General features: G+C 55.1%; 1 protein-coding gene across 1 annotated transcript; it reads right to left on the reverse strand.

Annotated features, from left to right (window-relative positions):
• Positions 1–16,308: 16,308 nt before the first annotated feature.
• On the reverse strand, positions 16,309–75,261 carry UMODL1 (uromodulin like 1). The gene is given in 24 exon segments (XM_032460919.1): positions 16,309–19,688; positions 21,131–21,215; positions 22,893–23,052; positions 23,329–23,565; positions 24,077–24,222; positions 32,000–32,301; positions 33,155–33,292; positions 35,420–35,519; positions 35,521–35,634; positions 38,410–38,522; positions 40,181–40,438; positions 41,568–42,164; positions 43,239–43,376; positions 47,748–47,967; positions 49,399–49,511; positions 50,892–51,146; positions 60,627–60,767; positions 62,375–62,444; positions 62,446–62,558; positions 64,820–64,945; positions 65,732–65,893; positions 71,368–71,605; positions 71,982–71,986; positions 75,077–75,261. Coding segments are annotated over 24 exon segments (4,089 nt in total). The 5' UTR covers positions 75,153–75,261; the 3' UTR covers positions 16,309–19,506.
• Between the last annotated feature and the right edge of the window lie 53,511 nt (positions 75,262–128,772).

The raw sequence follows: 128,772 nt of genomic DNA on the forward strand, positions 1-128,772 counted from the left end.
CCCTGTTCCCTCTTCTACCTCCTCCTGTGTCCTGGGAGAGTCTCCGAGGCCTCCCCCGTTGAGCACAAGCCCCGCTCCGTACGTGGATGTGCTGCCATTCCACCGATGGGTGCGTGTTGAGCCCCTGCCATGTCAGAACCGTTCTGGGTTCAGAGGCCAAGACAGAGAGGTGAGTCTGGCTCCGGGGTTGGGGCGGTGGGTGATGTGAGCTGAGACGGGAGAAGCGGGGCCAGTCAGCACACAGCACCGGCCCTCCCCCCAGCCCAGGCCCGGACAGCCTCCCGGGGGAAGTGGCTCCTGTGCAGGGCCTGAAGGAGCAGCAGGGCCAGCGGGCAGTGGGCCAGCAGTGGAGTGGGAGGGGTCAGGCCACACTGAGCAAATAGCATGTGTCCAGCAGGGAGGATTCTGGAAAACGTGAGAGGCTCAGAGCGCAAGACCACGGGGCCCAGGGTTCTGGGAGGTGAGGCGGGGGCAGGAGGCACAGGCAGGGATGTGCTGGTAAGAGGTTAGTAACCAGCCCTCTGCAGAAGCAGCACGTGCATTTGTATGTGTGTGCACGTCAGTTTATTCCTCACTCTGCTGACGTAAGGGAGGTTTCGTGCACAGCTTACAAGTAACGATGGAAGACACGGTGCTTTTTATTGTAAGGTCCCTCTCCCCAGCTGAATGCTTTTGTTGATTTTTGCCAAACTCTTGTATTTGTAGCCAGTCTATAGCTGTGGTTCAATCACAATCGGACAATTTTTTGTGCTATTCACAACATCAAAGTTACAAACACAACACCACGGTTACAAACACAACACACTCTGAAGTCAGTCTGCATGATTAATAGTTTCTCCACCACATTCTAAAGACTAAACAATCAGCAGCAAAAAACATACCGAGCCCTGATTTATAGCGTTTGCTGAATTCCACGATGTCAACATCCCCACGGCTAATTTGAAGCTGCCACCGTGATGTCGCTGAATACAGTTGGGAAGAGAAGCGTAGAGGGCGTGTGAGCTAGGGTTTCTGCCTCTCAGATGCAGTAGAGGCAAAGGACCGAGAGAACAGAGGTGACTGTGACACGCAGTAAAGTAATTAGGAAGTGACGGGCTTGGAGCATTTGTTACCTCTGTGTTAATATAATTTATTTAACTGTCCATTTCTATAGGGTATTAATAGCAGCTGTTTAACACTCAGCTCTCACAAGCCAGTCTAAGCCAGCCCAGCACCACCCCCACCCCAGGTAGAGACTGGACCTTGGAGGGACGGCCAGTCCCGGCTACAGAGGGAAAGGTGGCCATGAAGGACACAGCGCTGAGGCATCTCTCCGGGTCCTCGTCCTGGAGCCCGGGACTGCATTGCTTCACGTGGTGAAGGGGCTGAGGGTAGCAGATGGAACTGAAGTTGCTAATCAGCTGGCCTTAAAGCAGGGAGATTACTCTGGACTGTCCGGGCGGGCCCGGAGCAATCACTAGGGTCCTTGAACGTGGCAGCGGGAGGTGGCAGAGACGCTCAGAGATGTGAAGACCCTGCCATCTGTCCTTGAATGTGGAGGGAGGGCCCGAGCCCGGAGCCCAGGGTGCCCCGTTTCCGGAAAAGGCAAGAGACAAAGTCTCCCTTGGAGCCTCAGGAGGGACCAGTCCTGCCAACACCTTGGTGTGAGTCTGGAGAGACGCGTGTCAGACTTCGAAGCCCCAGACACGGAGGATGATCAGTTCGTCGTTTTTAACGCTGTTTGTGGCGGTGTGTTACAGCCACAGGAAACTCGTGTGCAGCCCTCTGTTTCTAGCTCCTGTTCTGTGACCCCTGTGAACGGCCAGGTTGGGTCACAGGTGAGGGTTGGGGCTGACCCACTGGGGGCCTTGGGCAGGACCTAGCCTCTGAAAGAGGACTCAGGACAGCAGTACTGATCGTGTTGGGTCGTGATGAGGATTAAACAGGATCCTGGACACAAAGGGCTCAGTGTGCGGGACGCTCTGCCTGCCGTGAGTGACAGTTGTCTTTTCTGCTGCAGAAACCAGAGGCAGAAAGGGTCGAGTCCTCACTAAGCCAGCCTCTCTGGGAAGACTGTGTTCTCCTTTTCCAGAAACAGCAGCGGTTGAAAGCTGGCCCGCGTGTCCTGGACAAGGGCTGCTGGGCACCGTGTCCCAACAGACGCGGCTGCAGAATCTGCCTGGGTCCTGACGGCTGTGTGGCCTCCGGCCTGCAAGGCCCGGGATGTGTTTGTTTGCCTTTGTCCTTTAATGACTTGGGAGAAAGCCATCTTTGGGCGACATGTCCTTCAAACAGATCAGCAAAGCAGAGAATGCCCCTTTTCTTAGCCACAGCTGGACGCTGGCGGGGGGAGGGGATTATCAGCCCCACCCCCACCCCCAGCCTCCCGAGTCCACATCTCAGGTGTCCAGCTGACAGCAAGGTGCCTGCCCGCCTCCACCTCTTGCGTGTTCTCACCTGAGAGCAGGTGGGAGAGGCAGGGCGGGTGTGGATGCTGGCAGAGCCTGGGACGTGGACAAAAGCACCTGCTGAGAGAATGAGGGATAAAGATTAGAAACTGAGACGGCTGTTTCGTGTTTCCGAGGTGCCCCCACATACTGCCTCAACAGACCGTCTAGTCCCGACCAAGTCGGAGTCCTCCCAGCTTCAATGGGCAGGCCTCAGAGTCCGGGAAAATCCACAGGACGGGCTTGCTGCCTCAGGGCGGACCAGGGACAAAGCAGGGACTGGGGGTAAGCTTCTGGGGTGTCAGGCTCCCCTTTCTGCCTGTCCCTCCCAGCCTTCCTCCCCCACACCCTGGCGGGGGTCTCCTGCTGCCCCTCCCTCTCCAGGCCTGGGGGGAGGGAGGATGGTGGGGGAGACCTGAGACCCCGAGTGCAAGGAGCAGGGTGCTGGCTGTCTCTCCCACCCCGTCAGGAGTGGCTTTCCCCAGAGGATGTTCGCCTGGAGAGGCCACCGGAACGGCTCCGTGCGGAGGTTGGACCCTGCCCTGCCAAGGGCTGGGCAGCACCACCAGAGTTTCTGGACTGTCTGACATTTGGACAGGGTCTCAGGTGTGTTCAGGGACCCAGGCGCAGGGTCCGTGTCATCCAGAACCACAGAGATGCCCTTGACCTCCCATTTCTTCAGCCCTGACGTGGGAACAGGAGCTCCCTGCCGGGAAGGGGGAAACCTGTCCCTTCCCTCTGCCACGGGGCGTGGACCCTGATCACAGGCCTGCTGGAGAGGGCCCTTGCGGTCCAGTCCTCACTGTGCCCTGAGTGCACGTGGGGGTCCAGGGAGAGAAGAAGTCCGAAGACTCAAAGGTCCTCAGGGCAGACCCGGGCAGGGCAGGTGGCCAGGCAGAGGGGCCCCCGGCAGGGCGAGTGCCAGGACACAGGTTCCTCCTGGCTTTCAGGGACAGGCTCACCCCTGGGCTGCACAGCCGCCATCCTCCCTGCCCCCAGCCTCCATCCCTGGCACTGATCCCCTCCTGACTGGGTCCTGGTTCCTCCTGTGAAGTGAGTAATAAGTCCTCAGGGCCAGGCCGGGGGCTCGGTCCTCTCTCTCCCCGAACATCTGTCTCTGCTCCGAACGTCGCAGGTGCCCAGCGAGCATTGACTCCATCAGCGACTCCACAACGGACTCGTGGCGCCCTGTGAAGTCCAGTCTGAGGACCAGGGCCTCGGGGACGGGTCCAGTCCCTGTCCTTGGTAGCCCTTCCCCTACTGACCTGTGCCACTCGGAGCAATGCGGGTCCATCTTGCCATCAGAAATCTGCAGATTCCAGCAGCGCTTAGCGTACTTGGCAGGGCAGGCACCAGGCACCTGTAAGACACAAGGATACAGGTGAGGCTACTTCCCATTTGTCAAATCAGAAACCCCGCGGGTGTGGACCCAAGCATTACAGTCCCACCTCCACCCCTCCCCAGGTGGTTCTAGTGCTTGTGAGCGTTTGGGAAGACCCTTCCTTGGATCAAGGTGAGCTCAGGATGCCCCTGCATCACCGCACGTACCAGCCCTCTTGCAGACGAAGCCTGGCCAAGCCCTTCCCAAGAAGCCCAGCTCGGGTGCCACCGGCGTGTCCCCACCCCCAGACCCACCCCAGGAAAGGCTCCTGCCACTGACCTGCCTTCCCGCCTGCAGCATAGCCAGGCTCCCTGCCCTGCACTGTGGCTCAGGTTCATGCTCTCTCCAGGGCCTGTATCAGGGCTTCAGAGCAAGAGGGGCTGCCGGTGCCTCCCTCAGACCCCACTGCCCAAGGGTCCCTCATGGTGGGCACTGGCCAGGCTGGCCTTCTCTCAGCGTGGCCCCCGTGGCTGCAGCCTCCTGACGCCCAGCCTCTTGCCTCTCCCTCCATTTGCTCATCTGAGGCCTCAGAACTTCCTGGACTGCATTGGATGAGGAGGGCAAAAGCCACAGGACGGAGACCATGGGGTCTTGTTGTCTGGATTTTCCAAATATTCTGAGAGAGTTTTCACAGAATGTTTCTTCTAACGCTGCCAACCCCAGCTAAGCTCCCTCCAACGCTGCGCGCATGCCCGGACCTGAACCCTCGGACCAGCTGCTGGCCGTGCCCTGGCCCGTCTCTCCTCCCAGGAACGGGGTCTCTGTCTATCGGGATTGGGGGGGAGGTTCCCTCCTGGGCCCTCTGTTGTGTTCCCTGTCCCCTGGCTTCTCTGCCCCCCGTTGCTTAAGGCATTCCTACATCCACCTCCCATTACAGGGTGCAGAGAACTCAACACTGCACCCTGATATAAATGCAGCACCCGAACTCGGAGCCGCCCTGCGGGGCTATCCCCTCTCACCCCAGCCGGCATGGAAACGTGCCGAGAACCAGTCATAATGTTCGCTGGTGGTGGCCATCGCTGCTCCAAAACTCGGGGAGCCGCGTGTTGTCGATGATTTGGGGGTAATTTTCCATTGAAAACTCTGCACGCTCATTGTATTTTCTTTCCTTCTTAGTTCCTTGGGGTTTTGTTGTTGTTTTTCTTTCTCTATTTTTTTTTCTATCATCACAAAATCCACAGAGAGACAACTGGAGTTAGCTAGTCAGCTGTGCAATACTTGGGCTTCCTGGCAACAACTTTGTGAAAAAGAAGCGCAAACCGATCATCGTTCGGGCCCCGGGGAAGGGAGCTGGCCGTGCCGTGGGCAGGCCGCGTGGGCAGGGCTCCAGCCCCGGGTGGGCAAAGCTGGGGCCTGGGGGGCCGGGCGTGGTCTCGGGGGGGCCGGCCTGGCCAGGGGTCCTGAGGTGACAGACGCCCCGCAGGTGACAAGAAACACCGTGAAGGCGTTCAGTTTGATGGGTTTCACCTGGAGCCAACCCCAGGACAAACATGTTAAGCCCCAGGCCCCCGAGGGTGTCCCTGCCCTGAGCTGCTGAGCTGAGACGCCAAGCCCCGTGGGCACCAGCGCGTTCGCTTTGTTGCGCTGACGGCGATTCTGCTGCGCTCAGAAGAATGTCTGCAAACACTTCGAGAGACGTGCAAGTGTAAACGGCGTCTGCACACTCTCGTTACCGCCTCCGGCCGGCGCCGCTTGCTGCACACGGCCGGGGTCAGGAGCCTCTGAGCTGAAGCCCCCACCCCCTTAGCTCAGCTCTGCCCAGGGTCCTGGGGTGACTTCCCTGCTCCATAAGGAAATCAGGGCTGGAGGCAGGGAGACGCCAGCCTCCCGGCAGCCATGGTATCTGGTTAGCAAGATTCAGCGCCCAGAGGCGCCCACAGGTGTCCTCAGACACCTGCTCCCTCTGCACCCCCAGCCTCTGGGCAGTGGAGGGTTAACTCAGCGGGGCTGGGGTGATAGCCCTTCCCCTTCCGTTCTTGTTGGGTCCTGGGGGTGTCTACCCGTTAAGAGTGTCTGGGCACCCGGAGCCTGGACCTGCCTGGTGTCTGTGTTAATGCTGTGACCTATGGGCTGCGTACATCAGTTTGACCCGGGAGGACTGGGGTCTGAGTAGGGCAGCCACGCAGGTGATCCGTGTCCACGAGAGCCCCCTCACGTGTTGTCGCACGCCGGTGCTGGGCAATCAGCAGCGTCTGCTCGTTGCGCCTGGGCCAGGACGGCGGCAGCGCAGCCTGCTCTCTCCTGGACCCTCCCAGGCGTCCTCTCCTTTGTTGATTTTCATCTGTGTCCTTTCGCTACAATAAACTGTAACCTCTGTGTCCTGTGGGTCTTTTTAAAGGATCATCAAAACTAAAGGTGGTCTTGGGGACCCCTGACACATCCTTCTCCCTAAAAATCCCCAACTGGTATCTCCATGGGAGAAGGATTAAGATGATTCCTGCCCTTTTCGGGAGAAAGGGACCTTCTGACGTTCTCATGGCAGAGGGACGGGCAGGCATCTGTGAAGGGGAGGAAGATGACAGCCTGAGTCCCAGTCCACGACCTCCTTTCCCTGCCACTGAGACTGGAGGTCGCAGCAGGTCGGGCCCGGCTCCAGGCCCCAGGGGAGTCCCATGAGAGGGCACTGGCCCGCTTGTCGCAGGGTCTAGGACAGTCCAGAGCCGTCGGATGCTGGTCCTGAGGCCAGCCAGGGTCTTGCTCCCACGCCCGGGTTCCCACCCGGAAGCCGGCCCTGGTGGTCGGCCCCACAGGCATGTGTGCAGACTTGGAAGCCTACCCCTCCCCCCCAGCCACGGGCCTCCCAGCTCCTGCCTCTCTCTGGGCGCAGTGTCTCCACCTGAATGATGAGGGGCATCGTCCCCGCCTCAGAGGGTAGACAAAACGGCGCAGTCTATGTGAAGTGCGGGGTCCGGTGCCCAGCGTGTAAGGGTTGGCGTGGGAAGCGGTGTCTACGCCCACGTCCGGGATCCCAGTCAGCAAGCCTGGCAGCCGTCACCACCCCTCACTGGAGGACTTAACCTCGTCTGCGCCACCTGGGGGAGGGCGACAGTACCACTCTGCCCAGCAGCGCCACTGGGGACGTGAGGGAGCTCACACAGCACCTGAGACGGGGTATGCCACCCGTGAAGGCCAGCTGCTGTGCCCAAGTGCTGGGGGCACTAGTCATGCGACCTTGACAGGCCCCCTTATAGTGCCGTGGCGTCTGCCTCCTCACCTAGGAAACCGGGAACATGCCGCTCCCACCCGGTCCTCGTGAGGACCGCGGGGCAAAACACACGTAACAGTTTGAAGAGCCCGCAGGCCCGCACGCTTCCCGTGTTCACGTGGGGCTGGGGGCTGAGTTTTCATGTACAACAGGCCAGGGTTCTTTCCAGAAGCAGAGGTTGGCCCAGGGTAACAGCGGGACAGACGCAAAGACAGGGGAGGACCAGGCAGCCTTGTTCACCCGATGCTCACGCAGGGACCACGGAGCCGGGCGGAGACCCGGGACCACAGAGAGACCGGCTGTGGGAGCTGTGGCCCCTCCAGACGGGAGAGCTTGAAGTGGATTGAGAATTGGGTCAGGGAGGAAGCAGAGAGTTGAATCTGATCATTGATGGAGCCCCTGGAGGGGAGCACAGACTGACCAGACTGGAGGATGGAAGATGATCCGGGTGAACCCAGGGCTCAGCCTGGGAGACCGGCTCCTCCGCAGGTGTCAGGGCAGCTCTTAGCAAAGGTCTCGTCAGTGGCCTGATAGAACCATCCAAACGTCACAATCCCCGGCCTCAAATCTAGACCCAAATCCCCCCCAACTTGAGAGGATCTCCCTGTTCTTGCTGGGGGCGCTGAAACTGTTTCTGAAGTGCAGGAGCCTCTTTGAGCGCCAGGAATGCTCAGAATCACATGCAGATGATAGGATAAATCAGATTCACTCTATACATCCTTCCCTGTTATGTTCAGGGAAGAGTCTGTGTGCTTCCAAGTTTACAATGTTGAAGACAGTGAGGCATGTTTAAGGCTCCCACAACATAGCTTTTCCCGGTTTATCCCGAAGAATTGATGATACTGGTTTAAAACCTGCTGCTCCTTCTGGACTCGTGCATCAAAGCTGAGAGGTAAGAGAAACGGACTGAGTGTGTGAACAGGATTGCAGCGTTTGTTAGACCCCGAGTCCCGCCAAGTTTCTAGACTCAGTTACCAACTGAGTTTTGAGTCACTGCTGGATAAACGGGAAAGGTCGGGGAGTAAAGCGTTGAGGTCTGTGAGCTGAGACAGGTGTCCTGTGTGGGACCTGCCCACGCAGGCAGGAATCTGGGGATGGTGGGTGGGTAGCTGGGGGGCCACTGAGTTTTCTAAAAAAACTGGAATTTTTTTAAAGCACATGGGCCTCACGGTTGAAGCTTCCTAGAAAGAAAATCAAAATACATTCAATTTGTAAGTACAGTTTAAAATGCCCAAGGGGATTTAATGGACAGGATTGGTTACAAGAGTTTCTGTCATTTGAGTTACTCAGTCTCCAGGTTCCACATGAAAGCGATCGTTAGAACTCCCCAGATAAACACAAAATAAATTAAAAAGAGTTACAAGTGGGATTTAGTTAGGGAAAATAATTGTCTTTAAGTAATGTAACCTCAATAAATGATAAGGTCACATTTTCAGCAGTTGTGAAGGTGCTTTCCGTGCACAGCAGCCTCCAGGACATCCGAGCCCCCGACGGGGCGTCCGTCAGCGCCAGGCAGGTGCAGGGCTCAGACCCTCTGAGGACGGAGGTCCGGAAGCCCCAGGACCAGAGCGGGACAGTGAACATGCCTGGGGCAGCCACCTGGATCCTGAGGCCGCCTCCTCCCCAGGCTGCACCCCATCCCCTCCTCACCGCAGGAGCCAACAGCAGGCCAGCCAGTAAGGGAGGCGACCCTGCAGGCCGGGAGCACCGTTCCTGCACCCAGCACCCGCCCACTTCCGGGCGGAGGGTGGGGAGTGGGTGAGAGGTCTGTGCAGACCTGAAGAGCGGGTCACCCGGGCTCCTGGGCCGCCCGCGCGGTCCCCGCCCTGCCGCTCCGAGGAAGAATCAAGGATCAGCTTGGTGGCAACACTGCCGTTGATGAACGCACTGCTGAGAGGTCTCCCGGAGGACACGGGTCCTGTCTGCACCCCGGGAGCACGTGGCCAGACCTTGTGGAGGTAAAGAATTACAGGAGCCTCCCTGGGAAAGAAATGGGGGTGCCCGGTGGGCCAGACCTCTGTCGTGAGCAGGCCAGGCCCCTGAGAGGGTAGAAACCGGATTTGGGCACAGCGAGGGCTAGGGGACAGGGACACGAAGGGGGGACATAAGGTCGCTGTGGCCCCAAAGCAGTGAAAGCGGGAACAAAGCCCGCGAGCGGCCCGAACCTGGGCCAAGAGCTGACCTGCTCCCAGTCAGGCCCGCATGCTCCGTGGGGCTGGGCTGGCCAGCCCCCTCCCCAGAGGGGGCCACTGGCTGGTCCAGGGCTGTGGGGCTCTCCCCAGCACGGGGCACAGCGGGAGCCAGGGGCCACGCCAGCCTCCACGGGGATGAGGCTCCCTGGACGCTGGGCGCACTGGGGGCCCCTCCATCTGTGGCCAGGGCTCCATCGCAGGCTTCCTCCCTCGCAGCCTGCCTCCTCCCCAGGGCTCCCCACTGTGACCAGGTGACTGGGGATCCTGGAGAAACGGGGTCCCAGCAGGGATGGGCTCAGACAACCCGCTCAGAGAGGGACCTGGGGCTGCTGTTGGGGTTTCTGCCCCACTGTCCCAGCCCCTGCAGGGTCATGCCATGTGGCAACCACCCCCCGCCCCCTCCCCAGGCCCCCCTGGCAGGGAGAGTCCTGGAGTAGGGCAGGCAGGGACCGAGCTTCACCCTGCCCACCTGGGGCCAGGGCTTGTGTCCACCCCGGGGTTGTGTTTTTAATGTTCTGCTCTGCTGTCCTGAGTCATTGAAAATTCTTTCTCCAGAAACAGAGGAAGGTCAAGGTTACAGCTTGGCCGGGCCTGGGATGGAGGCCCTGCTACCAGGTGGTCAGGGAGCTAGGTCCCATCATAAGACCCTAGAGCGGCCTTGCTTAGCAGCCTTTCTCACGTTTGTTTGCACACAAACCCTCTTCTCCCCACGGGACTCGAGTCCTGCAGCCCCTGCTGTGGAACATGGTGTGGTGGCCGTGACCAGGGACAGCCCAGGGCTGACGTCCAGGCCCTGCACTTACTGCTTCGCTGGGGGAGGTCCCTGAGGTCTCAGGGCTTCTGCTGTCCCTCTGTGGTCTGATGCTTGTCTCCCAAGACCACAGCACAAGTGGGCGATGTGTGCCTGGCACCAGCTCTCAGGCTTTGAGGTGAGTGTTCTGCAAACATCATTGCCGCCGGACGGGCTGGGAGGATGAGCAGGGGCCTGACCCTAAAGGGTAGGTGGCTTCCTTGGCATCTCTCTCGGCGGCCGGGGCAGACTTAGAAGAGAGCTCACATAACCCGCCTCAGGCTCCCCCAGGGCCCCAGGGTGCACTCCCCTCACCACTGTCAGAGGTCCTGCCGCCCTCCCTGGGGAGGATGTCTAAGTGGGAACTGGGCCCTTCCTGTAGGAACTATCCAATCAGAAGCCATCGCTCATCCACGAAGAACATTCTGGAAGCATGGCTTGACGAGGTTGGGTTATTCCTCCTGGAACGTGTGTGTGGCTTTCTTGTGGCCGTGGACTGGCTGAAACTGACCAGCATGATGTCAGCCCCATCCACCCATGGAAGAGGCTCCGAGCCTCAGCAGTCAGCACGGGACGTCCTCCTGGCCAGAGCTGGGGACACGATCCCAGACATTTCAATCGAGATAACCCAAGCCCCTTTGTTCAATAGCTGGGGAGACACTGCCTTTCTTCTGCTGGACACAAATGAGGGAGCACTGCTGCTCACAGCTATCTGGGGGACTCGAGGGGATTCTGGCAGAAGCTAAAACCCTGGAAGGAGAGCAAAAGGAGGGACAAAGCCTGGGTCCTTGAGAGCTGCAGGAGAGAGCCTTGCCTGAAGGCCACCCTGCCCTGCACTTTTCATCTGCAAGGGGTCATAAATTGTCTCTATCATTAAAGCCCTTTGGAGTTGAGTTTCTATTACTTGTGGCTCCAAAATCCCTGATGCTAGTATCTCCCCACTTCACAGGTGAGAAAATTGAGGCTCAGAGACATCACATGATGTGTCCCACATGGCAGAGCCAGTGCCTTTAACCTCGACCCCACCCTGACTCCCACCATCACACGGCAAAAGCTCTGAGTATACTGTGGGCGAACGAACCCGCCCCCTCCCAGGAGCAGTCCCTACCGTGGAGTTCCTCTCACCAGAGTCTGGGATCTTGAAAAGTGAGAACCCACAGTCCCTGATGATGGAATGACCCTGCCCTGCCCACGCCAGACCGGAACCACGTCCTCTAGGTGACACAGACGCTTCCCACTCTGGCCCCCAGATCCCCAGCTTTGCTCGAGCCCTGAGAGCCTGCGGCCAGCAGTCCCCGCTGTGCCCCACACCCCAGCCCTCGTCCAGAGAAGCTCGCTCGCTCAGCGCAGGCTCCGTGGCACAGAGACGCCATTTCCTGCTGTGGCCGCCCTAGTCCCCCCAGGAATGGAGAGGGAGGGGAAGGAAGGCGTCCCCATCCCCTGGGAAGTCTGGGCAGGGAAGCAGATTCCACACGGGTTCGGACCCCACCAGCTGGCGCCTCTGATACCCCTGCTTTGGAGGCACGAGTTCTGAGCACCCTGCAGGGCCAGTGACGAAGTAAATATTCACATTTTAAGATAAGACAAAAAAAAATTTAAACCTAAACATTCTTCTCTGCTGTTTGGGCTGTTCCCTCCCCTCCAGTGTGCACTGTGCATCTGCATTGGGTGTGAACCAGACCTCCCCAAAGCAGAAACACCTGCTCAACCATACGATTGCTTTTTCTTCTTCTGACACCAGCCATGTAGCACCTTAGAAGGCAGCATTCCTTTCTCCACCCTGTAAGGGGTCGCGATGACCCACCACTCGCCTGGTATGTGCAGAATCTTTGGTGAACTTTATGCATGAGGCCAATGTACCATTTCCCTTAAAGACAGTGATTACAGCAGATGGGTCAGACGGCCTGGGGGGGGGGGTACTGGGCTGCACTTAATGGAAGCTCTTAGCTTAAGTACTTACTTATGATCTTATTAATGTTACTAGCCATATTCTGTGTCTCTTACAAGAGTATTGTTCCTTGCATTACCAAATGTGTGCCTGAGATTCAGATAAAATTAGTGACGATGAGGCAACTGGAAATGACTGAGCATTGTCACCGTTCTTCCGCTGTGAGCTACCACTAGGTCTTGTATATATTTACACAACGTTGTAAAATGACTGTAATGCAATAAAAAAAAGTTTAAAAAAAGGAAAAGATTGATCAAAAATGTAGTTTTATATGAAAGAATGCTATTTGCAGCAACATGGCTGGACCTGGAGGTGATCATACTCAGTGAAGGAAGTCAGACAGAGAAAGACAAACACCATATGACATCACTTACATGTGGAATCTAGAATATGACCCCAATGAACTTATTTATGGCACAGAAACAGATTCACAGACATAGAAAACAAACTTATGGTTATCAAAGGGGAAGGTTGGTCGGGAGGACAAACTAGGAATCTGGGATCAGCAGATGCAAACTATTATATATAGAATAAACAACCAGGTCCTACTGTCCAGCACAGGGAACTGTATCCAATAGCTTGTAATAAATCATAGTGGAAAAGAATATGGAAAAGAATGTACACACATATACATGTATAACTGAATCACTTCTCTGTACATCAGAAACTAACACAACATCGTCAATCAACTTTAGGTCAAAAAATATGTGTATGGTTCCATAAGATCAATGGTTGTAACAGTGTGACTCTAGATACGGGCAGAGGCAACAAGAGGGAACTGCTTCCTGGACCACCACAGACCAGTAAGACAGGCGATCCAGAGGCTGCTGGCTACTGGGCAGAGGCTCTAGTCTGGTAACAGCACACGGAGTGTTCTATCAGTGAGATCCTCGCCTGAGCTGGGAGTGGGCATTCCTAGCGCCGTGGGACAAATTGGTCACGAGATGCCTCCCAAACTTCAGTTGAAATTAAGACCGAAAGGTGTGAAATAAGGAATGTTGCCCATCTTCCCAATCTGCAAGAATCAAGCCTTTAGCCGTAGCAGTCCCCGGCCCACCAGGAACTCGGAGGGAAGATCCAGGACAGACACTCTCCCCTCGGGGAAAACTGACAAAACCGGCCCTCAGACAGCTAGGTATTTTCGGGAGAAGTTTTTTATGAAGCTGAATTCTTGCATCTCCCCCTTACTTGGAAAAGCACTGAAACCGTAGACTTGTTCCTGGTGAGCAGCAGCACGTGCTGGACTGCACGGGCCCCTTGGCCAAATCACACATACGCCGGCCTCCCCGTTACCTCTTCAGGGCAGTTCTCAGACCTTCTGCAAGACTGGGTTGGCTGGAATAAAATGTTTTTCTTTCTTTCTTAGATTGACCATTGATTAATATTTTCTTTGAGACAGCATGGTTGTCTGAGCCCTGTCCCAGCAGACACGTGCCCAGGACCCCGAAGCCCTGTGGAGTGTTCCAGCCTCGCTTAGTCTGCAGGCAAGAGGCTCAAAGCGGGTGGAAGAGAGCAAACCAGACAAGAAGGACTCTGGCGGCTGCGGGAGCAGCGGGACTTCCGCCCTGGTCTGCAGCGCCATCTCGTGGTGGTGCCGGGGCAGAGCGGCCTGGGCCGGGGGCTGCGAGGCTGGCACCTGTGAGTCTCCACTCATTCCCCCCTTCGGTTTCCATCACACCCTCCACCACAGAGCAGATCACTGGACTTGACAACCCGCAGGCCTGGTTTCAATTCCAGCTCCTCCACTGACTAGCTGTTTGACTTTGGGAAAGTCGCATAGCGTCTCCACGCCCTCCATTTCAGAGTGAGAAAAGTCACATACAGGAGGCCTGGGATGAGGACTGAGCTAGGTGACACTTGCAGGGCACGCACAGTCCCGCCCCTCGCAGGCGCGAGAAGCCCACTCTGTCCGTGAACAGACCTTCTGGGGCGTCTCCAAGGCCCCAGCGTCTGGCCTCACAGGTCTGGCCTTGCACAAACCTGGTGGTAACCTCTGCATCAGAGAGCAGTGAACAACCTCTACAGATGTCCAGGGCCACCCTGGGTCCCTCCCTTCCTCCTTCTGTTCCAACATGCTTTGAAATTAATTCCTGAGCCGTGGCAGCAGGAGGAGTCTGGGACTGGAAGGTTTAAGCTACAAGCAGTAGGCAGACTTAGGCTGCTCCTGCACAGAAGTCTTGACAGAGCAGCGCTTCAGGAACTCCCGTAGGAGTAACGTGAGCACATGTGCACACATGTGCATTATTTCGTCTCCCCCTCCCTTGGCCTCCCTGATTTTCCTGTGAGCAGTATTCACAGGGGCTTTCCTTTAGATAGATTTTGAGTTCCTAAAGGCAAGAACTCTACCTCCTTCCTTTTGTCTTCCTAATGTCAGCATAAGAACTGGAACAAACTAACATTCCTTAGATGGATGGATGAATGGATGAGTGGATAAATGGAGAGATACATGGGTGGATGGATGGAAGGACAGATGTGTGGATGAATGGGTGGATGGATGGATGGATGGATGACTGAGTGGATGGGAGGATGGGCAGATGGAATGACAGATGGTTTAGTGGATGGGTTGATGGGTACAGAGGATAATGGGTGGATGGTTAGATGAGTGGATGGAGGGACCAGGTCAGGGCACCTCACAGCACACATGCACTTGTCCCTCTCAGCACTTACCACGACTCCCACCATCTATTGATTTCAGCATCTGTCTCTCTCCCACAAGACCACATGCTCTAGGAGGGCAGAACTAAGTCTGTCTCTCACAATTAACCACTGCACTGAGCCCAGGGCCTGGTGCATGGTGTGCACTCAGGAAATATTGTCAAAAAAAATAGACTGGGGCAGCAGAGGGGAAAAGAGGAGACCAGGTTTGTATTATTACAGGAAACACGAATGAATGGACACGGTATTTACTGAGGTTACATGAAAACTGTAGATGGAGTTTTAAATGCACATCAGCTACTTTATCTGAAATCCAAAAAGCCACACGGTCATGCGACTCAAACCAGTCGACTGAATGCTTACTGTCTCCTTTTCTAGAAAACTAAGTGAGAGGCGCCGAGCTGGTGGCAGACGTGGATGCAGCTCAAGAGGAGCCACAGACGCTCCCTGGCCCCCAGGACGCACAGCGCAGCAGCCCCTCAGGGATGCCGGGCGAGCACATGACGTGGGTGGAACCAGACAGAGCAGACAGCACGGGTGGGTGTCAACGGCACAAGCAGTTTATTCTACTCGTCCAGAGCTGCTCGTCCACAGCATTGCCTGTTGTGACTCTACAGCAACTCTTACTCGTAAATCAAAATACACCTCCCAGGTGCTCCGTACTAGTGGCTGTTGAGTACGTTCAACAAAATTAATCTCATGAATTAAAAACCATGACCATGTTATGACTCTAAGTTCATCAAGGAAAAACACTATATTTCAGGTGCTGGCTAGCAAATACAATTCAGTCTGCTTTGGACAAAGTAAAACGCGTTACCTGTCAGCATGGCGTAATGAAGAAAACTCTACATGAGGCTACTTAGATTCTGCACCCATTTCCTCATTAACTCACTTATTAACTCATGAGTTCACGTAAATAACTCACCCATCCTTCTCTGGTTACTCACTGTGTCACGGGTACACAGTGCCTCAGCCCTGGTAAAATTATTTGTTTTAATATCTGTGAAAATGCTTGGAACAATATAAACTAGTGATTATATATAGTGTTAATTCTACTTACTATAAAGATGTTCATATTACTAGGGTGCTTTGAGTCACTGCTGTGTAAATAAAAGCTACATCCTGGTGATGCAAGAGATACGTTCAAGAGCATGGGCGTCTGCTCAGAAGAATGTCAACAATGTGTGTGTGGCTGATCGGCCTTTAAAAGAACTTCAGGTGCACTGCCAAATATTTTTGAAGGTGTGAAATATTATGCATCTGACAGAGCGTCAAACGGATGAATGGATGGATGGTTGGAAGGATGGGCAGGTGGTCAGTGATAGATGTAAACAGTGAGCCAAGCCAGGAGGGCACCTGGACCACTTAGGACAGTGAGAGTCTGGGAGCCCTGGGGGGTGATTTAGGTGATGGCAGAGCTGCATCTAAGCCTGGCTGGAAGATCCCTGTGCCTGCGGCTCCAGGCACCCCGCTCCCTGCCCGCACCTCCACCCTCCTCTCCCCCGCCCAGCGGTACTTCTTGTCTGGGACCCACACAGACGATGAGCTTCCTGCGGGCAGGCAGAGGCTGGGTTTTCACCGTCTCTGGGGCTCATCCAACCTCAGACTTGGGGTGGAGCCAGCTCGCATCAGTGCTTGCGTGAAGACTGGAGCTTGGTTCACAGCCACCTGTGTGGGGAGGGGGTCGCCTGGGTCAGTGTGCCTGCAGGAGAGGAGAGGTTCACGCGGGAAGCCCCGGAAGCATGGGCAGTGGAGGAGTACCACCACCCCCAGAGTGTGACCTCTGAGCTTGCTGGATGGTGAGAGACCGGGCCCAAGTCACACAGCAGCGACTCCCAGGAGGCACAGAGCAACGGGGACCGCGGGGCTGGGCTCTGGGCCTTGGTGGGTGCGGCGCCCACAGGTCAGCAGGGTGGCCACGCCTCGGGGCCTGGTGTCCTTGCACCCACCCGGACAGAGGCTCGTCCCACGCGGGGCCGACCTTGGGGATGTTTGTTTCACGTTTTCCAAAAAGCAAACTTCTGCAGGAACTTGAGAACTAGCTCTAAATGCTCTTCATGTCGGAAAACAGAAACCGCAGGAGAAAAAGAAAAGACAAGGGGCCAGTTTTCCCTCTGATGTTTTAATTCCCAGGAGGGGGCCTTCCGGCCTGGTCACGGCGCCCACACACCAGGTCTCCTCAGAAGGTTCGCGGGACGAGTGTTGGCCTCCCTGCTGGGACTCACATTTTAAATATTAAGTAAAACCCACTGGAAGTTCCCTGTGATTCTATGCAGGTAAGTGACTGGCCTCACGTGCTGGCCCTGGCCCAACCCTTCCCATCCCGGCTGTGAGGGCACCGAGGTCCTGGAACCAGGCACACGGGCGCCCTCGTGTCCTTGGGGCCAAGGGGCGGAGACAAGGTGAAGGCACCGTGTCTCCAGCATCTGCAGGACCAGCTCCTCGGGCAGCTGGCTTTTTCTCCGGTGACGACGAAATCACCCAGAAAGGGCGCTGCCGCGTGGAGAAGTGTGCTGTGACCCTGCCCTGCTGTGTGACTGGGATGGTTCACTGGAGCTCTCTGGGCCCAACTTCCTCATTTCAAGGATGAGGCCAGGGTTGACCACACTTTGTTGAGTTGTATCAAAGGTCTGTTATCTCGAGAGAATGAAGACGTGAACATGGGAGGGTGGTCTGGCTGGGGAAGCTGCCGGCCCAGGGAGGAGACGGGGACCTGGGCCAGCCGCTGCAGGGCCGTGTCCACGTGGCAGTGCCCTGACGGGGACAGGACTGAACAGGGTCAGTGAGTGGAAGGGTTTTCATGACCAAACCTTGTGGGCCCCCAACTGGACTAGAAGGCACCCCCCTGAGGCAGCTGGTAACTTTACTACTAAAGTTGAATTGAAGTTACCACTGCTCACCCCCTATTTGGAGCTCCAAGTGTGGCAGGGGACCCCAGCGGTAAGCAGCACCTGCCTCCCGGGAAGGCTCTTTCCTTCCGACCCCAACAGCCACTCCCTCCGCTGCTGGATGCCTGGTGCCCCACAGAGAGATCTGTGCACCCCTTAGCTAATTATCAAAATACAAATTCTCCCGTAAACGGAAAGGCCAAGGGGCAGCGCTCCCAATACCTGCCGGTCGCGCTCGCGCCAGCACGAGGGAGGCACTGTAGCTCGGCAGCTAAGAGAACGGACCCCAGATCCAAATCCCAAATCTGCCACTTCCCAGTCACATGCCCAGGGGTACATCTTCACCTCCTTGCCCAGATCCCCGTCTGAGAAATAGGGACAATAAAAACACGACGCCATGGGATTGTCGGGGCCCTGAACAAGGAAACGTTGGTGCGGTGCTTAGAACCCGTCACGTGAGGCTAATGTTAGTAGGATCACGGTTCCTCCCCTGAGAACGGCTTTGAGCAGGAGGTGAGGGAGACTCCAATGAGACAAAGGGGTCAGGAAGGACATGGGGAGAGATCAGCTCAAGTCTGGGGGACAAGCCACTGGAATCTGGGGGCATTCCAGCTCTTCCAAGAGAGCGGGGCTCCAGCTCTACAGGGCAGAGCAGAGCACGCAGCCTCCGGGGCCCCGGGCTCTGCACAGAGAGGGCTGCAGGCACCGTGCGGGGGGGTGGGGCGGGGGAGGCAGCCGTGGGAATGCGCCCCAGGGCCTGCCCCCTCCCCATGTGGCCCTGCATGAGTCATTTCTGCGGGGTGCTGGCCCTTTTCCATCTGGAACTGCTGTGAAGCGGGCTCCCCCCGAGGATGGGCTTGTGCAGGGGGGCGAGAACAAAAGAAAACACACACCTAAACCCAGTCACCCACGGAGGAAACAGTCAACAATGCGATCCTTGTTCAGGTGTGCCTCCTGAGATGATGCAGAGAAAGAACCCACAGATGAGGGCACAGATGGGGGCGCAGGTGAGGACCAGAGCCAGTCTCAGGCTGCCGCCCACCCCCCAGCCGGCATCACCTCTGACAGCGTTAAGGAAGCATCACTAAAAGCTACCAACCGTGGTCTGTGATCTTTTCTTCTACTTTTTAAAAAAATCTCAAAACCTTCTCAGAAACAAGTCTGGCACCCCCCACAGTGTGGTTAGGTCTGTTCCGACAACACTGCAGCCCAAACGGACGTCATCCGATCTCAGGGAGCTACATTCAGACCCAGAGGAATGAGGCCCACGTGCCCCTCGACAGCTCAGAGGGTGTCCACACTCTCAAAGGCTCAAAGCACTGCTTGGAGCTCGTGACGTCTGTCCCCGTCACGTCACACGGGACATGCGGCTGGCCCCCGGCTCGCAGAGCTCGGAGGAGAATTTTACCTACTAGGTCACCGGTTTACTGTAAAGGGGTGTAACTCAGGGACCGGCAGATGGAAGAGACGCAGAGGGCAGGTGTGGGGTGGGGCCCCGGGCTTCCGTGACCTCTCCAGAGTCACTCTCCCCAAATCTCCACGGGTCCACCAATGTGGACGCTCCCTGAACCCCATTTTGGGGTTTTTTTTATGGAGTTCTCATTACAGAAACACAATTGATGAAATCATTGGCAATTGAACTCAGTCTCCAGCCTGTCCCCTCCCTGGCGGCTGGGGAGGGACTGAATGCTCCAGGCCTCCAATCACATGGGTTGGTTCTCCCGGCCACCAGCCCCTATCCTAAGGTTTGGCCAAAGGTCACCTCATTAACATAACAGAACCACCCTTAATGCCATCATCATTTAGGAAATTCCAAGGGTTTTAGAAGCCCCTGCCAGGAACAGTGGACGAAGACCAAATACGAATTTCTTACTATAAACTACAATATCACGGGCATGAAACACCAACCCCCGCAACCCACCCTTTGCCCAAAACACCAGGACACGCTGCGCCGTGACCGTCGGGGGGTGAGGGCGGGACTCAGCGTCAGACGCATCGCACCCACCTCGGGCGGGGGCGCCTTATTCACGGAACACCTGGTAGCTGAAGTTGTCGGCCTGGGTTCTGAAGCTGTACTTTCCCGTCACTCTCTGGTATCGCGTGATGAGAAGGGCAGCTGCCCCCGCCACCGCGGCGAGGACGGCCACTGCGATGAGGACCAGGTAACCGGAGCCCAGGCCCGGCTCTGCACCCGGAGGTGGTCCTGCAGGGACAAGATAGGCACAGGTGGGAGGTCTGGTCCCCAGGGGGGCCCAGCATCGCCCCTGGAGCGTGGTGGGGCTCAGGACGGAGCCCGCCGTGGGGCAAGTGCTCACATGTCGGCCACTCTGTAAAGGTATCACAATGTGGCTGTGTACCTGCGGGTTCCCAAAAGTGCAGGGGCAGGCGTCCGAAGCCCAAGGGAGCACAGGAGCCAGGACGGCTCAGCCCACTCGTGTTCTTGATGATCCAAGAGGATCTCACTGCGCGGGAGCAACAGGGTTTCAGGCGGAGGCAAGGATCTCAGTGGACCCCGCACAGAGACACCGCACGCGGGGCCTGCCCTCCCCAGACACAGGGCCTGCCCTCCCCAGACCCGGGGCCGAGAAAAACACAGGAGCGCCTGGACCCACATTTCAACTATTTTCGCTGAAAATAGTGACTCACATAAATACTTGGACATGCAGGTTCACAGCAGTATCCCCACAACCACAAGGGGGGGCAGCCCGAACATCCATCAAAGGATGAGGGAGTAAACCCAGTGCGGTGCACGGCACTTGGCCATAAAAGAAAGGGGTGAGATGCCGACACACGCCACTACGTGGATCAGCCGTGAGAACGTTCACCGTGGGGCAGTCACCGAGGACCACACGTCCATCATGTGACTCTGTTTCTAGGGACAACCAAGACAGAAAGCCAATCTCGAAGATTTCAGGGACAGGGGAGGGTCTGGGGAGTCTCTCCCAGTGGGCAAGGAGCTGCCTTTGGGGAGATGAAAAAGTTCTGAAACCAGAGAGCGGTGGTGTTTGCACAACACTGTGAATGTGCTAAGTGCCACTCAACTGTTGATTTTAAAACAGGGAACTTTCTATTAGGTGACTTTTATCTCAATTTTATCACAGGAGCTTATTAAAAAGTCTGGGTAGGAAAGAGCCTTCCTGGGCAACAAGGGGTAACTGAGATTCCATTTCCCATTCCCAGGGCTGTTGCCGGGAGTGGCTGCAGCTCTGGGTCTCCCGGTCATGGCTTAGGTGTGTGCAGTCACCCGAGTGCCCAATAATGGCCTAGAAGAGGCCCCCTCCTGACCGCCTGCTCGGTGACCCTGCTAGAACCCGGGCAACCCCCCATCCAGATAGAGGGACACACTGGGACAGGGACACTGGTGACGGTTGCTGGAGCAGCTGCAACCTCCAAGGAGCCTGAGGCCCCCAGACTCTGGGGCATCAGCTCCCTGACAACTTTTCCCTGGATGGGCCTTAAATCTAGCCTCCAGTGGGCCCTACCCTGTGGAAAGTCGGGCCCTCCACAAATGTTGCTGTCACTTGTACTAGTATGAGTCTTTAGGAAAATCTTAGGATTTCCATGCTCCCAAGTGGTTGCTTGTTGGTGTCCATGCTGGTGAAGTGCATGTTTTCATTAATTGTCTAAACCAACTCACCAACTCACCTTCGGAGCGAATGAGGGGCCCCCAGGACATCTGGTGCGTCACAGATGTCTCCCCACTTCTCGGTGACCGAAAGTCATCGCAATTCTGTTGTTTTAAAAGGAAAGAAAGTTCAAATTAGTTGAACAATGTTTATGAGAAATGAACCTGCTCTCAGGAGCGATACTCTGATTCGTACTTTTTTCCTGCTGGAAAGATCAAGTCACGATGGATGAGTTCAGTCAAGGGAGAAGGAGGCAGGGGGAAGCCGGACCACCTGGACCGCGGGGCTGTGCCGGGCGCGTTGGCCCAGTGGGATGGGGGCAGGGCTGGGCGGCGGGAGGGTTGGAGGAAGAGAGACGCAGCCCCCAGAGCTGTCTTAGGTACTAGCTCTGGCCCCGTGGGCGCGGGGGAGCCTCCTTTGTGTTCTCCACGCCTGCTGCCAACAGCTGCCCCTCTGAAGGCCTTTGCCTTACAAAAAGGTTCAGTGACATGACAGGATCTGCTTACTATATCCCTGCTATGGGGTGCACTGTGTCCCCTGAAAGATGCTGCAGTCTTAGCCCCAGCCAGTGGAAGTGACCTTAACTGGAAACAGGGACTTTGCCAATGATCAAGTTAAGATGGGGTCATTACAGTGGCGGTCCTTGTACAAAGAGAAAATTTGAACACAGACTCAGACACGCGCAGACAGACGACGTGTGAAGACTGCCGTCCACCAGCCAGGAAGAGGGCCCAGGAGAGGACTGTCCCTCACAGCCTCAGAAGGGACAACCCAGCCGACGCCTTGACCTCAGACTTCCGGCCTCCAGAGCTGCGCGAGGATAAACCTCTGTGATCAAAGCCGCCCAGCCTGGAGTACTTCGCTACGGCCGCCCCAGGACACCAAGCCAACACCACCCTAAAGGGACACGGAGAGAAATCTGTGAAGCTCATACTGTAGAGAGTCTGAGACCGGCAGCTCCCGGCCGAGGCTGCTGCGGCCTGAGCACTCTCAGGGTCCCAAAGGGGCCGCGGGACCAGGTGCAGGCTTGCAGCCCCCTCGGCTGGCAGGTATCAGGGGTCCGTGTTCCTTCCCTCCTGTTGTTTCGGACGATCTACTGTTTGCGAAAAGGAGATGACAAATCAGGGGTCACTGGGTATCTTCTCCTGTATCCAGTTGGTCACCCAGGAAAGCTGTCCCCCAAAGGAGAGAGAAACACACAGCAGCTGAACCCGAGGCCAGCAGAGCCCCCTCCGCCGTCCTCGGCCCCAGCTGGGACAGTCACCCCACACACTTGTCTGTGGAAGAATATCTCTTCAACCAAGAATGCAAAGCACATTTCAAATTCAAAGGTCTGCAGAAATGAGAATGTGAAATCATTCAGAATCCCAGCATACACGCTGAATGGGAAAGAGAGGGGAAAAAAAAACCCTGATTAAATATCGCAGTGGCTAGGATTCAGTAGTGTTCCATCGACGTTGCTAAAAGTAGCACTAAATTAAAGTCACATTTTCACTCCTAAATATGTGTTAAATCACCTCGAGGAGAAGCATTGTAGCACCATGACAAGGAAGGTCTGGTGTGCAGGCCAGTGGAGCGGTACAGTCTCAGAGGGACTCGGCGACATCAGAACCCCACCCAGGGCTGCCCACCAGTGAACCCTCACTTCACGCCTTTTAAGGGCCAAGTCTGCAGGGCCAGCACCTCCTCCCCAAAGGCGGGGGCCCCGGAGCCGCCCAAGCCCTGGGCTCCCCTTAACAAGGAGCGTGTGCATCCAGAGGTCAGAACAGCAAAGCACCTACTATTTGGCACGTGGTTCCAGGGGATTCCAGGCAGATGCGGAGTTTGCAGTGCAGGTAGACCATGGAGTTGTTGGTGAAAGAAAAGATTTTCAGCTTAACCTGAGCCTTGTAGGAGTTTCCGTTCTCGATCACAATGGTGTGTGTGTTGGGGATGGGGCAGCTGGGAAGAGAGGAATGTGACTCATTAGTTCTAAACCAGCAGTCCTGTCCTCGTTCCCAGGTGAGTTTCCTTCCAATGCACCTGAGGCACATGGAGCACCCCCACGAGGCTCCGAGAAGGCAAGGATGGCTAGCTCTCCAGTCCCCAAGTTCCCAAGTGGAGGGTCTCCTGCAGGCGCTACCTAAAACCCAGGTCTGCATCCGTGTTGCCTGGAAATTCAGAGTCCAAAGCAGGCTACATCGGGGGACAGGTGCCCTGTGCCCCCAGAGCTCCTACCTGTTGTTAATGAAGCCAAACATGACGGGGTCCCTGGCGTTGCTGGACGGCGTCGCCCAGCACTCAGTCAGGACCACCTTGAGGTTGCTTTTCTGTTTATAGAGCCCTACTTCGATCTTGATGTCATCGCTGGCAGACACGCTGTAATTTTGAGGAATAGGAGAGTCTCCAATAAATAACTGCATCTCAGTGACAAAGCTTCCAGAGCCGTGGAGGTCCTCGATGATGGTGTAAACCCTGCAGGAGGGAGCATTTGCAGGGGGTCAGCTTCTGTGACCCACCCTGTTCCCATTCCTCCCCCAAATGCATCTCCAAAGGAGTATGGAACTAGGGAAGACCCCCCAAATGAGAACAAGCCTAGAATGGTTATTTCTTCTGAGCTGGCTAGAGCTTGGGTCAGCCCATCACTGGCATTTTGTGGCAGGCAGAGGAGGGGTGAGCTTCTCAGGGAAATGGGGGGCTCAGGTGTGCCTGATGGGGGTGCCATCATGGGCAGCTCACTAGGAGGGGCAACCTAGGTGACTGGCTCGGGGGACAGGTCTGGTTTCTCCGGTTGGTCCTAAGCTAGAAATGGGGACAAAAATCAGGGAAGCTGGCATTATCAGGTCCTGGCCACCATCCTTTTATACCTTCGGTCTCTGAGAAGGATCCTCAAGGGACTGAAACCCTAAAGACCTCCCTACTCCCGCCAGGTGATGGCACTGGGAGGAGCGTGAGCCTCAGAGCTGCAGGGGACCTCTGCACTCACCCCCACTCAGGGGTGTAGCCCGATGACATGAGGAGGTCATTCTGGAAGGCACAGTGGATGGGGCTCAGGATCTTCGGGTGGTGGATGACGCCCTCTGGGGACACGTCGTTCCTCAGCACGGTCCTCACCACCGTATTCGTCATGTTCTGAACACACACAGGCAGTGCGTGAGGTCTTCGGCCCCAGCACAGCTCCGGGTGCAGGGGGATGTTTAATGCTCACTCCCCCGAATACAGCCCCTGCCCGCTTTCCCCAGTACGAGTCGCCAGAGAGAGCACAGGGTCAGGACACTTGGTTTGGCCTGTTTCGTGTGCCCATTGTCTTCAATGGAAGAGAACCAGTGACAAACTAGGTCAGACGAGATCCCAAAAATAAATCAAATTCCTCCCCAGATGATCCCTAAGTACATTTCTGAAAACCAGAGTGCAAAGCCCTCACCAAAGAAATCAAGAGTTGGGAATGTACATTGGTGCAGCCGTTACGGAGAACAGTGTGGAGGATCCTTAAAAAATTAAAAATAGATTAACCATATGATCCAGCAATCCCACTCCTGGGCATATACCCAGAGAAAACTCTAATCGAAAGGACACCTGCACCCCAATGTTCACAGCAGCATTATTTACAACAGCCAAGACACTGGGAACAACCTAAATGTCCATCAGCAGATGACTGGATAAAGAAGATGTGGTACATATACATAATAGAATATTACTCAGCCATAAAAAGAATGAAACAATGCCAATTGCAGCAACATGGATGGACCTAGAGATTATCATACTAAGTGAAGTCAGACAAATATCATACGATATCACGTACATGTGGAATCTAAAAAGATGATACAAATGAACTTATTTACAAAACAGAGGTGGATTCACAGACATAGCAAACAAACTATGGTTACCAAAGGGGAAAAGAGGAGAGGGATAAATTAGAAATTAGTATTAACAGATACACAGTACTATATATAAAACAGATAAACAATAAGTTTATACTGTATAGCACAGGAAGGTATATCCAATATCTTATATTGAAAAGTGGAAAAGAATCTGAAAAAGAATATACATATATCTGAATCATTTTGCTGTACACCTGAAACTAACACAACATTGTACTCAGCTATACTGCAACAAAAAAAAAAAAAGGAAAGAAAAAAGAAATCAAGAGTTAAAATAAATTGTTTGAAAAGTCTGTGACTTAGCAACCCACATTCTTCCTAATTCTGGGGAGAATAACATAGCACAAGAGTTCAGAGGGCAACCTGAAGAAAATGAATGTGATCTGGAAGAGGACTCTGGGGACGTGAAATGATACCACAGCTCATGTCTGCGGACTCTAGTCCCCCGGGAACAATGTGATGTCCATTAGCGTTAATGAGATTAAGTCCATAAATAAAACTATGGAGCAAATCGGTTTTGAGCTAGAGAAATGATCCCAAGGTCACCTGGTATTAAGGAGAGATTGCTCAGAATGCGAACGTTTAGCAGAAAGAAGATTTTTCAGATAGTTGTGTACCAGTACAAGTAGATGGGCTTCCCAACATCAAAGAGAGTTCTGAAATTTCTCCAGAGCCCAAAACAGAGACGAAGACCCTGAGGTCTTCGGTGACCGCCCGTTTGCTCCGGTGGAGAGCACTGCAGGAGAAGACACACATTTCTGTGAAAACTGCCGTCTTATACTGATGCTGAAGTCTTTTGTTTAACAAAATGCCTGAAGCTGTGACTATCCATCTGAAGCGCTTTACTTGCTAATGGCTTGGAGTCTGACTGTCATGGTGGCGGACTCCCCGAGATCAGCACCCCTCCCTGACGCCTCCGAAAGCACCCCTGCGAGCACAGAGCACAGGGCCGAGCGAGGGCCACCGGGGGTTCCCTGTGGTTACAACGGTGTCTCACAGCCGGTAGGGGACATTGCCTGCCCCCGTTACAGTCGCTGGCCTCTACAGTTCAGAACTAGACAAGGGAAATACGTGTGAAATAGGTTCATCAGAGCCATCACATAAAGAGGAAACGGGGGTGTGGCTGAACTTACACCAGTGAAGAAGTGTGGATTAGAGGCAGTGGAAACTCAAAGCCAAGTAAAGCAGGTGCTATTGGAATTCTTGGAGGACAAAAGAGCAGAGCATAAGCCATATGGCAAAGGGTTCAGTCCTGACAAGGTCACCAGCACAGGGTTGGCTGAAAATAGAAATGTTGAGACTAACAATACCAATGAGGCCTGCGAATCTGACAGACGAGGAACCCGGTGGCCAGACAAGCCTCGGTGGGTCTGAGAACAAAGTATCCGCAGGGAAAGCCTCGACAGGTAGGGAAGGCGTTGTCTGCTCTCTGACGATTGGATGTGAAAGTCCCTGAAGAGGACATTTTGAGGTCCCTTTCCCTTCTGCAGCTCCTGCACCTGCTCCATACTGGCTGTTTTATAAGAAATCATAGAATGGGTGTATTTCCCTTGTGTGCATCTTAAACAGACCTGGACAAACTGATGAAGTTGCTTACATTAAAGAATCTGTAGCTCTTGAACATCATACTTAACAGTGAGAAGCTGAAAGCATTTCCTCTGAGATCAGGAACAAGATAAGGAAGCTCACTCTCACCGCTTTTATTCAACATAGTTTTGGAAATCCTAGCCACAGCTATCAGGCAAGAAAAAGGAATCCAGATTGGAAAGGGAGAAGTAAAACCGTCGCTGTTCGCACAGGACGTGGTCCCACACACAGACGCCACCAAGACACTCACCCATGAATTCAGTGAAGTTGCAGGAACAAAACTAATATACAGAAATCTGCTGCATTTCTGTACACTAAGAACAAACTGTCAGAAAGAGAAATTAAGAAAGCAATCTCATTCACAATCACATTAAAAAAAAACACCTAGGAATCAATTTAAGAAAGTAAAAGACTTGTATTTGGAAAACCGCATAAAACACAAACAGGTGGACAGGCACAGTGTCTTCATGGATTTGAAGAACTAGTATTGCTTAAATGGCCGTACTACCCAAAGCAGTCTACAGATTCGATGCAATCCTTGTCAAAATACCAATGGCATTTTTCATGGAACTAGAACAAATAATTCTGAAATTTATATGGAAGCACAAAAGACCCTGAATAGCTCAGACAATCTTGAGAAAGGACGAAGCTGTGGTGTCACAGCCCCGTACTTCAAACTGCACTACGAAGCTACAGCATTCAAAACAGCATGGCACTGGCACAAAAACAGACAGACCAATGGAACAGGACAGAGAGCCCAGGAATTAACCTACACGCTTACAGTCAATTCATCTACAAGAAAGGAGGCAAGAATATACAACGGGGAAAAGTCAGCCTCTTCAATAAATGGTGCTGGGAAAACACCAAACTAAATGAAGCTAAAAAGCTGCTGCACAGTGAAGGAAACTCTCAACAAAACCAAAAGGCCATCTACTTAGTGGGAGACGATATTAGCAAGTGATACGTCCAATAAAGGGCCAATATCCAAAGTGTACAAAGAACTCATACAACTTAACATCAAAACAACAAACCACCTGAGCACAGGGTCCAGGTAGACAGTTTCCCAAAAACATACAGATGGCCACCAGGCACATGGAGTGATGTTCGACATCAGAACCACAGTGAGGTATCAGCTCACACCAGTCAGAACAGCCATCATCAAACGTCTGCAGATAAATGCTGGAGAGCGTGTGGGAAACAAGGAACCCTCCCACACTGCCGGTGGGAATGCAACTGGTGCAGCCACTATGGAAAACAGTATGGGTTCCTCAAAAAATTAAAAATAGAGCTACCATATGATCCAGCAATTTTATTCCTGGGTATCTATCTGAAGAAAACAAAAACATTAATTAGAAAAGATATATGCACCCCTGTGTTCATAGCATCATTATTTATAATAGCTAAGATGTGGAAGCAACCTAATGCCCATCAACAGATGAATAAATAAAGAAGATGCGTGATGTGTGTGTGTGTGTGTGTGTGTGTGTGTGTGTGTGTGTGTGTATTTAAAGGACTACTACTCAGCCATAAAAAAGAATGAAATTTTTCCATTTGAGACAACATAGACGGACCTGGAGGGTGTTATGCTCAGTGGAATGTCAGACAGAGAAAGACAAAGACTGTATTATTTCCCTTATATGTGGAATCTAAGAAACAGAACAAATGAGCAAACACAACAAAACAGAGTTACAGACATGGAGAACAAATAGGTGGTTGCCAGAGGGGAAGGAGGGAGGAGGAGAGAACTAGGTGAGGGAGATTAAGAGGGACAAACTTCCAGCTGCAAAATAAATGAGTCGCGGGGATGAAATGTACAGCCTGGGGAATACAGTCAATTACTGTGGGACATCTTTGCGTGGTGACACCTCATAACTAGACTTACCCTGGTGAGTGTTTTGAAATGCAGAGAAATATGGAACGACTGTGCTGTCTAACAGGAATTAACACAGTGTTGCGGGTCAATTATACTTCAAAAAGAAATTCATAGAAAAAGAGATCAGATTTGTGGTTACCAGAGGCAGGGTTGGGCAGAGGGGGAATTGGATGAAGGTGGGTCAAAAGACATAAACTTCCAGTTACAAGATAAATAAGTACCAGCGATGTAATGTGCAACATGAGAAAAGTAATTAACACTGCTACCCCTATATATGAAAAGCTGTTAAAAGAGTAAATCTTCAGGGCTCTCATCACAAGGAAAGCCCATCTCTTTCTATTTCTTTAATTTTGCGTCCCTGTGAGTCAACGGATGCTCATTACACTTGCGATAATCATTTCATGATGCAAGCCAGTCAGATTACTTTAACTTTCCATAGTGCTTTATGTCAGTTACAGCTCAAAAAAACTGGAAGAAAACATTTTTGAGAAGAATCTTTAGCTCTTGAACATTACTGGTCTCTCTAGGCTTTTATGCGAATAGAGAACTTAGAATGACTGAAAGGCATAATAGTATTTAGAGTTCATTTTCCTTGGTAGAGACTAGTGATGCATTAGCTTCTGGGAACAAACACATACAGGTTCTTAACTGAATTATCCAACATGGAAGCACTTAAACACCTGAATGGAGACCTGCCTCCTGCGTTTGCTTCTTAAAGTGCTTGCGCTCCTATCTCCATGTTTTTGGAGCAATTGCCTGCGTGATGTTTACCGTCCCTGCAGTTCTTCAGCTAAGAAATAGAATCCCATTCAGCACATCCGCGAAGCCACATCTGGGATGGGCTGTGCCAGAGGCACCGAGTCCAGGACGTGTGTCATCACAGCGTGCGCGCCCTGTGCCCTGAATCCCTTTGAGAACTGCCTCAGACCACCTGGGCAGTCCCCTTCTGTCTTCACAAGAATTTTACACATATTTTTGGACGTGATTCTGTCCTCCAGTGAATTTTGGGGGGCATGGACTAATTCGTATTTCTTATAGCCATACTTGGCACCATCTGTATACAGTACATCAAACTAAGAGGTGAGATCTTAAATTTAAATTTAAAAATTTTTAAATAAAAAAGTTAAAAATTAAAAACAATTTGAATAAAATTTAACAACAACAACAACAACGCCAGGAAGCAGAGCCAGCTAATGCACGTAATCTGCTGTGTCTGCATATAAGTCAGTCTGGGGGCATCTTAACTTTTTGACAAATTTCAAAACACAGGAGCCCCTGTGGTTTCCAGGGCCCAGATGACTCATGAGAGATGAATTTCCCTTTGCTCTGAACAGCCCTGAATCCTACTGAATTTAATTGCTAAACCAGGTGTTTGTCTAGCTCAGAAAAACAGCGAGCAGGAGAGCCCACGTCGGCGCCTCGCCCGCGGCCCACCCGCCCGGCTGCAGGTGGTGCTGACTCACCGGGGTACAGCCTGGCGCCCCCCGCGCCTGAGCGCCGCGGGCAGGAGCGGCCTTGCCTCCAGCACCTTTCACTTACAGTCTACCAGCCCCGCGTCCGTGCGGGCCTGAGAACCGCGGGGGCAGCTCTGCCCTCGCCGCGCCCCTGCCCGGCTTGTGCTCAGACGCCAGCTCAGAACGGAAGCTGCCCACTCACGGCTGCCAGCCCCCCTCCCCGTGTGCCCACCTCCAGGTGGCAGGCTTAGAGATCGTTAAGAAAGGGAAGCAAAACCCTGATGGTTATTTTCCAGTTGTGCTGGTTGGAGGGGTTGGAGTGGGGCCGATGAAGGCTGTGGACACTGGAAATGTCCCAGTTGGTCCTTCAACCCAAGGACCGTGTCTGTGGCCTGAGGGCCTCCAAGGGGAAAGTGGATTCACGCTCAAGGGAGGCCAGCCAGGCCCACGTGTCCATCCGCGCTGACCCCACAGCTGCTTGGCCCGCCCTCGGCCCCGGGCCCGGCCTTCACCAGGGAACTCGCCGAGGGCTCCAGCCAGAGGCTCGGAGGGTGAGGGTCTCCCGCCCACCCTGTGCCAAGGAGGCCCCTGCAGAGGCAGAGTCACAGAGGGCACAGGGCTGCTCCTCAGAGGCAGTGTGACATTGACCTTGCTCCCCACCCCAACTTTTCTGAGCCTCCAGGTCCCATTGGCTAAATGTGGATATTAATTCCTGGTCTGGGGTGACTGGGGATGCTCAACACCCAGCCAGCAGCTCCTGGGGTCCTCGGGCCTGATACCCTCCCCACTCCTGTTCTTAAACAAGGTTGAAGGCCCTCGGGCCCTCCCCGCCCAGTGGCATAACATCCCTGATGAGAACAACCTGCCCGCAGTGGCCCGGGCCCCCTGCTGAGACCCACCCCCGGCCCACCTCCAACCTAGGACCCCTCCTCCCAGAGCCCAGCTGCCCCGCTGGCCCCACCACCTGGACACCCTCTACCTAGCAACTCCTCCACCATATCCAGGCTCCCTACTCTGGCCCCCACCACGCATTCCCCCAGCCACACTCGTCGTCCCCGCACCGTAAGCCTCTTGGGACGTTTCAGCCTCCTTTCACTGTCGTCTTCCGAAAGCACCCCTGCCCGATGTCGGGCTGTGGGCCCAGTGCTGGCCTGGCCACACCCTGTACTGGCAGGTGATGGCACCTGCTGTCCCAGGACCGCACGTTCCTCCAGGGACAGCCCCACCCGATGCTGCTTCTGCTGCCCCCAGTGCCGGGTGCCAGCTGAACCCTGGAAGGGGCTGCCCCTGCCGCCTGGCATGGCCCTGACAACAGAGGCTTCGTGCCCAGTGGCTGAGTGTGGGGCTGAGGAGGACAGCTGGGAAGCCGGAGTGTAACCGAGGCCTAGAGACAGCCTTTGGAGGAGCAGGATGGACCACGTGGTGGATGCTGCAAATCTGAGATGCTGACAGGGGCCTGGGAGCCCCGGCCCAGAGTCACCACAGCGAGCAGGGGACAAGCCAGAGCCCCTCTCTGCACGTGGGGTGTGAGTGCCCCCCGGCCGGGACAGTCCCCCTCGCACCACTGCACGGAGGAGGAAAGACCCTCGAATAAAGAGATTTCTGATGGGGCCACAACCCTGAGGCCAGGTGCTGCTGATGGCGCCGCCCATATCCCCACCATGCACGCGCACACACGGCCATTCCACACATACTTCACAGACACCCACCACATGCACACACACACTCACACTCGTCCATGCACGTGCACACAGACACGTTCTTATACACATGCACACGTGCACACAAACGCACACTCGGACACACACAGGCTCCCGGCTTCCCTGCCCTGTCCCCTCCCCCTCTGGCTCCCCATCCTGCCTGTGCACCACTTCTCTGGAGGACTTTTCAAACCCCGACTTTGCACCAGAATCCCTGTACCAGGGCAGCATGGTTCCCGGCGAGAGCTCAGCCCTATCCTGACCCTTCGCTGGGTCCCCCACTTAGGGTCAGAGACCTCAGGGTGCCAAGTCTTCTGGGGCCCCTGGGCTGGACGCGGCCCCTCCCCATGTTGAGATGCAGACTCCTGGATGCCGCCTCCCCGCGCCCCCACGGTGGTCCGGGCCCGGCCTCACGCTCTGCACGACGGTCCCACACTCGTTCCACGCAGCCACCAGGATCACGTGCGTGCTGTTGCGGTCGCTGACGCCGCAGGATGGGTGGCCCAGGTGCAGGGAGGACTCGGGGATGGACTCCTGCTGCAGGAAGCGCCTCTGGATGGCGATGGCCACCTTCTCGATCTCACAGAGCACCTTGACCGCTCCGGTCAGGTTCAGCCGTGGGGGCAGGCCCTGGGGGGCCAGGTGGTGCCCCTGCGCAGAGACAGTCCCAGTTCCTGCCGGGGTAGGGGGCCGGGTCGTGTTGCCAGAGGGGTCGCCTGCAAGGCATGAGGAGACAAAAGCATAGGGTGGGTCTGTGTTTTGGGACCACCAGGTGAGCCCAGCTGGGGAGGTGGGCACTGAGGGGCCGGGCGGACAGCAGATGTGCACACCTGGGGCTGCACGTGCCAGCACGGCCACACACACGCGTGTTGCACGTTCCTGCCAGCCCAGGCAGCAGGGCCTGGCGTGGCACACATGGTCCCCGTGGCCCCCGTGGGCCGAGGAACTGAGACACCCTCCGCCCTCCCAGCCTCTCCAGCCCGACACTGGGCAGGCGCCGGACCCACTGACTTGGGATCAGCCATCTGCCCCCGGGGCCCCGAGTCTCATCTCTAAAATGGGTTAATGAAGTTTACTCTCAGGACCCCCGAGCCTAGATGGCAGGGGTCATCTCAGGGTCAACACTGAATCCCCAAAAGCTCGAATTAACGGAAAAAGTGTGGAGTGGGAAGTGGGGCCGAGTAGAACATCTCCATGTGTTGCCTGTCACTCGGGCTTTATGTCTTGCAAGATCATCTTCTAGCATCTGAGAGGACACACCTGAGTTGACGTGTGTGCGTTTTCTCAGCACAGGCGTCAGAAGAAGTGCTTGCGGGCACCACCCGGAAGGCTGGAGGGGTGGGGAGGGGTGGGGAGGCACAGGCACGCACAGGCACACGTACCCACATGCCCACATGCACGTGAGCGCACACACACACACACACACACACACACACACACACGCTAGGAGACTTGCCCGGGACACAAAAACATGCTGACCTCGTTTGCAAGACACACTTTTGGGGTGAATATCCTTAAAAGAACAGACTACCCGACAGTATTCCGGACAAGGGGTCCTGAGACTCTTACCTTCACAGGGTCTTCCAGAATATTCTACGGAGAAGCCGGGGGTGCCTCCCCCGCAGCTGCAGGCGAAAGACCCCAGGGAGTTGCGGCAGGTGGAGCCCGGTCCGCAGTCATCCTCCCTCCTCTCGCACTCGTCGTAATCTGCAGGGCATTTAGAAAGCTAGTCCGGAGACCCTCCGCGGCCGCCCGACGGGGCAGGCGCGCCTCGGGAAGCGAAGTTCAGGTGCTCAAATGACAGCCGGACGGCCGCTCTGCAGGGTTCCGGAGACAGAGCGGCCCCCGACTTTCTGCCGGGGGTGGGGTGGGGCCGGGGGGTGGAGCAGCACCCCCTCAGCTCCCTGGAGGCCGGCAGACCAGAGGGGCCCCACCCAGCCCTGGGCTCGGGCAGAGGGACCCCAGCAGCCGCTCTCCTTTCAAATCTACACTTGGTCACTTATCTGACCGATAACGCAGGTTTACTGCAGGAAACAGATGAAACCCAGGGCAGCTCAGCCGAGAGCACACAGTTCCCCGGGAGGCCACCTCCCGGCGTGCGTGTTCGCACGTTGGCACACTTCCTTCCGGTCCTTTAACAGGCAGACTGGGGGCAGGTGCCGCTCAGCGGCAGGGCGCGCCGGGCACGCACAGGTCCTGGGCGCGAGACCCCGCGCCGCCACCGAAGGAAAACAAGAACAATTTGAATAAATAAGAGGCAGGCTGCAGCGCAGCTGAAACCGCGTTTTACACGCAAGCGGGAGCCCTGCTTTCTCCCCTTTTCCTTGGGTCAGGAATATTTTCTGTCTCAGCAAACCTCACTTTTAAGAATTGCCTGACGGCCCGTGGCATGAACACAGCATTTAGTTAATATCTTCCCTACACGGGATTACGAGTCGTTTCCAGTCTTCTGCTTTTAAAGTAGCACTGACATGAATGTCCTCGTACATAAGCTATGGTCCAGACTGAGATCGGTTTCCTTAGGATGAAGTCCTAGACGCGCTATTATTCTAAAGCCAAAGTGGATGAACAGTTTAAAAGTTCCTGACACACACTGTCAAACTGGCTTCCAGGAAGTGCGAGCCAATCCCTGTCCCCCGAGGGTGGCCTGCGGGTGCTGGCTCCCTATGCCCCCACCAGGGTCACCGTCTTAATTATTATTATTGCTCCTGGATGGGCATGCCTTGATTCTCCTGCCTTTGTTAGCGGCGTGTTTCTTCTTTCATGGACTGTCTATCCGGGTCCTCTGTGCACGTGTCTATTGGGGTCCTAGTATTTTATCCTCAATGCCTGTGATCCCTCTATATTTAGGATGCAATTCTTCATCAGATTTTCGGAATGATTTTCTCTTTTGTTGCCTATGAGAGATGTAATTCATAGAGGCAAATATTCCAGCCTTTTCTCTGCAGGCTTCACCCTTCTCATTCCAAAAATCAGAAAAATATTCATCTACATTGTCTTTGATTTTATTCATACATGTAACTATAAGCCTTTCCTCATTTATTCTCAGCTGTGATGTAAGCTAGAGACTGAATCATGTCCCTTCAAAACTTGTGTGTCGAAGCCCGGACTCCCAGTGTGAGTACATTTGGAGACGGGCCTGTTAGGAGATAATTAACGTTAAATGAGGTCATAAGGGAGGGGCCCCGACCCAAGAGGACTGACGTCCTTATAAGAAGAGATGCCAGATCCCTCGCTGTCTACACACCCAGAGGAAAAGCCAGGAGAGGACACAGCAGAAAGGGGGCTGCCTACCTGCCAGGAGGGTCCCTCACCAGCATCACCAGGACCCTGATCTTGGACTTAAAGCCTCTCAAACCATGAGAAAGTAAATGTCTGTCGTTGAAGCCGCTCAGTCCATGGTATTTTGTTGCAACAGCTCAAGCTGACTAATACAACATGAGAAAAGACTCTAAATTGCCTCTTCTCCCTGCTTCTTTTTTCACTTGTTTTCACTAGGTCTCCTTGGAAACTGTGCCTGGGAGGAGGTCTGGCTGCGGAGACGGACATGTCTGCCCTCAACTCGCCCAGACGCTGCGGGGGAAGGAGGGGCAGGATGCAGCCGCTGTGGGGATCCTCGCAGGCTCCCCCAGAGAGGTTTCCAACTCTAAAAACTATTTTTGAAAGAACCACAGTAGCAATAAGGGAGCTGAGCGTCCCTTATTTTCACATTTTCTTCGAACGCAGGGGAAGCCCTTAAGAGGAAGAGCACCTTTTAGAAACAAAGCCAGTGGCTAAGATTTCACTCTCTCGTCAGAACCCAGTGAGTCTCTGTGGGGCCCAGCCTCCACGTACCCCAGATGGAGGTGTCCCCTCCGACCACCTCCAGCAGAGACGTGTTCTGAAAGGCGGTGAGGAACGCAGCAGACACCTCCCGGACATCCACGTCTGCGACTGATCAGCAGGGTAAACTCCACCACGACACTGCCATTGGCGATGCGGGTCACCTCCACCCGCACCCCACCTGTGTCCAGGTGCTGACGCATGGAGGCTGGCAAGGAATCCCGCACCTTTAGAGAAACAGGGCTGGTGAGGAGAGCTGCCCGCGAGAGAGGAAACGGGGCACTTGTCCTGAGGGGGGCTCCTCCTGGGGTTCCGGCCAGCAGCCGGCTGGCCTCGGCAAAGAGGTCAAAGCCTCACGTCAGCTCTGGCCCCTGCCTGTCTGCTGAATCCCCAGGCCCAGCACAAATGCAGGGGGTTCTGAGACACTGAGCCCCATTCCCCCCCAACCAGCTGATGGGCACGTACCCTGTGGGCTTGTAACTTGGGAGGGGGCTGAACGAATGATCACAGGAAGGGACACCACCTTCCCCACTGCATTTTTTCTAGAACAGTCCTGTGAACCTCATGCTGCAGAACATCCCGCCTTCCCTTCTGCCTCCTGCCTTGCTGAGAACCGCTTCCCTGCGGACGTCCTAGGGGGACAGGTGGTTCTCACCTGTAAACGCCTTGTTTACTGTTCTACGTTTGGACAGAATCCTAATCACACACTATATTATTCCATTCTCTCCCATCAGGGCCAAAATGCCCAGAAAGGCACCCGATCTTAGAATGAGCTGTAAGCAATCCACATAATGCGACGTGCTATGGAAGAGCCCCCCTGCACAGTTTGCCCTCACAGAGGAAACCTCGTCTTCATCTGACCCGCATGAGGTTCGAGGCCCAGGCGGATGGGTTTCCAGCCCTGGGACAGCCAGCGTGAGCAAGGGTGTTGTTGCCCGTCGGAGGCTGCAGACGCCCGCGAGGCCCCAGAGCCGCCTGCAGCCACGCGGCCGCCATCATTATCCCCGGAATAGCTTGTCTTCTGTCTCCGTCTCTCTCTCTCTCTGGGGTTTCCAGAGTGGGATCTGTCACAGTCTGGGGTTAAAGTCATTTTTGTCTGCATTTCAAGCCAGTCTCAAAGCAAAGTTCCAGGCCCTTTGGTAGGAAGTGACAAAGAGCAAGGTGACACATTAACCCACAACCTCCCCGAATGTGTCTTAATGTCCTACACACGTGTTAAGGTGCACAGTTGTTTGCTGTCCTGAAATTCCAGACAGATAAAAACTTTGGCCCCATGTAGGCAAAAGACGAAATGCTTTAAAAGGGCAAGATTAATCAAGGAACTGGGGTGGCAGGGACGCTGCCTCGTGTGATGCTAGAGACACGGGAACTGATTTCAGTGGTCGTTGCTTAATGTGACGTGTAACTGTGATTTACGCTAAAGAAGATGACGATACACGTGTGAATCGAGCCATCAGCAGCTCTTGAATCCACGCACTGGGCCAGGAGCCGGGACCTCAGAATAAATAGAGCAGGAGCCCAGACCCCAGGGAGCCCGAGGGTACAGTTCCTGGAGGCAGCATGCTGGCTTTATCCAGGAGAAACGCCCGTGAGTGTGGACAGCCTCACCCAACACTGCAGCCGCCAGCATCACCGACGCGCCATCATGCTACTCCGCCAGTAGGTGGCGCTGCCAAGCCCTCTCCAGCCCGTGTCCTAACCTCCCAGAACTTGGAAAAGCTAAAATGTAGAGATGTCGTCTGTGCAAACAAGAGCCCTAGATTAAGACAAGTGCATTCTCTATTCGCCAAAGGGCAACCTAACCACCAGCGAAAAGAATGCTGAGGCTGCTACCCTAACTGAATAGCAACAACGGACCTCCCCAAAGAGTGCCAGTGGGACGGCAGAGGGCACTGAAAGAGAGCAAGAAAAAGAATTTTTAAGGCAGGGATCATAGCAATGTTAGTCACAGTAGCCAGAAGGCGGAAGCCACCCGAATGTCCATCGAATGACTGGATAAACAGAACGTGGCCTGTCCGTGCAATGGAATCAAGCCCTAAAAGGGATGAAGTCCTGATACCGGGACGAGATGGATGAAGCTTGAGGACATCACACTCAGCGAGATAAGCCAGACTCAAAGGGGCCGAACTGTATGATTTCATTTCTATGAAGCATCCAGAATAGACAAACCCATAGAGGCAGAAAGCACATGCCTGGTTCCAGGGGTGCAGAGAAGGGGGGAGGGTGAGCGACTACTGATGAGTATGGGGTTTCTTTTCTGAGACGATGAAAATGTTCTGAAATTAGGTGGTGTTGAAGGTTGCACAACTTTGTAAATACAGCCTGAACCACTGAATTGTGCACTTTAAAAGTGTGAGTTTTCACGGACATCAACAACAAACTATGGTTACAGAGGGGAAAGGGGGTGGGGGGGCTGCATTAGGAGTCTGGGATTAGCAGATACAAAGGACTGTATACAAACTAGATAAACAACAAGGTCCTGCTGCACAGCACAGGGGGCTGTATTCCGTATCCTGTAATAACCTGTAATGGAAAAGAGTCTGGAAAAGGACCTATATGAAGATGAGTAGCTGAATCACTGTGCTGTACACCAGAAACTAACACAACACAGGAAGCCAACTACACTTCAGTAATTTTTTTGAAGTGTGAGTTTTCTGGTGCGTGAAACAGATCTCAATGTTCAATTTCTTTCCTTTTAAGGCGGGGGCGGGGAGGCTTTCTGCTCCTCGGGACCCCACGTCAATAAAGAAGCCACCCTAAGCAGGAAGCGATGCGAGGCAAGGACACAGCAAGAGGAGGAGGTGTGTCTCCCTCCTGCTGCCGTGACTAATGGCAGATCCAGGACACACAGGCGCCACGCCAGAGCCAGAGGCGCTAGCTTCCTTCAGAAACGAGGAGCTTGCAGCATCTTCAGGTCTGAGTCCTGGTTAGCTGCGACTAGGATGCTGCCACCTCCCTCATTCACGTCCCAGGAGAAAAGGAAGATGATTCCGCCAACGTACCGCCCTGAAAAGCAGCCGCAGGAAGGCCTGGTATTCCCCGCTGCTCACGTTGCGGAAGGATTCTGAATACCTGACGTTCGCTATTCTGACTTGTCCACTGAGCTTCTGGGCCGCTGCAGGACGGAGAACAAACATGTAACAGATTATCAGCTCTATCTTAAAAATAGTGTTTCTGTGTTGGCCAGGAGCAGCATCACACTGAGGCTGACCTGCACTCTGTAAAGAAGGAACGGCACCCGGGACACACAGACGCCGCCCACCAGACTCTAGGGGGTGGCAGGACAAAGCCTGGGCACAGAGGGAGAGCCTTCTGGAGGCCACGGAGCTCAGCCACTGCAGCCCTGTCCTGCCTGCCGGGGCGGTTACCTGTGCACGGGATGCCCACGTAACCCACCAGCCGGCCGGGGCAGCTCTGAGAGTGAAAGGAGGCCCTCTGTGGTGACGGCGCCAGGGCCACGGGCGTGCGCCGGCAGTGAGGGCCAGCACGGCGTAGGATCGCCTTGCCGAGTGCCTGCTCACGACAGACCGCCCCGGGGTCCTGCCGCAGCCGGCTCTCCTCCCCCGTAGCCCTGCCTCTCTGCAGGTAAGGGCAGCTCCTGCTTTCACGCTGGTCTGTTCCATCTGAATCTTCCCCCTTCCAGTGGGGCTTCTGAGAGTTCGTGGTCTGGGAGCATCGCCCGGCCGCGTCCTGGCTTCCGGCGTGGCCGCCGTCTCCGGTCCCGCTCAGTGCCTCACCAGGGATTTGCGAAGCACCTGCCACGCGCAGGGCGTTCTGGGCAGCGCAGGAGGAGGACCAGGTGGTCCTGTCGGGGGCTGAGAGTCCCTCCCCCAGAAGCTTGCTGCCCAGACGTGAGACAAACCACAAAGCCGCCCCATTATGCATTCCTGGGTGAACCCCAACCCCATGTCCTCAGGTTCATGGCTCTCACTGCGCCTGGGAGCCACCGGTCCAGACTCCAGCAACTAGTGTCTGACCTGACCTGAAACCCACCAGGTGCACAGGTGAGAGCAGATGTGGACCCGTCTCAGGCCAGGGTCACACGCTCACGGGCAGCTCCGCCCTGTAGGCGCGGGTGAGACCTTCAGAGGCCTGATCTGCACTGAACGCCCAGCACCAGCTCCCAGACTCCTCCGGGGCTGCCCTGCCTGCCTGTCTGGCTAGCAGTGACCTCCCCTTCCCCAGCTCGCCACCAGCTTACGTGTGGCGTCGTCACCCACCTTCCCCGCTCTGACTTCCCAGTCCACGGCTAATTTGTACTTCAAAGCGTACAAACAAGAGCTCTAAACTTTCCCAGCTGCACCCTAACAGGTCATCTTAGGCATCTCCCTGGGGTGTGCACCCCACCTTGGAGACCACCGCTATCAACTCTTGGACAGCTGCCCAAGCTCGGAGGACTTCTCTGCAACATCAGGTCCACCCTGGCTGCTCAGCTAAGTCAGACATTCAGGAAAACACGTGGGTGACAGTTTCCCTGCCGTGCACCCGTGAGGACGCAGGTGAGCATCTGTAACCTCTGCAGAGTCTGGAACGCTTTGCAACACAGCCTCATGGCCCACAGTCTGCCCAGCACCGGTCCCTGAAATGATCCACCTGCAGTGTGGCCTTTACACACCAGCTGAGCATACACTGAGCCCGATGTTCCGAGGCGGAGAAGGAAGCGGAAACCCAGACGCCCACGAAGAAGTCCAGCTCCTCTAAACACCCAACCACCGGGGCCCTTTCCTCCTCCCTTTGAGAATCAGTGGTGATGGCGCATCTGAAGCCCATTACCTGTCCTCACTCTCAGGTGGGCTCTGGAACTTTCTTCCCCACATGCTTTGGCCACGATCTCAACCAAGTGCAAGACGCCAGGCTCCAGGTCAGACAGAGTCAGACTTGCGTTCTGGGTCTCCAGGTGCACTGCAGGGCCCCGAGCAGAAATCAGGGTGAGCTGGAAAGTGCGGTGCAGGGTGAGATCTGCCGCCCACGCCACGTGGAAGCCTGTGCTGGTCACGTTGGAGACTGAGACTCTGCCGACGGGGACGGGAGCTGGAAAACAGAATATAAACGCTCTGATTAAAATAAATTCAAGGATCCATTCTGAGGACACAGGCAAAGAGAAGCCTCACCCCACTGCTCGGGGACACGAGTCCTCAGGGACGCCGACCCAAGGGGAGTCAAGTACCCTGGCTGCTGGCTGCACAGGCCGGTGCACAGTCCCTGACTGCCTCCTGAGCCCTGGGCTCCCGGGGACGGCCCCCGCCCCTCAGTTTTGCCCCGTTTCCCAGCCTGAGGTTCCGGGACTTGGAGAAACCAAGTTTCCTTGAGCAGGTTCTGAGGGGCTCCTCCGGAGCAGTTGTTCCCCTCGAGCCCTGGGCAGAGTCGGGGGGAGTCAGCCAGGTGGCCATCTGGCTACAACCATTCCTACAGGGGAGCCGGGGTGGTGTACACAGGCTGAAGGGTTTAGTCTTGGATCTGGCACTGTTTAGCAGAGGAAATGCATCGATGGAGCTGCACTTAACAGTTGGTTCCATTTGGATGTAACCCAGGGTCAGGCTGGCTCAGTGCTCTCACACAAGGATGCCAGCACCGCCTTCTTGGCGGAGGCTGCACGGCCAGGCCCTTTCCTGCACAGAGGCTGCCTGTCTCCTGGGACATCACCCAGGGGTCTCGGTGATGGCTAAACACCTTGAAAGTAGTGAGTAATTTGGAACTGCTGGGGGCTGCATCAGGGTACGGGGTTGGCACTCCTGGGGGTCTATACCTGGATAGGGGGGCTATAGATGTTGGGGGCTGCACCAGGCTGGGGGTGCAGCACTGCTAGGGAGGTGCAGAAATGTTGGGGGCCCAACACTGCTGAGGGGCCACCTGCTCAATGCGCTTAATGCAACTCATGCCTGACTTCCTGCTCCAACCGCCGGCAACCAGGGAGGTTTCGGAAGGGGGAGGACAGGGTTGGAGGGAAAGCGGGGAGACCCAGGTCCATCCTAACCAGACTGGACTCCGGCCGCTGCGGGCCGGGGCTGCTCCGCACTGGGTTTGCACAGCCATGAGGTGAGGGCTCCACTTCCGAGCTGCAGAGCAGCCTTCAACCAGACGACGGTGTGAGCTTTGCCAACGGAAACACACACCACGTGGCTGCACTGGTCCCTCTGGGACGCACATCCCAACCACTCACCGCAGGCCGGGATCTTCGGAGATGCAGGGGCTGGGGCCGAGGGCAGGTCTGGGGAGCCGGAGGGTCCAGGGTCTGAGTTCTGAGGCCACGTGGGGTCCAGAGGTGCTGCAAGTGTGTCCCTCGTGGGGAGGCTGGCATGCCACTCAATGTGGCCCGTGGGTCCTTCAGTAGGAGTGGGCCAAAAGGGCAGCTCGGTAGTGGAGTTTGGAGGCAACCCCCCAAGGGGGTCCAGCAGGATGTCTGTGGCCCGGGGGAGGGGGCTGGGGGTTGGCCCAGGAGCCCTGGGGGCGAAGGCAGTGTTGGCCACCCTGCTGGCTGTCCACTGGCCCGTCTCCAGGCCTAGGGCCGTGCTGGCCTCCTCCTCCACGCCTTGCCCGGTGCTGTTACTACCGTAGCCGACCGTGCCACTGACCCCTCTTCTGGGTGGGGGCCCTGGGGTCCAGGCCTGGCCCACCGCAGGGGTGTCCCATGGGTGTGCGGGGCTGGGTGACCGGGCAGGGGTCTCCAGGCCAAGGGCTGTCGCTTCTGTGCTGGGAGCTGGGGCTGTTTCCCCTGTCACTGGAGTCAGCACAGCCCCCGTGGGGCTCACCACGTCACCTGCCAAGACACAGCCGCTCTCAGAAGGGGCATCTGGTCCACGTGAGCAAGAGCAACCCCCCCACAGGTGCACCCCGAGTGGGGACACAGCCTGTCCCAGCGGGCGATTAAGAACGTTTCACGGGGCCCGTGTTTGCAGTCTCCCAAGCGCTCTCTTTGGAAGGCCACGGGGCCTGTCCCTGTGGTCAGCAAGGGCGCTCGACCCTGAGAGCAGGGCCCCACTGGGGCGGCTGCAGACCCCAGACACCAATGCAGGGCTCGGTTCTCGCAGGCCTCAGACTGATCCCTTGGGCCTTCGGGAAAGTTCCCCCAAGTGTGTGCTCCGTGTGGGGCCTGGTGCTGGCCACTCTCACCAGCTTGCTGGGCATGGCGTGGGTGGACGGGAGAAGGAGGCTGTGTGGCTCTGAGGAGGCAGGACAGTGCGCGTGGCAGGTAAGGACCGGAGGCTCTCTCCCCAGGGAATCACTCTGTGCTGCTGCTCCAGACAGAGGGCCTTAGCAGGCAGGGCAGGCAGGTGGCTGAGTGCCTCTGCTGCCCACTGTGTCCAGAGCAGACATTGCCAATCGATCACAGCATTTTAAGTCTGGATGGGACCTCCCTCTGTTTGTCAACTCAGCACTCCAGGTGGCCCCAGCCAGCCGGTCAGAACTGGCCCCCCAAAAAACTTGGGGCCGAGGCATGCCAAGACTGGGGCTCAGGCCCCATGTCAAGACCATCTCCATCTCAGCTGGGCTCTTCCACCCTCAGGCTCCAGCCACCCAGGAGGGACCTCGCTCCTGGATTGTGTCATGACTTTCTCAGACCCTTTCATTCATAAAAATAATGAAAAATCATACTGTAAAATACTGGTATAAAGACTGGGTTCATCATTGATGTTTGCTGTCATTATATAAATTTCTTTCTTTTGATTTTAAGAGAAATGAAATCATTCTCGTGGACCCCTAACAGTATGGTGGGCCCCAGGCACTGTGCCCACCCTGCTTGATGGAGAAGCTGTCCCTGCTCCACCCCAGGCCCCCGGGGAGGAGGCACAGCCCAGAGCGGGGGGTGGGGAGTGTGGGGCAGGGGGCGCACCCTCGCAGGCCCGGCCCGGTCTGGAGGGGTTGGCATCCCCGGCCGTCCGGCACCGGCAGGTGTACGAGCCCTCGAGGTTGATGCACTGGGCGGCCGGCGAGCAGTCATGCTCCAGGCTGTCCGCACACTCGTCCCAGTCTGCCGGGCGGGAAGGAGACAGGACACAGGCAGGTGAGAAGGTGGCCAGAAGCTGCCCAGAGAACAGACAGGCCACGGAGCGGAGTTCTACTGTCTTTGCAGCGAACGGCTGGGGGGACGCGGCGGGGCATCAGGGAGGCCCTTGGTGCCCAGCCCCCAGGGGGAGGCCCTGCCCAGAGCCCTCCCTGGAAGCCTCTATGTGAACCAAGCTGCCAGGCTGTGCACCCTCCTGCGCCCACCTCCTCCGTGGCTGGCTGATCTGGGCAGGGGTTAAATGGGGCGCCGGTTCCTTTGGGGACATTAGCACCCACAAGGGTGAACACAGTCCCCTTTTGCTCATTCTTTGCTCCCAGGGTGCTTTCACTTCTCTCTGATGTGCCAACATCCCCTAACACTTAGTGTCTCAAGAAAGAAACAGAAAAATCGCGGAGCCAGGAGGTGCCCAGTTAGTGGAACATGAACCTTCCGAGACACGGAGAGGAACGGCCCTGCAACTCCTCCCACCTGAGTCCGGGAGGCGACTGTCGGAGCCCGAGGGCCGTGCCCTGGGAAGCCAGAGCCTTCTGACTGGAGCAGGGAAGTTTGTGAAGGAAGCCCCCCTGCCTGTCAGCCCCCCAAAGCCCTCTCTCCCTTGCTCGACCTCTCATCATGCAATCCAGCCCCCAGTGGCCAATCAGCAAGCAGCCAGGACCAGCTTTAGGCCACATGGAGGCAAAACTCACCAGGAGGACCATCCCTCCTCCTCCTCCCAGCCTCTCCTCTCCCACTTCTGCTCCCCCAGGTCACCACCACCCCCATCCCCGTCCCTGCCCTAGGAAGGAATCTGACCTCCAACCTGCAGGCTGCTTAATGGGGCTGGAGCCAGGCTGGCCAGACAGCAGGGCCCCTAGAAGAGCGGAGGCCCCGGTCGAGACCTGGGCTCAAACCGCAGAAACCCAGGAGGCCATCTTGGGGTGGTGACTCCCCTGGCCTTCGGTCCCCCAGCACACGGCTCGGGAGCAAGGCTGAGTAAGGTGCAGGCAGCTCCATCTGGTCTTGCAACAAAGCCCGAGGCCACACGGTTTTCTGATTCTGAAGGAAGAGGCAGGTCTGTGCACCGTGAGAGCTGCCAGGTGGCCTCTGCACCTCCTGGGCCATCAGACAAGGAAACAGGCAGGAGCCCGGTGCGGGTCTGGGACAGGATGTGGCCCACCTCCCGGAGGAGCGGGGCAGCCGTGGCAGAGCCGCACCTCCTGGCACAGGTGAGACCTCAGAACGAGTTGTGGAGGACCCAGGACAGGCCGCGCCTTCCCTGCAAAGGCAGGCTCCTCGGGGGGCCCCAAGCTGTCTCTGAGGCCTGGGCGGCCTTCGGAGGTGAAGCCTGGCCAGAGCCCTCGGCCCTTGCTGGGGCCGGCGTCAGAGTCTCAAGGAGGATGATGGGCACAGAGAACCTGGTTCTAAGGGCGCCACCCACAGAAGCTGGACCAAAGGCAGTGCCACCCAATCTGGATTAAGAAAGGCCACACCAGCAGGCCAGGTGGACGGTGACAGCCCCGGGGCCAGGCTCCCCAGCTCACACCCCTTCTCCCGCCGCCCACAGAGACACAGAAAGGACCACTGCGTCTGAAGTGCTGTTGGGAGCCAGCGGCCGCGGGGAGCTTTGGGGAGCAGTTCGGCCTGTCCTGAGCCTGCCCCCCGCTGCTGTGGTGACCCAGGGAGCCTCACACAGAACGGGGCCGCGGTTAGAGCTTGTCTGGCTGGCGTCTGCGCAGACACAGAGGCACGAAGGGACCACAGAGTGGAGGCCCAGCCGGTCAGCGCGCTTACAGCCGATGAGCGGGGTGGCCCTTACAGAGCAGATTTCAAGGAAGGGTAGAGGCAGGGGTTGGAGACCCAGGGAGAGTGACGGGGCGGGAGGAGGGAGAGGAGCCCCTGGAGGAGGAGGAACTGCCGTCAGACGTGTGCTGGGCATCACGTCATTCGCCCCCGAGGTGGGCTGCGTCCTAACCTTCCTGCCTCCCGGATAAGCACATGGAGGCCCTTGTGCAGGGCCCAGGGTGAGCGAGCGTCAGAGCTGGGACCCCCGCCCGGCCCATGAAGTACCTGTCGAGTCAAGACTCCTGTCTTGGGGCAGCATGGATGGGACTGGACCCCGGGGTGCTGCCCGGCCTCAGGCCTCCAGCACAGGGCCCACCCCTCAGGGAAGAGCAGGACACGGGGCCACCCGGTGACCCCGGGTGCACTGACCTCCGGGAGAAGATGGGTCAGGGCATCGTGACCCCCACGCTGCTAGGATACGTCGACCCGCGGGAGGCGAGAGCACCCAGCTAACCCAGAATGCTCGGGGTGCGACCGCACCGTTCCCATAGGGGCTGCGGAGGAGAGTTTTCTGTGCCGCGGTTTGTTGACTTTGAGCAGAAGGGCAACGGATGGGCTTATCCAGTCCCCAGGCTGCGGGGCTGGGGGCTCTTGGGGGCAGGTGCGGGGAGAACGGCTTCCCCACACTCGGGTCAGGCCTGCGCGGCCTCCCCAGGTGGGGGCGGCAGCCTGGGGGCTGCTCTCGGGCTCCTGTGTCAGAAGCCAGCGGGAACCGGGTCAGGGGACTCGGAGCGGGGCGGGGTTGCCGCCTCGTGGCTGGGCAAGAACAACTCCCCGGCCCAGGGAGGGCTCCCCAAGACGCCCCTCAGCTCCGAGATGTGAAGCAAACAGCCTCCTGCTTGTCAAGGGCACTGCGGTGACAGCCTGCCCAGGGCTCCCAACTTCCCAGGGCGCCTCTAGAACTACATGGGGAGGCTTAAAACGATCTGCTGAGAAGCCTGGGATGTTAGCAACGCAAGGTACCCCTTCTTCTTTGTATAAGTTTGCTGAGGCTGCCATGACAAACTGTCACATGCTGTCAAGCTGGCTTAAAGCAACAGAATGCACTCTCTCCAGTTCTAGAGGTCAGAGTCCAAAATCAAACTGTCAGCAGGGCCCAGTGCCCTCTGGGGCTCTCAGGGGAGTCCTTCCTGCCTCTTCCAGCTTCTGGTGGCCCCTGGGCTTCCTTGGCTTGTGGCCGCATGCCTCCAGCCTCTGCCTCCGTCTTCATGTGCCTCCTCCAGTGGCCCTGGGTCTCCTCCTTTTCTGTTCCTTCTAAGGACACTGTCACTGGATTTAGGGCCCACCCTGATCCAGGACGATTTCAGATCCTTACCTTAATTTCACCTGCAAAGACCTTTCTTCCAAGTACGGTCACATCTGAAGTTCTGAGTGCACTGTCTTTTGGGGCCACCACTCAGCATACTGCATCGTTTGACCTACGCCCAGGTGCACGGGGACCTGGCTGGGAAGCATCGCTGGAGGGCTGGGCTGGGCCACCTGAGGGCTGCTCAGCTCTGTCTCAGGTGGGCTCTGGGGGCGCACACCAAGGACACATCCACTTGGTGCCCGGTGCCTGCCTGGCTCTTAGCCCCTGAGCCCAGGCAGGCAGGGCCACCCAGGTGCAGAGGGCCACTCAGGGAGACCCCAGGCTACGCAGGCAGGTGCTTCCCAGGTGTGACTGACTTCAGGTGTGACTTTCCCACGGCCTTCCCTGGGTTGGGTTGGGGCGACACACAACAGAGCTCAAAGGGCACTGCAGGGCTCACTCTGGGACCCAGCTCCACTGCGGGGTCAGAGGGACGCCCATCCCACAGACTGGGCCCCAAACAGGCTCTCTGACGTAGGGACCGTGGTGCCCTCACTGCGCGCAGGAACTGCATCCCGGCGTATGACGGCAAAGCCTTCCCGACATGACAGCACACCGCCTCTGTCTCTGTTTCTGTCTCTCACCTCCCCTCGTCCCTTCTGTTCCTCCCACATCTCTCTCTGTCTCTCGGTGTCTCCGTCTCTGTCTTATCTCTGACCGTCTCCTCCATCTCTCTCTCTCTCTGTCCCCTCCCCACTCTTCTGCTGACCTGTGACTTCCTGCCTCAAGGCAACTCCAAGTAGAATTACAGAACGTTCGGTCTCCTGAAGTAGATCCATGTGTCAGTGCGAGGTCCAGCGGCCAGGCGGTGCTTGGACTTGGACGCAGACACAGTGAGCTCCCCATCTTCCTGCCCCTTGGGGACCCCCCAGCCCGGTTCCCTCCTCGGTTCTGGGCCCACGGCCCCAGAAGCATCATCCAAGGGAATAAGCTTCCCCGGGCTCCACGGGGTCGCTTCTGCCACCAGGAACCAGGAGGTGCGGGGCACAGGCGGGCTCACTGGCAGGGGCTGTGGCCGGAGGGCCCCCGTGGAGGAACCCAGGGGCAGGGCTCAGGGTTCATTTTCTTTAACTACCTTTCAGAATAAAGTGAACATTGAGCAGAAACAACACTGTCTGGACTCGAGGGCATTGCGGTGGCGCCCAGGTGAGGGGACGAGGACCCACCTTGCACACGTGTCCCCCGCGGGTCGATCCGGAACAGGCCGCTTGCCCACAGTGGCGGAAGCATGGGGGCCAGCGTGGACACATCCACTGGGAACTCGGGGTCCCACGCCGTGAGTCTGAGCCTCACGACCACGCTTCCGGCCTGGAGGGACACGATCTGTACCCTCAGCTTCCCTCTTCTGTACAGGTCGGAAACCGCGGGCGGGAAGGAGTTTTCAACCTGGCCCAGAAGAGGCAACAGACGCTCAGACGGAGCAGACTCTCCCATCGGCATCTTCAAAATGGTCTAGCGGGGCCCCAGGTGAGACCAATGAAAGGGGCCCAGAGTCCATGTGTCCCCTTCATGGCCAGGAGGCCCCCCCAGCTCACGCCCCTGGGACTGGAGGCCGGGCCTGTCTGCCTTTGTGAGAACTCAGAGACCACTGCAGTCTGGGCCCCATCATGCACAGCCCGCTCTGGGTGCTCCGGAAACTGGTAGGAAGGTAATTTGTGAGAGACAGACAGACAGCGGGATTGACCTCTAGACTGAGTGGCCAAGAGGGGAGGAGCTGCTGAGCGACAGCCCTGTGGCTCTTTGGAGCGGCTCCCCCTCACTGGGCTGTATCCCCCAGGCAGCACCCAGGCACAGCCAGGGCCTTAGGGCCACCTGTGCCCGAGCAGGGGAGACACCAACCTCGCCCCACCTTCCTCCCACACCACTCCTGCACACGCAGGCGAACTCCTGCTAAAAAGGAGAGAGAATTCTCCAAGAAAGTTCTAAAAATGACTCCCCCTGCAGGCGCACACTGAGGGGCGACCCTCCCTTCTCTCCCACGTCCATACATCTTGTAGGTAGAAGCCCTAACTGCCCTCTTACTCCAGAATATCTTTCCAAGTCACTTGTATGATGAACAGCCTTGGGAGAGAGAGAATGGCCCTGCCCAGAGCAAGAGCAGATCTGCTCACTGTCAGATGTCATAAAGTTCACATCTCTTTCTGGAGCACACATAGGCGAGTTGGCTTGCGTGTCCTCGGCGGTGACACTGGTCCACTGCTGGTGTGCCACCTGCCTGGTTCCCTCTGTGTCACCCCCGAGGGACCTGGCACCAAAGTTGTGCTCGTGCCTGTGGGGCTGTGAGTGATGAAGTCCTTTGTCTCTGACCCAGGCATCTCATGTCCTCTGCCAGCATCCATGACACAGGCTAACTTACTAGCTTGCAGGAAGGGCAAGGTCACAGTTCTGGACAGTTCAGCAAGTCGCTTTTTACTCCAGCTCAGCATCCAGGTTCTCCCAGGCTGTGTTCTGATACCTCCCTCCAGCCCCAGGGAGGGATGGATGCCAGAATCACTGGTAAATGCATCCTTAAAGAAGCTGCCCCAGAGCAGGAGGGCAGAGGCCCCAGGTCCCCCAGGCAGACGGTTCAACAGAAAGCCCAGCTGAGCCACCAAGTGGCACAGCCCATGTGAATCAAGGGTGGTTTGGCCCCAGATCTAGATTAAGCACCCCATAAAAGGGGGCACTTTGAGTAATCACTGTGGGATTTGGGCGTGGCCCCTCCCCAACCGTGGTGGCAGGTGCTTGTCCCACAAGCGCACAGGGCGCTCAGCGGCACAGGCGGGCTGGCGCGGGTTTCTGGCTTGGACCCTGGGGAAGCTCCTCTCCTGGCTTTACCTCGTGCAGCAGCTGTCGGGAGAAGTTCCGGTACTCAGGGCTGCTGCGGTCCAGCAGCCTCTCCGTCACATTGTGGTTTAGGATCCTCACCGTGACTTCAAAGACCCGGGCATCTGAGACAGAAGACAATGCAAATCAGCTGCAATCCGGTAAGCATGAGTCACGTGCCTTCCTGTCAGCATTTTCCAATTTCCCCCACGCAAAGCAGCGGCGACCCTACACGACACAGCAGAGGAGTTGGACTTGGTCAATATTTTTAGGACATTACATCCCCCAAAACATAAAATACACTCTTTTCAGTGCACATGGAACATTCTCTAGGGTAGATCACATACTCAGGCACGGAAGAAGCCTCAACAAATTTAAGAGGATAGAAATTATTTTAAGCATCTTTCTGACCACAATGCCATGAAACTAAAAATCAACTACAGAAAAACAAATGAGAAAAAAAGGACAGGATGGAGACTAAACAGCATGCGTCTAAAACACCAGTGGGTCAGTGATGAACTCAAAGAAGAAATTAAAACACTTTGAGACAAATGACAATGAAAAAACAACACAAAACTACAGGACGCAGCAAAAGCAGTCCTAAGAGGGAGGCTCACAGAGGTACAGGCTTCAAAAACCAAGCAGGACCTCACACCAACAGCCTAGCCCTCTACAAGAAAGAGTTAGAAAAAGAAGCGCAAGCAAAGCCTGAGGGCAGCGGAAGGAAGGAAACAAAAAGATCAGGAGGCAATGAATAAAATAGAGATTAAAAAACAGTAAAAATCGATCACAACAAGAGCTGGTTTTTTGAAAGAGTAAACAGAATTGACCACCCTCTGGCCGGGCTCACCCAGAAGGAAAGAGAGGACACAGATAAACAAAATAAGAAAGGAAAATGGAGAAATTACAGCCAGTTCCCCCCTTTCCCTGCTCTTTAAAGGGGAAATTAAAAAAAAAAAAAAAAGATTGAGGCATGAGTCTTAGGTTTGGTCGCCAAATCGGGAGAAGCAGCACAAGGAGTGTATGTCTCAGCGCGGGGAGGAAGGCCCCCCGGGCAGACACATGCTTCCAGAGCCCGAGCAGAGACACCTGCAGAGTGAGCACCAACGTCACACACTCACACCCGCGGGAGCCGGGGCTCCGCAGCGCATGTGGCCCCTCCAGCAACTCCTCCCGCATCACGGCTGCTGCTCTCCTTGGCCCTTTTCACAACCACACACCCCAACCGGTCCTCATGCCGCACCCCACCAGGGCCCCCAAAATGCGGGTAACCAATTTACCCCAATTTGCCCAAACTTTCCAGTTTTCCCACCCAAATTCCCACCTCTCAGGAGCCTCCTGTGTCCCAGGCAAAATGATAGGGTTGGTCACCCTGCCCAGCTGGGCTGGGTCAGTGACCCCCAACCCAGCTCATAGGAAGCACAATGATTTGAATCATCGGCGCCAACGGAACTGAGCCAGAAACAAGCTGACAGGGAACGTGGACTTTGGACGAGCAGCCTTACCGGTCTTGACCGTCAGTGCAGCGGCGATGTTGGCCCCACACGCCTGGTAGCTGGTCTTCACCCCGTACTGCACTCCGGCCTCCAGCCCGGCCACCTCCAGGCTTGTCCCCCGGGTCCTGGAAGTCCTGAGCAGCTCCTCACCCTTGTACACCTCCACCTGGACACTGTGGTTCTGGGTGGAATTTAAACGCCAAGACACGTGAAAGCTGCTGCTGGTGACATTGAGGGTCACGTGGTCTCTGAGGGGCGGGCAATCTAGGACGTGCAGAGGGAGGAAGATGCAGAGAACGTCAGAGAGAAGCAGCGGGAGCAAAAGTCAACAAGTGGCCGACGGCAGACGGAGACGCTCCCGCACAGCGAGGGCGCCGCCCTCAGAACGAGAAGGCCGCCTGCAGGCCGGGCGGAGGCCTGCTGGTCGTGTCGGGGAGGGCTTAGCGTCCAAAACACACGTGAGAAGCAGACCACGCAACAGCAAAAAGTATCGTCATCATAATCATCCCATTTAAAAATGGGCAAATGATCTGAATAGACTGTTTTCCAAAGAAGACACACAGATGGTCAACAGGTAAGCAGAAAGGTGCTCACCGCCACTAATCCTCAGGGAGATGCGCACAAAACCACGATGGGGGGTCACCTCACACCTGTCAGAATAGCTGCTCTCCGAAGACGACAGATAACAAGTGCTGGGGAGGGTCCGGAGCAAAGGCGACCCTTGTGCCCTGTGGGCAGGGATGTAAGTTGGTGCCACCATCATGGAAAACAGTATGGAAGCTCCTCAAGAAACTAAAAGTAAAACTCCCATATGATCCAGCAATTCCGCTCCTGGGCATTTGTCTGAAGGAAATGAAATCACTGTCTCTGGGAGACAGTGCTCCCCCAGGTTCACTGCAGCATTATTTACATCAGCCAAGACACGGAAACAACTTGAGGTTCCTGAGGTAATGACCACTGCGGTGTGCCTCGGGCTGAGCTGTGCTCCCCTAAAATCCATATGTCGGGGTCCTAACCCCCAGTACTTCAGAACAGACTGTATTTGGAGGTGGAGTCTTTGAAGAAGTTACTAAGCTAAAGTGAGGTCATTGGCGTGGGCCCTAAGCCAGTAAGGCTAGTGTCCTTACAAGGAGAGGAGACTGGGTCCCAGACTCGCAGAGGGACGACCATGTGGGGACACGGGGAGAAGATGGCCGTCTTCAGGCCAAGAGGCCTCCAGAGGCACCAGCCTGCCAGCACCTTGATCCCGGGCACCCAGCGCCCGGACTCTGAGAGTGAGGGTCTGTTCTGCAGTGCGCTCCATGGCAGCCTGAGCAGGTGACCACACGGCATGACGTTTCTGTGCTTCATTTATAAACACCCCCCCCCAGCCCAGATTCAGGGGGCCTGGTCCTCCGATGCACATGTGCCTGGTCGCTTGCCCAGGGACTTCTGCTTGGATAATTCGCCGCTGAAACAGTGGCCCCTGGAGAAGCAGGACTCGGGAGTCAGACCGAGGCCTCCTGCGTTTTCACATCAAAACCCACGCTTCAGGGAGCAACACACTAACGTGACAACCAACACATATTTTAATACTCAAGTGCAATCAAATCTTTTTGGAGAAAAATTTCTGCTTACAGCAGAGGCACCTGGAAAATATGAATTATTTAAAAACTTGGGGGGTCCCTCAGTCTAAGCACCATAATTTTTACAGCAGAATGCTTTTCACTGAAGCACAGTCAGTTTGCAATGATGTGTCCGTCTCTGGTGTACAGCACGGCGTTTCAGCCACACACATACATACGTATATTCCTTCTCATACCCTTTCTCATTATACGTGACTACAAGATATTGAATAGCTAGTTCCCTGTTCCTATACAGTAGAAACTTGTTTTAACATCACAATTTGAGTTCCATAAGAAATAAGCTATGAAATTTTTTTTTAAAAATCTTTTGCAAAACCATGGTAAAAAAAAAAAAAGAATTAAAATATGTGTAACATTTCCAAAGCCCTTCATGTAAGGATTTTTAGGCTAAATGCTTTCTAATATTACAAAAAAAATTGTCTTTCCAGACAAATGTGTATGCTTCCTTCTGGTAACAGATAAAAACTGGTACAATTCATTGCATTTCTCTTTTTGTCTTGGCTGCTGGGAGACTCAGGATCAAGGTTGGTGCCCCACTCTCGTCTTGCAACTCGGTCCTGCTGTGTCCTCCTCCCCGAGCTGCCCGGTGTAAACCTCAGTGCCCTGTGGGTATGTCCCCCGCACCGCCCCCACGAGCCCCTGCAGAACCCCACAAAGCAGGGGGTATAGACTGTTGGATGCTGGAGAGGGAGGGGAGCCCAGCCCTCCCTCCATCTAAACTCTTGCAGTTTCCGGAAGACTCTCCTTGCGTGGGGAGGCAGTGCACTTTGAAGAAGCAGCATCTGTCCTTTCACTGAATTGTCCAGTATTTATCCACATCTTTGACTCATAAATGTTCATTCTTTATGACACTGTCCTGTGTTGCCGCTGAGGACTGGCCAGCAGCAGGGGCCCTGGGACTATGGGTCTTGCTCCCAGCCCCCAGTCACCGGGACCCTGAAATCAGAACGCCCCTTACTGGAGGTCTAAGCCCTGCAGCCTGTCCCCAGGGACGTGTCTCACCAAGAAAGTGAGGAAGGGCTACAATTTTTCTAAAAATCGGCGAAAAGCGCCGAACATTCTATCTCATGCAGTCAAACCACACAACCCCGAGCATCGTTTCAGTCCCACGGTGACGACATGACACCCAGCAAACAGGACAGGGGACGGGGGTGGGCACGAGGCCTGAGGGCTGGCTCCCGCTGGGGCTGCGGCCCCGCCTCTCTGTTGCCCTCTGGGCATCAGACTCGTCATGGGACTGAGAACAAACCCACACCCTGGGCCTGTGTGGGGTAGCCCTTTACAAGCACATTCTTTAGAAAGCGCCTCCAAGTCGGGGGGAATTAAAACGGAAAGGGCCCCCCAGGTACCGGGGAGACCCGGGGACGGTGTTTAGGGAGCGTCTGAGAGGGCATCGGGCTGGCTGGAGACATGCTCACTCTTTGAATTAAGATGCCAGTGTGTTCCTAGATCACTGGGCAGAGGAGCCGCCAACCCGGCCGTTCCGATGGCTCTGAAACCCTCAGAGATGCCTGCAGGAGCTGCCGTCCGGCCATGGTTTCTGCAGCTGAGAGACTGTGAGCATGTGGCCTCTCGTCCCAAGTAACAGACCCTCCCTGGGGAGAGTGCGACCACTGAGTATCTGTGTAGCTCTTTCTCCGTGTTACTTTGAGGGAACTGCCCTTGTCCAGAATGAACCATTTTTGAGCGATTGCAGTGGCAATTTCATACAGTTCAGCATTTATTGAGTATCTGCTGTGTACCTAGCACCGTCACAGCCAGTGGTGGAAACGAGGATGGATTCTGGCCCCCAGCGATGCCAGACACACACACGGGACATCTAAGTCAGTGTGGCCCGTGTTGTAGCACCGTGGGGACTTGGGGCTGTGGGGGCACTCCCGGGGCGGTGAGAACCCCCCCCACCACACACGTCACGCTGCCATCCAAGCCATCAGTGACACACTCAGAGCCACCACTGGATGAGGGCTGTGCGCACTGGGCAGGTTATTCCATACAGTCCTTCCAACAAAACCAGGTAGTGGGTTCTACTATGTTCCCATTTTACAGAGAACGAGACTGAGGTCTAGAAAGGTCAAGCAGAGAATAAATGGCAAAGCCATCTAATAACCAGTGACAAAGGTCCTGGGCTGCAGTCCTAAACTACCCCACCACAGGAGTAGACTGGATAGTGCCCTCCAAAGACAGCAGCTCCTAATCCCTGGAACTTGTAAATCGGACCTTATTTGGAAAAAGCATCTTTGCAAGTGTGATTAAGGAGCTGAAGAAGAGATTATCATGGATTATCCAGGGTGGCCCTAAATACAATCACACGTGTCCCTGTAAGAGAGCCAGCAGAGAGCACACACACAAACACACACACACACACACACACACACACACACAGGACAAAGCCGTGTGACGAGGGAGCGAGAGAGAATAGAAGATGCTGGCCCTGAGGATGGGAGTGATGTGGCCTCAAGCCAAGGAATTCACGCGGCCCCCGGAAGGAGGGGAAGGCAAAGGAGGGGTTCTCCCCAGACCCCGGGAGGGAAGCCTGGCCCTGCCGACACCTTGACATGGGCCCCGTGACGACGCTGGTGGGCCTCTGCCCTCCAGACGCTGAGAGGATGTGTTTCCATCATCTTAAACCCCCAAGGTCGTGGTGTTTCATCACAGCAGCCCCAGGAAGCGAATCCACCTCCCAGATCTTCTTTAAGTAGTTTTCAAGGCGGCCGTGGGCGGGGCAGCACGACTCGTTGGAAAGTTCTTTGTGTTGCTACAAAATCAGCCAACTTCTGACATCCGAAGGCTCATCCCCCATCTGTAGGGCAGACCTTGAGATGCGGTCAACGGCACAGTCCTTCTCTCCCGACCCTTCTGTCGTCCCTCTGACTTGGATTTCAGTTCATTGGCGGGACACTCTCTGTTGCTGCCCTTTGGCTTTACAGCGTCCCTCCCTTTTAAAATGTGGCCCCAGGCAATAAACCCAGTTCTCGCTCAGGCTGTGATCACAGGGCACCGCTGCCCTGTGGCCTCCCCAGGCCATGGCCGTGAACCTGGATTCAGGAGTTGACATTTATCTCAGGGAAGCATACAGGATTCCCTGGGTCCATGGGTCCAGGCACTTGTTTTTTCCAGCAGCCTGACCTGTGTCCAAGGGGGCAGGATGGGCACTCCTGGGGACACCGCCCTTCCATCATCTCCCGTGTCCAGCTCTGATCCTCCTGAACCCATGCGCCTGTCAGCAGGACACCTGAACTTTGTCAGGGTAGAAACACTGAGGATTCTAGCCAAGACTTGTGAGCATTCGATTGTCGATAACCTGACTGTGGCTGCAGAATACCAGCTCAGCCAGTGTGCCTGGAGATTCTTGGCAGCCCAGGGGCCTCCCCAGCCGCAGCCCTGCCCTCGCCCAGCAGGGGACTCAGGACCCGGTTCTTTATGCAGCGGAAGAGCTCTCAGGCTCCAGCCGGGAGGGGACCGTGCCAGAGGGAGCATGGATGCCCCTTGAGTACAGATCCACTCCCTCCTAATGCGTTCCTGGGCCATGAAGCACGAACTGTGGCGTATTTCTTACAGGTTTTGTTGTTTAGTGCAAGAATCCAGCTGCCCCACGTGTCGTTAATCGGGTGACTAATTTCACAAGAAAAGTATCTGAAATTCGTGCTGTATTTTCCACGGGTTTGTACCTCTAACCCGTTCCAGCAGATTGCTCATTTATGATATTAGCTTCTAAATTTAAAACATGTGCTGTTTGCCTGGAGCCATATGCGATTGGAATCCATTCGAAAGCTCTGATCTGGAAACGCTGGCTTTGTGTTTTCCGCCCGACTGGAAGTGGAGTCAGGCCGGCGCACGTCCCCTGCGGGCGCTGAGCTGTCAGGAGGCCCTGGTCTTGAGGGGAACTTGCAACTCGTGACGCCAGCGGCGTGGCAGTTGGGCTAGCAACAGTCTTCCCTGTCAGCGGAGTCTCGTGTTTTTTCACATTACTGAGCAGAGTGTTTTCATAGCTGTACTCCAACTGTGCATTCTCATGGCAGGGACTGGATGCTCCCCCGGAGGCCACAATCTAGGAGATCTGGAACCTCTGCAGGTGTTTCGTGCAAAGCTTTGTGGGCAAATCCGTGCCTGGGAGGGGAACCCAGTTCTCAGCGGACTGAGCCCTGAGACGCAGGAGGGAAGTGTTTTGTTGCCAGAGGGGGTGCTGGCTGGTGCTTTTTTGAAATCCAGAGACTTTAGGAATAGCCACCACTCAACCCTCCCGCTTCCTTTAAAGGGAAAAGCACATGCAGGTTACATTATTAGTTGATTGAAACTCAGTTATGACAGAATTCTCCATAACCGCCTCACAATTCTAGTGAAAGTTTCAGTTTTCAGAGCAGGATGTCAGAGCCCCCCCCGCCCAGGGAAACAGCACAGGGCACTGCTACAGGGCACTGCTACTGCTCAAACGCCGAACATCATAATTATGAAGACCGGGTTGCTTCTTGGAAAACTTCAGGTGATATGATGGTAAGTGAAGAGAGCAGAATACAAAACTGCATGGGTAGCAGAATTTAAATAAGGTTAAAAAAAAAAAAAAAAACCTGGAAGGGAACAGGGAAAATAAAGACAATTTTCCGAGACACTGAGACTGGGGGTGACCACTCCTTCCACTGCTGTTAGCATGTTGTTAAAGTAATCAATCAGATTCCGGAAGGGTAAGAGAATGTTCTAGCAGCCAAATTGAATAAGATGTGTCTGCATCTCGGCTGGACTGTCTGAGAGAAGGTACTGAGTCCATCAAAGTCCTCTCCTGCTGTCTCTTGTCCTGCCACCCCCATCTGCAGTTTGCGGTCAGCTGTCCGGGCAAGGGCTGATGTCCACCTGCCAGATGCACCTCCCGACCAGTGCCAGCTCCCAGCATCAGCGCCGGCTCCCCCTACCGGTTGGAGGGTGTTAACTGCATGATGACCATGAGCACAGAGCCCCTATACTAGATGGAGCCTGAGGATTAATGATGTTAACCTCTGTGACCTCACCATCAACCAGTCAGAGAACTGTGCATGACCTGGTCATGTACTCTGTGACCCTCTCCCTCACTTTGTCTTTAAATCCCCTCCGTGAAACCCATCAGGGAGTTCGGTCCTTTGAGCATCAGCCGCCCAGACTCCTTGTCTGGTCCTGCAATACACACTGCACTTTCCTTCACCCCAACCCCGTGTCAGGAGATTGGCTTTGCTGCACAGGGGTGAATGGATCCAAGTCCAGCTCGGTCATAGCCAGGGGTCCAAAATTCAGATGAGAAAAAAAATTCTTCATTTTCACTGACATCTAGCTAAAATGGAGACGTTCCTTCAGTTGTGGCTTTGGGACCCACAGTCATCACTCCCACGTCACCAGACGATGTGGCACTTCTCCAAGTCACATCTGTGCTCCTCAGCCCTCATCCTCTCCCCTCTCTGCCTCCCTCATCACGTCTGGTCTCCCTGGCTCTGACCCTCCATCTCCCTCTCATAAGGCCCTGTGATGACAGCGGGTCCACCAGATCATCCAGGATAATCTCTTCATCTCAAGGTCCTTAGCCTGATCCCATCTGCAAAGTCTGCTTTGCAGTGTGAGGCAGCCAGGCACATGCTGGGCTAGGACGTGACCCTCTTTGGGGTCATCACTCAGCCTACCACGTCCCTCCTCGCCCCTCGTCGGCTTCACGGCTACCTCCTGCACTCTGGAAAGTCACCCTGTCCAAGGGGCAGCCCCGGCCACAGCGCCTGAGACAGAGCACCCAGGCCCCACCCACCTGTGACTCTCCGACCTCATTTTTCTTCGTAGCAGAACTGTCACCCCATATTTTGTATTCATCCACACCTTTGTCACTTCCCAATGAAATGTGAGTTCTAAGGGAGTGAGGGCTCTGGGACACTAAAGAATCCCAGTTAGAATGGTGCCTGGAACATAGCAGATGCTCATTAAAATGAGCTCACCTGGCCCTCACCGCCCCATCCACGCAGACTGAGCCTTCCACCTGCTCGCCATATGCTCATCCCCTGCTTGCTCTCCAGAGCTCCAGGGATCAACCAGCATCTCTCCCATCACATGCAGATATGCTTTGGCATCACCGTCTTTTTAACAAGCCCCTCCTGGAGGCCTGCATCTTCAGACTCTGCCTCATCTCTCAGCCCCTTCTTAGGAAGTGTCTGTAAGGATCAGGCGCTCGTGACTCCTGGAAGCTGCCTTTCCTGCTGCTCTTCCCGCCTCACTCCTTCTCTGTGAGCCCCTCCTCCCACACTGACGTGTAAAGACCGGGGTTCCTTCCCTCCTCCCAGCCATGCCCGTGGTTCAAGTGTCACTTGCACACTGATGCCCCAGGTTTGCCATAGCCCAGCCCTGCCTCTGAGCTCCAGCACCAGAGAGCCAACTCAGCCAGCGCCCTGGCGTCTCCACCTGATTTCAACTCCATCTCGATATAAACTGATATTGTCAAAAATGATTACAATAACCCCTGTCTCCCCCCAACTCATTCAGGAGTCACCACCTATTCATTGTTCGAGCGGGACTCACTACCTCATTCTCCTCTTTCTCTCCGGCATCTCATCCATCAGTAAGTTCCAAAGGTTCGAGCTCCAAAATGTTCCCCTCTCACTGCTGCCTTCTACCACCCAGGTTCCAGCTCTCTGCAATTGGCAAGATACGCTTATTTCCCACAAGGAGCCACTCACATATACCAGGAATGGCACACACTGGCACCTGTCACCCGCTTCTGACCCTACTGGCACAGGGCTAGGTCTTCTTTTCGGTGTGTCCACCAGCACCCAGGACACTCTGTTACCATCTAGGCTGACCACACAATGCAGGGACGGAGCAGGTTATTCCTGGAGCCCCAATGTAAGCAGTCATCATGACCTTTCACTCCCTAAAGGGTCCCAATTGAAAAAATGACAGGCTCACAACATAGAAAACAAACTTATGCTTACCGGTGGTGGGGGGGGAGGGATAAACTGGGAGTTCGAGATTTGCAGGTACTAACTAGTATATATAAATTAGATAGACCACGTTTCTACTGTATAGCACAGGGAACTGTATTTAATATTTTGTAACTTATGGTGAAAAAGAATATGAAAACGAATATATGTATATTCACGTATGACTGAAGCAGTGTGCTGTGCTCCAGAAATTGACACAACATTGTAAACTAACTATACTTCAATAAAAAGTATATACTAAAGGATGAATTATATGGGCATCCAAGTTACACACCCGCCTGGCAAGCATCTGGCATGTTTTCTACTGAGTTTCCTGAAAGCAAAGATTATGATCCAGTCAGACGTGTTCCATGACCGGCACCTAACACAGCGAATGGCGCACAAATAAACATTTGTTACCTCAAAGAACAGAGGGAAGGGTAGCCCTCTAGGAGGCTGGGAACGCTCAGAAGCGACTCTTCCCTGCCCATGGGCCCACATTTCCTCTTTGGTAGAAGAGAGGGTCCCCTCCTGCACTGCTGGTGGGAATGCAATTTGCTGCACCCACTGTGGAAATCAGTATGGAGATTCCTCAAAAAACTTAAAGTAGACTTACCCTAAGATCCAGCAATCCCACTCCGGGGCATATATCCAGAGGGAACTCTAATTCAAAAAGATACTTGCACCCCAATGTTCATAGCAGCACTAGTTACAACAGCCAAACATGGAAACAGCCTAAATGTCTGTCAACAGATGACTGGCTAAAGAAGTTGTGGTATATTTATACAATGGAATACTACTGAGCCATAAAAAAGAACAGAATAATGCCATTTGCAGCAACATGAATGGACCTGGAGATCATTATACTAGGTGAAGTAAGCCAAAAAGCGAAAGACAAATACCATATGATATCACACATACGTGGAATCTAAAAAAAAGAAAAGAAAAAAGAGGACACTAATAAACTCATCTACAAAACAGAAACAGACTCACAGATACAGTAAACAATCTTACGGTTACCAGGGGAAAGGGGGTGGGAAGGGATACATTTAGGAGTTTGAGATTTGCAAATGTTAACCCCTGTATATAGAAATAGATTTTTAAAAAATAAAAGGAGAGGATCCTCGTGGTCTGAGGCGCATCCAGCCTGGGAGATTCCTTAGGGCACTCCTTGCCCCCGGGAGCTCCCGGTCTCTCACCTTCACACGTGCCGTCCAGCTCCTGGGGAGACGAAGTCAGCGACCCTGGGGGACAGACACACCGGTACGAGCCCTCCACATTCACGCACCGTTCCCTTGCAGGGCAGGTGTGGAGTTCGTCAAAGGAACATTCGTTTACATCTATTGAAGAGAACAGGTGAGGACGCTCATCAGGGCCACTGTCCTTCTCATTAACCTCCAAGCGTGCACCACACAAGTTGAGGGCGTGGACTGGGCCTCTGCCCGGAGGGGCCTCTTGATGCCCTGCCTTAGATGGCCCGTGCAGCCCTCCGGCCCCCTTCCCGGAGCAGCCGGCCACGTCTCAGGGCACAGCCTCCCAGCTGCCACCCGTGCTCGGGGGCTGCTGCTGGAGCGAATCACTCTGGGGCTGAAATGATGGGGCCCAGACATCCACCCCAAGCATCAGCCCCGCGGACAGCAGTGCTCTGGGCGGAGGCGGAGAACAGAGCAGCCGCCGACGTGCAGGGGGGCCTGGCCTCGCCGCGGGAGCAGCCTCGCAGAGCACCAGCTCAGGACAGGCAGCCAGGCCGACTCACGACCAAGGGAGAGTGATGCTCGGCAAGGCCACATCACGACTTTATCTAAGCCAGATGGGCAGAGGGCCACCGCGGCCCCACGAGGTACCAGCCCCCTTTTAGCCACAACGAGTGACTATTGGTTCGTAACCAATCACAGCTCACCTTCATGCTGCCCCTCCCGTGGGTGAGAGTTATCCCAGGTACCCAGTCGCAGAATCGCCTCCTCTTTCCGACAGCAGCCAACCCAGAACCCCACTCCCCCACCCAGCCCGCAACCATCCAATCCAAGCCCATATCCTGTAACGGGTTCTCTAGACCCTCCCACAGAGATGCCCACGGTGCCCGCACGTGCCATCTCTCTCGCCACCTCATGTGTAACCGTGTTCACCTATAGGGGCGTCCCCATCTCTGGGTGGAGGACCAGTCAGAACAGACAGGGCGGGCACTTTGCTGACCGGCACAGTCTCGGTTTGGTTTACATTTGGGGAGTCTGAAAGGAGCTAATGCCTTCCCTGGAGCTATCCCCGGGCCCCAGACCCTGGCACCCTCATGCGTGACTTCAGTGTCACAGGAGGCCCGGCCCTAGGCAGAGCAGCCGCCCTTCCAGGGCTGCGGCGGGAAAGAAAGTTCTACTGGGGCCCAGCCTGTCTGCTCACACACACTGTCCACAGCTACCTTCATGCCACGTGGCCCCCAGCCAAAAACATTCACTGTCTGGCCTTTTTCAGAAAGTCCGCAGACCCCTGACATAGACTAAAACAAATAAACACAAAAGGACGAGGTAATTTTCTCTAGAAATGCATCCATATGCGTCACCAAACGCAGCTTTGTGCAATTCGGCTTTGAGAGCCTCCTAGATCCAAGGGTGTCCTTGGCTGAGGGAAGGAAAGAGGCGAGAGGGAACTTTGGGAACCCAAGAACCAAGGAAGCGAGTTATTCGGGGGCTTTTCCGGGATCTGTTCTCCAGCCCCATCTGGACGGAAGAAGCAGCCTGGGCGTGAGAGGCAGCAGGGGAGACGCAGGGAGGGAAGGGAAAAGCAGCGTCAGGGCAGGACCAGTTCTCAAAACCTGGGCTGCAGAACCTGGAGTTTACCTTTGGGCCCAGATGAGCTAAAAAGGAGCAGAATGCCCCCCATGCCCCCCTCCCCCAACTCCCCCCCCCCGACCCGCTGGAGGCCGCCTCCGCTCCTGCGGCCCCGCCCCACCCACCTTGCACCTGGACAGCCATCACTTCGTAGACGCGCTGCACCATGCCGTCCAGGGCTGAGGACACGCGGGCCTGCCGGCGCCGGCCGCGGCAAGCCCAGCAGCAGCCAGGACACCGTGGTCGACGTGGCCCCGCCGGCCGAGCGCAGGTGGTGGACCGTGGTGTCCAGTGGCTGCAGGGCACCCGGTGACCTGTGAAACCAGCCAGAGCGTCACGCGGTGGAAGGGCGCCCCCATCGGACGGACAGGGAGATGGCAGCCCAGAGATGTTAAAATTAACACACACACACACACACACACCCCTTTCTCCTGTGCAGGGGGGGAAAAATCCCTACAATATTTTTATTTCTCTAATCATTCTGCAAACCAGGGTGTTACAGATTGAATGGCAACACCAGTTGTTACGGACTGAATGGCGTCCCCCTCCCTAGCAAAAATCCCCGATTCAGAGTCCTAACCCCCCCGGGAACCTCAGAATGTGCCCTTGTTTGGAGAGACGGCCGTGGCAAATGTAATTAGTTAAGATGAGCTCATTAGGGTGGGCCTGTGTCCAGTATGACTGGTGCCCTTACACAAGAAAGTTGGACACAGACACTGGCAGAAGGAAGTGAGGGGAGGACACAGGGAGACGCCAAGGACAGGCCTGGGGGGGACCTCCGTCTGTGTGCTTTGTTACGGCCGCCCAGGGAGAGACATTGGTCAACCCCAGGACACCCCAGTCCCCACCCTAGCAGCTGATGACGGCATCGGGACGGAATTAGGGACTAGACTTCAAGCTCACGTGGTGCACATCTGACATTTTCTGAAGTTTAATGACCCCTTTCTCATCTCACATGAATTCTTTTTACTCCAGCCTAATACCTCGAAATCTCAAGATAGTTTTTGCCTTGGGAAGCCAGGCAAAGTGGCATGGCCACTCAGGCACAGAACATCACCGGAGGGGACTTTAACAACAAACCCCTAAGCCTCCAGGAAGGCCTGTGGTGGCGGCTGGGCACTGGGGTCCCTGCTCCCCTCGGCAGACCTGGAACCCTTCACGGGGGCGGGCGGAACAGAAGGCCAACGCTAGCCTCGTGCAAATCCCTCAGTCAGGGGGCAGCACCTGCTGCAGTCAGGAGCCCGTGAGGACAGGCCTCTCCTGCAGGGAGGGACAAAACCTACCACCTGAGGAGACAACGGGTGACACGGGGCAGCAATATTCAAATAACAACAGCCGCAGCAGCTCAGAACCGATATGCAGCAGGATCCTTTTAGGCTCCTTACATGTACTGTTTAAACCCCACAGCCACTGCTCAGGTGAGACTCTGCTCATTCCTATTTCCTGGAGGAGGCATTGAAGGCACAGAGAGGTTAAGTAACTTGCTCAAGGTCACACAGCTGATGAGTGGCAGCGTGAGGATTTGAATCAAGGTAGTCTCATTCCAGAGCCACATCCTTACTGGCCAAGCAGGCAACCCCAACCCTCCAACGAGCTAAGGAAAGACAGAAATCCCTTCCCACCGGGGCAATTACGAGGCTTTCGGGTCACAGGGACATTTGGGAACATCTCTCAAACCGTTTGACTGGACAGCCCACAGCAAGGTGAGAGGCGGGCCATCTGCTCTCACCACGACATGTGGGACACATCTATGGGAACCAACGGTCAGGCGGGACCAGCCACATGGTGTGTGGGGTCTTCTGAGTGTGGGGTGACTGTGCAGGCCGCTCGACCTTGAAGCTGGCCCTGAGGCCAGACCACCACTCTGGGAAGGCACCGTGTGGTGAAGACAAGCCGGGCCTGCCCACGGCTGGGTTGCCAGGACCAGGGTGCACCCGGCGTGTGACAGCCCTCCTGGTTGGAAGTCACCAAGGCACAAGCTGTGTCTCCAGCAGGGGCTCTCCACCCGGAGCGGTGCTGCCTCTTGGGGGACAGTTCTGGTTGCCACGGCTGCACACGTTTCTGGCTTCTTGTGCACAGAGGCCAGGCATGCTGCGGAACCCTGTGGGGACAGGCAGCCCCACGACACAGAGCCATCCAGCCCCAAACGTCAGTGGTGCCGAGGTGGAGGAGCCCGGTCCAGAGGGCCCAGCCCGGCACCTTCCAGGACATTCCCTCGCGCGGGAGCTAGACCTCGGGATCTGCGAGGGAGGTGCGCGAGGCACGGCTCCGGGGCCTAGGCCGTCTGCACCGGGGCACCTTTGTTTAAGCCGCAGACCGCGAGGAGTGGGGGCTCCGTGCTCCGCAGCGCGGTGGGGCAGGGCCTGCACGCTGTGTACCTCAAAACACGCCAAACCGCACGCTTCCAAGGCTGCATTTTACCGCACGGATACCCACCCCTTCAGAGTGGCTTTCAGCTGAGACTTCTCACTTGGTCAGAGTCAGTCGTTCGGGGATCGCTCGTGGAACCCCTCCCCAAACCCCAGTTCCCACCTGTGTCTCCCGTGCAGCCCGCAGGCTCCCTGCCCCACCTACCATGGAGTGCAGGAGCCGCATGTGATCCCGGAGCCCGGGGTCCACCTGCCGGAGCTCCTTGAAGTCCATCTTCACCAGGACGGTCACGTTGTACCAGAAACCTGCCAGGGTCCCCTCCGGAGCTGCACGAGGACACATCGCTGAGCCCCAGGCCAGGACAGCGCGGGACGCCCCCCCACCCCCTCCTCTTACGTATAATCCTGTATACACTGTATATTGTTGTACACAGTGTGCCTTAGGTAACACTGCGTGCCATTGATACTACGCACACTGTGACGCGTACAGTACGAGTACCGTTGTACATTGTCTGTGTTATAATATCGCATAAATATTATAATACACTGCTTTACATTATTTGTACTATCACTTCATACTGCGCTAATAAGGCACACACTACACTAATACACAACATGTAACAGATATTGTATATTGTAAGGTTTTTTGTATCTATCTCCCCAGCTCTGAACCTTGACGAGCGCTTTCTCCAGGGGGCGGGCACTGAGGGCCAGGCTGCCCACCTGCCGGACGGGGGCCACGGGGAGGACCTCGGGGCCCCATGGGGCTTCTCCAGCAGACAGCCTTACCCCTTCCCCCTCTGACACAGCTCATCTTCCAGGAAGCTCCGCCGGGAGCTCGGGGGGCTTTGCCAGGCAAACTTGGGAAACTGGGGTCACTGCTCTTCCTGGAACGCCCTGCCTCCTCAGGGCACCTGCGAGCCCGCGGCCCACCCTGAGGGGCCAGTGGCCGGTTTGGATGAGTACAGCGGGCCTGGGCACAGGCTTCCCGTAAAACCCGAGCCGCTGCTTCTGGAAACTCACCCCCCATCACCCCATCGCCCAGTGCCTGGGCCCCCAGCCCCCGCTCCACTCCCTAACTGGAGACCTCCTCTGCTCAGGCGCCAGCCCCACCTCGGGGAGCAGGAGCCACACAGCGCAGGCCCCCCGGCCAGGGGCAGCACTTCTGAAGGCCGGGACAGTCGGTGTCCAGGGCACACAGCGAGGTGGACGCTTCCGGCCCCACCGTCGGGCAGGTCCCAGGTCTGGATGCAAACTCTGCCGATCGATTCAGGGCTGGGGGAACAAGCGATTAGCAGTTAGTGACGCTGGCAACAGAGCCCCCGATGGGCCGTGCAGGTGCTGCGTCTGGGTGCCTCCTGGCACGGGAACCCGTCCGCAGCTCCCAGGTCCACAGTGCGGCCCGCTCCCGGGCCGTGTCCGGGCCTGGCGGCACCTCACCACGTCCTACGGAGCAGCTGCTGAGGGCCGGGGCTCTGAGTCTAATGTAGCCTGACTGTCCTGGAAGGAAGGCAGCCTCAACTGGGGGCCCAGGTGTCCCCCTTCCTCTAGGCCTCAGGGGTCCAGACACAGGAGCCTCCACCACCCCCATAGAGGCCCCCTTGCTGCTCTGTGTCCTGACAGCTCCCTCCCTCACTCACTTGTTCAGTATTTACTGAGCCATATGCCAGACATGGTACAAGGTGCCCGGGACCCAGCAATCGGCCAGAGGCAAATTCCCTGCCTCAGGACACAGATTCCAGGGGACAGAGGTCAATACACAAACAGACCTATGGAAGTTCAGTTGGAGGATTGCTGCGGGGAAGAAAACAGGGCCCGGGCAGCCGGGCAGGGAAGGCGGCCCTGGTGAGTCTGCCGGACACTCGGTGGCTGACGGCCCGGGAGAGCCTGCAGGTCTGCACGTGCCCAGCAGTGGGGCTCAGGGCAGTGAGGGATGGTCGGAAGCTGGGAAGCTGAGAAGCTGGGAGCAGCGGGCTGAGGGCAGCAGGGAGAGAGGTGCCGGGAGGGTGAGACCCCAGCATCAGCGTGTGTGCTCACAACCTTCCTGCCATCCATCCTGAGACGAGGGCTCCATGCCAGCTTGGGTGCCCCTCAAACCCGTCTGGTTCCCACCCAGATCCATTTAAAGCTCTGTGTCCTACATGACTTTGAGAGGTGCAGTTCCAGGCCCCTCAAAGTCCAGGAAAGTCAAAAGAGGCTGCTGACAACCACACTCTGGAAAAGTGCCCACAGGAGCTGGAAGCATCAGCCTCCTGGGAGGACTTGAGGGGTCGCCAGGTAGAAGAGAATCCCTGAGGGGCTGCAGTCCCAGGGACAAACCTTTGGGGTCCCCCAGGGTCTCTGCAGGATGCTTCACAGCCAGACCTGCTGGGAACACTTCACCAAGGGCGCCTGCGTCAGCCAAGGATAAGAAGAGAAAGACGAAGTGGCTGAAACACACATGGAACGGCCCCGTGACCACTCTCCTCCTGGGACCCATGCTGCCGGCTCGCTGTCTGTTCACACTGCTGAGCCTGGACTTGGAGGTCACTCTCAAGGGCATTCTCCTTTCCATGCCGTCCCTGGCTCCCTCTTCACTTCCCAGTCATCCCGATGGCGATTCCAACGTCTAAAGTCCTGGAGACGTGGCCATGCAGGGACTGGCTTTGGGGGCACAAAGCATAGGCGTGCAGTGCAGCCAGAGAGGCCGTGTGAGTTATTTGTCTTCAAATCAAAAATATTTCAACCCAGAGGTTTATCTAAATGAGAGGAAAATACAGGCCCCCAGGAAAAACTGACTTTCAAAAATGATTGCCTGATCACAGCAGAAGGGTTTCGAGTTAAAGTTCGTCTTAATTTGGATGCAGCTGGGAATCTCCCTGCGTCCGTCAGGGCTGGCGGCTTACGGAGAGCAGCCAGCAGTTCCAACTTGGTACAAAGTCAAAAACCTGCTTCTCCTTCCACACAGTGACACAGGGCGGCCCCGGGCCCGGCAACCCCAGGTGAGTCACAGCTCAGTGAGACAAGGCGGAGGCTTCTGTCTGAGCCACGGCCCTGAAGGCTCCCTAGGCCTGGGGAATCTGATCTCTAGGATGATTATTCCCACCTCTGACTCCTTCCTCAGGGTCCTCTCCCCCAAAGGGGCCCTGTCGTCAGCCTGGGAGGAGATGGGAAGTTTGGGGTAGGCTCCTGGTGCAGGGGCATCCTGGGCTTGCCACGGAGAAGGGTCTGCGGAGGAGACGGGCCAGGGAGGGAGGAACCAGGGGCATCACTGCAGGTGCCGAGCGTTTACCGAGATGCTCAGATCCGCCCTGAGGAATCCATCCTGAGTAGCCATTCCAGCTTGTGCACGACTGTGTTTGCGCCATATGATACTCACCGCAGCCTTATTTACAATCGTGAAAAGTTGGAAGCAACTAGATGTTAAGTGGAGGGAGATTGCTTAATGCTGACACATCCATGTGAGGTAATGCCTTGTGGCCATTAAATCATGCTGAGAAACACTATTTATTGACATGAATCCAGATAAATTGCCAAGTGGTAAAAGTGCACTGCAAACCATCGTGAGCAGGCTGACCGAGCATTTGTAAAGCGTCTGGCCTAAGAGACTAGAAGAAAATGTTAACGGTGGTTGTTCTTGGTGGCGGGATCGGGGAGGACTTAGCACGCAGTCTCCCTTTGTTCTTTTTGCTCTTTCCAAATTTTCTACATGGCTGGTGCATTCATTTTTGTAATTGTACTTTAAAAGAGATTTAAATGCGATCTCGTACAACTTACTACATTCCAATGTTGGACTTAAAAAAATGGAAAAAGGCATCTAGACCGAAAGAAATAGCACATGTTCTCAGAAGGCCCTTCCCTTGTTAGACAACGGTCGTCGAGTGGGAGGAGGAAGAAGAAAGCAAGGCTGAGGTTTTGCTGCCACCGAGGATGAGACGTCTGAGCTGAAGCTGCCAAGACACAAGTCTCCCCTTATCCGGTCGACCAGGAGGTCCTGCCCCGAGGACAGAGTGCCTGCCCCCATCCCGGCCCCCGTCCCATCACGCATCAGAATCCCAGGCTCTTCCCGCGGCTAACAGCTCCAGGCCTCTGCCTCCTTCTGTGCAGAGCCCCCGCAGGTCTCCGTGGGCCACTTGCAGAGACTTCTCACTTCCTGTTCCAGAAGGCCAGGCTGTCATGAAGCATCTCTGAACCAAGTCTGATCAAACATTCAGGCTTTGACTGGGGGCCAGGGGGGCGTGGAGAAAGCTGAGCTGCCAGTGTCCCTGGTGTAACTGCTTCTAACCCAGGCACTCTGCAGCTGCCCACGTGGCGTCCCTGAACACAAAGCCCCGCCAGGGGTCACAGCCCCCACCAGGGGTCTCAGCCCAGCACCCCCAGCCACCGCAGGGCCAGCCAGGACCTTCCTGAGTCCACTATGCTCTGTGCCCAACCTCCTTCATCACCATTCCCTTCTCGCCCCCACCCCCTGACAGTCCCCGTCCTCAGATGCCACAGTCTGAATCCGACTGGGATCAGGGAGACCCAGGCCCAAGTCTGTGGGATCTTGATCAAGTCACCCGCCTCCCCCCGGTCTGTGTCCCTGGCACTCGCTCAAAGCCCCCTTTCCTCTCTCTTCTCCTTCCTCCTGGGCTCCTGTCTCTCCTGTCCACACCGCCTCTAGAGTGACCCTTCTAAGGCCTGGCGTTGGGGTGGGGACACCCCACCACCCCAACTCAGCCCCCTCTGCAGGGCCTGGGGGCTTCAGGGTGAGTCCTCCCTCCCTCATTCCCAACGCGCCCCCCACCCAGTCCCCACCCTCCCTACACCTGCCGCACCAAGACCTGTGGTTCCCCAGAGCAGACTGCCCACGGGACTCTTTCTAGAACGTTCTGGCCCTCTCCTGCCTGGTGAGTTCCTATTTAAAGGTGCTGACACTTTAAACGTGGAGCTGAGTCACCCGAGAGGCTGGTTCCTGGCGGCTGGTTTGTTGGGAGAGAGATGAGCAGCAGGTGCCTCCCTCCTTCTCTCTGGGGGGATCTCACTTGTGAGGGCAGCAGGACCGCACCTGCACAGAAAGGTGACCTCGGGGCTCAGCCTCTTCCGGGGGCGCCTCTGGACGTGTGACTTCACCGGCCCCATGACAGCCGTCAGGTGGGGACAGTGTGGTCTTCGCAGGTGAAGGTGGATGGGGCAGGGCGGACGCCTCATTCTACCTGACACTCCCACCCAAGGGGACCCGAGGCCTCTCCGACAGGAGACCCCGACCCTCAGGTGCAGGGTGCTCCCAGGCCAAGGGCAGCTCCCTTTGTGCACGTGGCCCTCCGAGACAAGGACAGCAGGGAGGGAACTGCAGTCAGCACAGAAAGGGACGCCTTAGACCCAGCACCTGGACAGGACCACCAGGGGACAGAGCCCCAGTGGGAATTCACCACAGGCTCCCCCTGCAGACCTGAGGCCAGCTGGCCCCTCCTTGTTTCTATGTGTGGTGGCGGCATTGGTGACAGCGGTGTCATTGTACCACTCCCGGAAGAGGTGTACCCCTGTGAACTGCTCAACCCTGAGCTGTCTGGTCATCTCTGAGCCTGGTCCTCTGCATGGGGTCAGGGCAAAGTGTCACCATCCTTGTCCTCTGTGAGATGGCTTTGGAGGACTAAGGGCAGCACGATCAGGACGGCTCGGCGTGCCCAGCCCACGCAGCCTTCTGCAGGGTCCGGCTGACCCAAGGCTCCGCATCCGGGAGCCCCTGGTGCTAGGGAGCTGCCCCCCCGGGGTGCAGCACCCACGCCCTAGCCCGCAGCTGTCCCGGGGCCCCTCCCTGCACCCCCTGAGCCGGTGCTTTCTGGAGTCTGAAGGCAGCAGCCCTCACGTCTCAGAGTGTCACCCCCGACACCCCACGAAGCCACACCCTTCTCACTTCGCCTACACCATGGGGGTGGGGGCTGACTGTTCAGAGACTCATCTTAGCTCTAGTATTGACTCAGATTTAACAATCACCACCTCCCACACACATTCACACACACATGCCTGCATCCTTTCCCCTGGAAGAAGTCTTCTGGAAAGTTCCCTTTGTGTCAGGGACTGAGCCCTGAACCCCCTCCCAGCTCAGTCCACTTGGCCTCAGACACTGTCCGGCAGAGCCGCACTGGTGCTGGTAGCCACCCCGGGCATCTTCTGAACCACACTGAGGAAGTAAGGGGGCTTGGGGGCTTGGGGTCTTCTGGGCCGTGGAGGGGGGCACGGAGGGCACCCTTTCCAACTCTTCTACAGACTGGAGCTCAGACCAGGATTTCATAGCTTTTTGAATAAAAGCGCTGGCTGTCAGTATAGCAGAGATGACAATGCTGGTTCCCAAACTCAGCTGCAGGTTACAACTGCTTGCAGAGCCTAAAAAACCTGTCCCCAAGCTCTGCCCCAGACCAAGTCCATCCCAGCCTCCGAGAGGGGACCCAGGGATCAGAGTTTTGAAAGCTGCCCTGGGTACACTGTCACTGTGGAGTCAGGTCCGAGAGCCACCGCCCATCACAGAGGTTCTTAGAGTGTGGCCTCGGGCGGCGGCATCAGCACAACCTGGGGCCCTGTCCTCCACCCCTGACCCCCTGGATCTGAAATCTGGGTGGGGCCAGTCACCTGTGCTTGGACCAGGCCTCTGGATGGCCCTGGTGCACACACAAGGCTGAAACTAGGGTTCCAGAAGGATCTGCTGGTTCTGGGCTAAGGGATGTGGACAGAGACAGAGACCATCCCGAGAGTGGGCGGGGCCCGGGGGGGGGCGCCGCCCCTGGACTCACGCAGGACGCAGTAGAGGCCCAGCTGCTCGTAGCCCTCGCAGCAGTCGGTCACATTCCTCCACTCGGGAACCTCCACCGCCTGGAAGCGGGTCCTGTAGACCGTCTTGGGGCAGCGCCGCCAGGGGACCCAGCGGCCGCAGGGCACGTGGGTCAGGAGGGACGTCTGCACAGCCTCCACGCTCGGCACGCTCCGGGCCACACTCTGGTTGCATAGCTGGTAACTCAGCAAAGAGAGGACCTTTTTCTACCGGAGGAGGTGGAGGGGGTTGATGGAGGAAACAAGAAGTGGAAAATGGCACAGTCAAATCCATCCGAGGGGCTCTCTGTCAGAGCCGGTGAGACAGGACCCCCAGCGTGGCGGACCCTCGGAATCTGCCTCCCAGCCCAGACCCGAGAAGGAGACGCCAAAGAGCGGACTTGAAGGACTAAAGCAGGAGCGGGCCCCCGTGGGCCGAGAAAACCTCCTCTACAGGGCGGGGGACACCGCCCCCGCCTGGCCCCTGCCCAGGGGCCTGCCATGACACGGAAGGGAACACGGAGGAACCGAGCATCTGGGGCTGCCGTCCGAGGTTCTGTGCTCTCTGACTCCACGGGCTGGGGATCCTTGTGCGCACCTTTTCTCTGCTTGAGCCCCAGGGTCGTCCCAGGTGAGCTGAACACACACTATTCCCGTAATGAATGCATGACATGCTGGGCACGCTGGCACTGGCACCCTCTTTTGGAACGAGACACAAGGTGGATGATCATGTCCAGCCCATGTGAGAAGTTCATAGGTGGGAAAGGTCAGTCCACCATCACTCACCAGCAGCAGGACGACATGAGCTGGCCTGATCCGGCCCTCTGCGTCTCCCACCTGGAGCCTGGTTCCTGTGCACAGACACCTGTGGCCATTCATTAGCACTGTCACTTGGTTCTCAAGGCCCCATGGCACACACTGCCTTCACCAGCCCTACGCCCCTTTGTCATGGACCATCTCCCACGGGGTCCTCAGGTGTCCCATCTGCCCAAGGAGCCTCTGTGGCCTCCTGAAACAGGGACTGTTATGGGCTGAAATGTGTCCCACCCCTCATTCATGTCCTGAATCCCAGGACCTCAGCGTGTGACTGTATTTGGAAACAGGGCCTTTGCAGATATAATTAGTTTAGCTGAAGGGATACTGGAGGAGGGTGGCCCTGGTCCAATATGACTGGTGTCCTTATAAAAGGAGACATTTAGACCCGGAGACAGGAATGCACCCAGACGGCCACGCTAAGATGGAGGCAGAAATTAGGGAGATGCTTCTATAAGTCAAGGAGTGACAAAGATTTTCAGCAAACCCCCAGAAGTTGGAGGAGAGCCTGGGACAGATTCTCCATCACAGCCTCAGGAGTAGCCAACCCTGCCCGCACCTTGACCTCAGACTTCTGGTCTCCAGACTGTGAAGAAATAAATCCCTTCCTGTTAATCCCCCAGCCTGTGGTGCTTGCCCAGCGGCCCCGGGGAACTGACACGGGAGCCAAGGGTGCCCCCACCTCCACAGCCAGCACGGGGCCCACCGCAGCGTGGGACCTCCGTGTGGGATGGATGAACGGCTTGAATATCTTTGCAGTTTCAGATACTCAGCCTCGAGCCCTAAGCTTCCCGACACTGTGCAGCCGTTGGGTGGGTGCCCACAGAGGAGTGCACTTCCCTCAGGGCAGAGCTGGGTTTCTTGAGAGGAGCTCAAAGATGGCAGAAGAAATAATCTTCACCCTCAACCCCAGGACAGCACCAGAAGTTTCCCTCCTATGGCCTCATAGTCACCCACAAGCACACAGAAAGCAAGACGTGGGGGCTGGTGACCCCGGGAGGAAGCGGGGCTGATCCAGCCCTCCAGCCGGGCTGGTGGGAGAGCAGCCCACTCCCCAGCCACGTGGTGGCCTCCCCTGCAGTGTCAGGGCCTTGGGGGTGCACACAGCCTGTGCTCACCACAGGTGGGTTCCAGTAGGCTTCGGGGTCGGGAGGCCCCTCGCCGTGTGGGGTGGGGCAGGAGAGGCAGCGTCCGAGGCCAGAACTTAGAGGTGACTGGGATGGGACGTGGGGCCTGCAGAAAATGACCACCGTGAACATGGTCACTGGGTTGATGGACGGGGCCAAACAAGGCAATACCTCCTGCACAGAGAGGTCGGCGAGGCAGATTTAGATGTTGTTTTTCATCTTCACGCAAGACCAGATGACAACAGTAATGAAGGTTACACTTCTCTGCCTCTAGAGAGCCTCTGGGCTCCGCCTGCTCACGACAAGGTCCCAGCTGATCATCAGCAGAGCCTTACACACACACAAACACACACACACACACACACACACCCCTCCTTCCAAGGAAACTGCACTTGGATCTACTTGTTTTGTTTTTTACCTTCTACTGGAAGCCACTGGGTCCTCTGAGGGCCTGGCTTCTTGGCAGAGCCCGGAATAAAAACCTTTCAGCAGACCCTGCCGTTCAACAAATTCTTTCAGGAGCTCTCAGCACAGGAGTCAGGGGCCCAGGGTTCTGGTCCCAGAGGCTGGAAATCTTAATGCCCCAGCAGGTCCTGGGGTCAGAACACCTGCATTCACACCAGCTTTGCAAATACCAGCCATGTGATTCTGAGTACTTTCGTGCCCTCTCGGTGCCCCAGTCTTGTCACTTGTAAAATCACCGCTACGCCCGGGGTTTTAGAAGGATTCAGTGAAATCCTGCCTGGGGCCGGCGGGCCGGCTCATGGGAGCCGACAACCGAGTGGCCCCAACGGACCCCCAAGTGGCGCTGCCGTGTCCTCACCGTTGCACGAACTTCCTCCCGAGAGTTCCCCGCTTCCAGACTTTCCCCTTTGCTCTGCCACTGAGCTGTAGGGTTTACACATTATTCATATTCCAAAGGAAAAATCAAGTTGAAAAAAATCACAATTAATTTTAAAAAATCACAAAATCCTATTTATGGGTGAAAAAAAAAAGTTAAACTAGGACAAAATTGAAGTTGCTTGCAGGCACAGAATGGATCTGTTTGAATTTCCAACTGCAGAAGTCAGATTTCAAGAGGAAAATGATTTAAAAGATTTGTAACCTCAATGCTCAGAAATCTGGTGCTTCAGAAATCTGATGTGTTTTTAGCAGCTGACACGTGCCTCTCAAAGGCCTTGGACGTGTACTGGCCCCCTCTGCCCCCGTGGAAATGTGAGGAAGCAGGGCTGGGCGTGAGAGCCCACTTCGGGATTCCACCTCCCGGGCAGGCGAAAGGCAGACTTAGCCAGGGTCAACGGCAGGGGCCGCCCCGGTGGAATCTGCCCTCTGCCAGCCGTGCGGCCTTGGGCGAGTCCCTGACCACTCTGGGCCTCCCTCCGCTTATCTGGAAGCTGGAGAGTAATACGCCAAGGCTGCAGAGACCTCGACTCTGAGTCTCCAGGAATTCACCACTCTCTGCACGGCCCGAGGCCTGCAGCATCTGCAACACCAGCAGAAATGCAGAGTCCTAGGCCACCCGAGCCCTGCTGACTCAGGATCTGCATTCGCACCCCACCGACCCCCAGGGGATTCGGAGACGGTCCCACCACCTCTTTGCTGGATACGAGCAAGTTTGGCCCAGACCCTGGCTCTCAAAGCAGATGCATCTTTGCCAGCCCAGCTCTCGGCAGGGCCTCTGTCCCCAGGAGACCCGCTCCCCGGGAGCCCCTCGCTCCTCCAGCATCCCACACCCTGAGCCCAGACTCCTTACCTGTGAAGCCGCTGGCCAGGGTGGGGCCCACGGCGCTGACCACGGCCAGCAGGGCCAGCCCGAGGGTCCTGAGCATGGCCGGGCGGTGGCGGTGGCTCTGGGCCTCTCCTGAGCGGCAGCACAAAGGTACCTGGGCCGCCTGGGCCCAGAGACAAGGTCCTGATTTTCCCTTGCGTCGCCGACCGTGGCAGTGGCTTCAGAAGGTGCGCTCGCCGGGAGCAGTCCCTTATGCCCGCTCGTAAACACCTGCCACCGCCACGGCCGTGTCCCTTGGGGCACCTGCGTGTCACAGCCCATTCTCCCTCCAGGCAGATGGCATCTCTTAGGAAAGGTGAGTACCCCACCGCCTGGCTGCATCGCTGGGTCGCATCTCACTGTTACGTAGGAAACACATTTCAGCCCCGAATCTGACTCCTTCCATCAAGTACAAAGCATCCTCTTACCTTATCATGGCGAGCTGGCGGGAGAAAACAACATGGCATCAAAGCGGCTCATCGGATTCAGAAAAGCGTCCTTCACACAATTGGACAGGCCAGATCAAAAGCTAGAGACAACGTCCCTGCAGCCCGGCGATCTCTTCCCGAGCCTGGTCTGGGGACCACGGAGCTGCCGTCTCAGAGATGTCTGTCATTGGCCAGAATTTAAAGCGGCAGAGCGTGGAAGTGAGCCTTCGCGGGAGGAGGGGAGGGGAGGTTGTGGCAGAGCCCCTGGACGTGACCCCACCCCGGCGTGCCGACCGTGAAGACTTTGGGCAGCGAGGAAACGATACCTCCCGACGCGAAGTCAAAGCCGCGCCTGGCGCCGCGCCGCCTCCAGAAGGACGGCAAGTCTGCAGTTGTGGGCTCAGCCCAGAACAGGCCGCAGGACTGAAAGGAAACACAGTGAGGGGCTGCAGACTGATGGCTGGGTCGTGGTGTGTTTCAGGAGCTGTCACACGGTGTGAAACGGGATTTTAAATTTCATAGCGAAGACATGCCTGTTGATGAAGCCTTCTCGTTCCTCTGTTGAGCTGTCTTTTATCGCCTGGTACAATCTTTGACATTTGATGAGGCACAGTTAGTAGCATTAGACGAGGGTCTCTTTAGTCCTGCTGAGAAAACTTTCAAACAGGGCCACAAAGACCCGCCTTGGTCCAGAAGTGTGATTCCCTCGTGTCCGAGATACAGAACAGGTCTGCCTGGAGCCCTGCTGTGGGGCTGCCACATGGGTGCGTCTTCCACCCCCAGGAGATTAAGCGCTGAGTTTGTAACTGCTACACTTGCGTGGTTAGTGCCTACGTGGCAGGTGCCGGGACAAGAAGACCAAAAAAAAGGAGCTGGAAATAATCCCGCAGTTGAGGGGCTCAGCGCGAGTCTCCCGAGACAGCAGCACCCTTCAGGGCTCGGCTCACGAACTCTACTGCTGTCACGGAGGCGTGGAAAAGAGTTTCAACAAGAAAAGACAAACTTTTAAAGCTATAGTATAATATTCAAGAAAATAAAATGTAATCAGCACAGAAAAACAGGAAAGGTGTTATGATGAAGGTAAACCTGAGCATTTACAAGTGGGAGCTGAATCTGTATTATAATATTCGACTGTATCATCTCTTAGAACTTTGGCTACAATCACGTACGAACGCTTCTAGAAAACACGAGGGTGGGATCAAGGACAATATTATATTTAAAAACTTGAAATTGACCTTGTGCACCTTCTTTCTCATCTTCAGACCCACCCTCTGAAGTAGGTCCCTTACCTGCCTCATACACATAAAGAAGCTGCGGGTCCGAGAGGCCACACGGCTAGCGAGGAGGACTCTGCTCCAAACCCAGCTTCACAGCCCGCTCCCTGGCTGGCCCCGGGGCCGGCCCGGAGGACACCGCCACAGACCCCAAGGAAGAGGAGCGAAGTCAGGACTTCCTGCCCGCTGCACACGTCACGCTAACTTGGAATTGTCCATAAGACGTTGTCGCAGGGCTTTCTCCTTATATCAAAACTCATACAATTGAAAAAAAGCCCCCAGATTGTCTGTCTGCTTCTAGCTCCGCGCTGCCTCCCTCCCCCCCACCGCCCCCGGTCAGGCACGGGAAGGGTAAGCGTGCGTGTTGTTTCTTTTCCATCCACAGGGAGGGGTTCCCCTCCTGGTGCTCACGCATATTTTTCTGCATGACGGCCACAGGGATTTTCCACTTTTGACTTTTCCATGTAAACGGTCTACTTGAGGAGAAGTAACCACGCGCTAACCAGAGGGAGAGGGCTGTCCCTCCAGGGCACCGTGTCCAGGTGAGTCTGGCCACAGGTCCATCCAGCAAAGAGCCCTCAGGTCCACGCCTCTGGGGAGAAAGTCCAGCACCCTGTCAACGTGGTGACCAGAAACTGGGGGACGAGGGGAGGCCCTCAGGCTGCAGTTCTAGATCTAAGGACACACACACACGCACACACACACACACACACATGCACACTTGCTCACATGTCCACACTCTTAGCCTTCCATGTGCGGGTTTACTGCAGACACACCCTGGCACGCTCACACACATGCACGAACACACGGGATGCGGGTGAGCTCCTGACCCTGCAAGCAGTGTCTCCGTGGAGGGAGCTGTGCTCTCTGCTGTTGGTGACAGAGCCTGGGCTGGGCGCCGCCTGCCCCCACCGTCAGCAGGAGGAGGGGGTTGAATCAGGTTACCTCCAAACAGCCCTTCTCCTCTCGGGTTCTGAGTTCCGTGGTCCTAAGCACAGAGGTCCAACAACTCCAAGACAAAATCACATCTGTCGTGACCCCACAGGCCAAAATATATACACCCCCAGCGCTATCCTGGGATGTGGCCATCATGTCCCAAGGGAGACATACTCGTAGCCGTGGTCTGGGGCAGGGATGGCAGGACAGCACTGCTCCCAGCTTTCTTCCGACCCCTGCTCCATCAGCAGCCCTGGGGACCACCATGCGCCAGGCCAGCGGGCGGGGAGGGGCGGGCAGGGACCCGGTGCTCTCCTGCCCTGCCTGGCCTGGGGTGGGGGGCAGCCTCCAGGGCGTGGAGGCTGCGGTGCAAAGTGACATGGGGCACGAGGGAACTGGGGGACTCGGGAGGAGCAGCGTGGGGTCTGGCGACGGCTCTGCTCGGTGAGGACGGAGCTGGAGGTGGGGCGGGGAGGCATCCTCTCGCTAAGGGGCTATTTCCAGGGAACACTGGCTGTGATGCACGGTCAAGACAGAGAACTAGAGAGGAGCTTTATGAAGCTGTAGAAATGTTGGGTTTGGAAGTCACCTTGAGCAATCTGGCCCAGCTTCTGTCCCAGTCCAGACTGCTCTCCGACACTGCGGAATCAGGGGGACAGGCTCACTAGAAATTCAGGTGCCTTTCGGCACCTCTCAGGTGCCCCAAACTTCTCAGTCTGTTAGGGTGGGTCCGCAGGGGCTCAGGTCCTTCAGGTGTGCAGAAGCTTGAAGACACTGACAAATCCTTGTAAATACCCAGGGACGCGGCCCTGGGTGGAGCAGCCCCTCCCCGGGCAGTGATCTGCTGAAACATTCCTCCTGATGGGGAGTCAAATTTGACCTCCACTGGCACCACCAGAAGCGTGGCCGTGGTCCTTCAACTAGACTAAGGAATCGCATCGCCTTCCACCTGACAGCCCTGCAGACTCTTCTGGGGAGTTCTCAGGGCACCCTTGTTTCTGGTGTGGTTGTTCTTCATGGTCCCTCCCCATACTTGTCTCCCCCACTGCACACGCAGACACACTGACACACACACAGAGATACACAGGAACACACACAGACATGCAGAAACACAGACACACACAGAGACACACAGACACACACACACATCCTTTTCATCCCTGTCTTTCTCTTCTGTGTTTGGTTTTGCAAATCCTTGACATTATAAAATCGCAGGGTGGACACTGTTTCTCACCCTCTCTTCCCATCCCAGCCCGGAGACCATTGCCCTCTGAGCAGAGTTGAATGGAAAGTGGGGATCCAGCACGTGGTCACCAAGCCCCAGGGAGTGTGCTGGACACTCTGCTTCCAGCCAGGGTGGGTTGGACGGTGAGGAGAAGCAGGTCTGCCTGCACGGGTGCCCGGTGGCCAGAGCAGCTGGGGCTGAAGCTGGGGGCCCAGGCCTCTGCTCTGCAAAGCTGCCTGGGAGACTGGGAAGGCAGGCGACCCTGCACAGCCCCCTTTTCGTAGACTCGCGGGAAAAGCCTGGCCTAGGAGCCGGACATCCTGGTCCACCCTAGTTTTGCCAACAACCAGCGGGGTTACCAGGGGCAACGCTGCATCTCCCTGCACCTCCCAATCTACAGAACGGGGGCACTTGTGCCTCCAAACTTGGCAGTGTGGTAACGCCTCCCGACTTTGTGAAAAACAAGCAAGACCGCGTGTGGGAACTGCTCTAGAACTTGAAAGCGCTTTAAGACATCCGTCCTCTAGAGTCATTAAATGTAGATAAAGTGTTATTGGGGGAATTTCATTAAAAACGAGTTCTGCTCCCACCCCAGGGAACCTCTCCACAAAGTCGGAGGAGAAAGAAGATTCTTTCACTGCTGAACGAACATTAGACCAGATGACAAGGCGAGCCACGGGCAGCCCGACGCGAGACTGCACGGGCACGGAGATCCCACCTTCCCTGCGATCGAGCAGACACACCCACTAGGTCAGGCTCGCAAGACAAACGATGACCAGTCCCCAGGCAGAGGACTTGCCAGCACCGCTGGTCACACACATCTCCTGCTCATCTCGGCCTGCGACTGGGGCGGCCTTCTGTACTAGCTAAACGGCTTCATCCAGAGGGAAAAGAAACTTCTGTCTTTAGCACAGGAGGCAGTTTTGCAAAGTAGAACAAGGAGCCCACAGAGTTAGGGCCCAACCCACCTCACAGAGACGGGGGGGCGGACGGGGACTGACAGCACTCACGACGTTTCCACGGCAAAGAGATGTTCCCATGGTCTTGAGAGTGACGTTCTCGGGCCACAGAGCCCAGGAAATGCTAACCTAGTCTTCAAAAGGGGACACATGCATTTCAAAGACAGGGGACGGTGCTTACACGTTTTCTAAAGTACGTGCTCAAAGAAAAGAGGGGAGGGAAATCTCTTCCCTTATTTTTCACAGAAAGAATTAGACCTCTTATTATTTTTAATTTGTATTTGTCTTTACAGTATGAATGCCCCGAAGCAATCTGCCAGGTGTGGGGGTTAGGACGACAGAGCCAGGGAGACTGGGCCGCGTGCCCTCCGAGGCCCCTTCCAGGAGGGCTGAGCATCTGAGCACCAGCACCTTGAGTTCTAGAATCTAGTAGTAAGAGCCCACGTGCTACGATCAGGATGACCGTGGGCTGAACAAACAATCTTATGATCAGTGTTCTCGCAGAGAGGTAACACCAGCCCAGAAACAGAAGTCCACCCCTCTGAGGGCCCCAGGACTCCAGAGTGAGGGCAGCGTGTTGGCACAAGGGCACTCGGATGAGAAGGGTGTCCCAGGGTTCAGGCCGGGCTGTGTGCGGTGGGGCACCTCAGGCCTCGGGACTTCAGTCTCTGGCCCCACGTGGAGGGCAGGGGACAAGCTTGGTCCCCAGTGAGCACCAACATTTCACAACGTCGCATCGTCCCTCTCAGGACAGACTGAAACACAACACTTGACCCCCCAGGACTGTTCGATCATGAGTGTCAGCGTGTGGATTTGAAATAATGGAGAAGATGGATCTCATGGGGACTAAGGCGCACGTCTCCGCCTGACGCATCGGGATCCTCCTGATGACGGAGTCCGAGTAGGTGACACCTGAAGCAGGGGCTATTCCAGACCCGTCTCCATCTGCACCCGTGATGGGCTGCAGGCGCCCCTGGAAAACACCTTTATTTACTCCCCAGGGAGGGAGTCTTCCCGCAGAGTTAAAAGCAAATTGCTGAAGTCCTTTCCTGCTAACCTGAGTCAGGCTGTTAAGAGGAAGAGAGAAAACACTGACAGCCCCTCCCCTCCAGGATTTTAGAGGCTAAGAACAGGAAGCAGCAGATTCAATCAGCACAGTAAGCTGTTCCAGAGTCTCAGATGGGCCGTGTTTAGAGGGTTCTTGAGAGAAATGGAGCCCAGAGGCGTGTGGCCTCCGTCACCCTCCGGAGGGCTCTTGGGGGCTTCCCGGGTCCCCTTCGCAGCCCCTGCCCGGGTGACAGCTCGCCCGCCCTCTCCCTCCCCTCCTCCGGGGGTGGGCACTGGTGGAGGGAGCCCAGAAGCCCCGCCGTACCAGCTCGATGGGCCGTGGCCTCCAGGAGCTCAGTGAGCACAGTCTGACTCACCCTCAGAGCATTCGGGAAAGGGGGTGCAGGAAGGGGCCCAGAAACTCAGGAGGTGAGGAGGTGCAGGAGAAAGGGAGGCCAAGGGAGCAGGTGTCCTGAGCCTGAGGCACCTTCTGCTCCAGCCAGGCTGCTTTTGAAAGGACATCCAGCATCAACTGTGGTGCCTCACCCTCTACTTTGGGCAAAGCCACCCCGGGGGGCAGAGGGAAGGAGCCAGCAAGGGGCAGGCAGGGTGACATTCCTGGTGGTGGCCTCAGTGCCCCTACTTGGAGGCAGAGGGGCCTGTCCAGGGGGTCAAGTCTAGGGGATTTCACCCCTGCCCGCCCTAAAGATGGAGTGACCAGCCGTCCTGGTTTGCTGGGGCTGAGGCACCTCAGGATGTGGGACTTCCACTCCAAATCCCAGGAAAGCCCCATGAAGGCTGAGACAGGAGCGATGTGCCGACAAGGGTTGGCGGCTACACCAGAACCTAGAAGAGGCGAAGGAGACCCGTCTGGTTATCCAGAAGGAACCAGCACTGCTGCCTCTGGGTTCAGACATTTGGCCTCCAGGACTGTGAGAGAACGGTTTCAGGTGTTTCAAGGCGCCCCGTCTGTGGGACTGAGTCATGGCCCCCTAGGACACTCACACACCCCATCGGTCAGAAGTGGAGGCTCATTCAGTTTTCACTGGACCCCCGCTGGCCCTTCCCACCACCCCTGCCCTCTGCCCACCTCCCCGCTCTGCCCCCAACAAGCCCCACCCCAGACCCCATAGAGGCTGTTCGAGGTGAACAATGAGAGACCCTCAATACACGTGACACCTGTAGGTGACATGTACACTCTGTCCTTTTGGGTCATCAATCTAAAGGAACACGGCCAAGCTGCAGGCCTCCCAGGCTCAGGGGTTTGCAGGGCCCGAGGTCAGCCTTGGGGAAATGTCTCCTGAGGTGACTGATAGTCCCATCCAGGGCATCCCCTGTGGACAGCCCAGTGCACTTCTCTCTCTGTCCCCACCCACCACCGTGCCTAGGATGGTCCCGCCCTTTGATCTGAACTGTAATGCCTTCACCCCACTAGGAAAGCACCTCTCCCCTCCCCTGGTGCGAGGGAGCTGTGCTGGGGGTTTGGCCACATTGTCTCAGCCACATCTGGGTGATTGTCCTGCAGGGGCGACTTGCTAGAGTCCCACACTCGGCGCTGGCTCTGCCCGGCCTTGCACAGCCCTGCGCGACCCTGCCCAGCTTCTTCGCACACTTTCCCTCCCTTTCACTTGGAAATTCTCTCATGTTCTGTTTCTCGTACTGCCTAGGGTGTGTGCTTTCAGAGACAGCTGTTCTCATCCTGAGGCTCTTATCTTGGCTGGGAGGCCCTGCGGTTCAGCACAGCCGCCTGAGCGGGGCTGGTGGGGAAGGTGTCAGGACACCCAGCACCCAGCATCCAGGTGTCCAGGGGTCCAGGGCCCCCACCCAGACTCTGCCCTCTCTGTCCGTCTGCCCCTCAGGGCCTCAGCCAGCAGCACATAGTGGTGTTTCTTTTTGTGTTTCGCCAGGGATGAGGAGGTGTGTATGTTGTGGACTGAATGTTTGTCCCCTCACGATTCTTAGGTTGAAGCCCTAAGGAGGGTGGCTGCACTGGAGCAAGGAAGCACTTAAGGTTTAACGAGGTCGTGGGGTGGGGCCCTGATCGGGTGGGATTAGTGCCCTTGTCACAGGAGACACCATAGCCCGCTCTCTCTCATCCTCACTCCCTCTGCCACCAGAGGACACAGCCAGAAGGTAGCCGTCTGCAAGCTAAGAAGGCTCCTCACAGGACACCAGTCCTGCTGGACCTTGATGGTGGACGCCCAGCCTCCAGAACCGTGAGAAAGCAAACGTCTATTGTTTAAGTCCTGTGGTCTGTGGCATTTGGTATGGCAGCCCCAGCCGACTGTGTGTAATCACGAATCCGAGAAGCTCGCCAAGACGTTGGTGACAGTAGCCGCCCTGCACGAGGGGTCTTGTTTGTTTCCTTGACACGGAGTCAAGGTCAGAGATGTGCTCAGAGCCACCCGGGGGGAGAAGAAAGTGCCCGAGATCACTGCCCGAGCCGGCCTCTCCAGGCCCTAGGTGGGAACAACAGGGCACAGAGGGGCTGCCCGGCCTCCAAGGGAGTGAGCCAGGTCAGCATCACACTGCAGGAGCTGTCAGTGCCGGCTGTTCCAAGGGTGACACAGGAAGATGAAGGGGACAAGCACGGAGCCCAGGAGGAAGCACTGTCACAGCCCCTGCTCTCACGGGCACATCCAGCCCCGACTGGACAAACAGCCCCAAAGAGGGGCAGGAAACAGGAAGAGGGATAGTTGGAGTGGGGAGGGGGCGACCTTGGTACAGAGAAGACCCCAAGGGAGAAGGAAGGAGAGGAAGAGAGCTCGTCCACCCAGATCGGGCTCCGCTGGGATGTCCGTCCTCTCATCCACAAGCTGCTGGCAGTCACCGCCCTGCCTGTCCATTCATTCAGCCCACAGATGTCCCCGCCTGCCCTCAGGGCCCCCTTGGGACTCGGCCGTGGGCAAGGCTAACCCCAACCTAGAAAGCCCTCAGGTCAGCTGTGGGTTAAATCGTGTCTCCAAAAAGATGTGTTCAGGCCCTACCCAGTCTTGGCAGGTGTAATTTAGTTACAATAGGGTTATCCTCGTTTAGGGCAGACCCTGAATCCGATACACCCGGTGTCCTCCCAGAAGGGAAGTTGGGTTAGACACACAGAGAGAGGTCGTGTCATGGCAGAGGTGGGGGTTGGGGGACGACAGCTGCAGGCCACCACAGAAGGGGGTGCGGCCCTGCCCACCCCTCCATCTGGGGCTTCTGGCCCTAGGGCTGTGGGAGAATGCATTTCGTGGTTTTTAGCCCCCCGGTTTGTGATGCTTTGTTGTGGCAGCCCTAGAAATCGAACATGGAGTGTGATGGAGAAGACTGACATCCAACGTACTGGCCTCATAACTAAGTCCTGACAATACGGCCCTTGGATGAAAGCCAGGACCCAGAGGGAGAGGCACAGCCTGCAAAGGCCCTGGGACACGGGGATGCTTGGTTCCTCCAAGGGACGGGAGGAGGGGAAGGGCCCGGGGCTCAGAGAGACCAGGCGCAGCCCCAGCCCGCCCGCCATCCTTCCAGCCACTCTTCCGCCCAGGACAGCGAGGCACCTGGGGGCCATGCCTCTCTGGAAGTGAGCGCTGAAGCGGAGCACCAGGGAGCGTGTCTCCGGGTCACTTCTCGCTCCTGTGGACAAGGGGCTGACTCCACAGGGTATGTGTCAGGGCCTCGGAGTCACTCAGGGCCGAGTCACAGGAGGCCGACTTCAGTTTCAGCAGGAGGTATGTGGGTCAGATAACAGCACTGTTAAGCCCTGGAAGGCGGTACCTGGAGCTCGGTGATGAGGAAACACTGGCTCTGGCGAGCCTGCCAGAGGCGCTGGGTCCCCCTCCACCCCATCTGCACCCCATCCTCCCCACCAGGGGCACCCATGAGCCCCACCTCTGTGCCCCCAGCCTCTGTGTCTGAGATTAAGTTTCCCTTACAAGAGTGTGGCTTCAGCTGGGAGCAAACAGGCACTCCGCTACGGGGGGCAGGATGCAGAGCTACTGGGACCCAGTGGCCCCCCAGGAAGAAGAGGAGAAAACCTACTGTGATCCTTGGGTCTCATGGATCTGGCTCTGTCCCCGCGTCACTGCTGCTTTCTGAGCAGCCTTGGAAAGCACCCTGGGCTGTGCCCTCGTCTGCAAACAGGGACATTTCACCATGGAGGTGGCCCTGGCACGTGACCGGTTCTCCATTAAGCCTGGAGTCCCTGCTCCCGCCTCATGAAGATGGACTGCAGGAGTCACCAGGGGATGGCCTCGTGCAGGAAGGGCTATGAAATGTCCATGTCCACACGTGGGACCCGCTGGACATGCAGACCCGTTGCTACTGGTGGTCTGAGGACAGGCAGGCAGGCAGCGAGGGAGGTGGGCCCCCTGGGAGCTGGCGAGTTGCTTGTCCCCACCAGCGGTCAGGTTGAGTGGGCCCTGCTGGGCCTTAGTAGCTGGTCACATTTGGCACAAGCAGGTGACACTGTGGCAGCTGGGAGCACATGGATCACGGGCACACGGATGCCACAGGCAGGGAGCCAGGGCAGGGGTCATCTGGTCAGCTTCAAGGAGGTCCCCCAGGGGTGGTAAGGCTGGCCCTGGTCCAGAAGCTCCTGGACCATAGAAGGGCAATGCCCAGGGCCATCACGGGACGGGGAGGGCCCCTGAGCAGAGCCCAGGACCAGGGCACAAACGGAGGCAGAGCTGGGTGGCAGGAAATGGGTCCAGGGTCCAAGCCAGCCTAAGGTCAAAGGCCAAGGTCAGACATCACCACAGGGGCCCGGCCTGAGAGGCGAGTGCTCGGGAAGGACACCAGGGCCACCAGGTCAGGATCGGGCCAAGAAGGAAACAAATACTGGCCCAATCAGCAGCCACTCAAATACTCATTCCTCCCTGTGGCTTCCTGGTCCGCCACCCTCTCTCCTCCCTCTGACGTTTTGGCCCCTTTATCTCCGATGTCTCTTCCCCTGATGGACAGTTGGCAATGCAGCAGGAGGGACCAGGAGGGACCGTGGCTAAGCCCACTCCTCCTGGCACCCAGCGCAGGGCCTGGCCTGCAGGCGGTGCTCCGTACATTCTTGTTAGAATGGCTTTGGGTCAGCCTACAGGCACATTAGGGGACCACCAAGACGAGCGCATGCAAGACAGGTCCCCGGGGCCCGCTTCCCCCAGCCTCCTCCTGGACAGACCCACAGCCCTGCCTCCCAGGGTGCTCAAGACGGCTCCGGGGCCCAGCCCGTCGGGAACAGGCCTCATTCCAGTGATCAAGGCTCTGGCTGGCTGGGTCCCTTTCCCACGGAGCTCACAGACGGGGAAAGGCCCTTTTCAGCAGCTCCGAGAGTGAGAGGAAGACATTCCCAGATAAGGAACTGATGTTCAAAAATGTGCTTGGTCTTAGAAATGAATCTGAATTTAATATTATCACGTATTTAAAATTCTTATGGGGCAGTGGTTCCTTCTAAATTGGACCCCTTTATACAGCTCACTGACCAAGAAAAGACTGCACAAGACAGAGAAGACCCTCTGGAAGATCGTGGCCAGGATTTGAACCTGGAACAGCTGCACAATGAGATGCAGAAATCTCCGCTGCACACTCAGCCCTGAGGCGGGAGGCGCCGTCCGAGGGGCTGGACCGTCAGGCCGCCACAGTCACGCTGGAGGGCTTGGAAGTGAGCTCTTAAAACTGGGAACTTCCTTCCAGATGAGTAACTTCTTTTCTATTTTCCAAAGGTTAGGAGGTGTTTTGTTAAGAAATACATTGGAAGTGATGTTAGGAAAAACCTACCCTTTCAGAAAAACCTCAAAGTATGTGAAGAAAGTCCACCAGTGTCCCAGCACTTGGCCGAGGCTCTTCCAGGGGAGGGGGGCGCCTGGGATTCCGAGCCCAGCACTTACAGAGTAAATGAATGAGTGTTTACCACGCGGTGCTCGGTGGTTTGGGCCTTGTGTAAATAAAAGACAGACAGATGAGAAAGTCCAAATGGAAAGATCGGCCTGGAATGTCTCGCTGACTGGTGGCCCGTGGAGAACAGTTTTCCATCCCAGATAATGCAGTGTCGCCTGCACGACTTTGAGGGGTCCTGCTGAGTGAGTTAGGGAGAAATAAAAGACGCAGCGTTTGGGCACAGCCGTCTCCTGTGAATATCTCACAGCGTTTGAAGAGGAGAGGAGCAAGTAGGGGGACCTAGAAGGAGAAGGCGACAACCGAGGGTGGTGACGGGGTGACTGAGCAGTGTCCCCTCCCCCCAAGTCTGTGTCCACTCAGAGCCTCGGAACGTGACTCTGCAAGGGCAGGCCGACAGCTAGATGTGAGCAGAGAAAGGAGGGGCACTGGCCGAATGCAGGAAACCCTCCATCACGTAAACAACAGGGGTCCCTGGGCAGAGAGAACAATAGGAACCTCTGCGCTGATAAGTGGTCACAACTTTGGGGGTGACAAGCGGCCTGGAGGATAACAAAGAAAAGTGGGAGAAGGCAGGAACCTCCAGTGTCCAAATGTAACCTTCTCTTCATGCCCTCATTTCAGTGAAATCAGCCTTGCAGGTTAGAAGGACCTGTCAGGCACTGGTGCCAGGACACTTCCGATCCAGACTAAATGAGGACACACATCCCTCCTCCCCTCAGGAGGGTGGAGCTGGGGTGAAAATCAGGGAATCTGACCCCGAACCCTTCCCTCCCCGATGAATATTCTGCCTACTCGTTTTTACACCCTGTGTGACCAACTTGCCAAAGAAACTCAGGGCAGCCGCTCATCTGAGCCTGCCCGCTCTCCCCTGAGAGTGTACTGTCCATCCCTTAATAAATCCGCACTGTTACTTTCTTAACCTCCACGTCTCACCTCTGAGTTCTCTCTGCGATGAGACAAGAACCTCGTCGCTGGCTACAACTCTTTCGGAAATCGGGTCTCTGCAGACGCAATGAAGGTGAGGACAGAGGATGAGGTCCCCTGGCTCGGGGTGGGCCCTGTACCCAGGGAGCCTGTCCTTCTAAGAGGCAGAAGAGGACACGGAGGACACGGAGACCGGAGTGATGCCTTTCCAGGTGGAGGACCGCCAAGGACGCCGGCCACACGGGAATTGGAAGAGGGAGGTGCATTCTCCCCAGGAGCACGGCCCCGCGGGCACCTTGATCTCAGACCTCTGACCTCCGCGTTGCACAACAAATTTCTGTTGTCTGAAGCCCCAGATTGTCAGTAATTTGTTGCTGTGGCCCCAGGACACAATTATAAATGAAAAGGAAGAAAGGATCCCACAGGACCCAGGTGGGCCCCACCCCGAGTCTTTGCTTGCTCTTGTCTGCAGACATCTTAATATGGTCGCCTGTTGCAATGCTCATGCAGAGGCGACCCACAAAGAGGGGAATTATTCTTCTGCTGGGATACGTCTGCTCACTAAAGATGATGCCTCTGGACATGAGAACTGCTACGTGTTTGAATGGCTTGTCCTTGAGACTTCCCAAATGATTCTGAGAAAATGAGATGAGGAAGCTGTTGGGCCGGCAGTGGTGGGAGCAGAGGATGGGGCGAGGGATTCTGAAATCAGCTCACTCTGCTTCCAGGCCGAGGCCTCCCCTCTCCCCTGGCCTACGAGCCCAAGGAGGGCGCGGCATCGTGTCTCTAAGCACCTGGAGGAAGGCAGCGCGGCCAGGGGGCAGGACCAGCTGGGCTAGGTCTGGCTGTGCAAAGCAGGAGGGGCTGAAACCAGCAACACAACCTCACAGGACCTTCGCATCCGCCTGTCCCCCTGAGGGATTCCGCCCCACCCCCTGGGGCCTGCCAGAGCTGAAACTCTGGTGCACGATAATTTCGATTTTCCTTCTCTCAACTTTTATAAAACAGAAATAAAATGGCCTTTAGATCACCCAGTTTATCCTCTTGGAAATACTCCTTAGAAGAATGGAAGGAAAGAATGAAGAAAGGAAGGGAGGGAAGGACGGAGAAGGCGATAATCCCAGAGAGACGGCCGTGGCCCTCAGCAGGGCCACCTTCCTGGTGCTGGCTCTGTCCCCCCAGTGCCACCCCCACTGCCCTCAGTCAGTGAGTCCGACTCTAGGCCTTGGACTTGCCGTGGCGTGCTTGGAGTTGCAGCAGAGATGGCTGTGACTTTGCCCTCAGGCCTTATCTCTGTCTGTGAGGAGGAACCAGAAGGAGACCTGCCCCCCGCCCGGTGGCCCTGAAACCCCAGAGGCTCAGGAGAGGTGGGGTGGAGTAGGGGGCAGGGCCCCTCCGGGGCCCCTCCCTCCCTGTGGTGACCTCCTGGGCCCTGTGCCCAGCATTCCCCACTCAGAAGTTCCCCAGAAGGGAGAATTCCTGCCCCAGGTATGTTCTAGATTGCTCTGCCCTGTGCCAGGACAGCTCCGGGATGCCCAGGGCAAGGCTGAGGCGGGCGCTGAGGTCCCCCTCTACACTTTCTCAGGGTCCTCCTCCAGTTCTGAGCTCTCAGGCCTCCTGCCAGCCCAGGCTCACAACTGCCACCTGCCCCACCCCACTCACTCCACCCACGTGGTGTGGAGCGAGGCCATGGCAAGGCTGCCCCACCCCCCAGCATGTCACACTGTTCTCACTTCACCCAGGGACGCCCACTCCTGGCCTGTCTTTCCCTCGGGCTAACACCAGCAGAATCCACATCCTCCGGGGTCCGTGGGGCCCCACTGCTAACTGACTGACATCTATGCAGGAGGAGAAAATATTGGTGGAACGTGGACTCGCTGGGGAGGGGAGGGTGTGGGCAGGACAGGTGTGGTGCCCACCTGTGGGAATAGTTCCCCCGGAGAAGACCAGAGGCAGGCGTGTCAAGTGTCTGAACATGCCATGGAGAAGCAGCACATACTTGTTAGGAAAGAAAGCCAAAAATTGGAACAAGGGATGGTGGCTGAGGTTGTCTCCAGGAGGGTTTTGGCTCAGTTCAGGAAGAGGTCTCTCATAGCTGGAGCTGGGCAGACGGCTGCTGGGTGTGGTGATGAGCTCCCCGACCCTGGGAGTATTCAAGCAGACCGAAGGGCCAGGTAGGGTCCTGTGAGCTGGAGCATTGTGGGCCGGCCCCGGGCTGCTGGGACAGGCTGAGCCCTTGCTCGGGGCAGCAGTGTTGGACACTGGTTCACAGGAAAGTCCCTGAAGGGAGAAGTGGGTTTGTCCACCAAGTGGGAGGAAGCTTCAGGGAAAGAGAACAGCAACAGAATCACAGTCTGAACACGGGTCACCGAAGAGCACTCAGCGGCCAGAGACGGCCTCTGGGCCACCCTGGCTTTCGGGAAGGAGGGCTCCGCTCTGGGCTGGGGAAAGGGGTCATGCTGGGGGCATCACAGGCCTTTACTCTTGCTGGGAATGGCCCTGTCTGGGTTGAGATGTTCACAGACTCTGTCCCCACAGCCCCATTGCATTCAGGCCAGAGCTACAAAGAATGTGACAGGGGCCGGGGGCCCGCGGGGGCCAGAGTGAACCCAGAGGGCTCCCCCCTGGGCAGGTGTAGAGGGTCCTGCGCCCGCCAGCCGCGTGGGTGCTGTACCCGGACATCACGTGCCAGGGGCAAGACTGGCACCTCCCTGATGCCTTCTGAAGGAGGCTATCACTCTGCCTAGAGTGTTTTTGAGGGCTGAGTGAGACGGAGAGACAGCCGTCTCCATAAAAGCGCCAACCGCTGGGGGCCCCAAGGCCGGGGGACTCGGAGAGGGAGCAGCCCGTAGAGGGCACGGAGCCCGGTGGGGGCGCAGGCTGCGGAGTCAGCTCGGGCCAAGCTTCCCAGGGGCCGCCCGGCGGCTCGGCCACCTGGGCCTCAGTGTCCTTCTAAGGAAAAGGAGAGCTGACACCATGCTGCCCAGAGTGCTGGCGGCCCCCTCCTGAGAGAAGCAAGTGAAAGACAGGCTCATTCACATGGCGATGTGACACCTGGGCCCTGACCTGTTCCCGGAGACCCTGGGAGAGGATGACAAGCCGACCCCAGCCACCCAATGCCTAATGGCAGAGCGGTGCCAGCTGGGGGGCTCGGCCACAGAAAAGACAAATTTTAGATTCTACGCTATTTTGGAGAATTGGCTCCCAATCTGTTGATCTGCATAAAATTTAATGGGCCTTCAAAGATGGATGGAAACCAAACAGAATATGACATTGGGGTTTTTGAAAGGTTACAGTTTATTGAAGTTGCCCTCCGGAGCGACTCATGTTTCAAAAGATAACACAAAACACTGACAAGGATGTAAAGGGACCGGAGCTCACAAACACGTGTGGCTGGTGGAAGGAAAAGGACTGAAAGTTTCTTATAAAACTAAACACACTCCTACCCTAAACCCAGCAATTCCATCTGAGACACTTACCCAAGATACATGAAAAACCAAAACACCACACGGAGATGTGTTCTTGAATGTTCACGGCAGCTGAATTCCTAATAGCCACGCACTGGAAACCGCCCCCAGGGTTTACTAACAAAGGGGCGGATGAGCGCACTGTAGTGCATTCTTACAGTGGGGCGCCGCTCAGCACCACGGAGGAATGAGCTTTTGATGAATCACAAACAACACAGGCGCATCGCCGAAGCCCCGTGCTGGGTGGAAGGAACCAGGTACAACTGACTTCACACGTGATGATGCCATTTTCACACGGTTCTGGCACAAGCTACACAAGGCCCCGGGGGGAAACGCCTGAGCAGTGGTTGCTTCTGACGGGTGAGCATGGGGACTGCCTAGCGGGGAGCATCAGGGAATGTTCTGGAGTTCGGGAGGTGTTCCGGACCTTGATGGAGGTTTACGCATTCGTCAAAACTCAGTGGATGTACAGGTAAAATTTGTGCATTTCAATGTATCTAAATTTTACTTCAAAAAACCAAACCAAAAAAAAAGAAAAAGCCCTGTGAACAAGTGTTGGAGTCTAATGTCGCCCGTAGGGAACCGAGGTTTAGGGTGAAGTGTCTGAATTCTGCAAGTCACTCTGCATCAAAGCAAGACAGCACAGGCTGCAGGACGGAGGGTGAAGGGCGGCGCACCTGAGAGAAGGCGGGTGCAGCGAGTGGTTTTTTTCTTTTACATTTTTCCTCTTCCTTTTTTTTTAAATTGAAGCATAGCTGATTTACAACGTTGTGTTCATTTCAGGTGCACAGCAAGGTGACTCAGGCATGCATATATATGTGTTCTCTTTCAGAGTCTTTTCCATCCCAGGTTATTACAGATACCGACTATAGTGCCCTGTGCTGTGCAGTAGGTCCTTGTTGTTTACCCATTTTATAGTAGTGGAGCCAGAGTTGATTGTAGAATGTGGGATTTTCACCTTCACGATTTGTTACAACCTTTCCCTACGTCTGAAAATGTTCATAATAAAATGTTTAGAATTTTAAAAAGCTGCTCCTGGGAAGTCCTCACCCCTGATCCATGGCAAGGCGCAGAGGAGCCTGGCCAGGTCTCCAGTGTGTATTTGAATGTGTTGTTGAGATCCAGGCAGCGGGACTGCAGCTCTCATGCATGTGGCCTTGTGGATTCCTGGAAATGACCGTCTGAGAGGATAGGAAATGTGTTCCTGTACTTATCTCCCGACAGAAGATGGGGAGTTAAACTCAGGTCAACTGATTCCACACCCTCTTCCTGTCTCACCAGGGAATCGGGTGCCTTTTACAGAATAGTAGATTCCGGGGAGTGTCCTTCAAAATCTGTCAGCAGTTAATCATCAAAGGAGCAGCATGCGCCTGGAAGATCAGGGCGGGGACGGGCTCTCCGAGTGCAGGGGCTGTGCTCCGCTCCTCGCTGCCCGGATCACCTGCCGTATAACTCTGGGTCGCGCCAGGGTCCCCTCCGAGCTGGTGACCTCTGGGATGATGACCTCTGACATAGTGACCTCAAAAGCACTCACCTCTGAACTGGTGCCTCTGAGGTGTCTCTAAACAGCCTGGCTCTGCCCCTCACCAGCTGGGTCACCCTGGACAAACTTCCCACACACTGTGAGCCCCATCCTCCACCTGCAGGGGAGAGCAGGTGTTATAGAAATGCTTGTTTCTGCGCCACAATGAAAGCACATTTAGGGAGGCGAAATAACCTCAATACCTGGGTCGAAAAACCAAGAATGTTACCCAAGCCAGGTTTAGCTGCCCTTTAAGTATCCTCTGTCCACGCAGAAAGCTTCCTGGACATTTTGCTGTTGGGCAAAACGTTTAATATGTTTAAAAAGATTTTTTTTAGATGAAAGGCAGGCTAAAAACATCCCTTCATTTTGTCTGTGGTTCTTCCCAGTCTCACCTGCTGGACGCTGGGATGCAGGCGGTCCCAGCCCGAGGTCAGTCAGAGGCTCTGGTCCAAATTGCGCCCCAGGCTTGGAGCCTGAAGAGTGTGGCCACCAGCCCCCTCCTCATCACCTCTCTTGCCCCTTACCTGCACCACACAGGCCCTCGGAGGTAACGCCTCTCCACAAAAGGGCATGGAGGTTAAGAGGGACCCACGTCACTCTGGACAAAGAACTGTTATTCCATTATGGAAAGACGGGCTGATCCAGTTGAACCCTGGAGACTCACAGCTTTGATTTGGCCGGGAAGCCTTCATTCCGTCACAGCTAGGGCAAAACTTGTAGTTAAATTCATGATCGAAGAGCACGGCCAAGAAATCTGCCTTTTAACACAAGAGTAGTGTCTGAAACCAGATTCAAGAGTGAAGAACCAGGCACTGCCGTCTGAAGAACGGGCACAGGACAGCTCGGGTCAGGACGGCCGACAGGGCTTCACAGCCTGAAACCTGAAGCCAGGCCTTCGCCCCCCTGCTCCCCGACGTCAGCCCCGTGAGGTCTGCCCAGGGCCAGTCTTTACAGATTTTGTTTGCTGATTGATGGACAGGATCTGTGGGTTCTGAGTCTTTAAATAAAAGCAACGTTTATGCCATTCACTCTAGTTTTATGCTTTACTAAAGAAAATGAAAATAGTATTTCCCCTCAATATCATCATGATCATGACAACTAATGTGACATGTGATTCTGGAGAGGATCCTGGACCAGAAAAAAGTAGCTGTAAAGGGAGTCTGTATTTTACAAATTATGAAGAGGGTTAGCTCATTTGCAAGGCTTCTTTATTTTTCCTCTTCATCAGCAGCTATACCTCGCCCCGAAAAAGTGTCCCTCTGTTCCCCAAAAGAAGTCACCTCTGGACAAGTAATTATTTGAACGTTTTTCAAGCCTTCCAGACCCTTTTCAAGGGAACAGAAACAGGCAAAGAAAGCCTCCCTTATTCGTCCTGGGGAAGGAACTTGTGAGGACGATGACAAAGGGCCAACCAACCAGCAGCTCTGACCCACCAGAAAGAGGTGGTGGGAAAACCGCTCCGCTTTGCGTCATCCTGTTCCCGGGACTACCGCCATCATTTTTATTTGCTCTAATGTACCGATGGTGAAGTGGTAACCAAATAGTCATGCTAAATGTTAACCAGATCTACGTTTTTTAACTTAGAAAGGGGGAATTATGTTTGAATATGGATGGTAGATTAGAGACTAGGATGTAGCTATGTTAAGTCTCCTGATTTTGACAGATTACTATGGTGATGGAAGAGAAATATATATATATATATGAAATCTTCCTTTTAACCCAAGAGCAGTTCAAGAGTGGAGAACTAGTTGCTTTTTAGAAAAGAAAAGCATATAAATGCATATATGAAAACACAGGGAAGAGACAGAGAAATAATGTGTATATATGAAAAGATGAATGCACAGAAAGAGATTATAACACGTATGAAAAGATACATATATACACACATATGGACAGAGTGTCCGAGTCCGTTTAGGCTGCTGTGATAGAACGCCGCACACCAGGTGGCTTAGACACAATGAAAATTTATTTCTCACGGTTCTGGATGCTGGGAAGTCCACATCGAGGCTCCGGCAGATTCAGTGTCTGACGAGGACCTTCTTCTCACTGTGTCCTCATCTGGTGGAGGGAGAGGGAGCTCTGTGGAGCTGTTATAGAAGGACACTGACCTCATTCACAGGGGCTCCACCCTCATGACCTAAGCACCTCCCAAATGCCCCCACCTCCTAACACCATCACATCGAGGATTAAATTTCAGCATGTGAATTTTGGAAGGACAAAAACATTCAGACCATAGCACAGAGATTATAGTATATACGTTTATATGAAAAGATAGACAGCTTATACTATATATAAAAAATATACATAAACAGACCTCTATATGTATATATAAAAGGAAATAGAGGCAGATTATATCTCGAAAAAGGATCCATGCATAGATGGAGATTATATCATATACATATGAAAAGATCTAGACCTAGAGATATTATACTATACAAGTGTAAGAAAAGGGATTTACACAGAGATTGCACTAGAGGTAAAAAAAAGCAGCAAATCTACTACTTGAAAGCACAGGAATCTTTTGTACTATTCTTGCAACTCTTTTCAAAGGCTGGAACTATATATATATCACAATGAGAAGTTTAAATCATAATGGCGGGAACACACTGCCTTCTCCCCTTAGGGCTGACCTGGGGAAGCACAAAGGCGGTCTCTCAGCGGGCAGGACCTGTCCAGGCTGTCTGCCCTGAAGACTTCCCCAAGCTGAGGCAGCTGCCCAGGGCCCACGGGCACAAGGGGTTTAAAAGCGCTTACAAAGTCAGACACCTAACACAAGGCTTCCTGGGCTGCTGCTCGCTGGGGTTTGTGGGGACCTCAGTGACCGTGATGAGCAGGGATATGCAGGACCCCCACCTGGGATTGGAGGGTCCTGGGCCAGGGAGGCCAGGGCGAGTTTGTCCAGGGCTCTCTTAGGGCCCTCAGGCCTGGCCTTGCTCCCCGGCCCCACGCAGGCACCCTCTGTGATGGGGACACCCAGTCCCCAAGTCGACAAGAGGCTCCAGGAGAGGCAGTGCCCTTGGCCCACCCAAGGGGCTGCTCCCCCCACCCCGAGGATGTGCGGGGATAACCAGCTGGGCCGCCTCCTGGTTCCGAGCCCACTTCAGTCTGAGCCCCCAGAGCCGAGTTAGGTCCCCTTGACCCCACGGCTGATAACCCCAGGGCCTTACCAAGCCCCACGATTTCCCCTGGGGAGACTCAGACTCTAGCGCGCATCTTCAGCGATCCTTCTCCTATCCGCAGTCACCCCGCTCCTCTGGGGACAGACTGCGGCAGGAGGCCACCGCGCAACACAGGCGGTCTGAGCCTGCTTCCTGCACCCATCAGGCCGCTCGTTTCATTCCTGCCCTGTTTCCACTCCATCCGCTCAAGAGGCACTGACCGAGAACCCGCCACGTGCCACCCGCCCGTCCCAGGCCCTGGAGCGTGCTGGCGACAGTCCAGTTTGCGGCTCCTTGGGACTCCAAGGAAGCAGGGTCATCTCTGCCTAGTTCCCCAGGGCCCAGCCTTGAGTTCGGCCTGAATCCATCCCCAAGTTGCAGTTGATACTCCAACAGGGAGCCCCTGGCCACCCACTCACAGCGCCCCCTACCAGCCCGGAGGTCTCTTTTGCAGGAGGCCAGGCGGCACTCGCTCCGTGCGAGGTACTCACTCTTCTCTTGCGCTCCACTCTCCGTGCAAGAGCCCCTCTATCTTTTGAGGCTCAGGCTCTGCGTGGCTTTCACTTCTCCCCGGCCTCGCGGCCGCCTACCCATGCCTTCCTCACTGATGGGCACGTCGGTCTTTCCCTCACGTCTCATAACTGGGACCTCACCGTCCACCACGTTCAGGCCATTGCCGCGTCGCAGAGGTTATCGGGATTGCGGACTCATGTCTCCCAGCACCGGATGTGCGCACGGCACGGTGCTGTTGACTGAAGTAAAAAGCACAGCCTAAAAGCTGAGAACTACATTTTATTCAGTAGATTTTCTTAGGACTCGAGCTGGAACACAGCCTCTGTGATGGCTGTAAGAAGCTGTTTCAAAGAGACAAGGTAGAAGCCAGGATACAGGAGTTTTTGCAACAAAGACCAGGTAGTCAGAACATCAAAAGATCACTGTTAATTAAAGGAAACCAAATATCTCAAGTTAAGGACTTTAGCGCTTTTCTATGTATGGGAAGGTGCAAAGGTCTGGGCTTATTGAAATCATTCCCCTGATGTGCACCTGAGCTGTCCAGGACCCGTGTCCTGTGCGTCCACATCCTGAGTCCACTCGGGGCCCCCGCTGAGGGTGGCAGCAGGGTGGGGCTGCCTGCCTGTCTGCATCCCGAGTTCCCTCCCCTCACTGTCCGGTGGTAGTAGTGGCTGATGACTTGATGGCCGCACCGTCCTTTGTTAACTGATACGGCTGCAATATTTCTCATTCACGGGGCTGTCAGGAGCCAGTTCTAGAAGTCTCCTGGGGTCAAAGGAGGTTTTGGGCCTGGCTACTCAAAGTGTGGTCCCCGGACCAGGGCAGAAGTATCACAGCGAGCTTGTTGGTCACACTGACTCCCAGGCTGGCCTCTGGGACCGATTGCATCAGAATCTGCAAGACCTCCAGGTGACTCCTGTGCTTGTCGATCTTAGAGAAGCAAAGCGTTTAGAGCATGCTTGCTATGGGGAGAAAAGGGGAAAAGAAAAAGAAAACAGGAAAGCAGCAATGAAGTTTTAATCAAGGACGTCAGTCCAGGAGCAGTGAATTTAGCTGCAGGTCTGAATGCCGAAGTTCCGGCACAGACTCCCACCACTTCCCGCTGGTCTGTCCCTGGCGTGGGACAAGCAGCTCACAGGCAGTTACAGAAGAGGTCAGCTGGATGCCCTCAAGCAACTTGCCCCAGCAACCTGACTCCCCCCACCCCCCAGCCCTCTGTTACTCTGGAAGAAGGAAAACCATCTGGGAGCTTTCCCGAGCAGGATGGGATCTGCGTGCCTGTGCATCCCTGTTCCCCGGGACCTCGCCGCCTCACAGCCCAGCACCTCCGCTGCGGAAGCACATCTGCTGGAATCAACCAGCTCAAGAATGCAGCGGGGGTGGCAGCCCTGCCACTAAGTGGTCCCCAGCTTGGCTATAAACCTGGCCCTGGCAGCAGCCAGGTGACCTCACACTGGCTTTTGTCTGGGCGTTGTGGTAATGACCTAACACTGGAGTGAGCCGTCTTCACCTCCAAGACAGGGCACATTGCTCAGAAAATAAAGTGCCAAGGTGATGACATCAGAATCTTAAAATAAATTCCATTTGGCCACCGTAAGATTTCTAAGGACTAGAATTACCGCTTGACGTTGCTTTCCTTACCTTCTGTCTGCGACTCGTCTCCTCCCTAGAGATAAGCAGTGGTGAGGGTTTCCCCTCCAATTACAGTGCGTCCTGCTGCTCGCGCAGGCCGGATTCAGCACCTTGAGGTCATCCGGTTCCCCAACAGACATGGAAACCAATGGCTCCCCAAATGTTTGGACTAGAGACGCTGAAACCCAATTTTGGTTTCCCAGAATTCTTCCTCCCCCCCAACCCCTGGCACAGCCTCTGTTAAACCAAATATTTTTTTTTCACTGAGACAGGTTTTGAATAAATACAGCCATAAATGATTCCATCATGCTTCAAATAAACATAGAATAGTCAGTTGCCAATTTCTAAATCCTGCCGTATTGTTTTAAAAGCAGCTTTTAAAGGCTATGATTCCCAGACCCCCACCTCGCCCCAGGAGTCTGCTGAAATGACCCATCTTTTTCCTTTGCACTTTGGGGCCCAGAGCGAGGACGAGTCACCTAAAATGGTGCTGAATGGAGGAAGCAGAGGCTTCTCCCCAAGCCACCTGAGCCGTCTCAGGTGGGGAGATGGAGTGGGTGCTGAATGGAGGTCAGCCCCGTTCCAGGAGAAGCAGCAGAAAACTCCTGAAGCTCCCAGACCTGCCGGACAGCCAGCATCAGACCTGCCGGGCGGCCAGATCCAGACCTGCCGGACAGCCAGCTCCAGACCTGCCGGACAGCCAGCTCCAGACCTGCCGGACAGCCAGCACCAGACCTGCCGGACGGCCAGCATCAGACCTGCTGGCCAGCACCAGGCCTGCCAGACGGCCAGCTCCAGACCTGCCGGCGGCCAGCACCAGACCTGCTGGACCGACAGTGTCCGTCCGACCTGCTGGACAGCCAGCACCCGTGCAGTTTAGGCAATGGTGGGCGTGGAGGCTGCAGTTGTGTAGAATAGAAGGGTCCTCTCGTCTGCAGAAGTCAGCCGGCAGTTCTGGTGCCCCCTCTGCACCCCTTGGGAGGCTGGGGCAGGAATGGGGAATATTACCTAAACACAATCAAGTTCCACATAGAAAGCCAATGCCTCCAGTTCTCCTTGATGGTTTTCAGCTTGTTTATACGTCATCTTCCCCACGTCCCTTGTGGAAAGGGCCATTTGCGATGCTCACGGAAACCAGCGGCTCCTGTATTCATTCATCCACAGCTCTGCTGGAGGTGAGTCTCCCCCGGCCGCTTACTCTGAGCCTCAAGCTGAGCAGACCACCTCCCCCGCCTTCACCTCCCTTTGGGGGTGTTCCAGGACAGATAAGGGCTATTTTAGCCCAGGTCCACATGGTTAAAGATGGAGACCCACTGGGGGAAGGACTTCATTCAAACACAAATCATTATTTTGCCTGTGCTGTACTCTCTGCCATGAATCCCAATAATGAGAAGAGCTGTCTGTGTTTGAATTCCATTTCCATTCTTTTCGGGGGAGTGAGGGGGCGGTAATTAGGTTCACTTATTTATTTATTAGTGGCGGCACTGGGGATTGAACCAGGACCTCGCGCACGCTAAGCACGCGTCTGCCACTGAGCTCTACCCTCCCCAGATTGCATTTTCTACGCCAACAAATCAGACTTGAATTCTCCATCCTTCCACCTGCCCGGGCCTGTGCGCCTGTGAGGCCCCAAGGTTCATCCTGCACCCTGACAGATGCCAGCTCATCAGCGGACTCTAGGGACCACGAGGACTTCGTCATCCTGAGACAAACAGGCAGGGAAGGGGAATACACCAAGGTGGGCATGGGGTAGGGGGAGGATTGGGAGGGTGGGAAACTAGGACTCTTGGGGTCCAGGGGTCTTGAAAGTCTTCAGGTGGGAAAATTCATAGTAATGCCAGACACACACACAGACACAGACACACACAGACACAGACACACACAGACACAGACACACACAGCATTTCGGTGCATCGGTGCAGTCTCCCTGTGAGACTTAGCTACAGGGGCTAAATGCAGCTGGCATGTGCCTGCCTGGCCAGTCCCCGGGCCTGGAGGACTGAGAGGTCAAGGCTGAAGCTCTGCTTCTGGAAGCATTTCCTTCATCCCATCCACAGCCCCCTCCCACCGCCCCTGCCCAGCCAGCCGTCAAGGGCACCTCTGCACCCACAGACCCTGAAACAGGCCGGACCAAGACCTCAGATGGCCCCGGGAAGCCCCGAGTAGACAGGAGAGAGGCTGCGGGGCTCAGTCCCCTCCCGCCCCACAGTCACCCAGCTAAATGGAAGCAGAGGAGCTGGTGGGGCTGAGGCTGGGGAGGAGGGCTCACCAGGGCCGGGAAGCCAGTGCTGAGCCAGAGGGAGGCTGGGCTCACATGTGTTTGCCCAGGCTCCAGGCCTCGTAACCAAGGAGAGCCCCGTATAGTCAGAAAGAGCAGTAGACCGTCAGCTCATGAAATCCATGTCCTCCTCCCCCGGCCACCAAGCAGGAGGGGGCCCAGGCTGAAAACATACATGAGCGCCGTCTCAGTCAGCTCAGGCTACTAAAACGAAATGCCAGAGACCAGGCAGATAATTAACAACAGACATTCAGAGGCTAGAAGTCTGAGATCAAGGCACCGGCAGATTCGGTGTCTGGTGAGGGCCCACTTCTGGTTCATGGACAGTGTCCCTCACGTGGTGGGAGGGACGAGGAGCTCTCCAGGGTCCTTTTCCATGAGGGCACTAACCCCATTCATTGGGGCTCCCCCTTCAGGACCTCATCACCTAGTGGAGGCCCCATTTCCTAACACCATCACATCAAGCATTCAGATGTCAACATACGAATTTTGGGGGAGACACAAACATTCAGACAGCAGGTGTGTAGAATCCGTGTGATGATGGAATTTCAGGGTCCAGTTTCTTCTTGAACATCTCCAATGCAGGGGACTGCTGGACCTTGAAGTGTATTCCAGGGGTCAAAGCCACAGCCCAGGGGTGTCTAGGGTGAGCCGAGGCTGGAACTAGATGCAGGAAGACCCTCCAAGCTGAGGCAGGCTGGGTGGGAGGGGGCTGGGACGGGCTGTGAAAGGGGAGCTACAGTGCCTGCCAAAAGGAATGAGTTCTACGAGGCTTATATTTTTAAATCTTTAATGAAATGACAGTGGGGTCCCAAGGCTGTCAGTCTTCTGACAAGTGGTGCCCTTGGTTCTTAGGGACAGGACAAGAGCTCGTGGATGCAGCTGCGGGGCCGGCCCGCACACCTGCCTCCCCGTGTGTGCACGGCCTCCCCAAGGAGAGCCGTTGTCAGAACGGAGCCAGAGTCAGGCCTTGAGGCTCGCAGGCCCAGTTCCATCATTTATCACCTGTTGGCCGCACCTGACCTCCCCGAGGCTCAGCTTCCTCGTGGGTAGGATGAGGATGAGGCCAACGCCTGGCCCCCAAGGCCTCGTCAGGGTCAAAGGAAAGCACAGGTGGAAGAAGGTGTTGTAAATGCAAAGTGCTTTTCTTTACCATTGTCACTGTTGGCTGCTGCTGGCAACACTGATGATGGTATTAAAGTAGACACCGCGCAACAGCCCACGGCCGGAGGCCAGAACCCTCACCCGTGCTCCTCGCCCGGAGCCTGGCAGGGCGTCCTGTGCTCGCTCGTGCCCCCAAAGAGACCCCGCAGCCCACGGTTTCTAGCACGTGGCAGTGATGACCCTGGTCTTCTGACCCCTTAGACTACGCAAGTCGGGAGCGCCTGATGGGAGGGAATCTGTCCTGGAGGGGGCCAGGGTACGACCATTCCTAACAAAAGGGTAAACAGATGCTCTGAAATACAACGTCGGTTTTTAGATCCTGTGGTCCCCTGGCTCCGCTGCCACCCAGCGCTGCCCACCTGGGACTCCTCATGAGGGGAGCTCCTGCCTCAGGCAACATAGATGACCGTGAGGGGCCAGCTGGGACCAGCGTGCCACCCACCAGGGCCGGCCAGGCCAGCCTGCCCCCATGAACGACCGCAGCAGGAGAAGTGTGACTCAGCTTCGTTCTACTTTGGGTTGCAGCGACTTCACGACCTGGAGCGTGAGGAGGAAGGCTGAACAGGACCAGAGACCCCTCCTGACCTTGGCTCTGGTCTGGGTCCCAGCAAAGCATCCACCTTCTTGACTCACCACTGCTGTCGGTTTAAAAAACCTTGAGGCTCATCATGTCTGAATTCCCAGCCATAGGCTCAAGGGTACAGGATGCTTGTGGGCATCTGAAGCTCCTGACGTGTTTTGATCTGTTTCAGACCCCACCCTGTAGGAGACACCAGCGGGAGGTAATTGAGGGAAGAGCTGTGATCTTGGCAGGAAGATCGGAGCTGCCTCTGGTGGCCGGCGCAGCCGACCCGACCCGACGGGCCCTCCACGGTGGGATTCAAAACTCATTAGGAAGGTCACCTGGCCCCAGACACATCCCCGCTGGGCTGAACCGCTCCTCCCCCTCAAGCTTAATCAGACTAGGACGCAGTTGGCAGCCATGCGACTATTTTGTAGGACAAATTCATTTAGAAACAAGTTTCAAAATGTCAGAGAAGCCTGGCTCCCGCTGCTTTGTTGCGATCCAGAGATCACAGTGGATAAATGGGACTCACGAAGGGCATCACAGAGCATTCCTCCGAGAATAGCTCCTCATCCTCAAACAGCATGTGCCCTTATTAGTGTTTCAGTCGGATGGACATAACACACCCTTATAAATGTCCAAGTAAACGCCCGTAATTGACCACAAGGAGTGAGTGACCATAGGACGAAAGCAGAACTTTCACTGATGCCTGAGTTTCGCTTCTCTCATAACAAACCCTAAGATGAGGCTCTGCATACAAGCAGCTGGTTTGGATGGTGGTCCCGGGAAGCACAGGAGAGGGGGGAGGTTGGGCAGTTTAACCAGAGAGCTGGTCCCTCTGGGGCTGCGTGGAGGCACCAGACGGAATAGGATTGCTCAAGGAAGAAAGAAAGAACATTTCTCCAAGTTCCATTCTGGTTGCTTGGGGGTCACTCCTGGACCTTGCCTCCCCGTCCTCCAGCCCATCCAGTGAGCTGGACAGACTCACACCTGAGGCCAGAGAACATCCTTGACCCAGCAGACGCCGTTCCCACAGAGCAGCCAGGGGTTTCTAGGGGAGGGGACCCTGCAGCATGGCTGGGGTGCTAACAGACCCCACTGGAGGAACGACACTTGGCTCTGTCCTCTGCAGACTGCAGAGCCTTCATGTACGTGTGGGTTTAGAGAATCTGGGTGCTTCACGGAAAGACCCAGCTCTCTATCGCATCCCCTCTTCCCCACCCGCATCCCAGCTCTGCTGGCCGTGCCCACGACAGGTGTGCGTGCGTCCACAGTGGAGTACGTTCCCCGGCCCCACGGCCCGCCCCTTCTCCCCACCACTCCCCTCCTTAAAGGACCCCACAACCCACCCATTGTTCATGCCGGGGACAGGGTCACCGTGACCTTCCCTGGGTCCTCATCACCCCCTTTTCATCAGCCTCCAGTTCAGAGGAATTCAGCCTCCTGAATCCTCTTCTCATCCAGCCTCTCCTCCCCCTGCTGTCACTCTGGCCCAAACTACTACCTTCCCTCCACTCGACGTCAGCAGCCACTTCCAGCGTGGTCCGCACCGCATGCGGCTGCTCCAGGCACAGACTGCTCTGTCCGCCAGCCCAGCAGCCAGGTGCTCTGTAGGAGGTCCCCAGTGAATAACCAGGTGAGTGAAGGAACCAGCTCCTTTCAGACCGATTTGGAATCCACTACCTGCCACCAGCGTGAGCAGGCACATGCGCGCGCGCGCACACACACACACACACACACTCCCCTTCACCCTTCCCTGCCACCCAACTTTCCACTCTGAGCCTAAATGTCACTTACAGATGCTTTGTCTGGCTCTGAAGCCAGGTGAGGTCCAGTTGTCACAACCCGGCCTTTTTCATCACACCCCTTATCACAATGGAATTAAAGATTTGTACAATTTCATATTCGGTTATCGTCTGTCTTCTCCACACATCTCTAAACTCCCTGACGGCCAGAATAACCGCCGACCCCACCCCCAGCCCCTAGCACCAAGCGGGCAGTCAACACCGTATCTGGTGAATGATGCAAGAGGGAGTCAAGCCGGATTTAAGGAGGTAGATGCTGCCAGCCCTCAGAGCCGGGGAAGGGGTGGGGGGCCTGCATTAGACTTGGGGTGTTCAAATGAGCTGAGAACGCAAAGCCACCGTCAAGTGGAAGCAAGAACTTAGATTGTTGGCTGAAGCAAGAGGTAGGGGGCCTGGAGGAAGCTTGAAGGCAGCTGGATCCAGGAAGTTTGGCTTCTGCTCCGTAACCTGTGGGCCAGGGAGAGAGACTTTGTCAGGACATCAGCTTAGGAGAGAGATGACGAAGCTGAGCCCTAGCTGAGCACATGGCTTCTTTGTCCAGCCAATGAGCGTTGTCCCAGCAAACTGAGGTCAGCAGAGGGAGGGGGAGGGGCCCTCCCAGAGGCTCAGGACAGGTGAGGACGAGTCTGAGAGCCCCGTCAGAAGGGCTGTGAGGCCACCTGATCCAAGCTGCCCTGTGGTCAAGTTCAGGTCATCTGACCCAAGCTCCAGCGTGGCCAGGGTTGGGCAAGACTGGCCCCTCTGCAAGCATTGGGAAACTCCTGGGATAAGCTTCAGCAAGGGAGTCAGAGAAGAAGCCGTGGGGACACAGACGTGGGCCTGGTCACCCCGGGGAAGGCCAGCGTCCACCAGCACTGGTAACTTTTAGGATTTCTAACAGCTCCCTGTTTTGTTCGGTCTCGCCTGCGTCCCAGCCTTGGCCAGTAGTAAAACTCAAGCATCAGTTTCCTGTGGCTACAGTCACAGTGACCACCAACGGTGCTTAAAACAGCACACGTGCATGACCTTCACATTCTGGAGGTCAGAAGTTTAAAATCAAGCTATTGGTGGGGCTGCATTCCATTCAGGAGATTCCTCTCAAGGAGAGAACTCATTTCCTGGCCTTTGCCAGCTTCAAGAGTCCACCTGCATCCTCGGCTGATGGCCCCTCCTCCACGTCCAAGGCCAGCAACACAGCATCCTCTCTCCTCTCTCCTCTCTGATCTCTGCTCCATCCCATCTTCTCTGACCCCCTTGCCTCCCTCTTTCCCTTGTTAAGACCCCTGTGATCACACTTAGGGCCTGCCTGGATAATCCAGAGCAATCTTCCCCTCTGAAGATCCTTAGCTTAACTGCATCTGCAAAGTCCCTTTTGCCCATAAGGAAACTTTCACAGGTTCTGAGGGTTAGGACGTGAGTCTCTTTGAGGGGCCATTATTCTGTCTCCTGCAGCCCTTAGGAATGAAAAATGGTTTGTGTCCTTGTCCTCAAGAAAGCAGAATAGAGAAAACAGTGGGAAGCTTGCATCCGGCTCCGATATTGGGGGCTGAGAAGTGGTGCGGCAGGCGAACCCCAGGGGAGGCGAGCCATCACAGCCAGCGCAGAGCCTCCAGGAGCAGGGAGCCCAGACCAGGGGAAAGGAGCCGTGCAGCACGGAGAAACAGCTCTGTAGGCTGGCCAGCAAGCTGCCTGGGCTTTCCAAGTTGGATAGAGCAGGATTCTGGGGACAGATTCCGGAAGGCCATCTCCACCTCCTCGGCCATCGTCTCTCCAATGCCGCTGTGAAAAGGGTAACATCCCATCTGAGGAAGCCTTGAGGACCCTTCTGGCATGTAGCCCTCTCTCACCTGTTTCCGTCCTCCAGGATCTCGAACGTGTGACTCCAAATGGAAAGAATGAGACTCATGCCAAGAATCGCGGTGACCGACAAAGCTTGATGTCAGTTCAAGATGAAACTTGTTGGCGTGTTGATTTGTGTTCCTAACCAACCTGGATGCTGAAACGTTGCATCTGTTTACACTCCTGTCACTCATTTATTCGGTTGTGCAATCCCCAGGTACCTGGCAGTAACTCTGCTCGCAGACCTTTGACCTGCTCCCAGGGATTCGGACCTCTTTTCCCACCACTTCCACTAGGAAGGGCCACCGCAGTCAGGCATCCTGTCTGACTCCCTCGAGACCGAACGACAGCCCAAGAATTGACCCGGGAAGGCCGTGCTCTAAAATAGACCGAGGCGGGGAGGGAGGGCCCTGGCAGCAAGTCCAAGAAGCGAGAGGGCTCCAAAGCCAGCCTTGGTGACAGCTGGCCTGTCCACACCTGCCGGCCCACTTCTGTTGGTTTCTTTTTTCTGTTTGTTGTAACAGCTTTACTGGGATGCAATTCATACGCCATACAATTCACCCAGAGTGTAAAATTCAATCATTTTTAGTATATTCACAGAACTGTGCAATCATCACCACAGTCGCTTGCAGAACATGACCATCACCCCAGAAAGGAGCCCTTCAGCTGTCACCTCCCCATCCTCCCAGCTCTCCCAACCCCCTGCCCTGGGCAACCACTAATCCGCTCTCTGTCTCTGTAGATCTGCCTGTTCTGGACATTTCATATGAACAGGACAATACAAAATGTGGCTTCGTGTGTCTGGCTTCTTTCACTTAATAGAATGGTTTTGGGGGTGGGTGGGTGTAGCTCAGTGGTAGAGCACATACTTAGCATGCACGAGGTCCCGGGTTCAATTCCTGGCACCTCCATTAAAGAAAAAAATCAATTTAAAAATAGAATGTTTTCAAGTTTCATCCATGTCGTTGCAGGTATCGGTTCTCCGTTCCCGTTTATGGCTGAGTAATATTCCACCATGTGGACAGAGCACATCTTGTTTTCCCTGTCGTCTGTTGATGTGGGTTGTTTCCACCTGTTGTGAAGAGTGCTACGGCCCCATTTCTCGAGTTGTTTCTCATAAAAGACTTGTGTGTGTTTGCAGCGGGGAAGGGATCTTTGCCCCACCCAGAACTTGGTCTAGGCTGGCACCATTGGTGCCCCCTTCTCTGTCCTCAGATCAAACCCTGTGTAAGGATTTTCAGCAGCTCCACTCTTCCTGGGGGGCCTCACCGTGAACCCTGAGGACCCTGGAGCGAGTCCATCCAGCCCACTCGCCACCAGCCGCAGCCCAGGGACCTGCAGGAGGCTCAGGGAGGATGGCTGTGGTGCGGGTCTCCACAGGACCACGCCCATTCACCTAAACCACGGTTCTTAGGCTCCTGTCACATCACGCCCTGGGACTCGGCCATTCTCGGGTGCTAGCGACTGTAAACTCAAGAATCAGTTTCCTTAACCCAGACCGAAACATCGTGAGGCGGGTTGCTGCCCGCACCCGAACACTGTCGTTATAAAGTTCTCGGAGCAAAGCCTTTCCCTGCAGAGTAATGTAAGCTTCTCACCTGTGCTTTCTTCACTTGGACCAAATCCCACCAAAGTTCACGCGTCACTTCTGTCCTTGCTGGGAAATCGACGGGACTCTTACTGAAAACTGTGGCCCCCTGGGAATGAAACACTGGCAGGGGAAAGTGGAAAAGCAGATCGCCGCGTGCGCATCAGACCCCAACACACACGTGCACACACACGTGCGGTGCTGACTCGGGTGTCTGGGCCCCAAAGGCCCCCTCAGGTCACAGAGAATGGAAGGGACCGTGGGCAATGGGTCCCGAGGACCGTGTGCTGAACTGACCCAAACAGGGCACAACCACGTGGTGGGTATTTGGGCCCCACAGACGAAAACACATGGGGAGACCAAAGTCAAATTAGCCAGAGGCTTAGACCTGGGGGGAGAAAGGCGACGAGAGAGCACCGTGGAAGGAAGTGGCGAAGAAACAGGGACAATTGAGAGGAGCCGGCGACGTCACCTGGACAGACTAGGGGAAGCACGGACTGGAGGAAGGCCGGAAAGTTCAGGAGAGGTGAAGTGTCGGCGGGGGAGGAAAGGCCGGGAAGGAGAGCGCGGCCGGCGCGTGCTGCGGAGGCCCCGGCCGGCCGGCGGCAGGCCGCAGGCGGGAGCCGAGCGGGCAGTGAGCAAGGACCCGGCGGGAGGCCGCGGGCGGCTCCTAGACGAGATCGTGCAGTGCGGCGGCGGGAGCCCGCAGGGCCTCGGGAACCTCGAGTCTGTGGGCGGAGGGGAGACGCGCTCTCCGACGGTGTCCGCTTTTCACCTGGAAGCGAGGTCGGGTGACAACAGAAGCAGTGGCCGTGCCTCTCTCGGCAGGTGCGCCCAGCCGTCCTCACACCTGGTCTTCACAGGAAGCTCCTGCCACCCCGGGTAGAGGTGAGGACAAGGACTCACCTGAGCTTGCACACATGACCCCGCCCCCCGCCGCCCAGGTCTCCTGGCTGCAGACCCCGGCCCCCAAGGGGAGCGCTCTGCGAGCTGATGGCAGGGCAGCTGCCCCAGTGCCCGCCTTCCCCCAGCTGTGCACGGGGCCACTTCAGCCCACCTTGAAGACTGCTCTGGGATGTGGCTTGGGCGTCAGGCTTTTGGAAAGCCCCTGGGTGAATCTAATCACTGCCAAAGTGAGGCTGAACACTGCTGCCAGGGGCCCCCTTCCGTGGGGCAGGGGAGTTTCTGGGCTTCATCCACATTTGAGAGTCTGCCAGGCGGGCCAGCCACCAGCTGTGCACAAATTTAACGAATTTTTAAAGTCTGCAAACAGTGACATCTGGTCATTCGTGGGACTCTATGTTTTAAAATGAGCTTTGAACCAAAGGCCCAGCAGGGTGGGTCAGCACCCAGGAGCAAGGACAAAACTGGGTGAGGCTGGGTGAGGGCAGTTCCACCCTAGCAACCCTCCTGAGGGGCAGGTTCAAGGTGAGCCACTCCCGTGAGGGCACAGCACCTGCCTATCAGGTTAGGCCAGTCCTGCAATCACCCGACAGCCAGAGAGCTTCTCGCCTGGATCAGCGCTTGGCATGCTGTGGGATCTACTCATCATGGGCTGGATGGAACAGCCCCAGGGGGGCAGCCCCCCCAGGGTTGAGCCTCAGCTGCACAGGGACCCTTCCCAAAAGAAAGCCCGAGGCCAGGGACTACCTCCAAGGCACAGGCCTTTTAAACCCTCCTCCCTGGATCATGGCTAGAGCTCCCTCTGGCTAACTCGGCCCCAGGCCCCCAGCGCCTCTGTGAGAGTCCTAACCAGCCCCTCAGAGCACCTCTGAGAGCGCAAAGCCCAGCCACACCTGCTTGGGGAGCTATTCTGAAGCAGGTCCTCCAGTTCAACCACAGGTGCCTTTCGTCCCCGGCGGAAGTTACTGAGTGCCCACTGGGCTTGTTGCTCTGGCCCTGCCCGAATTTGTGGTCCAGTAGTACTCTCCTCCTAGCTGCGCCAGAGTCTCATTTTTGCCTGTGGTGAGCCCCTGCACCTTGGCCAAAGGGAACTTGGTCCTCTGTGCTGACCCTCCGGCACCCTCTGGGGTCCCTCCTACACCCCCACCCCTAGCCCGGCTTGCACCGGCCTGGGGACAGGCAGTGGGTGCTGAGGGCCCTGGAGCCGGGCGCCACTCCCTGGGCTGGTCTGACCCAGTTCTCACCCTTCCTTCACCCCACTTATTTTTCCAATCTGCAAAGCTCCAACCGACTTCCAAAGTCACTCATTTTACAGAGGAAACACATGGAAATGCTAACAGGGATTAAGATCGAGTGAAAGCCAAGAAAAGAAAACAAAAGAAAGGAAAAAGCTACTCATGACTTTGCCAGCAGCAGCTCTCCGTCCTCACAGCCTTGTGTGTGGCGGCCTGGGCTTCAAAGGGCTTCCTCTGTGGGGCAAATGCAGCTTCAGGGTGGCTGATGCAGGCATTTCCCCGGGGCTTCCATCTCCATCGTGGATGGAGAGAAAGCAAAGTGGTAAATGTGGGGACCTGAAGGACACCCCATTTTCCTGAGTTCACCAGCCCCATTTAACGCAACGGTCCTCAGCACCCCCCACCCCAGGCAGCAGAAAAGAGGCAGAATTTCTAGTCATCAAACGTATGCTCGTGCACTTTTTAAACCTCTTTGTTGCAAGGAGTCTTCATTTGATCTTGATCCGTGGAAAATATTAGGATTCAGTTCAGCTGACTATGGCAAAGATTTGACTTAAATGCAAAAGTGGCTTAAGTGGCTTAAATGCAGAAGGCTTTAGTTCTCACACAGAAAAGAAGTCCGAAAGCAAATATTCCAGGGCAGATATAGTGGCTTCATGAAGTCACCCGACCCCCATGCTGCTTCTGTTTTTCTGTTCTGCCACATGTGGCTTCTAGTCTCAGAGTCAACTCATGGCACAAGATGGCTGCTGGACCTCCAGCCATGGCAACTACATTCCAGGCAGTGGAAAGAAAGAAGCAGGGGGATTTGCAAGAAGTGCCTCCTCCCTTTGAAGGAGATTTATGAGAATTCCCACATTTCCATGGACAGCTCTTTGGCAGAACACCACATGAGGACCAAGAAGCTGGAAAAGGCAGTCCTTTAGCTGGGCACACTGCTAGCTCAAATAAAATTGGTGTTCTGTTATTCAGAAGGAAGAGAAGGGCAGATGTTGGGGAGGGTACCAGAAACCTCTGACGGGCGCTCGTTACCCTGTCGGAAAGATGTAAAGTTGATGGTCACCGCCGGTCTCCTCCTGTGTGTCCATAGTTAACATGTGAAGAGGATCAAAGTTGTAGTTGGTGATGGCACAGGTTCCCAGGTATATGAGGAGGTTGACAAAAGCACGAGCAGATGAGGAAATGTGGGGCAAGGTTTAACTCATCTTTCCTTTCTTTCTTTTTTTTTTTTTTTTTTTTTGCATTGATGCAATTTCTGCATCCATGACCCCATCTGTTGACCAATCAGTGGTGATCAGGTGTTTATCAGCAGTTACTCTGTGCAGGTAACCCGGGGCTTGGAGCCTGCAGCATTCGTAGGACTCTTAATTGAAGCCAAACGCTCTTCTGACTGTCCTCCCCCACCCTGTTAGTCAGCTCCGGCTGCCACTGCAAAACACTGCAGATCATGTGGCTCAAACAAGAGAAGTTTATTCTCTTTGTGATTCTGGAGGTTGGAAATCCCAGATCAAGGGCTGACTTGATCTGGGCTGATCCTCTGAGGCCTCTCCTTGGCTTGTAGATGGTCATCTTTTCCCCGTGTCCTCACGACGTCATCCCCCTGTGTCCTAATCTCCTCTTCTTATAAGGACACCAGACAGACTGAACTAGGGCCCACCCTGATGAGCTCGTTTCAGTGTAATCACCTCTTTAAAGACCTCATCTCCAATAGGGTTACGTTCTAAGGTACTGGGGGTTAGGACATGCAAAATACGATTTTTCAGGGGACACGATTCAGCCCATAACACCCTTCAAAGCATGACTACTGTCACTATGGTCTACTTCAATGCTGCTGATGATTTAATAAAGCTACACATCAGTATTTCTGCAGAGCATTTCTCCTGCTCATCTGGGTTTCCCCAGAGCAGAGGTACATTAGCATCTGCTTCAGATGTCTGGTTCCTGGAAGTTGTACTAAACGGATCTTCAGTGACTTGAGAGGTGACTCTGTCCCACTACCAGCCATTTGGCATTTCTGGAAAAACAAGTGGACCAGTTTTAGGGAACCTATCATTTTCCCCTGTAAGTGCAGGAGCTCCCATTTGGACCATTTATCCTGAAAGAAGGTCGCTACTAATCCTGAGTGTCTTGAGTCCACTGAAGACTCTCAGGTCAGCCCAGGTCTGGGTTGGCTACAACGTGAGTGCAAAAGCCAGCCCTGTAGGTGGACGCTAAGTCTGCAGGAGTAGGGACATCGCTCACCTGTCGGGCTCTGGGGACCTGACATCAAAGGTGGGCAACAGACTCACGCTTCTGTTCCATGCGCTGCAAATGCCGGGAAGGAAGTGGGCGGAAGCTGTATTGCAGGGTGAGGGAGAATGTGCCACACTGTGAACTTGGGGCCGCAGGGTCCCAGCACCAGTGTCTGTAAGACGTCCAGAGCTGGGGAAGGAAGAGCCGAGTGCAGGACCAAGCGAGCCCACTCCTGGAGCCCGGCCCGTGGCCTCCTCCATCGAGTCCACCTTCCCACGAGTCTCCCTGCTTTAACCTGTCATCCACATTTCATTGTGGATGGAAGAGGACTTTTCCCGGAAGGCTGGCGACAGGCAGAGACCCTCTGCAGCCTTTCCCACCCTCGGAGAAAGAACCCTGGGGCCAAGGTCTAAGTTCTGGCTCTGGCGCTGCCCTGGGCTGGGCGCACTGTGCTCTGCATCTAAAAGGCACGTGGGTGGAGTTAGGAGACCTCCAGGCTCCTGTCCATCTCCAAAGTCCTACGGCTTTTTCTTGGGAACCAAGAGGAACTGATTTGCAAACCAGCCTTGCCGGGTGTGATGGCGCCCTTCTAGTCCAGGAGTCCAAACGCGCTGACTCTCCTAACAACCCCCCGTCCCCGCCCTGCCCGCAGGGGAGCCAAGACACGCGCTCCAGCCTGGGTGCTGCCAGGCACAGCTCAGCTTCCGTCTTCCTCAGCCATCTGCAAACTGCTCCTTATTCAGCACGAGCTGTGAGGGACGCAGGGCCGGCCCTCTGTCCGCGGGTGCAGGCCCAGGCTCCGGGGCCAGCCACCGGGACTTGGGCACCACGGGGCTGGTGTCGGAAGAGGGCCCTGGAACCAGTCCCCTGTGGGTACCCAGGGAAGCCTGTGTGAGAAGCAAGCTCCTTTCCTTCCTCTTCTTAAAATATACATTTATACGTGCTTGTAAAAGAATCTCCCTTTATCTTAGTTTGAAAGAGATTGAGTGGTACCTGTGTCCTGCACTTTCTGGTTGACTAAAGAACAGCGTGACCCGATAAACGGACGTTTTAAGGCGCTTACAGGGCCTGGAATGAGACGCAGAAGCCAATTTGAGCACAGAATAAAAATACCATCTGGGTTTCGGTGACAATGAGTAACACTGTTGGCTCCTCTGAGCTCAGACAGTTATTATATGAAAAAGGATTCTTTTTAAGCCTGCACAGTTAACATGGTAAAAGACGTTCAATGGTGAAAAAAGAGACAAAAAGAACCCCTGTCGCGGTGCGTCGCACCAGCCTGGTCCACAGGGCGGGCGTTCATCACATCTGGAAACGTAGGTGGAGCACTGAGAGTGTCATCAGGGACACCTCCAACATCGGGCAGCAGGAGATGCCGCCGTCCGTGCATTCAGAGTTTGTGGTCGCCCCGAACCCCCCGCAACTGACGGGGTGAGGGCTGGGAGGAGGCGGGGAGGGGGTCCAGGAGCCTGTGCTTTCCGCACTCGCTCAACATCTTTGGGCCCTTAACTGACATCCAGTGAGGAGGCGCCACTGTCTCCCGCGCCCAGCATCTCAGTCTTCCCGGGAGACTCCGCTCTGTCCTCAGACCAGGACCAGCAGTCACTCCTGGCATTCGGCATCTCAGCCTGCCCGTCAGCCTGCCCGCTGTCCACCCTCTTCCGCTGGTTCTGGGTTCTCTGCCTCCCTCAACCCATACCTCGGCCAGCCCTGGAAGAACAATGACTTCTCTCTTCAAAGCTAAAAGCCATCTCCCTGGCTGCGGGCGAAGGGAGACTGCCCACCCCACCCGCTGTGAAGGAGCAGAGGGGTGTTGAAGGCGGGAGACGTGGCTTGTGAGTAAGGAGGAAGCCGCAGACGGTTCTGCCAGGCTGTTACAGCAGTGAGAGCTCACATGAGTTGCCCACAGGCCTACGTGCTTTCTCTTTAAAAAGTGCATTGTTTCATTTAAAAATTATCACCCAACAGTTCTACTCTTTCCCATATGTAAAACCACAAAATCGTTGACCTTCACGTACTGTCTGGATACCATGTGGCTTCCTCTGTTCCCAGCCCTGCCCAGCACACACACACAAACACACACTCACACACATGCACTCACACACATACACACTCTTGCCGCCCTAATTCCTCTCTCTGCATTCTTTTTTTTTTTTAATGGAGGTACTGGGGATTGAACCCAGGACCTCATGCAGCACACGCTCATCACTGAGCTATACCCACACCCCTTTCTTGGCATCTTGAGCCAACTTTAATCAGGCTGTCACCTCCACCACACCCCGCCAAGCAAATCTCAAGGTCATCAGTGATGACCCTGTTGCTCAATGCAGAGCTCAATTCTCAGTCAACCTCTATCTTTTTTTTTTAATTAAAAAATTATATATAATTTTTAAAGGTTATTTTCCAGTTACAGTTATCACAAAATATTGGCTATATTCCCCATGTTGTACAACATATCCTTGAGCCTGTCTTACACCCAGTAGTTTGTCCCACCCACTTCCCCCCCATCACCTTGCCCCCTCTCCACTGGTAACCACTAGTTTGTTCTCTGTATCTGTGAGCCTGCTTCTTTTTTGTTATATTCAGTAGTTTGTTGTATTCTTTACATTCCACATATAAGTGACGACATGCAGTTTTGTCTTTCTCTGCCTGACTTATATCACTTAGCATAACACCCTCCAGGTCCATCCATGTTGCTGCAAATGGCAAATTTTCATTCTTTTTCATGGCTGAGTAGTATTTTATTATATATGTATATATATATGTATATGTATATGTATATACCGTGTGTGCGTGTGTGTGTGTGTGTGTATAATCACAACTTCTTTATCCATTCATCTGTTGATGGACACTTAGTTTGCTTCCATATTCTGGCAACTGTAAATAATGCTGCTATAAACATTGGTGTGCATGTATCTTTTTGAATTTGTGTTTTTGCTTTTTTTAGGTGTACACCCAGGAGTGGGACTGCTGACTCATATTCTAGTTCTATTTTTAGTTTTTTGAGAAACCTCCAAGCTGTTTTCCAGTCAGCCTCTTTCTTGACTCTTCATGCAACGTTGGACCCTGTAGATCACTCCCACCTTCTAGAACACTTTTGTTTACCCACCATTCCTGGCCTACATGATATCTTTGTGTGGATTAAAGAAAGTCACCCTTCTGGGCAGATGCAGCTCCATGGGCATCCAGCCCACGAGCAGAGTGAAGGCGGCCCCTTTGTGCAGTGCACAGACTGTACAACAGTATAGGGCAGTTCTACAGGGCTACAGGTTGAGGCTGGACAATCTGATAGTGAGATGCCAGAGGTACAGAACAGAGATCTCAAGCAGATCCCAGAAAAGGTAGGAGGGGACAGGGCAAGGTTTCTGGAAGAAAGGCAGACTGGAGAAGGAGAGGGCATGTTCTCCAGTGGAGTAGGAAATTTTCATGATCTCTCACCAAGAATCTGACTCGGTGCTTATGTGACAGCATATTCTGATTTGGGGGAAACGCACACTGAAGCACTTTGGAGTCAGGCTCATGATGTGTGTAACTTGGTCTCAGATGATTCAGCTCCACATCTGAGCATGTACGTCAGGGGGGACCCAGCCGCCAGCAGGTGGAGCGCACCTGACAACAGGTTGACGGGGTCAAAGGTCTGTGGGCCTTCTCTGTGCTCTTCCTGTACTTGCAGCTTTTCTGTAAATTTCAATTGATTTCCATCTAAAACACTCTCTTAGAAGGGAAATAGAGGCAAAACTAGGGAGACAGGAAGAGAATCAGTGGTTGCCAGGGGCTGGGGAGGAGAGAGGGACAAGCAGGTGGAGGTCAGAGGGACTTCAGGGCAGGGACACTACTCAGTGTGACAGTGCAAGGGCAGGCACAGGTCGTCACACATCCGTCCTGGCCCGTGGGACATTCGGCCCTGAGCGGCTCTAGTACAAACTTTGGATGACAGTGCCGTGTCAGTGCAGGCTCATCGACTGTAAGAAGTGCACCCTCGGGTGGGGTGTCGGCAGCGGGGGAGGCTGTGCCTGTGGCGGGACGGAGGATGTGTGGGACGCCTCTCAGTATTGCTGTGAACCTAAAACCATCCTAGAAAAATAAAGTCTTTAAAATGAAAAAAAGCATGCAGATACTAACTACTTTATATAAAACAGATAAACAAGTTCCTCTTGTAGAGCACAGGGAGCTATATTAAATATCTTGTAGTAAATTATGGTGAAAAAGAATATGAAAATGAATTTAGGTATGTATGTATATAGCTGAAGCATTACGCTGTACACCAGAAAATGACACAACATTGTAAACTGATTGCACGTCAATTAAAAAGAAAGAAAGTAAAAAAGGAAAACAAAAGAAAAGCAAAGTAAAAAAAGCTCACAACCTTAGCTCCACCCAGGATGGGCTCAAGGCTCCCAGACTGGCCTTCAGAGCCCAGTGCCCTGCCCTCTCCCAAGCCGTGCCAGGGACCCAAGGGACGGACCATTCTTCTCCCAGGGAAGCAGGGCCCAGCCCCGCCCCATCACACCCATCTGGCTTTTCCCCCATTCTGAGGCTCAGGGTTGAATGTAGGTTCCTAATGGATGTCATTCTTCCAACTAATAGTTCAAGGTGTATAAACATCATAGCATTGGTGAACGTTTTGACCCTTCACTTCCAAAATAGTCACCAAAATGAGCAACAGATCTCATCTTTCACATTTCTGCGTATAGAAGTATCTAGAGAGAATGGGTCTCCACAAGCAATGATCGCCAGAAATATTGTTTCCTAACATCCCTGTTTATGGAAAAATTAAGTGTCTGGACTGAAGGTTCAGCAGACTCGGAGGAAGGATCCTTGTATGACAGAAGCCAGCTCGGGCCCAGCAAGCTTTCCCGCCTCTTATGTTTACACAGGTCAGGTGAACCCAAAACCCAGAAACAGAAAGATTCAGGAGGGATTGCTCCGAACTTTGTCCTTCGTGGGGTTTCTCAGGGGAGCATCGTGCAGGACGAGGAAGTCCTCCCTTCTGCCCTTGTAGGTTCTCTGGCTGGTCTGATCATTAAATCCATATAAAACGGATTCATGGGAGAAACAAGTAAATAAAATGACTTACGTAGGAGAGCCCCCAAAAGGTAGAAGGCTCCAAAGGCAGCGAGGTAACTGAAGCCGACGCAGCATCTGAGCTGAGGAAAGGGGGAGGGTCTGGGGGCTCCAGGGAGGAGCACCCTTCCCAGGAAAGCAGAGAGGTTTGGAATACAAAGGTTGCCCTGTTACGCAGGTAACTTTCCCAGACAGAAAGGTGACCCTGGTGAGAGCTCTCTTCCTGCAGGTCCCCCTCCAGTGGAAGTAGTTGAGGTGGGGGGATGGAGCTTTTCCTGAATCTGCTGGGGGGTTTGTTGAGTTTAGCTCAAAATAAGCCTCACATGGCAGTGGCGAATTTTGGGGTGGCAAAGCCTGCTTCCTTTCAACAGCAAGATTTCAGAAGGATCAGGCCCGTGCAACCTTGAGTCTTGACATCCTTTTTTTAACATTACATTCACCAACTCTCTTTTTTTATTGGAGTATAGTCGATTTGCAATGTTGTGTTAGTTTCTGGTGTACAGAATGGTGATTCAGTTATACATATACATATGTATGTTCCCTTTCATATTCTTTTTCATTATAAGCTATTACAAGGCATTGAATATCAGTCCCTGTGCTATACAGTGTGTATTTTATACATAGCAGTTAGCATCTGCAGATACCCCACCTTCTCCCTCCCCGGTAACCGTAAGTTTGTTTCTATATCTGTCAGTCTGTTTCTGTTTTATAAATAAGCTCAACTGTGTCATTTTTTAAGATTCCACGTAGAAGTGATATCACATGGTATTTTTCTTTCTTTTTCTGGCTCCACAAGTCTTCGCACCTTTGGAAGGAGAGCTTGCTCTGTATCCTTCATGTTTTTCTCTTCAGGATGAATGTATTGATACATTGTACACACGATAAAATTCACTCATTTTGCAGTATATGCATATATCCAATATTATGTTCTACACCTGAAATTAACACGGTGATAAACGTCAATTACAGCTGAAGCTAATATGATGTGTTATGTCAGTTATATCGCAATAAAAACGTTCATCCTTTTCCAGCGTGCCACTCATAAGTGTTGACAACACAGCCAGCCACGTTACCACCACCACGGTCAAGGCAGAGAGCCTTCCCATCACCCCAGAGTTCCCTCACATCCCCCCACCCTCAGCACCCCCGAGTTATGTCCCTATATTTTTGCCTTTTCCAGAAAGTCATATAAATAGACTCATACAGGATGTAGCTTTCACTGTCTGGCTTCTTTCATGAGCATAATGCTTTTGAGGTCATAGTGTCCCGGGGTTGGTGACTGTTTACTGCTCAGTCATGTTCCATTGTATGATGTGCCACTGCTTCTTTACCCAATGCCAGCTAATGTCCCATTTGGGTTGTCCCCAGGTGAGGGGATAAGGTGCTAGATGCTTCCTTTTCCCTTGGGTAAACACCTGGGAATGGCATGGATGGGTCCCTGAGGAAAGCAAATGCTTAACTGCAGAAGAAAGTGCCAAATTGTTTTCCAAAGTGGCGGGACCACTCCACACCCCCACCAGCTCTGTGTGAGTCCCAGTTGCTCTGCATCCTGCTGACGCTGATCCTGTCACTATTTTTCATCTCATTCTAATGGTGTGAGGTGGTATCTCATTACCTTACTGTTCATTTCTCTAATGACTAAAGGTGTTGAGCATCTTTTCATGCGTTTATTTGGGACCTATATCTCTTCTTTGTTGTCTGCTCAGCCCATTTTTAGAAATGGAAGCTCTATGTTTTCTGATTCCAGTTGCTAATGTGTGGCAGGGTGGGGCACACATGGGAGGCATTTCAACCTGTCAGTTCTAGTCATTTTCCTTCATGTCACCTCTGTGATTCCCAGAGCAGCCCTGAAACTCTAGAGGACATGTGTAGTCATCCCGGGAAGGCTCCTCAGGATAAAGATCCCAGTGTCCGGGCAGGTGGACCACTTGTGAGTACGTGAAGTCCTCCCCTGGACGCTGGGGACAGCTCAGTAGAGTGCTCTCAGCTCTTTATTCTCATGCTCTCTTGAGGGGAGGGAAGTGTGGAGACCACGGAGTTGGTGCATTTAGAATCCCTGGAACCTTCACTTGCCTGGTGCTGAGCCCTCAGGGTGGCCGGATTTGGGCTGGTCTTAACCAAGTTCCTAAGGCAGTGAAGGCCACAGGGGCCCTGTGGCAAGGCCACCCTGAGGCTCTGGATGGGAAGGGCAGGGCTGGACCCATAATGGACCACTACAGGCCCCTGGAACCACATACAGGCTCCCAGAATGAAAGCCGCATGCCCTGCTGCATCTGGGCTCTCATCCACATTTGCCACGGCTGCTACCCTCCACCAATGTCATTGTCTCCCCTGTGCTCAGTCTGTGCGGCCTCCTAGCTTCAGCCTGCAGTGACCCCCAGGCTCCTCCTGCTCCCCACCACCACCATGCAGCCTGGCTCCTGTTGTCCCCACCTGATGCTCTGGGGCCCTCTCCAGCCAGGGGACATTGGGAAACATCTGGAGATGTTTTTGGTGGTCAGAACTGGAGGGGTTGCTCCTGACATCTCATGGGTGTAGGACCAGGGATGCTGTTCAACTTCCTACAATGCACAGGACAGCCCCCACACCCAGGAATGACTCAACAGCCCCGTAGCACGTTCCTGCTCAGATCTGTCAGGCATCCAGCCTGTTACAGATGTGTCCAGTGCACTGGCCCGTCATTGGCACGTGTGGCCCCTTAGACCACTGTAGGGCTTAGGAACTACCATGTTATCGTTAATTATCATTAATTCCATTGTATTTTCATCCTCATCAGGGAAAAAACAGTAAGGAAAAAGACAAAGATAAATGAAGAAGCATGAGTAATGTCCACACCCGGTCATTTGGACTTGGACGTGGGGGGGACTGAAGACATGATGCTCATTGATGACACAGCGTTACAGCCACTGCATCCGTCTCGCAGAGTCGTCACGTCCAAGGTCTGGAAACCAACGTGTCATCATTTCCAACAGTGTGGCTTGTTTATTCTCATTCTCGCTTGGTTCGTTTTAATTGGGAAGCTTACAAAAACTTAACTCGTCTTTAAAAAGAAAACTCAGTTAAAAACTAGCTGAGTCATACGTGATGGTTCATTTTATGCGTCAGCTTGGCGAGGCTCTGGTACCCAGATGTTCCATCAAACATTATTCTAGATGTTTCTGAGAAGGTATTTCTGAGATGAGCTTAACATTTACTCAGTAGACTTTTGAATAAAGCAGCTTGCCTTCTGTATTTGGGGAAGGGGCGGGGTGTGTCTCATCCAATCAGTTGAAGACGAAACAGACTGACTCCCCCCCAGGGAAGAGAATTTTGACTTGGACTCACACTGCAGCTCTTTCCTGAGTCCCTGGTCTGCCGGTTCATCCTGCAGATTTTGGGTTTGCCAGCACCCATAATTGTGTCAGATAGTTCCTCAGAACGAGTATTTCTCTCTCAAACACACACAGTCACCCTGTTGGTTGGTGGTATCAGTAATGTTTCTCTGGAGAACCCTCACACACTGTATTTATTGTTTCCCTTGCAAAACGGCACTCGTTTGACATTTTTAAATGGCTGACACCCCTTAGTCACACGACCTTGGCCAGTTTCCCCTGCACAAAGACGCCGAACGGCATCGCGCCCTGGGAGACCGCGCCGGCTGGCCGCCGGAGCAGCGGCGCTGGGAACCGCCGGCCGGGCCCCCCGGCGCGGGGACAACGCGCTCGCGGCTCCGCCAGACCCGGCCGCAAGCAAGACACCAGCGGAAGCTCAGCCGGCGGGCGCCTGCCGCCCGCGTGCGCTGTGGGGAGCCACCTGGATCTGATGCGGGAAACGGGAGGTTGAGAGGAGAAAGGAGCTCAGGGCAAGTTCACGCCGGAAAAAGCCGGACCAGAGTTAGAGGACACGTGCGGTGGCGCTCGGGCGCGCGGCTCCCGCCACCTGCTCCTGACCGGTGCGTCCGAGGAGGTGATGGGGGCGAGGACCAGGTCCTTATACTCCGTTTTATCTTTCAGAGATCGTAGAATGCAGAGGGATGCAATGAATATTTGAAGAATGAACAAGAGTGAATCCCATAAAGTCAAAATACAGGAAGTTTCTGTGCACGTACAGGCGGTTTAATTTCTGTGCTCCGCGGGACTGTTAATGAAGCTTCACACGGGAGCAGCCGGCCCGCAGCATCCGCTCTAACACACGCCTCAGGGGTTGCCCAAGGCTCACTTGTGAAATACATTTTTAAAAACTTTTTATTTCAAGTGCCTGAAGAGAAAATATTCCCCACACTTTTTAGACGTTTTCACAAGAGGCAGTGTTGGGGGCTGAATTGTGTCCCCATCTCCCAAAGATATGTTGAAGTCCTGACCCCAGTACCCGTGAATGTGACCTTATTTGGAAGCAGGGTCTTTGCAGATGTCATCAAGTTAAGATGAGGTCATCCTGGAGCGAGGTGGTCTCTAATCTAATGACTGGCAGCATAGGACAGAGAGAGACAGAGATGAAGACACAGAAGGGACACAGGGAGAAGGAAGTGTGACATGAGGGGCAGAGATGGGAGTGTTGTGTCTATAAGCCAAGGAGAGTCCAGAATGGTGGCCACCCCAGAGCCGGGAGACTCCCCTAGAGTCTTCAGAGGGGCACGGCCTGCGGCCTCCTTGATTTTGGGCCTCTGGCCCCGAACTGTGAGAGCAGAAAGTCCTCTCGTTTAGGCCGCCCGCTCTGCGGCACTATAGAACGCGTACAGGGAAGCCAGCACAGAACAGGGCTATGCCCTGAGAGCAAGCACCAGTGCTGAACTGAACAGGAAACGTAAATTCTGAAACACGTAACTCGTCCTCTGAGGAGCTTACGTCAGGCTGGGCACCTGTTCACTGTCTAACACTTGAGTCTTGTTAACTCAGCCCTTCAACAACTCTGGGGAGACCAAGGAACAGAGAGGTTAAGTATCTCACTCATGGTCACACAGCTCATCCTTGGCAGGGTTGGGATTTGACTCAGTTTGGACCCAGAGCCTCATTTTCCAGCACTACTGGTTCTTCCTGTATTTGTTTCCTGGGGTCACTCTAACAAGCTCAAACTTCATGGCTTAAAACCACAGAAAGGTATTTTCTCACAGTTCTGGAGGCCAGAAGTCCAAAAATCAAGGTGTTGGCAGGACTGCACCCTCTGAAGACTCTAGGGAAGACTCCCTCCGTGTCTCTCCCCGCTCCTGCCAGCAGGCCTCGGCTCTCCTTGGCTCGTGGCTGCCTCCCTAATCTCTGCCTATGTCTTCCCACGGCTCCTCCCCCCACATCTGTATGTCTCCAAATTGCTCTCATCTCATAAAGACACCAGTCATTGGACTGAGGGCCCACTCTACTCCAAGATGACCTCGACTTAACTTGATTACATCTGCAAAGACCCCATTTCCAAATAAGGTCATGTTCACAAGTTCAGAGGTTAGGAATATCTGGGGACACAGTTCCACTCACTCCCTGCTCAAAGCTGCTCCTGGGGATGTGGTGTCCTCTGGGCCAGCGTGAAGGAGGCAGGAAGCAGAGCAGGACCCCAGGACCCCCCAGGGCCAAGCCCCGGCTGCTCTCTGGGGACCTGAGAAATCACCTGTACACACGTGCAGGGGAAACAGAGGTCTCAAAAAACAGGCCACTCGCCTCTGCACAGCTCTGGGTAGAGCTCTTCCATTTCTGCATCTGAGCCCCTGGATCTGGAAGCATCCTCTCCGCAGGGCTGTGGTTTCCAAGGTTATTCCCCGTGAGACACCTTGCAGCCATCACAATGCCAGGACTTGAAAGTGAGTCAGCCGCATCACGGGGGTGTGAACTCACGCACCTGGCTACTATTCAGCTACTACGTCCAGTCACCACGCAGGACCATGAAAGACTCCAGGTTGGACCTGACAGCACACACTCTGCCCTTCTTTTCCACCCTGGCCCCCACCCAATCCCCGCCTTCCCAGCCCCGCCTCCCGCACCTTCAACCGACCCCCCCAACCCTCGAGAGCTTCCTACTCTGTCCAGTCCCTGCTCCACGCGTGCCTGCTCTCGGCTACCCCTGGACATGGGACCAGACTGCCCTCTACATCTGTGACCATGGGACCCAGCCTTGCCTGGTCCTGCCCACAGCCATCAGAACTTATGACCATCTCCCAAGCTCCGTCCACGTCCCCCAGGCCAATCTACCCTTGGCCCCATCTTCCCCTCCACCTGCATATCCCACCACTCCTCCTTGCTCTTCATCCCTCATCTGGTCTCAGAGACCAAGGAGCTCCTCTACCTGCCAGGCATGGCACTAAACCCTGGGGCTGCAGGCAGGAAGAAAATGTGCGGGGACAGGTGAGAAGATACCTGTGATTGCCTCCAAGCGATACGTGTTGTGCCGGGTGTGCTGATGAATCCCAATGGAACAACAAGGGAAAACTACTTAGTTCTGTGCAGAAATCAAGGAGGGCTCCCCAGAGGAGGTGACACCAGATTGAGTCTGGGAGGATGAGGAAGAGCCAACTAAGCATTAAGTGGGAGAAGGACATTGCAGGGGGAAGGAAGGAAGAGACACCAGCTGTGTGAGCTACCTGAGCTGCCGTTAGCTCTACCTGGTGACAACTCGACCTGCCTGCGGGCCTCAGAGCCCAGAGACACAGGCCTGGGCTGCGAAGGTCCAGAGACAGCAGGACGTTCCTAACTCCCCCTGTTGAAGCCCCACCCCACCTTGAGGTTCTTCTCGTGGGCTGCTTGTTCCTGGTCCTCTCCTCCCAGATGCCGCCGCCCCCCCCCCCTTTGGACCCAGAGACCCCGTAGCTCGGGGCTGCTCTCTGGGATCAGCCTCCCAGGGCCCTTGTGGGCTCACTGCAAGCCGGGCTGGGACCTTAGGCCCACCGTGGCAGTCCCACGCGGTGCCGGGCCCTCAGCTCAGGCTTGTGTCAATGCGTGGGACCCAGCTTGGGGATAGGGAGGCGGGGGACACAGGGGCTCGTTGCGTGGCAACAACACCCCACCCTTCCCCAGCCCAGCCAGACCTGGTGGTACCTATTATGACATAGCATTCCTCCAGCTACCTACAGGTGCCTGTACTTTGTCCTTGTAATCCGCCCTGTGTAAAATGCTGGGGTGGGGGCTACACCCTGCACTGTCCTGGGGGCCCCTTCACCTCAGTGACTGATGACCCTGGAGGACCTTCTCCCCCAGTTGATGAACCAGCCCCAATCCCAGGGTTCCAGAACCTGCCCGTTCACCTGTCCCCAAGGCCCTGAGACCAACCTTCCACACTTGCGGGCCCCACTCAGCTGCACCCCTTTTGGGAGGCCCTGGCTTGGGTCTCTTGTCCTCCAACTGCATCGTTCTTCAAACCCGAGACTGTCTGCAGACCCGGGTGCATCCGCCCGCGTTGTCAGGTGAACACTGGCATCCGCCACATGCCCCTGATTTCCCAGGGCACTCACGACCTCACTAGTCCCTCTCCATTGTAAAAAGTCACACTTCCCATCCATTGCTTCTTTTTGCATTCAAACAGCATGGCCTGGACTTCCGCATGCCCTGGGAAGCCACCCACCCAGACCATGGCAGGACTTGTGCCTCAAGAACAGGTTTAAAAGCACCATCGACAGACAACTAAGCCCTTCTTAGCATGTGTGTAATACAGCTGAGCCCTCCCCATCTGAGACAAAAGCTCCTCCCTGGATGGACTGTGCCACAGAGGGTTAACTCCAGGACTGATAAATGCAGCCATAGCCAAGACTCGACAGGCAGGAACGGTGGGCTGCGGGGCAGCGTCGAGTGGAGCTAAAAGCTTGCAGGAGGGCATGAAGAAGGAAAGTGAAGGACGGGGAGCAGCGATCGTGGGTTGGGCCCTAGGGAACACCCGGTCCCAAGCCTGAAACCAGGCCAGGCTCCACCCTTCCTCCCCAACCGGCAAAGCCGGTGAGTCACCGTGCCCTAGAATCTCCCTCCTGGAACCTGGCATCAGTTACCACTGCTGCTGTCTTCTTCCAGGCTCTTTCCATTTCTCGTGGCAAACACTGCAGAAGAGCCCCAGCTTCTTGCCTCTTCCCTCACCTCCCATCCTCCGCGGAACACCTAGGCTCACAAGCTGGATGTGTCTCTCCCGATGGTAAAACTTCACCTTGGGTCCTTGTCGCCCGAGGGAAGACCAGGCCCCTGGGCACGTGCTCACAGAGCCCCTATCCCGACCAGGCTCCGCCCTCCCACTCCTGGGCCCTGCTGGGTCCACACAAGCGCCGTGTAGACCATGTGACGGCAGGGGCTTTGCTTACTGATAGGGCCTGAGGGTTAGAGCAGCGCCCAGATGTAGGAGGCACAGAAGAATGAATGAATGAAGACAAGTGACCGCTGGGCTTGGTCACACGGAGGTGACCTTGGCAAGTGGTGGAGACTGAGGAAGACTGGAGCAGACTGAGGAGTGCCCGGAGGGGAGGGGTGTGAAACAGAGATGGGGGCACAGACACCTTTCAAGGGTCGCTATCACACTATTTTGTGCTGATGACCTCAGGTATGCCACTGACCAGTTGAGCTCCTCTACGGCAGGGCCTGAGCCTTGCACATCTCTGCACCCCACCAGCCAGCAGGGTGCACCCCACGAGCAATACCCTGCAATCCCCCAGCAGCACAGAGCACCGCCACCACTTGGCACATGGTCACTAAACACTCATCGAGCACCTGAATAAAGCTGTTGAACAATCAGGTGACAAACGTCACCTTCACTCATAACCCGCCAGCCGTAGCTGGTCACGTGGTCCTCCCCACTGGCGGGGCAGGACATGTAATTACCATGAGTGCCCTGGGGTGGAGGGGAAGAGACTCAGAAGCACAGGAAGTCCCTGCTCCCCTCTGGAAGGAGAATCCCATTCCATCCACTGCTAATGGAGGTCCCCTGGGGCCAGGCACCCACCAGCCTGGCAACTTCAAGCTGAGAAGTAAAGGAATCAGGGAAGATGTGGGCTCTGCCCTTGCAGAGCTCACAACGTCTGAGCGTAAACCCACATTTCTTTAGGAGAGGAGTGTCCTAGGTCACTCGGAAGGATCAGAGAAGCAACACCCAGTGGTGGCCTTTGATGAATGGACTGGAGTTTTCCAGCTCATCTGCTCTGGAGCGAGAGCATGCTGCACTCACACACCTTGTGCCCAAACCGAGGAACACAGAGGGTCCGTTGCAGGTGCTGTAAGATCCTTCTCAGAGTTCCCACTATTCTGTGTAAAACCATCTGGGTCATTACTGTATTGCAGAACCCAGAAAAGAATTTCCTGATTGTCCACGAATCTCCATTTCCCCTGTCATTACAACTCTGTTCTCAAATTTATAATTACTGTAATTCAGGAACAAATTTCACTACCAAATATGATATTGAGCTCCTAGGGTGAGCCAGAATCAGGGTTACTTCAGTAAAGCATCAGAGGAGTGGTTCTTCCCAGTTTGAGGGATCAGACCCACCCCACCTGGCGTGAGTCGCGTTACTCTGAGATCTACCCGGGAGCCAGGCACCACCGCTTGGCCAGTAACTGCTTCTTCAGATCCGGCAACCCTTGTCCTCGGTTCCGCACAGAGCACATCCAGAAACTTTCCACCTCACCCAAGTTTAATATCTCTCTACTTAGCAACATCTCCTAATGTCCTATTTTTAGATTCGTGTGAATTTCCTTGCATTTTTCTATGTGTACCAATTTATAGTTTCCCTGGCTTTTGTATTCCCACAATTATTTTCAAACGTGAATATATGTGATTTTGAGCAAATTACTTCTATCAGTTTATCATCACACAGGTCTTATCACATCAGGAATTCTGCCTTTATTTCATGACCTTTTTTGTTCGTCTGCATCACTGTTTTTTATCTCACGCTCAGGACCGTCCCAGACAGCACCTTAGACTGACTCCGTTTCACACTGTGCATACTAGCTGCCCTCAGCATGCTCTCCAGGAACAGTTCCATCTGCACCCTTCCAGATCTGATGATTTTTGTCTGGAATGGCTTTAAGCTGTTGTCTAAGTGAGGAGTAGAAATAATAACATTAATACCTAATTCTCGTTGAATGCCTGCTATATGCCAGGCAGTGCTGAGCATTTGACCTTTATTATCTCATTCCACCCTCATCCACGACCTGCGGAGGTGCTGACGGCCACCGCTCCTGTTTCGTGGACGCAGGTGGCAGAGGTGATGTAACTTGCCCGGGGCCACCCAGCTATGAAATGAAAGAGCTGACTGTTGCACCCAGGACTGGTGGTCTCATCGCCACACCCTCAGCCTCTCCTACCCTGCCTCTCAGTGCCCACCTCCATAAGAAGAAAAGGATCAACACCCCATGCATGTGTGTGGCTCCGTCTCAGCCAGACCAGCCATGCCTAACAACAGCACTGCAGCTCAAATTTTCTTTCACTGTGATCAGTGACACTTGGCTCATCGTTCCCAATTTCGGAATTAAACCCTGGTTTCTCAGCCAAAGGAAGGTTCTCATTTCCCTTCATTTATCTTCCAATTGAAGTCAAGTCTCAGACCTGGAGGCGTGTTGATTTCAGTAACATTCTCCACACCAGCTCAGCTGCGCTTGGCGACATTTTGTGTTTATAATAAACCTGGTGAGGAATCATTGGTACAGTTTTACCTTCTTGTCTCTTTACATTCTTGTACATATTTGGCCCCAAATATTATCTGACACAGAGACAAACTTATGGTTACCAGTGGGTAAAGGGGGTGGGAAGGGTTAAATTAGGAGCCTGAGATTTGCAGCTTTTGGGGAGTGACGGAAATGCTCACTATCTTGACTGTGGTGGTGGTTTCATGGGTGTGGGCATCTATCAAAATTCGTCAAATTGTACATCTGAAATATGTGTAGTTTATTGTACAGAAATCTTGCCACAATTAAATTGTTTAAAAGAAAATTTTAAAGATTATCTGAGCAGTGAATGCTTTCCTGAAAGTTAGTTTATACCTGCTAAAACAATTGATGGTTTCTACTTTAGTGCAATTATCTTGGCCACTTAGATTTTTTTTGGTACCTGAGCCCAAAATAGGCCACTCAGTCTACTGGAAAGTAAAAGGCAACAACAAAGAAAGCGAGGCCCCGTTTCTTGCAGCACTGAGAGGGGGTTTTAATTTTAATTCAAAATTCTGATAAGCCGGCTTCAAGCCCAGGAGAAAGGGCACGGCACTTAATTTTGGAATAATTATTACACTGCTGATGGCAGAGTGGTCACTGTATTTTGATAAGCATGTCATGATGATAAAGTCAACCGCTCCAGCCCACTGATTGCGAGGGGAGAACTGAATCCGAAAAGGAAACCAGATTTCAGAGGGGTGCCCAAGCGTTTTTCACCCTTACCTCCCTATCCCATACTCCAAATATCTTATTTTTTTTATTTAGTTGATTTTTGTAAGTCAAAACTTGGGAATACTTCCAAGCGTCCTTTGAGAATTCTGGAGTTACCGCAGCCAACGATACATCAAGTGAATTACATGTGCAGTCTTGGGAACAGCTCAGATGGCCTCACTGTGGTTCTCGGTCATTGCTCAGTACCACCTGTCAACTTTCAAAGTGTTGAAACGTGGACAATAATTTGCCTACCTTATGAATAAAGTAAGGAAGCACAAAAGGAACACGGCATCTATTATCAGAAGTAGCAATGTCACAGATACCAGGGAAGCAGACAGTGTATCAAATCAACTGAGTCACATGTTGGGAGGAGGGGCTCTCCAACGGAGAAAACAGATTTAATCATTTGGCCCAGTTTTCATGAGACTGCTTCATAAGCACACTTCAAGTTCTATAATGCCTTTATCAAGTCTAGTTCTACCACCGCTTTTTTCCTATCAGTGGAGGGGGGAACTACTAAACATGCTTAAATGTGTCAAACTTACAGCATAAAACATGCCAAATATCAAAATGATCCTGGGAAATAAGATGAAGTACAGTGAGCACTTTTAAAATCAAATTTAAATGCACGTTCATATTTCTGTTTTCAGTTGGGTGAATCACATTCTGGACCAGGGTCAACAAGACTGACTCTCGCCAGAAGGAAAGAGGTAAAGCTCTAACGTCTCCAAGATTTAAAAAAAAAAAAAAAAAAGGAAAAAGAAACAAAAACCAGTGACATCTTTGAT

Source organism: Camelus ferus, chromosome 1, assembly GCF_009834535.1.
Source record: "Camelus ferus isolate YT-003-E chromosome 1, BCGSAC_Cfer_1.0, whole genome shotgun sequence".
Taxonomy (NCBI): Eukaryota; Metazoa; Chordata; class Mammalia; order Artiodactyla; family Camelidae; genus Camelus; species Camelus ferus.